The following is a 144,179-nucleotide window of genomic DNA, read 5'->3' on the forward strand; positions in this document are numbered from 1 at the left end:
TGGTTTTCATTTAGCCCTATCATTTGGAGATGATGAAAAAGAGGAAATGAAAGGTAAAAGACAAATGTACCTACACAGAGTGGTGCAAGTATGCGTGAAAGATGATCCTACACGGCGTACCAAATATAGCTCTAAAGCAGAGATCCATGAGTTAATGAGAGTGTCAATGGTGGTTAATGCATTGCTCTGCATGGGATATGAATCAGCCCATACGTTCCCATGGTAAGGAAACTGTAATTTCAAATTGTCTCTGATATCAACGTGCAAAAACTGTGAGCAAATATTGAAACAAATATTGAACTCCTAATGACAACCACTGCATTTTAATTACTGAATACATTATGTTGTATGTAATAGACAGTACACTTGCAAGTACATTGCAACTTCTCGAACACTAAAAATAAAGTAACCGTAGACTGAGAAGAAAGAATCTTGTTTTCTCAAAAACACACAAAAATTAAAGGACACCAGTATTTTTCTGAAGTAGATAGCATGAGATTTAAAACAAACAAGAGAACTGGAAAAATTATATTACAATAGATGTGCTTCATGCTTTCCTCCTACTTGTCTTCTACCTTCTCCTCAACTCCTTGTTTAGATAGTCATGACAGTAGGGCAATTGGGATGACATCATTTGACCCATGTAGAACACTCAAAGTATGAGTTGCATTGCTGAATAATCAGTTTTTTTCTCCTAGAATGCCTGTTCTGTAGTCGGAGCTGCACTATTCTGAAAATTGCATATCTTTGCAATCATTTTAATACAGAACAGAACAAAACCATGCTGAAAGACGCTTACATTTAAATAAATTAGAGCAAACTAGCGAATTGCAGAGGTTGAGATACAGGATGAATTGTGGGCATGAGGCAACTTTATTTGAAAAGTGTTCAAAACATGTTTTATTTCTGAATTCTTGAGGGGTGAAAAGAATATCAGCAATAAAGGAAGCAATAGAGGAAGCTAACTTTTTCACAAAGTAACCAAACCTTTGTAAGGGCAGATCCACTGCATAATCCCTATTTACTGGAGTCTAAACTCTTGTAGGCAAATGTAAATATTCAGCACAAGAATGTGTGCACAATGCATACACTCTTTATTCCTCCAGAGCAAGGCCTCTTCAGTACAGTTCATTGTCAATACAAGATCGCTGTCTGTGTAGAGAAAAGAAAAAAACACTTTGTCCTCTGTGAGCTTCAGCCCTTGCTCAAAAATGAAGGTTACTCTAATTTGAAATGAGCCTTTCTTGAGTCTCGGCATGGAGATATTTCCAGACAATAAATATGTATAAACAAGCTACTTATTGCAGATTCCACAAGTGGCTTTATTCAGGTTTCTAAATGAAGTTTTTACAAAAAGCCTTTTTTGTGTGTGTGCTTGGCAGTTTCCACATTTCTTGCATTTGATAAAATTTGTAAACAATACAGTCAGGGTTTCATTAAATTACCATGGCATATACAGACCCTGTAAATGAATAGGACCACTGAACATACTCAGTGCTATGCAATGTGGCAATCTTTTAAATTTAAGGATTCTCTAATTCGCTACGTTTGTTCTGCATGTTGTCAGTGTGCTCTAGAGAGAGTGGTTTGTTTCTGTAAAGTTTTAGTTAATGCTCATTTTGCACCATGCAGAGTAAACAGCTTGACTGCACGAAAAGTATGGGATTGGGGCGTCTTTTAGACTATTATTACTCAATCACCTAAGAAGCTTGGAATGTCAGTTGATAATTATTTTGCACTGCTCCTAGCAGACATATTGCCTCCCTAGATAGAGACTGTCTGAAGATTTCCTTACAAATATAGGGTTTAGGGAAGAATGTTGCCTAATAAAATTAATCATTATACTGGTATAGTCTTTAATAAGGAACTTTACAAGAGTTCATTTGTAGATGGAATATATTAGTGCAGATGTGCTGTTTTGACAAATCACACCACTATATGAGAAGGGGAGAGAGCAGAGGGGAATAAGGAGGAAGGGAGGGAGGGAGGGGAAGAGAAAAGGGGGAGAGGAAGGGGAAGGTGAGATAGAGAAATGACCTGTTCACTGTTCTTTCCTCTCACTCTTCCCTGACATGAACTGCGAATCAATTGTCCTCAGCAAACCATCTGTTCGCTGATCACATGATAGATGGGAAATGATCACATGACTGTAAAGACTGAAGATATATCCTACAGTCTATCAGATTTGGTATATTCTGTCTTTATTGTGCCCCATAGGTGTCAATGCAAAACAGATAATCTATAATCTAAACTTGATACAGTGGAATTGGATTTTGACTTGTAGTCCAATTTTATCACTCAGTTTTCAGATGGGTATTTCTATACAGGATTCTTCTGGCAATATTTTTGATAAATCAGAGAGTCATTGGTTTGTTTGTCTCTGCTTCAGAGTATAAGATTTTATCTTTTTTATTTTTTTTGTTTGCTTGTTTTTTAATACTACCCTCTCTGTTGATCTTGAGGTTACATGCAATTATGCAACTAGGAAGATCATTGATTTAGGAATAAGAAAAATAAATCGATGATTCTGTGATGCAAGAGAGGTATAATTGCCTACAACATTTTAGGGAAGTACTGGTCAAGCTTCAGATCTTTCACTGGTGATAGAATTCCCTAAAACCTATTTTTCTTATTTGTAAATATATTTTGCTTCCTATCCAATGTAATCTTAGCTGTCTTTGAATATAAGATAGTACTTGGAGATTAAAAGAGGAAATACATTATAACTTTCCAGTGACTGTCAGCAGTATTAGTAGGTGGCTGATGCTTCATGAATTATTATTTGAGGCTTGTATAACCGAAGAGTTTAGTTCTCGTCTTTCTTTTCTTTAGCTTTCATTAAAATTTTGCGTTGCCTCTAGAATTAACTCTACAGGCAAGTAAATCAGCATATTACCTTGGGCATGAAATTAACGTTGTCCCACAGTCAAAATCAGACAACACTGCAAATCTTCCAAGGATGAAGAAGGATGATGCAGGAGTCCATGCTTCAGCTTCATGTGTGTCCACTACCAGGTCAGTTTTTTGGCAGAGGGCGACATGGCTTCTGCCACAGTACTAGGGCAGGGAGAGAGGTCTTTCATTTCAAACTGTCCTAACAGAAAAGCTATATGGTGAGCCATTTCGCCCTCTCCTTCACCCATGCATATCACCTCCTGCAGACAGGTATTTTTTTTCTTTAGTTCAACATTTGTTCTCAGAATTCACAATAAATGACCTTCTGAGGTGACAACACACTATACTCCAGAAAGGGGCGTATTATGAACTTTACATAAAAATAAGAAATGTTAAAAATAGATAAGGCATATGAAAGGGCATGGCATTTTACTTGGTTGTACTATTGTGAACCCACGTTTAATTCACAGAAATTAGCTAGAGATCTATAGGCTTGGTATTCTTCTCAGATAAGGAACACAGTCTGCAAGTGAAAGAAAGAAAAAGCAATTATTTTTGTGAGCATAAAATATAAACTATCAAATTTGCTAATTTGGACACTAGCTTCACTCTGAAGCTTAGCCAGCCTTTTATAATTTAACAAGTAGCTCTGATAATCTGCTACATTGTGCACAATCATTGTGCCATTTCTAATTAAAATTGACAAACCCCCTGAAACTTCCCCTTGACAACTGTGGCAAGTTTAGAATAGCTTGAACTGGTTTAACTCTTTGGGGCTGTATTTTTAAACAGGCATTTTTTAGAAGAGAAGCAACAACGAATAGAAAACTATAAAAAGCCTGAAAAAATGCCCAGAAAATCATCATAGTCTTCTTGTGATGGTGTGCAAAAATGCTCATAAAACCTTTACCGTACGAGAAGACAGAGTGAAAGCACCGTTTTTTCTTGAGGCATGTTAAAGATACTTTGTCCTTATTTGGAAGGGGAGTCTCTGAGAAAAATATTGTCTCATATACACTGTGTCTGGATGGCTGCTTGTCTGTTAAACTTCAAACTCCTGCTGCAAAATACAGCGTGTGCAAGGGCTCTTATAAATGACCTACTTAATCTTGATAGAGGCAGTGCTGGACCACTTAATACAAAGGCATCGTTTGATACCTCCTCTTCTCCTACAACAAGACGGCGTCCTTGTAGTGCAATAAAAGAGTGACTGCAGGGTGATGTACAACAATTTTTGGATTTGGAAGCCAGAATCTTTCAGTCTGTGTCCATATATTACGACACAGAATTATTAGAGTCCTCTCTTCCACACCTAACTGTGATTGAAGCTGGTTGTATAATTCAACATATTTCTAGAAAAATATGTTTCCTTACTTAAGTGAAAATAGTGCATGCCTTAATGACCAGGTTTTTGGTAAAGCAAATGAAACAGTGGAGAAAATATCACTAAATATATACAAGCTCTGTGTACACTCATCTAAGAGGGTATGCATTTTGCATATTTCAGGAGATGAATTTTGCCTGCCACGATGCAGCCCATTTCTAGGAGGTACAGAGAAATTCCTGAGACTGTAAATGAGGGAAGGGAGAATGAGAGCTGGGATAAAATTGACACCAAAATGAAGATCTGCAGCTACTCATATGTTAGGGGACTTCTTGAAATTGATGTTGTTAACTTCCTTACAGACAGAGTACTGAAGGAGCTTTTGTAGAGACATTTCATTCTGAAAGGAAAGTACGTTTTTATTGATAGTGTCTCTCTTTTGCCATATGAATACAGAATAAAGTATGCTGAAGCCCCAGTCTTGGTTAAGACATCTAGCTAGTTTTGTGTTGGATATATAGTATTAAGCACATACTCGGTAAGCATTTGGTTTATAAGAAGAACAGAACTGTGTTCTTTGCATGTATACCTTGCAGGTTGAGAAATCAGGAGATTGTTTGAAATATGTGGTTTGCATTACTACTTCTAAGGATTGTGTAAAACAAACAAACAAACAAAGTATTGATTAAAATGACTGTGGTTTCTGAAAAGATTTGTTTTCCTCTACTTTGCTCCTGTGCCTTCCCATGTGGCAACAAGGTCCAGGAAGAGAGTTCTGTTTTCTTGAGAATTTAATGACAGAGAAATTTATTTAGAGAGAGGAAGGTAGAGTTCTACATATAAGTTCTGTGATTTAGAGAGAAGAAAATCATTACAAGGAAAAAACGAACCAAACAAGCTAAAATCCTTTCTCTGTTTTTATTTCCCATCTTTGTATATGTGTGTGTGTGTGTTTTGTTTTCAGTTACAAATGAATGAAGGCAGGAATTTCGAGAAAAACAACTTCTATTTATTACTTTAATTTAAAACCAATTTTTGTAAGTTACTTGTGAAAAAAAAAGGGAAGACATAAAAGTCCATAAAAAGTTATAGACTCTCAGATTTCCTGGTGCAATAAAATGAGTCTCTATTTTATACCTGTTATGCCTTTAGATTGAGTAATGCACCTGACCTAGCCTATGCTTCCTTGTTTCCATCTTTGTTGATGAGACACAAGAACGACATTTATTTCCTGGCTGCCCTCTCCTTCTCTCCTTCTGTCTCTCTTCTCAAGTACTTGAAATCACGTATAACATATTTTGGCTTCATGCGTCTTCTTGCATGATGAAGCATCTGCCTGTGGTGCCGAAGCTACTGGCAGTGCCTGTGTTTGCCCCAGAGCACATTACAGATGGTAGTGTCATTGCAGATAATGATAGCCTAATATACTCATGGTAGCAACCGAAGACAGATGCTGCTTTTGTTCAGTTTTCAGTGTCAGATCCACCCTGCAGACTGGGGCGGAGAGGGGAAAACTGCTTTAAAAGCAGAGCTGGCAATTTAGGTAATGGCCACTGGGTGGGGCAAAAGTGCACATCATTAAAAAAAAAAAAAACAAAACAAAACCAAACCAAACCCACAACACAAACCCCACAAAGAACACCACAAAAAATCAAAAACGTGGATGATTTGTCAGAAACAATGAACAATCAAACCCACGACTCTTTGGGGTGGTCAGGAGATTCTCAAATCTCAAATCATAACAGCTTCTTCTACTTAAGAAACGGTAGAAGCTCTTCATTACATTTATTACTTCCATGATAACCTTTGCCAGCGTACACCAGGGACCATTTCAAAGCATCTTATCTCTCAGGATATGGATGTGAGTAAATTACACCCTATGATCTTCTATCAGCCCCAGTACTTTTTCCAGGGGGGATTTACACTTACACATAAAAACCCCACCACTTAACCCCACCCTAACTGTAGAATGGCAAAAGGACCTTTCTTCCAGAAACTGCAAGTGTAAAGCACACGCTCTTTATCTTTTGCCTTTGTGAAGCATAGTCAGATGAGGAAAGCCTTACCAGATCGTTATATTAAGTAGGAACTTAACCTTATCAATAATTTTATTGAGTGTAATGCTTTAACAAATTGCACATATCCTATTTTTATGTTTAATAGCTTGAGATCTTAAAAGCAAATGCATATGTTTTTAACAATTTATATGATTTTAGTGCAGACCGGTGTTTTTTTTCCTTTTGTAGTTAGCAACACTAATGAGGGCAAGGACCTGATTGTTCCTTATCCATGTCCAGGCAGAGTATCAGGAACAGAGAAGAGAAGACAGTATCTGGGAAATAAAAAAATAATAATAATTAAAAAAATCACTGTGTGCATGAACTTAACTTCTTGTATCCTTTTACCCATACTCAGTTCTGAAGTCTGTTTTGTTCCATACCATGACTGCTCTTCTTGAGGTCCATGAAGAGGTTTCTTCTAATAGAACTATTTCTCTTTTAATATTTTTTCTATAGGGAGGAAAACTTGGCCTGATTTCAGCAAGTTTTTAAAAAGAAAGACATAGGGAAGAAGGAAGGAATAAGTTTCTAACATTTTTCCCAGGCTTATTCCTGAAGAATGATCAAAAAACAAACAAATCAAAATAAAAAAATAATGTATCCCCACCCTCTCTATAACACAAGTGCTATTTTTTAAATTAGCCAAAGGATCTCAGCATGCAGTGTCCAAGCACTAAATCCAAGACAGAGTATTGCCCTTTATCTTTAGAGAAGGCCTTAAAAATAGACTTTTTTTTCCTCATCATCTTACTACTTCTGCATGACTGTATCCATCTATAACTCTAGAAGACCTCTCACATTTATGAACTCAGTAACTATTATCAATTGTGTCATAGGGTCAGTGGATGGGACAGCTTACAATAGAGTATCATTTTCTTGAGGGAGAAAAGAGCACCATATCTTATTTTCAGCAAAAAGACTAAAGCAGGGTGATAAAAGCCATTATATTTCCTCAGTCATTTAACTCCACAGCTGGCACCATGTTTCAGTGACCTCACAACTAGCTCGCTTTTTACAAACATCCTAATTAGAGCTACTTCCTGTGACTAAAGCTGCCATCTGCCAATGCTGTGAGTACTTCTGTTCCTCAAAAGGGCTGTTTCAGCTCACTCTCTTTAGAAGAACTGACCACCTGGACATATTTCTACTTGCAGTGCTTGGCCCTCAAAATGAACTGTTGGTTTCACCCTGTTTCCTGTTCACCAGGCACACCAATCAGCAAAAAACATTTGAACAGATGTTGCTGTTAGTGGCTTTAAATGAGAAGACACTGGAGAGATGAAGTACTTTGCAAAAATTTCCAGATGTGAAATGGTTTCTTGCACATCACTTTCTTAATGGTCCTAGCCTGTGGATAAATAAACTCCACTCTCCATTGTTGCCAGCTTTGCATTTTTCAAAATATTCAAAACTAAAGTGAGGAAAAGCAACCACAGTCACAGATAACAGTGCTTAGACTGCATAGAACGTTTCAGAGGATACCAGCGCAGGAAACACAAAACCCCTCTCTGCTAGTGTCTTAGAATATATCTTTTAATTGTCCTGTCGTGGGGGTACTAAACGTAGATACAGGAAAAAGTTAATGTCAACAGTGTATCTTTACAGAAAGGGGGATGCTTGAAATATGGAGACACTACCCCTGGCTCTCCAAGGAAGTGTGTAATGAATATTGGATATCAAATTCATAACTTCTGTCCTGTGACAACGAGATCGTCTTTTCACTCTGTCATGCACTGCAAAGCTAAGATAATAATGCTTTTTAATAATGTCATTACTGATAGTACTTATTACTTAAAAGATTACCCACTGTTGTAGTACAACTGCCAGTCAAACTGTATCTGCTTATACCAGAGCTGAATCTGTTTCATAAGGCATTATAAATTCTGAAGCACTTCAAACATGCAGGTAACCACTACTGTGTACAGATGAGGAGATTGAAATATAAGTTTGGGACTTGCCTCCAGGTAGCTCTCTCTATCCACCACTACAGTACAGTACAGTCTTTCAAATTAAATCAGTTTTGGGGCCCAGTATTGGCTTGAGCATTCTCTAATTAGGTCTTCCAAGGTATCCTCTTCCAAGCATTAGAAGTTAGCGAGTTTCTTCTCTTCCAAAAACCATCATCCCTGTCTAAAGTAATTGTAGCTTTCCAGACTACACAGTGAGTACACTGTAGATTTCCATTTAGATTCATAACTTCTGACTTCCCATCCTTGCCTTCAACCACTGAGAAACTCTGCTTTTTCATAACTGTGCTTGGGATTAAACGTGGCAATATATTCAATGCAAGTTCAATAGTCAATAAACAATTGTCAATAGCAACTTGAAATATTCTTTTAGGGCCTAACGTAAATGTAATAAAAATTGCGTAAGAGTTAATTAACATAAAACAGCCATGTGCAAAATGAATTAAATAAACTAAAATAAAGTTCATGTTTTAATCAGCAAAGCCTTGTTGCTTAACAGCTCCTCCAGGCTTAATGTTCAGCTTAGTTTCTGGATCACACTCTTTCAAATTGCTCCACAGAGACATAAATCTGATTGTAGCTAATGTACACTCTTGTGAGAGTGAGCGCATGTATATATTTCTGAGTGGGAATGCAAAACATATTGTGCTGGTGCACTGCATGTGAATTAATCTTTTCTGTAGCAGGAAAAAATACATTGTACTATCTTTCTTCTACAGAACACTGTCAAATATTTTCAACTTTTGTTCCTTTGAGGTGATACCAAAGAAATTAAAGAATTATATTGGGCTCAATTAGACTGTTTGAGAGCAGAATAAAGTTATTGATTTCACCGGAATTTTCCTGAATAGAAATCAACATGTTTGAAATCTAATGCTATCCCAAAGCTCCTTCCTTTGAAGTGCCTTCACTACAGTATTTTTCTTTCTTGAGATGAAATAAAAAAACATTTCACAATCTTTTAATCCATTGATCTCAGACACAACTATTTCAAAATAATGTCCAAACTTATGCTTAAAACCATGCAACTAGTTATATTGGCTGTACTATGCCATGTGATAGCCATCTCTGACTGATACATTGCGTCTCATCATGTATTCCTCTGAACCTTGTGACCATGAGTGAAAATACAACATGAGATGGCTTTTCTCCCTCCAGTTTCTTCCTGATGTTCAGAAAAAATTGATCACATGTTCTAAGCAACAAGGTTGCTGTTGTTTGACAAGGTACAGCAACTAAGCAATCAATATGCTAGCCGGCCACTTGCAGTTCTAAAGAGAGTGGACTGAACTCCCAGTAGATGCCCACTACCCCATGTCCCCTGGGACCCTGCCCTGGCTTCTGTGTCTCCATCTGGGAAGACAGAAAGAAATGATGTATAGCATTAGCTACAACACTGGGTCCAGGATATATCAGACAGGTATTTTTTCTGTGCTCAAAGAATTTTACCAATAAATGTAAAAAACCTTCAAATTTTGTTAATAACTACATGGAAATTTTCTTGAATGGTAACCTAGTCTACATGTGTATTAATAAACTACTCTTCAGTCTGTATTTCTGCTAAGGACTTCTATTGTCATATAACTGGTCTGAGGTTTTTTTCCCCTAATTTTCCCTATCTGTAAGATCTTAATGGTACTATTTTGTATTGCAAAGATTGTGAAATTTAATAAAAGTGTCAAGAAGCACTTACTGAGCCTCAGGTGGAAAGTTTCACACAAGTGGAAAGTGTCTTTTTATTTTCTGAAGCCTATAAATGAATCTGCAGGTCAGAGCAAGCTTGTGAAAAGCAATTCTCTGAGGCAAAATAGTTCACATGGCCCTACTTCAGAGAAGCAGATAATTTCTGTTGTGGAAGTTATGTGATTCAAGTACAACTAATTGAATTCTGGAAATTTTTATATGCGAGCAATTGCTGAATGATATCTGTCTAACATTCCTAATTAATATTAAGAAGAACCTTTTTTTTCTTTAAGCGGCACTGACTTCAAGTATCTTGTTAAATGACTGGAGATCATTATTAAATAGAGTGTCCTCTGACAAGCCTGTAGCCATCAATACTGTATCTGAAACCCCACTTGTGGAAGAAAGGCCAGTCATCCTTTTTTGGGTCCAATATGACTTAGAGAATCACTAAGTGAAGTTTTCTGGGGTTAACCTCATATTTAATGGAAAAGATTTTTAAGAGAGAAATGTAACAACATTTTTGACAGCCAGGAGAAGACAACCACTCAGGTACATGCTTGATTTTAAACAAAGTTGCTAAGATACAAGCTTTTGATGAATGATGTTTATAGTTTGAAATGGTTTCTCTGGGACCAACAACTCTTCATCAACATCTCACTTCTAGGTCTACCTGGTAAAACTGATTTGATTTTGATGATGTGGAGGAAAGTGTTCATGCTTCTTTAGATAAGATTTCCTACAACTTCTCTTTGGTAAAACTTTCCAAAAAGAAAATGAGGCCTAGCAAGTACACAATCTAGTTTAAAGGTATCACAAGCCAGAGGAACATACCATGAAGTACAAAACCAGTTATTGAAATCCAGGTGGGCTTTCCCTGACCTGCACCCAATGTTGTAATGTCATTTGTTTCTGTGGAATCCCTTCTGATGGTATGGTGGGAAGTAAGGGAAATAAAATTCTGCCTAAGATAACATTTCTTCAAAAATTTTTGTTGCCTGACCAATGATATTTCCCATAAGCAAGAGTGGTCCTGGTTAAGGCATACAAGGAATTGCAGCAAGGGATTTAAATCTGTTTCAAAGGATATGTGCTTAAACGGTGCAAGAATATTAGTCCTTGTCCATTATGCAGTCTCTCTATTCAGTTCAGATACACCACATGCTGCTGCAAAAAAAGTGTCGTTGCGAATTTTTCAGCAGAATGGCCCCAAATCAACACAAAAGTAGAGGTCAAAACAAAAGTGGAGGGCAAATCGGCTATTGAGCAATCTCTAATGAAAACCAAAGCCAGGTTAAGTGCAGCTTATGCAATCCTTTTTAAAGAGGAAATTCGATAAATTTATGAAGCTGCAATCCCAATTCACAGGCTCAAGCAAATGAGAGCTGAGTGGAGAATACATTTTCTTTGTATCAATCTTTGCTGTTTTGCCTCAGACAACTGACCCTGGGAATGACTTGAAATGCAGTTCTATCAGTCACTGGATCTTTCACTTGCTGTGTTTCTTTACCTGGGATCTCTTGTCTGCTCAGTGTAACATTTTATGTTTTGAGATATTGTTCATCAGTTACAGAGACAAATATTCAGAGTAATATAGACAATCTCTCCGGGCAAGAGAGGCTAATGTACAAAATTCTAAAAAAGTTTAAAACATTCAATGTCTAAGTTTAGATGCTCTAAAATTAACAATATTATGATTTCAGAGGACTTGCTTTATTTGTGGAGTTGTTTCCATATACAAATTGCATATCACTCACTCGTTTGAAACTCTATATATGTGAATGAATTTCTAATATATTTTAACTTAACCCTTTAACACTCATCTGCATAGGCCTTATGTTGATTCAGCATCTACAGTAATTCTAGATAGTGTGGTTTTATTGATTTGACTTGTAATGTCCCAGCTGATAGGTGTGATGCATTTTTTTCCCTCCAAACTAAGTAAATAGACTTTAAAAGTTAATTTAAATTTTGGTTTCTTATTGCATCTCAGAACTACTGGTCAATATTAGGTGAACCAAGCAACTAACCAAATCTGTCATATTCTTGCACTCCTTATTTTCATTACACATTTACATTCTACGCTTTGATAGCAGCATTCATAATATATCACCCAGATAAATGGAATCTGCTTTGAGAAGCAAAGGTAGAAAGATCAAGTTATTTTATTTCAATAAATGAAGTACCATCTGCATCTTCAAACCTGCAAATCTCACAGTATTGCCATTCTTACTGTCAACTACTTCATCTGAGCATGGATGGCTTTACTAAGGATAAAGTATATCACAGAATCACAGAATCACAGAATCGTAGGGGTTGGAAGGGACCTCCAGAGATTATCGGGTCCAACCCCCATATGTTCAGGTTTAGCAAATTGGCCCAGTATCCGCACAATTAAATTAAGTTTTAATAATGATGATCATTGCGTACAGTTTCAAGTGTATGTTGTAATGCTCTTTCCAACCAGCCATGAGTCTGAGAGGTGTAGTGACTTCCCAGTTTATACTGATTATCAGTTAATACCCAGGGGATTAAAAACTCACAGTAGATATCAAGGGAATTTACATCTACATAATAAATAGAGAAGCATTCCCTCAGATTCTCTTTTGTTTCTTTTCTTTTTTTCTTTTAGTCAGTGTTTTTCTTCTTGCAAACACAGATTTCTGTTGGCTTTTTGTATAACGCATTAAAATATTCTTTCATCTCTTAAATGTATTACTATGTATTTTTACTCATGGTTTCTTCATTCCACATTACAGCAAAATAGATGACTGCATTGAATTGCTTTTTATAGATTTCAGTGTCTGATAGATGACTACGATTTTCAAAAGTATAGAGGGCATTTGATATCCAGTTCAATTCCTTCATGTCTCTAGGAAAGTAGTAACCTCACCAGACATCAGTTTTGTAGGTTCTTTCTTCTTTTCATTTGAGAAATGCCCTTTTAAAATGTATTTTCTTTTGAAGGGGCTTGTAGCAAGTAGTAGTGGAATGCCCTTTGCCATAATCTCTCTAATTAAAGATCATGCTTGGGACAAAGCAACCCTGTGCATCCATGATATTTCTGAAGAATAAATTTAGTTTGTGTGTTATTTGGGACCATTTCTGTATTAAGATTGTTTTATTTGGTAAATATTAAAAAAATATAGAAAAAATACAATTTAGATTCATTAAGAATGAATTTTTTATCAATGTAAAATAACAATTGAAGTTAAAAAACTCTAGAAAAATTTTACCCCTTCCACTACTTCACAGAAAAACTTCTTCTTAATCCCCATCTATATAAAAGACTTCAGGATGCTCATAAATATTTCTTGGGTAACCAAACCCATATTCAGAACTCAATTTCAGGAAAAGGAAACCATAACTTATTTTAAATGTATTTAATCGGATATGCAAGGTTTTGTGGCTTCTGTTTTACGTTTTAAGAATTTAAAGTGATTGTAGCAGGCTTAAAATATGGCTTATTACTCTTCCTTTTTGGCAGGTTTCTCCTGCTATATTGTTATGTACTCTTCACTTAGTTTTTTCCATGGGTTTTTTGGAGGTTTTCTTTGGTTTGGTTGGTTTGCGTTTTCCAGAAGACTATGATTGCTTTTAGACCAAATAATTGGACTGCTAAGGACTGCTAAGGACTAAATATTTTGGATGTAAATCTATATGCAGAGTTCTGCAGAAATTTAGAGTATTCGTTTTATGTCTGATGATAAGGTTAGGTAACCTGTATATCCCTCAGCTATTCCAGAAAGGTAAAAATGTTATCAAATTAATTTTGTTATATCAAAACCATTGATACATTAGTTAATAGCGTATTTCATATACCTTGTATTGTAGGGGTTTTTTTTGGTGGGACTTGCCTTTGAAAGTGGAATTTATCTATAATTTGTAATTTGAAACAAAATTCAAACACCTTTGAATGTCCCAATTAAGACCATAAAATGGACTGGAGGCTTCTAAATCAGGTAAGTACTTACATCACCTTTGTTACTGTGTCCTGATGGAAAAGCATCATGATTATCCTTGAAGTCCAGTCAAAATAAGAACAGTGTTTTACTCTGAGCTGAAAATAGTAAAAGTAGTCCAAAATTGCATTTCAGGTATTGGGTGTGGGCTCTCGGGATGGGTTAATGTCAAGTTTTCCTACACCTTGTTTATTGTACTCCCCCCTTATTTATTTATAACCTGAATAACACCAAAAGAAGTACCTGAGAAGGTAAGGAGGGAAATCAAAATATACTGAATGTAAATCAATATATTAATGAAAAATACTAGACTGGAAGGAAGCTTTTACTTGTCATTTTGTGATATTGAACTCAGTGGAATCTTCAAGCTTAAGTAACCTGGAGGAGTTGGGGAATATTACTTTATGGAACACTTCATCTTGGAGAGACACCTGTATCCTAGATCTTTACTTTATGGCTAGTGCAATTCTTCTCGTCATCAGTAAGAGTCTGAATAAATAGTGAAATAACTACTTGTGTAATATATATATATATACACACACACACATATATAGATACATAAACATATGTACATAAACAAGGGACAGGCAATTCTCAGAACGTCATAAATGAAAAGAAAAACGATAAAGAAAAAATAAAAATGAGTGTTAAGCTTTAGAGTGAACTGGTGACAGTATCATTTTGACAACTAGGTAAGAAATGTTTTTAAATTCAACAACAGTGAAATCCTTTTATTTCAGGATGTTGATTATATTATTCCACCAAAAATTAAGTTGAAGACATTAAATACAATTTTATAAGGATTTTTTGTCATTGGTTTGTCTTGACTGTACAAGTAAAAGAGTTAAGGATCATTCTCAAGTGAAAAATAATGTTCATGTATATTCTGTTAGATAAGTAGTAATTAGTGCCTGCTTATAAAATGCTTTGAGGAAGTACATGTTACACAGAAGGAGGAGTATTTTTACCATAATATCATGCAACTCTCATTATTTCCCACTTGCACAGTGTATCATCTTAAATTGTTCAGTAACTGATACAGCCTTCCTTCTTGGGCAAAAACTTGGGTGAAAGAGTTCATTGGATTGTTCTAGAAAGGTAAAGAAGTGACACTATGTTCACACTATATACACTGAGAAATGTTCCTGCAAAGCTATAAGTAATCCTGTGATAATACACAGGAGGAATTGCAATACAGATTCAGGCCCAAAGCCAATCTGGAGCAGAGTGTCTCACTGAGAAAGTGTCTGGTGATTCTTTAAAGACCTGAATCCGACTCCACAGGCACATTGTATCTTATAGTAGCTTGTCCTCACTTTTGACATTTCTTCAGTTGCAAGCAGAAATTCAACCCCCAAGCATGAAGTACTGCCATTTTTCTCAATATGCAAAAATCTGATACTTGATACCAGGTCTACAAAAAACCCAAAGCTCTCCAGGCAGAGGTGGATGAGGAAAAGTTTGTAGAGAGACAACTGAGTGAACCAGTGGGCTGTCGTAATTCATGATCATGTGAGGGATGGTCAGGAAATAACAGCGTGCGCAAGCAAACTCCAACCCCTAGCTGTTTTTCATTCCCTATAATAGTCATTACCTTCATTATCCATCATCTCATTTTCAGTCAACTAATTTGCATCAACATTCTGATTGTACTTCTCTGATATTTTATTGCACTATCTGGGGATTATAGTGCAGTGTATCTTTCTGTATATACTAATCCTCTCACTCACAAATCGTTTCTTTATTCTGGGCTTGAAACTAAACCAAGACCAAAAACCTTCATAATCTTTTTCTTTGTGTTTCATTTGAATACTTCTTTTTTTTTTTTTTTTTTGATAGACATTCTAGATACTAAGGATACAGAGATTCAAAGACTAATGGATATTGCACAAATGGAAATCAATGAAGTCCCAACTCTGTAAAATGTGACTGAAGTTGATACTATTCCTTGATTATGTTCCTAATTCTTTGGCATTTCAGTCTATATGCACAATATCTCTTATCGGGTTTTATTAAATTCAAAATAGATGGAGGACAATAGATTCCTGTGCAGTAAAAGACTTTTTACTTCATAGAGAAGTTCGTTACCTTAGGCTCCTAACTTCATTAGGAGACTACCTGCAGTTGGTGGCCTCAAGGGCCCAAGAGAGAAAGACCTGTGAAGTAAACTGACATAATGAGTTCTCACGGGGGTGTGCTCTGCAGCTGGCACACTGTTAGGAGGATCACCCATCCCTTCAGCATGGCCATATGTAAATGGATGCCAGAGGTTCTAGTTAGCAAATAATCACTACTGAAGGGAGTCCCATGAAGTTATGAAGAGATGGAAATGGTTGGAATGAGCACAGTTCGCTCCCATGAATCCATAGTGGGCTAAATCTCTGAATTCCTGTCCAGTCTTTGTGAAGTCCTTGATTTTTCTGTAATTGCTGGCCTACCAAATGTATGTACCTTACATAAACACTAAATAAGGTAGGAGACCATCCTGCATGCCAATTATAGGCCATGCAAACTGGCCTCTGCAGAGGCAGAAGACACTTCAGAGCTGAACACTCCCCTTTAGTGTCCACTAGCTTGCTTCAGGTAAAAAAAAGGAAGTCTGTATGAATGTTATCTTTCCTTTTTAACTTCTTTCTTCAAGAGAAATAATCAAGACAAAAATATAACACGCTGTATCCTTCAGACCAGAATACATATATGTATACCAAATCCCAGTGAAAAAGGAAAGAAGGAAGATTTTAAATATTGTATTTATCTGTTTTTTCCTTCCATTTGTAAGGATACTGGAGAGCAATGCATGCAGTTTGGTGCAAATAAGCCTTGCTTTGGCACTGCTGTTTAAAGACACTCGCTTTTGAGTTGTGAGCTGGAATACATTCCTACTCTGTTTTCTGTCTCCTAATTAGTTTTTAATCCATAGCATGACTGTGCATCATCCTCTCTCATTGCTTAATATCCTCAAAAGAAGAATTTTTTCAAAAGGCCCTTGAAATTCTAAATCAGTTATATTGCCTGCTTCTATTATATATTTAGTTAACTATCCCAAGTAGTGCCAACCCTTCAATAATTTTAAAATATCTACTACAATAAGCCTTGTAGGTTTTTTCCTTTTCACATTGTCCTCATCAGAGATTTTTATGGACCTTTGGTCAGTGATACTAATTAGGAACCATACACCAGGTGATCAGACTAAGCTCTGTACAGTTCTATCCTGATCATATCAGTACTGAAAGTGTCTGGAGTGAAATGAATGCAATATGGATAGTACCTGTATTAAAACATTGCATAGCAATAACCATTCAGTGGACATGGGAAGAATAACAGATGTCATCTATCTGGACTTCAAAGCCTTTGACATTGTCCCCCACAAAATCCTTCTCCCTAAGTGGAAGAACTATGAATTTGATGGATGGACTGCCTAGTGGATAAGATATTGGTTGGATGGTCACATCCAGAGGGCAGTGGTCCATGTCCCGATGGTGAAGGGTGACAAGTGGTGTCCCTTGGGTATCCATACTGGGACGAGTGGTGTTTAATATCTTCATTAATGACACAGGGGGATCAAGTGCAGCCTCAGCAAGTTTGCTGGTGCCAAGCTGAGTGGTGCAGTCAACACACCAGAGGGACAGAAAAGCATCCAGATGGACCTGTACAAGCTAGAGAGGTGAGCCTGTGCAAACCTCATAAGTTTAACAAGGAAAAGTGCAAAGTCCTGCGCTTGAGTTGAGACAATCCTTGCTACCAACACAGTCTAGAGGACCATGTGGTAGAGAGCAGCCCTGAAGAAAAGGACTTGGGGGTACTGATGGATGAAAAGCTGGACACAAGCCAACAATGTGCACTCACAGTCCAGAAAGCCAATCACATCCTGGGTTGCATCAAATGAAGTGTGGCGAACAGATTGAGAGAGTGATTCTCCCTCTCTGCTCTGGTGAGGCCCCACCTGGAGTACTGTATCGAGCCCTCAACACAAGAAGGACATGGACCTCTTGGACTGGGTCCAGAGGAGGGCCATGAAGATGATCAGAGGGCTGGAGAACATCTCTTATGAAGACAGGCTGAGCAAATTATGTTGTTCGGCCTGGAGAAGAGAAGGCTCCAGGAAGACCATATAGCAGCCTTCCAGTACCTACAGGGGACCAACAGAAAAGCTGGGGAGGGGCTGTTGCAAAAGCGTGTAGCAATAGGACAAGGGTCAGTGGTTTTAAACTAGCTCAGGGTAGGGTTTGATTAGACATTAGAAAGAAATCCTTTACTGTGAGAGTGATGAGAGACTGGAACAGGCTGCCCAGAGAGGTGGTGGAGGCCCCATCCCTGGAGACATTCAAGGTCAGGCTTGATGGGGCTCTAAGCAATCTGATCTAGCTAAAAGTGTCCCTGCTTACTACAGGAGGGTTGGACTAGATGGCTTTTAATGGTCCCTTCCAGCCTAATGCATTCTGTGATTCACAAGTTCTCTGTAACAGTGACTTTTTTTTAAATTTCTTTTTCTTTAGTAGCCTATATGCTTAAATGTTAATGGTCTGAGCATTTGAGTTTTAGTCTATATTCTGCTGATGAATATGTATATGTGATTATGTCACACACACACACACACATATATATATGACTTTTTTTATATCTCACCAAAACCAATATTGTACACACCTAAACATTAAGACTTATACCCTCAAAATGAACATATGGGAACTGCTATCAGTTTTTTTTTTAAATAGGATTTGCTACCCAGAAATGGCAGGCACAAGCTTTTACACACTTAATATTTATTTTAATGCAAAAGAAGAGGCTGTGTAGAAGCCATAAAGAAAATTTGCTTTCTTCAAAGCATGAATTGAGTTCGTCTCTGTTCCCTGGTGCCTAGATTATTAAAGTGTGTATCACCTCAGACTGACAACTGGCAAATGCCCATACCCTTTCTGCTGGTCTCCTCAGCAGTATTTGACACTGTCAGTCATACCTTCCTGCTTGCATGCTGTACAAATCTGGCAAGTGTAGGCAGAAGCATGCTGAAGTGACTGATCTTTCTTGTCAGATTAATCCCAGGAGGTCACATTTCCATCTCTAGAACTTGCCATTGAAGGTCTTGGTAAGGCTCAATTCCTTCCCTTTTCTAATTCAATATCTATACTTTGGGAAACTATGACTTGGCAGAGGTTTGAGAAAAGACCAGAAACAAGACCATATACCCCACTAGCAGAATAAGATAAAATCCACATAATAAAATAGCAGATGTACCCAAATACCTTTTATATTGACCTCCTTAAAGAACTGTGTATACAGTTTCTGAAGAAAGCTTACAGTATAAGTTTAATTTGCTTGCTTCTGCCCTCTTGCTCTTATTTTTTATTCTGCAATATGAACTTGAGATGTAAAGCTGATCAGAGAAGCATTCTATATTAAATAAAACAAATAGAAAACATCTATTTTTGTTGCTTGATTTAACTTGAATCATTGAATTGGTTTGTTTTACTAGGTAGCCTCACACATGTGATGTCACTCCGGCTGACTGGATGGTGACCAGCAGGCAGGGGTAGAAAGGAAGGAGAAGAGGAATGTCTCAGCTGGCTTTGTTGTCAGTGACACCAAAACACAATTCCACCCCTTGTCTAGCTGAAAACTACACGTCTTATAAACAGGAGTGAGTTTTCAGACGCAGTTCTTCAAAACTCTCACATTTAGTGTATATATATCACAGAATCATAGAATCACAGAATCGTAGGGGTTGGAAGGGACCTCAAGAGATCATCGGGTCCAACCCCCCTGCCAAAGCAGGTTCCCTAGGACATATCACTCAGATAGGCATCCAGACAGGTCTTGAATATCTCCAGAGAAGGAGACTCCACCACTTCCCTGGGCAGCCTGTCCCAGGGCTCTGTCACCCTCATTGTGTAAAAGTTCTTCCGCATGTTGGTGCGGAACTTCCTGTGCTCCAACTTGCAGCCATTGCCCCTTGTCCTGTCCCCACAGACCACTGAAAAGGGGCTGGCCAATTCCCCCTGCATCCCATACTTAAGATATTTATAAACATTAATTAGGTCCCCCCTTAGCCTTCTTTTCTCTAGGCTGAACAGTCCCAGCTCACTCAGCCTTTCCTTGTAGGGGAGATGTTCCAGGCCCTTGATCATCTTCATAGCCCTTCTCTGGCCTCTCTCCAGGAGATCCCTGTCTTTTTTATACCCGGGAGCCCAGAACTGGACACAATACTCCAGGTGGGGCCTGACCAGGGCAAAGTAGAGGGGGAGGGTCACCAACTTAGACCCGCTGGCCACACTCTTCCTGATGCATCCCAGGATCCCATTGGCTCTCTTAGCCACCAAGGCACACTGCTGGCTCATGGCCAACCTGTCGTCAACCAAGACCCCCAGGTTCTTCTCTACAGAGCTCTTCTCCATCAGGTCATCCCCCAGCCTGTACTGATACAAGCAGTTATTCCTCCCCAGGTGCAAGACTCTACACTTGTTTTTGTTGAATGTCATCTGGTTTCTCCCTGCCCAGCTCTCCAGCCTGTCCAGGTCTTGCTGGATGGCAGCGCAGTGTTCCTGCATGTCAGCAACCCCTCGTGTGTGTTTGTGTGTGTGTGTCCAGTATAAATATATATATACATATATATATATATATATATATATATATATATATCTCCAGTGCCTGAAAGAAAAGAAAGCTTTAGGAACTATGAAGGAGATTTCATGATCACTTATTCATTTAATTATTTTTTATACAGACAAAAAGAAGTGGAATTTCTGTTGAATATACAAACTCTTCCTGCTTTTTGTTTTAAAACTTTTCTTTGAACATGGAGTATTTCCTTTCTATTTTCTGTGTGAAAACAATAGCAAGTAATAGAATGGCATATAATAAAGAAAGATTGAAATTTACTTCAGTTTTGTGTCTGTAATCCAGGAAGTAATTTTTGTTTTATTACTATTATTGTGAAATCATCTATCAGAAACTCTAGCATATCATTTGGATGCTTTTTTTAATTTATTTTTCTCAATGTTTCTGAGTCAACAGGCAGATTTTTACCTATCTTTTCCCTTCCCTTCCATTTCTATACCTGCTAATTGAGTACATAATAAGATCTTTTCCCTTTCTTCTCCAGCTTACTAAGCTACCTACTTCAAAGGCCACGTGTTATAGCCAGCCATTCCATCTAAATGCAAAGCCAGAGTAAACGCTGTAATTCCTAATTTCCCCTGATCTTAAATCCATGGTTTTATGAATTAACATAAACATCCATTTTTTCACCAGTTTGGTAAAACTACTTATATATCCATAGAGATTTTGCTTTCCTTTTGGAAGCATCAAAGAGTGCTTCCTTTTGAAGTGGTAAGTGCTTGGTATCGTGGCTTAATGCAGTACTGTATTGTTTTGTTTGGCCTCAGACTCTGAGAGCTGTTGGTCTGATCCTTCACACAACAGAAAATACTGTGATTTAATATCTGGGACTGAACCAAGTAATTGCAGGAGCTTGACTGCACCAGGGAAAGAGGGAGGAGGGTTACGCCTTCATCTTTCCCTACTAATGCCCTCTATGTGCTCTTATCTCATTTTGTAGATAGACAGAATTAAAAAAAGAGATAAATACCAATTTTTGTTTAATTTTATTTTTTTTCCCCTTGGCATAACAGCTATGTAGCAGCTTTCGGTCACTGAAACAGTTTGATAATGTGGTAAGAAATGGTGGCAGTGATTATTCCTCCCTGTAAATTGATCTCAGAAATATTTTAGAGAACTTGGAGATAATGTTTTAAATGATACCAGTGGGTGCAGACACAACTGATCCTGAATCACACTTTTACATCGAGAATATTCTGCCAAGGGTTAATCAGCAAGATGTTCCCAAGCCTGACCTGTCAGTGTTACGACTTTAAGTGCTCCCCAATTAAATAATTAGGTGTAACTTAATAAATGTTTGAACACCATTTTCTCCCCTCTTCTTTCAGTCTGACCACCTTGTAGTTTATGTCACTACGGCCTACTTTTCAGCAAGAGCATGTCTTAATATTGAGTGTATCAAATCTAATCCTACGGTTTATTGTGGACAGCCCCAGTTGGTCCTGTTCTAAGGCTTTTCCCTCCCTTTCTGGTGAAAAGCACTTGTACCGTGGCCCTGCCGGTGGCCTGAATCACCTCAATTTGTTCTAGCAATCAGAGGCAGCTGCTCCATGTGAAAAGAGTGTGGACCACTGAACAGAGCATTAGGACTGACCTCAGGCTGAATGCAAAAGGCTCAGCCTTTTCTGCAAGGCCAGTCGAGCATGTGCAAACAGATTTGCTGAAGTACAAAATGGTCCAGTGATTTAAAGCAAGTTTTCTCCTCTCTTTCTCTCTTTTTTCCCTTTCAGAAATGAAACAGGATAGAGGATAGTCTGGGTACAATCTTAGCAGCATCTGTTGCCTTTCACTAGGGTCTTGGCCAAGGACAATATCTATTCAAAGAGGCACTGACATTTTATTGAAAGAGAAAAAAGCCTTAAATAGAGAAGTGTTTGGACATGTTTCCCAACACACACAGTTGGGTCTTTTTATGGGTCAGAATGCTTTTGGAGAAACACTCCCCACCCAACCCCCCCCCCCCGCCTCCTTTTCTGGTGAAAGTGTCAGAAAACAAATCTTCAGCAAATTACAGAGCTCAGTGGCTAACAGCACTGAGGAACAGTTAAATTTTCCCTTGTTTACTTTTATTCTCTGAACCAAAGGGTGTTTGACTACAGAGATCTTAACTACACCTAAGAAGTGTGAAGGAATTTGTGCTTAAGATTGTTTCACATCGGCTACTTTCTAATTTCCACATTAATTTATCTTCTTAAATGACTAGTAATAACAGTTGAGCAACTGCAGCATTTTAGCACTATTCTGGTGACTGATACTGATGAAGATATATTTTGTAACATTATTTGTTATGTTTGTTTTCCTGTGTGCTCCCCCCACCGCCCGCCATAAACATTAATTTCATCCAGCACTTAGGAAGAGGCAGTTACCTGTTTCTCTCTTCCTTTTTTCTTCACATAGCTTTTCACAGGCAATTTTGCTCTGTCCAACCATGACATGCCTTCATAAAAATGACAGATGAAGCAGCTGAGTAACTGGTGGGTATATTATCCTCCTGCAGGCATCTGCTGCTCAAAAGGCATCTATTCTTTTGTCGGCCTTGAGACTGAGGACGTATATTGCATCCCATACGTGAAGCCATTCTTATCAGCCTTCCACTGTTTTGAAGGTAATCATGGTAAATTAAATAAAAGCTTCTCAAAAGAAGTCTAGTAGAGTTATTCAGTTACATAGATTAACATTAAAACTTCATGTGAGTACAGATTTTTAGACACAGGAGATAGTAGTATAATCCTCAAGGAGACATCTTGCTGCACCTCCAGTTTTACTGAATTTTTGTTGATCAGGTCATGAAGTTCAAAGCAAAAATATGTACAGATGAACACAAGCTCCATGACATGAAATGACTTAAAGCAGCTGACTTATGTGTTTATTGTGTGCAAGTGTGTAGTAAATTATTAATATATATTTGTGTGGTGGCTCTTCACACTGTGATCAGGGTGCTTGTGCTCTGTGTCCTATGATTGACCTGAAAAAGCCTTGTCTAGTAAAGTTCACAACAGATAGAAAATTCAAAGGAAAAACAAAAGCAGTACTTCTGTCAAAAACCCGAGGCATGTAGGGCTGGTAACACTAGGGTCACTGTTTCTGAATGATTACATACAGCATCCTAGTGACCAGAGCCTGATGTCTTCAAATGCCAGAATACAGAAAATACGCTATAAGAGTGAAGGGGATTGAACGGCTCTTACTTCTGGTGCTAGGGCACTACGCCATTAACCTGCTTAGTGTGGGAGGAAGCAGGCTTCGCAGAACAGTTATTTTCTTTCACCTGTGCTCAGCCCTTTTTTTTTCCCCTTACACATACAGGCATGGGTAGAAATAGAAGGAAGTACGAACCGATCAACCTCTGTTTTTATTCTTACAGCACAACCAGTGGTCCCAGCCTTGGGACCTGACTCTTCATAGTAATGGGCAAAGTTTTTGACCACTTTGTGCAGGAGTGGGACAAAGTGCTGTACTCCATACTCTGAGCTAGTTTTTCTAACAAAGATTGACTTAGAGGTTTCATAAAATTTCCTCTTCTCTCCCTGAATCAAAAATATGCTTCTCCACTGATTTTCATTAATGCAGAATCTATCCCAAGAACAGGTAGAAGCAGGATAGGATTAAAGGATTTATAATGCTTTTAATGTTTTAAGTATAAAAGTTATGTCTGAGTTACTATTCCGAAGGAATAAAAAAAAAAGATGGATACATTAGCTGGATGACAAATTGACATATAGAATCATGTCTCCTTTGGTGCTCACGTCAAGTAATTATGAGAGTGGGCAGTTCAAGATGATGAAGCTAGTCATGCTTTTTCTTTAGCTCACTTAGAAGATATTTCCATCTGCATCCTATATGACTGCTTATATGCCATTTTAGAATTCTCTTTCTATAAATATTCAGGTATAGGAATTTAGCATTTAGGTTAACATTCAGACATGAAAAGTTTGATTGCCCGAAGGTAAAAAAAAAGGGTCACCAGCATACTCCTTGCTTGTAGTGTTTCTATTGTTTATAATGCTAAGACGGTACATTTTGTAAATACTTAATGTTGGGGGTTGGGAGATTTTGGGGGGGTTTGCTTGGTTTTGTTTCTAGGGTGGATTTTGCAGGTGGTTTGGGGGGGAGGGAGTTTTCTTGTTGGTTTTTTTTTTTAAAGAGAGAGAGAGTGCAAGCGAGAACTTCTCCAATTACTGTTGTGGTCCTGGTGAAAACATATAAATAAATGAAATTTGCTTACTTCGTTAATGTGTTTTCATAGGGAAGGTTATGACCATCTTGAATACCAGTTATAATGCACAAGTAAACATAATTTGGGCCAGTTATTCAGAAAAGTCTTCTAAAATTGAAGTTACAAGCTCTGGGTTTGTTCATGCAAGTGTTCAAGCTTGTATTGACAAGCTACATTGGAACGCTGAAATCTGTTTTGGGGTTAGAAGTGATGCCTCGGGAACATAACTGGAGGGATTACTTATGTTAATTTTGTACAGTTAATGCAGACTATAGACTCTGACTTGAAGGGATACGTGCTGCTGTGTATGGGCAGTTAATGGTTTATTTCTGTACATACTGGTATTTTTCCAATTAATTTAGCTGCAGATGTTTAGATGACTGCTGCACAGTAACAGTCCCCAAGGAGTGCAAAGCTCCCTGAAGTCAACTGGGCTTACCCCGTATAACTTTTCCTAGGTCAGACAAATTTTTTCATTCTAGATTGGAATTCCTCTGAAAAAATGACCTTACAGTTGTGCTACAGTGTGAATGTCCTGCAGAATTGAGCTTAATATCCAGCAGAAACTTAGCTTACCTTATTTTTTTCTGCATACATCAGAAAAGAGAGGGTTGATTATAAATGTATAAAAATGGAGATGCATCTTGCTGGCACAGAGCATTAATCCAAGACCAAAGTGTTTGTGGATTTATTTACAGTTGGAACTATTGTGTTCATCAAGAGACACTTACAAATGTAGCTCTATGAGGTCTGTTACAGAGCTACTGCTTAACTTAGTACCACTGCAATGTTACTGCAGGTCCAAGGTTACACAAGAAGTTGGCACTTTTTTTGCGCTTCTCAGAAACTGGATTTTCTTCTGCTTCTGCCCTGGATGAATGCCCTAGCATTTTTTGTTTGAACAATCTCCTTGAGTGATACAGAATTAAAAAGGGGGGAAAAAAGGATACTTTTAAGCATTCTTCCTCCTATTTAATTGTCTTATTTTCTCATTTCCTATCTCTTATTGCTGGCTCCTTTTTTATGTGTTTGTTTTTAATCCTAATGTTTTAAAAATAAAGTCGATGTTTTTATTCTCAGCACCTTTCTTTGGCTGCCACTGATGGGACTTTTTCTGTGGGGTTTTGTTGGGGTTTTTTTCCCCTCTATTGGTAATCCATACTTCTTGTAGAGTGTTCAATGCACGATACTGCCAGCTTTGTCATGCTGTATTCTCTCTCAGTGCTGGCCAGCTTGGTACATCCACTTATAATATGATCAATAGCATCTGGAGCCTGGCCATACAGCCTACATTCTGGTTTTAGAGCCTTTTTTTAAGCCATCTATCCTTGCTTGAACAAATAACCCATTTCTGTGTGTCCATAATGAAATTCTCCATTTCTCTTTTCAGTCTTCTGAGAGCCTACCTGCCATTTGCTGCCATCTTCTTGTGAGATTTTTGAAATTATTTCCATGCAGTTGTTTTTCAATTGATTTCTATTTGTGCTGTTCTTACTGATGTGTGACTAATAAATTACCCCTGATGGCAGAATCTCTCTTTTTATTTTTTTAAATTTTGCAACATACTTAAGATTAAATTATCTTGTTTTCTATCTTGAGTATTTTAACTTTACAGGTTCCTTTCCTGTAATCCCCTCTGTTGCCTTTCTCTGCTCTTCCTGACAACAAGAACTCCATTTTGATCTGCATTCAAATTTATCACCTCAGGCAACAGTAACTTCATACTACTTTTACAGTTACATTGCCTTAGACGATCAACTAGATTTACTTCCAAAGAAGAATACCATTCTTGCAAATATATCAGTTATCCAGATTTGCCAGCGTATGTGAGCTAAATATGTCATCAAGAGACTGTTGAAAATCAAGAGAAGGTACAGAAGAACCAGAGAGTAACAGGTGGAACCATGATTGTAGTGTTGAATTGAATGTGGAACGGCTGGTTGTAGATATATAAAGAGGCCTCAAAAATTCATCAGCTGAATCACCACTATAACAATTTGCTGTAATTTAGTTTATAATAGTATGTCTTTTGTGATGCCAAATCTTTAGAGGAAATTCTGCAAAATATATTCTAAAGAACAGGTTGGGAGTTACTGCAAGGTAGGTCCCCATAATTGCTGTAGCTCCACAGGAAGTGGGAAAAAGTCCTGGAACATAGATGGTGATGCAATCACCTCCAAAAACTGGCTTAAATGGGGAATTAAGCCTTAACTAGAAGGGCACTGAAAGGCAGAGGCATTCCTGTGTTGAGCATGTTGTTAAAGGCAGTGAGTGTCTTAGGTTTCAATAGGCCTTTTGTTTTTCCTTCTACTATTTGTAGAAATGGGAACAAAAGAAGGCTGAAGACAAGTGATCCTCCGTTCTAGATTTGAATCAGAGCTGGTGCAAACACAGCAATGGGCCGTGACTGCCCATGTGATATGGATGGTGAGAAACGCACATTAGAATTATAGCCACCTGTAAATAATATCTCTGCACAGCAGAAGTCCTTACCTAAGAGTCATTTATAAAGGCAATAGTGCTTGTACAGGGCAGCCGTGTGCTCATGGTGGTAAGAAATGTTTTCCTTTAAAAAAAGATATTAAACATCAAGCTCTCCTACTTGCCTCATGAAAGCCTGATATCCATATATATTTTGAGGAAAAGGAAGGAAAAGTTAGCATTTTGCCTCTGAGTGCAATACGTTCTCATATCGAAGGAACTCTGCATGCTGTTGCTGAGTGCGTAATGGAAGCTGTTTCTGCCCCCACAGTCAATGAGTTACCAGCATCCAGGTAGCAGTTACCAGGCATTGCCTCTTTCAGAGTGTACGCTTTGAGTGCACAGGTAGAAATGCTGACATTGAGAGACTGTCAGTGGCTCAGGACACTGAGGACAACTGCAAAACTTCTCTGTATTCTTCCTCAGGTCAAAATCTTCCCTAAGCACTGGCCACTGAAGGTCTCATTATTTAAGAAGCCACTGAGAGCATTTTTCAGAGCAGGTTTTGTGGTCCTTAATCTGCCCATGGGTCTGCTATACCCAACGGCATCACTGCTCATACTGTAAAGAGGCATCTTTGACACTTTCAGAAGTCAAAAGATGGAAAGGTGCTGGCACCAATGGACCCTTTGATGACTGCAGTCAGTCCTTACAGGGCCTACCTAAGAGACAGTCTAGCATGGTCCAGTGTTTGTTTTTACAATCCATAGACTTTCCTCCAGAAACAATACACCTGTACCTCTTGGGATGACTAAATGCACTGCAAAACATATTAGAAGGAAATACAACAGCACTGCAAGTATGGATTACAGCCAAAACGATCCAGTCAATGTATTGGAATGGACTGACTCATTGGCAAAACCCCACCACCAAGATAGTCAAGAACAAATTGTATTAAAAAAATATACACTTGCTTATGTTACTAAAAATGGTAGATTGCCAAAAGTGACTAAGAATAATTGCTTCTTTATATTTTATTCTGCCTGTGCGATGAAATTAAATTGGTCTGCTTAGTCACACTTTTTGCTTGGAGTCACTGGGTTGTTTTGCTCCCATGAAAGTCAAAGGCTTTAATACATTTTATTTTGATATGACAGCATAAGCATTTAGGAAAATAATCAGACAAAAATATCTACCCTATTTCCAACATGGTAAAAATAAGTTCAAATATTTTCACAGACATACAGTTTAATGAAAGGTTTTGCTTGACAGAATATAGATTTTTGGAACATAAAGTACATCATTGAGAGCGGTCTGTTAAGTTAGTAAGAACATCATGAAATACTCTGTGAAGGTCTACACATGAAAGCTTTTTAATTGGGTGATAATTGACTTTCCCAATTCTCCATTAGTAATATCTGGATCAGAATCAAAATTAATGGGAAAGAATCCTTCCTTTACAAAGATTTTAAGTCATTGTAGAACTATTTAGTCCTTATTTTGAACCTGAAGAGCAAAAAGTAAGTCTGAAGACAGGTAAATTTTATGAAAATTGTGACCCATGTGGATTTTCTCTTTTTTTATTATCCCATTCCCAATGTTATTTTTTTCTTTGTAAACCATTTCATTTTCACAATTGAAGTCATAGCTACTGAATTAAGAAGGAAAATATAAGGTTTCCAAGTTACAGCTCAGAATGAATTTGAAAGAAGATAAAGCAGAGGTGTTTGTGATATTTAGTGATGGGGGGAAAAAAAAAGATAATCTGTCCTTGAACCTTGTCCTCTAAGGATCAGTGCAAAGAGTCTTATTTTGATTAACTTGTGAAAGACGAATTAGGGATTGGGGGTAAGAGGACAAAGGAAAGAAGAATCCTTAATTACAATCTTAAGCAACTCTGTGCAATCATGTTTCGGGATTTTCTTGCTTGAATACATCTTATTACATTGTAACCACGCACTCAGGCCCTCTGCAACTTGGAGAATGAAGATTGCTCCTAGCTGCACTTCACAAATGCCACGGTGCTGAATTACCTCTCCCTGATTAGAAGGTTGACATTGGAAATCACATTACTGAAAATGAAGCTAAAAGACAAGGAACACCTAGCAGTTACATATTGCATTTATTAAAATACTCGTGCATGTTTGCACTTGTGTATTTAAGGACTCCAAACAAATCCAGAAATTAAAATGATTAAAAAACCCCAACAAAACAAAACAAAACAAAACCCAAACAATTCCATCATGATCTAAACCAATGATTCTGTAGTGGTTTTTTTTTTTTTTTAAGAGGTGACTTTATTCTCATATGAATTTATTACAGTTGACACCACACTTCATATTATAATGTATAATAGGAATTAAAATTAATTATAAATGCACATTAGTTTGTTCATAGTATGTGGAGAACACTTTTCTGGTAAAGCAATAAATCAAAAGACATTGGCCAAGGCTCATTTCTTCCAGATGCCCTTGGTACAATCCATTGTTCTAAAAACAGTAGGTGTTAAAAATATTTTTGTCCGCGGAAAATGTCAGTTCAGCAGCTCCGGCAACTCTTGGAACCTCTGTCTTCTTTTTTTTTTTGGAGGAGGAGGAGGCGTCCTGACTGCTGGGCGATCACGTTTCAGTTGTAGACCCCGTTTCATTCTGCAGACCTAAAAGGTGTCAGCAGTGCTGAAATGAGGCAGAAAGTTTGTGCTGCCGTTTCCCCAGCCGGACCAAGTCCAAACAAAGCAGGTATTCATTTCCCACAGCGGCTTCCCCGGGCAGCTCTGGGGTTGAGGGGTTGTGAGTGGATGCTACCAGGCACCGGCCCCAGCGTGACACTGCGCCTTCCCCTCCTGCCGCTGCGCAGAGCTCCAGCACGGCCGCGGCCGCCTCTCTCCGGCGTTTATTCTCTGAAAGCACCTGGTTTATTTATTCCATATATACATATATATATATATATATTTTTTTTTTTTTAAAATCCTCCCCTTCTCCTTTCCCTCCTCGACTCACCACCGCCCCCTCCTCCCCCCCCCCCCCCCCCCCTCACCCCCCCGATTCAAGCAGGAAAGAGCTAGAGCAGCAGGGGTGCGGGGGTTAAATCCCTTGAGCAGACCGCTGGGTCCGTGCCTTGCCCCGGGCGATCCGCGTCGTGCCCCGCGGCCCCGGGACCCCGAGGGGAAACTCCGACCCGGACGGCTCGCTGGCCCGCGACCCCCCAGCTTCCCCATCGCCGGCCAGCCCAGCGGGCCGGGGGAGGAGGTGTGGATTTTGCAAGTGGAATCGAGGCAGCCTGGGGAGGCTGAAAGGGCAAAAACTGTAAGGCAGGGACCCCGCAAGTTCGGATTAGTTTTGCGACTTTGCCTTCACGCCTCGGGAGCTCAATTGATCGCGGCTTCTAGGACAACTTGGGGGGGGAGGGGAGGGGAAAGGAGAGGGGGTAGGAGGAGTATAAAAAAAAAATCTTAAACTCTCTCCTACAGCTCCGCGTTTCAATTGCAAATCGGGAGATAGATTGGCTCCCGCCCCACCCCCTAGCCCGGCTCCTGATTTTTATCCAAAGGACTCCATCTGTATATCCTGTCAAGGAGGAGGAGGAGAGGCGGGGGGAGTGGGGCCGGGCAGGCTGCTTGCTCCCTGGATCCCTTTTCAATAGCCACCGCCGGGTCTTCGGGAGGTACAAAGAGTCCTGGTGCCTCCTCCGCGCGCTCTCGGACGGAACTGGCAGCCGGCTCCGGCAGCCGAGCGGTGATATCCCCTGCCCAGAGCAGCATCCCCACCTCCTCTGCCTTCTTCCCTCCCTCCTAGCTCCTTCCCTCCCTCCTCTTCCTCCTCCTCCCGCAGCCACGATCCGCACCCAGTCGGAGCTGGGCTTGGCACCGGCACCCACTTCCCCCACCGTGTGTCCAGAGGCTGGCCGTGCGGTGCCACGCCGCGGAGGAGGAGGAGCGGAGCGGCGGCGCTCCTACCTCCGCGGGTGTGGGCGAGTGCGCGGGCGGGCGCGCAGCCCCCATGCCAGGCGGGCGCCCCGCCGCCCGCAGCCCGGCCCCAGCCTGGGAGCATCCCGCCAGCACTTCGCCGCGCAGGCACCGTCGGCCCTTGGGATTAAAACACTCGCTACGCTGGGCAGCCGAGGGAGAGAGGGAGCAGGTAAGTGTTCTCTGCACCTGTGCCTTCCCTCGCTTTTCTCTCCCCCTTGCCCTCCCATGAAGGTAAGGGGAGATCGGAATAGTTGCAGGAGAGGGCTGCGTGTGGTTCCTCTTACCCCCCCGCCCTCCCTTCCCCTTGCCCCTAAACTGCTCCTGCTCGGCAGAGAGGCTGTGGCTCTGCGGAGTCAGCAGGGTGGCGCGGCCGCGGGCGCAGCGGTAAGTTTCGCTTTCCCCGTGCTGGGGGGCGGAGGGGAAGGGGCCGGCGGGGCAGCCCGGGCAGCTGGGCTGCGAACGGCCGCGGGGGCAACCTCACCAGATGTGGCAGGGGAACAGTGGGAAGTTAAAGCATTAATGCTATACGTGTGTGTGTGTGTGTGCACCTTCTGAAAAATAAGAGAACAATAGCATCTCTTTGACTCTTTGGAGAAGTCTCGCAGGCGAGCGGGGAGGTGGGCTGGGGGAAGGGAGGACCACAGACTTCTGCAAAATACAGGCAGCACTAAGTCCTGGCTACCTCAGTCCTTTCTGCCAAACCTAACGCGGCTGTCTTGTTTGATCTCAGAGTCTGGCAGTGATGCTACAGAGCAAAAGATGACTGAGGCCAGGAAATTTCCTGTGTTATTTCCCAGAGCTTTTCTCCTTTTATGTCAAGGATGTTCTAGAGTTTGCAAATGTTGAAATGATGGGAGCTTATTTCTTTGATTAGTATTCAGCTGGTAAGGCTGGCTCTGCAGTGCTTGGCTGTTTGATACTGACCCTTCCCCCTCAGCCCGGTCCCCCCATCTCTCCACATATCCACGCACAAGGCATGTCCTGCTTTCCTATAATAGGTTGTGTGCACTGGTAGCAAGTGGCTTGTGATCTGGATCCTCAGACTTCTACTTGCTAAATGAAGGGGAAAAAAAAATCCTTTTTGAGATAAGATTTAGCCTTTATACTCAATGCTTTCAAAAGGTGAGTTAGTTCAGGTGAGCCAGGATTCTGCAAACAATGTCTCCCCTGGCAAAACAGGGGATTTAGGGAGTGATGGGAGACAGAGACTAGTGAGGCACCCTGATTTTGGAAACTGAAATGTTGATACTTTAATCTTTTCCCGTTGCAAGGATACAATCTTGTGTTTTGATAGATAACTTCTCAAGTCAAAGCAGAGACTTGAAAGGGCAGCATATACTTTATAGTCTCTGTAACAAGACATACTGCCTTGCCATTTTTCAGCTAAAACATAGGTGATTGTACAGCTCTGCAGAAAATAAATCGCTTTCCCAGGACAAATAAGTAAAGAAACACAGGAGGCAAACTCTTAGGAATGCCAGTTTCTGTAACAGTCTCTCCTTAGCAGTGATATGTGACTTGGCTTTTCTCCCCTTCTGTATTTCCTAATTGTTCCTCTGTTATGTTATTTGAAGTTTTCAGGGAAATGTTACTGGTGAAAGCTAGATACTTATTCCGTTTCTGAAAAGGGTAGATCTGTATAACCTCAGGTGAAGATCTGTTCAGATGGGTGAGTTCGGTTAATAGTTTGTAAGTCGCGTAAGTAAAATAAGCGTTCTTAGAGTGTAGCTTCTGAGGGTACAACAGGTCAACAGATCAGTTTGGAAATGATGCTTATCTGCTCTTAGCAATACTGTAGCAGTTTTAAAGATGCAAAAGTGAAGGGAGGATGTTTAGAAATAATGCTACTGTGCCTCATTAGAGCTAGTTCAGTGCAATGTGTGTGTTATCACCTTTGGGGGAAGAAAGAACAAAAAACCTACTAAACAAATCTAAAAGAACTATCCAGGGACCAAATGTGACATCCTGTTTAAAGTCCTTGTACACAGTTTTCTAGTTCTCAAGCCTGCAACTACCAGGGGATCTAATCTAGACACACTTCTTTTTTTAGGGTCATGAAGAAAGGCTAAGTAAGATTTAAAAAAACAATTGTGATAAAATCCACAGCAAGGGAAGAAGAGCAAAGGAGCTAAAAGCTGGCTCTGACAACTTTTCATGTTAAGTATGTGAAATATCTTGGGTTTGAGTACTTAATATATATTAAAATCTGTCTGGAATATTAGGGAAATATCAAAGGTAATAATCTGAGCTACCACTGAAGCCTGTGTCAGTTAATGTGAATAAAAATACAAACATCGGTAATGTAAAGTGTTTTCTTGCAAAAAGCCAATAAAGATTGCAGTTTTAATCAGAGGGCATTTCACCCTTATAATGGAAGACTTTACTGTAATTAAAGGCTGATGTAGGTCATTAGAATCGTGTTAACAGTCAGATGACAGGCTCACAACTCTCTTAAGTCTACTTTTATTGATTTAATAGCAAAGCAGTCTTGATTATTTGCTATCGATTTAAGAGCAAAGCATTCTTATCTTTCCATACAAAAGGGTAATTGTTAAGCATTTGTATAACTGCAGATTATCGGTGAATTATCTGATGAGCAGAATGAATGTAGCACCCATGTAGATTTTCACCTAACCTTTTCACGTGTAACTGTGTGCCTGTGCGTGTTGTGTTAATATCTTTCTGTGTATTTTTCTGCAGTCAGACACTTCAGGGAACAAAAAAAAAATAATACAAAACTTTTAAGTTGTTCTACTCTAAGTCATAGAGTACTGTTAACGTCGCTATGTCTTTTCTTAAAGGTATTCCACTCAGAAGTTTTTCTCTAGTGTCCAGTCGAAATAGAAAGATTTTCAACTTCATAGGGTTAGCAGATGAATGTTACTTGGGGATCAATTTTAGAGACAAGTTGGTCAGTAAATTTCTGCGTATGCTTTTCACTTCTGACCTGCTCAAGGGCTCTTCTGTGAAGGCCTTTCCCAAGCCATTCAGTTTGCTTTAGTTTGTCATGCACACCTTTCTTTTCCATGTATTCTTTAACGCTACTACTGGGTACTGCTTTCATGTGGCAATAAAAATCATTACATTCTAGCTGAGGAAGGGTGCACGAAATAGATGATGGTTCCTTCAGCTCTTCTTGTCAAAGCAGGCTTAACTCTAAGCAGTAATGCAGGAGTGCCTCCTCTGGGAATTCAGTGGTTCTGCAAGAAAGTCATGCCTAAGTATTAGGTGAAGTTCCTCAGCTTAAATGAGGCTGCAGAAATTGAGTCTGTGGAAATTTAAATATTTGACTTGATTGGTCACAGATATACAAATGCTGCTGGTAGGGTTTTTTCAATAACTGATCAAATTAGCATAATCCTCTCTAGCATCTTAGATCTGTAAAAGGTGTCATAGCAAGGTGAAAACCAAGCAAAGCGCTTTCACACAGAGATGATTACATTTAAAAAAATAATCTTTCTTTTGTTAATTTTTCTTGGGTGGGGGGGAGAAGGGAGGGGGAAACACCACCAAAAAAATGCCCAAAGGCCAAATTTGCACTCCAGCCACATAAAATCTTATGACCAACTGCAGAGCAGTGTGAAAGACCAAATGCTGTTGTCTGGTTTTCCTTACGCATTTTCTGAGGCCATATCATTTACTGAAGTGTGCCTAGTGTTTTTCTGTTGTCTCATCAGGTCCTTTCACCTGAGTCAGAGGGTATTGGAGCCAGTTTAGTGTAACAGTGCCATATGTTAGGAGCAGTGATAGTTTTTTTGCTTGATAACCAGATGCAGACTGCAGGATGTGCACTACATTTACAGATCTCCCATGTGAATATTTAGGCCAGTTAGCGGCAGGAGGTTGTGGTCTGTAGTTGTAATGTCATCTGGCACAGAGAGCTAATAGGTTTCATCGTAGTGCCTTGACTTGCAGAGCTTCATTTCATGGAAGGGTCCCCACCTCACTTGCTCCCAGGGGCCCACTTTTTATTTATTTTCTTTTTCCCTTTCCTTCCAAAAAAGTGATAGCCATAATTTTCAATGCATACCATAATTAGGCACGTTATCTTCTATAAACCCTGTCTCTGAAGGATCACAGAGTTCCTATGCCTGCAAAAGTCTCCCATGATATTTAGGATGTGTGACGCTGAGGAGCTGCAGTCTTGTAACAAAGAAGAATTTTCTCTGCCAAAGAAAGGGACACCCTTTCTAATGGGCATTGTAAAATTGAATGTCGAAACATAAATATTTCACTGTGGGTGGTTCAGCTGTCAGGGGGCTCACCCGCTGATTCCACTGCATTTAAGAGATCATGGCTCAAGATCCAATGGCAACAGTCAGCCTCAGAATTATTTCAACATGCAGGGTCTTATTTTACTGAATGACTATCGTAGAGGAAAAGAAACCCCAAACATATGATAACTGTGCCCTATTGACCACTCTAAAGCAAGGTTTACTAGCAGGTGTTTGGGCTATACTTTCAGCAACAATGAAGTCCAGGTCTGTGCAGTACATTTTACAATGGTATCAAAAATTGAAGCAATCTGATGAGAGGAGAATAATGGGAGGGAAGGAAGAGAAGGAAGAGAAGGTAGTAAGAGTAGAGAACTTTTCAGTTGTACCTTAGCTGGATGCATGGAGATGACAGCAAGATTCCAAAACTGAGGAATGTAATCCAGGCTGGTGGAGTTCAGTAATGGAAAAAGGTTTTGGACTTCTATTTCTTCCTGAAGAATCACGTGCATTGGAAAGACTTTAGGACAATACACAGTGAAGCACAAAATTCCCTGTTGGGTTGAAGTGGTTCATAGGGAAATCATGTGGTTCATGGATTAGGCTGGCACTGTGGCACCAGTAGCAACATCCGTGTGGAAGTCCCTACGAATTTCTGCTGTGGCTGCAAAGGTTCAGTGGTACGAAGATGATCCCGAAAGCCTTCAGCAAATGGCCCTAACAAGGCAGGGGAAGTCTCAAGGATAGGGAAAGTGAGCTTCCATGGGGCTACCTAGGAGACTGAAGACATGTTTTGTCCGTATTTACTGGTGCTCACAGCTACTCACAAACGGCAAGGACTCATCTTGATGTGTTGTTTTAGAAATTATGGAGTGAAGCAAAATATTCAGAGAGATTTTCAGTGGGTGTAAATTACCCTTAATTGCTTGCAGTGAGGGGAACTATTCCTTAAAGCTGAGGATCTTATTCATGATCTAAATGTTTTCAACAAATCAAGATTGCCCCTCGGAGACAGTGCATAATAGTGTCTTTTTGACACTGGCAGATTGTTTTGGCAAAGTAGAGTAGTAACATTTTTCAGATTAGCTGTGTTCACCAGAACACTTCTGCTACTCAACTGTGGCTTAAATATAGTTCATTTTCTATACAGCAGATGGGAGAAAATTTAAGTTTTATGTTATATATTGAATAGGGAGGTTATAATTTTTTCAGATGTATCTTCAGTCTGATGTTTTGATTATCAACCAACTATTTAAGAACACAAACATGAGAGAGTGTGTATTTAGTGGATAGTTTTGGTTTTGTTCTTTTTTTTTTTCCTTTTTTCCCTATTATTCTTACAACTATCTACAGAGATATGCTATTGCTCTGGTAAGACATGCTACATGTACAGTCCAGATGAGATAACATACTCTTTTACACATGAGTTATTGTACCCATATATTACATGAATTACACATGGGTTGTTATATCCAAATATTTTTCATGTTTGTGATTTTAAGGGCTATATGCAAATAGAGAATAAAAGCTTAGGTGTGAATGGTATATTCTAGTGCTTTAGATATACCATCAGACAAATTAATTGATTTTAAATAAATATTATTTTTTATGTAGGTAAACTGTGAGTGAGGAGACAAAGTTGCATATGTCCCTGTTTGGAGAGGCGAGTAATGTTTTGGAGATTGAGAAACAAGATGCAAAAGAGCACTTACATCCTATGGCAGTTAATGACATCAGTGGCAAGTGAGAATATTTCTGTTCTGTGCATTCTGAGCCTGGTTTGCGCAGAAAGCAATATTATTTTATAAAAGAGCATCTTTAAAAACAAAACAATTGAAGACCAGGTTTATCTTCACTTCACACACAAGCCTGTAAATGCAGATGACAGAGAAGGCACTGGAATCAGAGCACTGCATTCCCTGTATTGCTGTCAGTGTTAGTCATATCCTTTGCTGCAAGCGCAACCCTGAGTACTGAAGTTATACCTTCATGGGGGGTGGTGGTGGTGGTGGTGGAAAGCAACAGCATCTTTTATGTTTCGGTTTTATGAATCCTGTGATGTTGCCTATGTGGGCTTGTGGACTTCATACTTATGGAATTCAGAGAACAGGTGATGCTGAAGTGCTAGTTATGCTTGGACAGAAATATAATATTTTTATATTCCAGCACATAACCATAGCAATTCTGTATAAATATGTATATTTATATCAGTAAGAAAGGTAAGAAAATGCAATTTAGTAAATGATTATTCCTAAAACAGAAAAGGTTTTCAAATACCAGACATTTTAACTTATGCTTTGGGAAGTATCACTCTGAAAAGGCAATGTGCTGAAAGAACTATAAATAAAAAGCTTAAAAAAAAAGGGGGGGTGGGGGGAATGACTGTAAGAGGAACACGAAGACTTATCCTGAAGAAGGGGAGGAAAGGGACAGAGGAGTGTTTCAGAGCAGAAAGTGCTGCCACACAGCATAACAAAAATAATTTGAATTCTGGAGACTGTGTGGTGAAACTATTTGAGAGTGAGTAAACGACAACAATTTTTTTTTCCAGGGGGTGCGAGTATTCTGCTTTTCATCAGATTGTGCTGTCTAGCATATGGGCTGTTTTTCAGTTGGTATTTTGGGTGCTTTTTTTCAGTTCTGTGCTGTGGTGTGTGGCTGGGGACCATGGCACTCCATATGGTGGCTTTCATACTTCCCTGCAGGTGTAAAAGAAGGGATATAAGAGAACACTGTTCGAGATAAAGGTTAGAGCAATTCTAGGTTTGAAATGTCTGCTCGGAACAAGAACAAGACATTTCGAACTGCTTAGTGGAAAGACTCTAGCATATTGTAAATGTTTTACTGACATTTCTTAAGAAAATCCATTTTGTATTTTTATCTCTGTTAAATAACAATCTGCTGCCTCTTTGAAATAAACTGACAGTTTATCAATATCAGATGTCTTTAACCTGATGTGACTTAGACACAGAGAAGGAAAGCAAAGGGTGCATAAACAGCCTCTACTACAAACAACACTTATTTGAACGGAGCAGTAGGAAGTGAACGTATCGCCAAGGAGGCACAGTTACTCTCCTTGATACTGGTGGCAGCCCTGTCTGTAATTACTATGTCATATGGTCACGATTTGTGCAAGGGGCCAGATCAAAACTGGTTGCAATGACTAGTTGGGATTAATAATTTGAAACTATGAAACTACGCGCTGCTAGAGAGGATGACACCTGTGTGTTAATCCCGCTGCGAAAAGAATCTTGGCTCACATTGGAGAAGATGCCTTTTATAACCGTAGCATCACGATTTGGAAATTAGGGTCTTTAGGTAAGACATTGCCTATTCTCTCTGTTTTGCCTGTAGGGAGACACTGGATTTTCACATATGGAAGCTTTCAAATTGCTGGTGCTTAGCAAACACGCTCAGTGGGTTTGTGGTTTATCCCACCAGTCTCTAAGCAAAGCCTTTCTGGTGCAGGGCAGTACCACAGAAGGGATTACTACAAAAAGGCTTTAAATACAGTCTGTAATCAGAAGAGCTTTTTATTTGTTTCATGTTTCTGCCCTCTAGGTACCTTTGGCAGCACGATGCATAGATGTTCTTCAGTTAAAAGAGCCTGACATACTGAAAACAGATAGCAGAGATCACATTTCACTCAGATTCAGTAGTAATGGGTAGGGATATAATGATAATCTATCTAGAGCATTTAATGTGTGTGTGATTTAATGTCTAGCCTTTTTAGATTAATTAAATGTAGAAAGGATGAAATCTTTCTTCCGTGGCTTCCTAAGTAGCAATGGTTCCCTCCAAACAAATGCCTTGTTATCTGTTTTAATTTCATCCTCGTTTTCACCTTGTGTTTGGCACTTCTTAGATACTTCTTGTCCGTCTCATTGCTCACCCAGACAAGGAGGATGCCTACTTCAGAGAGAGCACTGCTTGTCTGGGGTTAATGCAGGTGATTCCCCTGAGAGCCAAAGCTAAGTCTGGCTCCCACTGACAGAACTTACACACTTAAAAACCATTATAATAAGTATACATTTTTACTTGGCCAGAGAAGGCTTACAATTGTAAGAGGTAGAAAAATAGACTTGTTTAAGTATTGAAGGTTTGGACTTTTTGTGTTTATTTGTTTTTTTTTTTTTTTTGTAAATGATTTTTTTATGAGTTCTACCAGTTATAAAATGATCAAGATTTTAAAATAAAATTGGACATCATGCACAAATATATAAAAATTGTACGTGTTAGTGTTGAAAAATGATTCATCTTTGAATCAAACTTTCACTGAAAACACATATCGTGTCATCACCTGCTCTTTCTGGACATATGTGTGCGTAAGTATGCAAACTAGTCTGACACGCTTCTTACCGTGCATGACATTTGCTTTAGGGATGTAGTAAAACATGAATGGGAAAACTCTGAGGGCTTCTTAGCGGGTCAGCTTCAGATCAGAACAAATCATAGCATCTGGTGTGCTGTGACTAAGAATCAATCAAACTGTTCCGATTCATCTTCTACGCCTCTGTTTTACTTTTCAGTTGCATAGCAGTGAGTTAAGCTAGCGTACGTCCTTGCCATTAATATAACTTCCTCCCTGTCACCAGTTCGCAATTATGTCGTGGTAATGGCAAGTAGAGCAGACTGTAGCAGACAGAGGAAGAAAAATCAAACCAAATAACTGTAAATAACTACATTTGCTTTGATTATTTTAAAGAGAAAAACTTTCAACGTTTTTACTGGGGAAACTTGTATATTAAGAGAACAGTCACGAGAAGACTTTATAGTTACAAATACAGGTGTGTCAGCAGTACTAATGCCATCTGAGGAATGTGCTCTGAACTCTCGGAAACCTATTATGTAAACTCAACTGTGTTGATGGCAAGAGAAATCATAAATAAACATTTTTCAATGCATTATGTGAAAGCTGCAAATAATCTGCATTCTTTAAGAAAAAAAAAAAAAAGAAGAGTTCTGACAACAGTTGTCTTTTTCCCTGGATAGGTACCCGTTGCATCATTCCTTTGGTGAAGGCTATTCAGCAGTGGTGATTTCTTCCAATCGACCACTCCACAAATTATTGTCTCCGGACTCCCAGCTGACACCATCCTGGAGGCTAGAGCTACTGAGACAACTGGAATTGTGCCCACTCTCATCAAGGCTTTTTCTTTCACCGGAAAAAAAGAAAAAAAATAAAAAGAAAAAAGAAAAAAGATGAAGTTGGGCAAAGTGGAGTTCTGCCATTTTCTGCAGATACTTGCTCTTTTCCTGTGTCTTTCTGGGATGAATCAAGCAGAGATCTCAAGGTCCAGGTCGAAGCCCTACTTTCAATCGGGGAGGACGAGAACCAAACGCAGCTGGGTGTGGAATCAGTTCTTTGTGCTGGAAGAATACATGGGTACAGACCCACTCTATGTAGGAAAGGTAGGGGATTTAAACAAACTTTGGAGGGTGCGGATGTTTGTTTTTTTGACATGTTTATATGATGCAACCTGAAAAGTGTAATTCTGTCAGCATGGTTGGCTTAACCCAGGGTGGGACAAAGTTTTGTAGCTTGAAAAAGAAAAACATTCAACACTTCAAAACAGTGACACATTTCATTCCTGATTACTCCTGTAAGTTTCTTTAAGAGCTCTGCATATGAGTTATGTTTCTTTAAATGGGTGCGATAATGAAAGTCTTTTACCACCATTGAAAAAAAGAAAATATTTTATTACTAATATTAGGTATATTTTTTCACATTGGAATAGCAAAACATGATGATAAATATTGGTTTATGAGAATCCCAGAAAATACAAATTCTGTGTTAGGTCATTTACTCCCTAAAGAACAGCACTACTGAAGGCAACAGGGAAAGAATCAGGCGTCTGGGGGTGTGACAAATAAAAAGGAGGGCATGCTTGCATTACTGCTTCGCTTTGACATCGCCTGGCTGGCAGATTGGCACCTTGGGGGCTTCACCGCCCTCCGTGCACAGCATGGCCTCGTGGCTTTGCCTCCCCTCTGATGGGCACCAGGCCAGTGCAGAGCAAGCCCTTACATCAGGGCATCCCAAATGGCTTGTTTTGCCCGCCCGTCGCTGCACGTGGAACACACTGAGCACAGCTGTGAATCTGGGCTTTAGCTCATTCACTGCCTTGTGCTGGTGGGTAATACACTTCCTCCAGCAATTATGAAGGGGGGAGAAAAAAAAACCCCACAAACAAAAAACCCTTAAGAAAAACCCTCTTGTGTTTCTATGTAACGTTTATGTGTAATCATCTTACTGAAAGAAAACCCCATTTTCCTATGTAATATCGGAATCAATAAATAGAGTTTCTCATTAAAATATTGCAAATTCCTAGAAAACAAGGGAGTGACAGATTTCGGCAAAATGGCATGCTTACAGGAAAGGAGATGAAGTAAACTGAAATCCACCACTTCAATACATGAGTGCAATAAATTTCAGCTTACTTAATTCGTCCTACTGAGACAAAAACCTTGATGTTTGTGTTAACACAGTAAAGCACTTAGAATTTAATCACGCCAACTGAATAATCAAGTTAAATGGGGAACTGTTCTCATGATTACAGCTATGTTTTTGTTTAGATGCTTTTCTGAACTGTGGCTGGTACTTTGCACCGTTGAGCCCTTAAGAAAAATGGGCTAGAATCAGAAATATCATCTCTTATTACAGTGGTTCTGAAATTTGGGGTGGGGTTTTGTTTTAAGTTTTAGGTTTTGGCGCAGTTTCCATTCTGATGCCATGCAGCCGCTGCTTGGCTTTGTGGGTTTTGTCTTTTAGGCAAAATTGTTCTCAGGTTGGATCTCTTCATTTGTGCCTCTAGAAAATGGCGCATTTGGCATGCTTGCCCACTGATAAAAAAGGAAGCTTGCAAATTAGATTTCCTCTCCTGGAAAAGAACTGTCTTTAAATATGTGACTGAAGACTGGTTTTGACCTGTAGCAATTCTCATGTTCATTTGTTTGCTGTATTATGGCCAAGGATGCTACGGTACTGTGAAAGTACATGATATTTGCATGTATGTGGTTATTTTTAACTTCACAGTCTGCTTTCTCCTGTCCTTTGCAGGAGTCCTAGCATTCATAAGCAGATATCTTCTGAAAAGCAAACTTTTTTTTTTTTTCCTGAAACAATCTGTGCCCGGCCTGCTTTTGTATCAGCAGTATGAATTGTTGGCTCAAGAACTCACATTTGTACCAGCAATTCATTTTGTAGGAAAAGCAGATAAAAATTTGCACTTGCAAAAGGAAGCCCATCTTCCTGGAAACAGTGCCCTTGCTGAGCATCTTATAAGATAAGACGTGCCCAGTTCCTAACCTTCTCACTGGAGAGGCTTTTTACAGTGTCTTTCCTGAGGTGCAATCATGACCGAAGCTGTATTCCCACGCAGGGGAGCAAAGAGGTGAAGAAGTGATTTTCTTTCTATATGTTAACATATTATGTGTTAACACCACTCTGAAGTGAGCAGCAGTCTCCTTCCTCCCACTCTTCTCTCCCTAAAAATATTGATGTTCTTGTTTCAAATGCTCTGCGGGCAGGTGGGGACTGAGAAGACCGTGATTTGGATAGGAAGGCTGGTTAGTATTTTTTTTCTTTTTCTTTTTTTATTTCTTTCCTCTTGCTGAGGAACCCACAGCAAGCAAAGAGCTGGCATAACTCACTTCCCTCATCAAGAGAAGTTGGAAGCAGCAAGCAGACTCCGCAGAGTGCTCTGCTCCTGGGTAGGTCAGTCCAGCACTACCTTACGTTCAGGATTCTTTGCAGGGTGCCAATCTAACTTCATATCCAGGAATGAGGAACCTTCCTCCAGATTTTAAGGTCTGAGAGATAAAAATGCTTCCGGCACGCTCGGGTGAATGGAGCTACAATAGGGGATATTTTCTCCCTGCTACTATTCAGTGTTACAAAGCCCTAGGCAATTCGGTTTGGAAAGCAGCATTCGGAGAATGGAGGTCTATATGGCAAATCATTCAAGAGACATGAAATACCAATGTTAATTCCATGTTCAGCATTAGCTTGGTCCTCCTGGGTGTGCACATTCTGATGTTCTAATTCTATGCTCAGGCAGGGTATTATTGCTTTAAAATTATAGAATAGGATTCCAATTCACCTCAGTAAGATGAGTCTTTGACTAAGAATAATTTTTCAATGTTTTCATGTTATTTTAACAAGACTTCAGATCCATACCTTCTTGCATCCCTGAAATCCATTTACAGTCAGAATGTTTTCTTGTTTGGTTTGATGGCTTTTTTGTGTATTTATTTTTCTTCAGTCGGCAGGGGCCTGTTTCTCCCATCACTCTAGAGAAACCTCCAGAGTAGTTCCATTAGTTTTACACTAATAGGAGTCAGAGGTGACTGAGTTTTTTTTTCTTTTTTTCTTTTTTTTTTTTTTAAATGTAGGTCTTTCCTCTCCATGGTATGAATTTTAATCATCTTGTATTCAATACTGAGTAATTATGAGTGCCTCTTGGGAGGTGCTTACCATGTATTCAGATTGTGGACTGAACCCTATACAGTTTCTTTCTGTCCGTCAACACAGCATATGTTATGTTCACTTAAAGAGCTGAAGCCTTTAACTGGTTAGCCTGTTTACCTGTTTGGAAAGGTAGTCTTCTAGACATACCATGCAGGAGGTAACTATGATGCTAATTTAGGCAGAAGCATAGGTGGCTTCTGTTTTTCAGAAAATGTTTACTGTGCTTGGTAATATGTTTTGTAAAATGCCATACTCTGTATTTGCTATGTAAATTATTTTAATGGAATCTATTTGGGCATAAAAATAATAGTACAGAACAGTTTTAAAAGATTCAATACATAAACACCTAAAATCAGCAAAAAGTGTATGCTATTACACTGAATACTTGAAAAGCTGCATAAGACCATGTAATTAAAGTCTATATGGGTACACTTTGGCAAAAAGAGGTGCAGTTAAAGTAGAACTTTGAAATTTTGTTGATATCTTTTCTTGGGAGTTTTGTGGTGGTTTAGTGGTAGGTTTTTTGGTGGGTGATTTTTTTTGTTTGTTTGTTTGGCTGGTTGGTTTGGTTTTTTCCTGACTATCAGACATCCAGGATTTGTGTTTGGTTGTGGTTATTTTTGTTGTTGTTGCTGTTGAGGGGTGGTTTGTGTTTGGGGTTTTTTAAAATTTATTTCTTGTGTTTAATTTCATTTTACCAGTGTTCTGCTGCAAGAGTGTCAGTCTCCTCAAAAGCATTATAATGCCACAGTCTCAGTCAGTACTCTTAATTTTTCTTATTAAAAGAAAAAATCAGAGGAAGCCACAAATAAACCTGAAGAAGTGAAACAAGGCTGTGAACTCTATGTGAGATGCTGATGGATGGCTGGCTACACTCTTTTGGATCCAAACCAAAGCTCCGTTTCCATTGGCTCTAAATTTAGGTATATTTAAAGACAGGGACAGTTTCAAGCTCTTTGCTGACTTCAACACTTTTGTTTTTCCTATTTTTTCCTTTTTTTTTCCCCGTGAAACTTCACTAAGATATGAAGGACTGAAAATAAAAGAGAAGACGACATATTCTTGATTGAGCACAAACCCAAGAAGTTGATATTAAACTCTTAGAAGTTCACTGGTAATTCTCAAAACTGGAACTTTGAACTTGTAAAGTGCCCTGCGTATAGTTGCTATTTCTAATATATGGAGCAAGAGAATGCAAATCCTAACCTGTATTTTCTAGATGATAACTTTAAGAAAAAAAGGTTAAATGAGTGGCCTAAGTGTATGAAATTATTTAGAGCTCAAAGTCATTGCCAATTCCATTTTACCTGCCTTTTTTTTTTTTCTTTTTTAATATTCTAACTGTTTTAAGATAAAAGGCTTGCTGGATTCAATTTTTAAACATGGTCAAAAGTGCACAAAACAGAATATTTACATTATTATTTTCTGTAGTAGTACAGAATGAGCGAAGTATTAAAAGAAATGCAGCAAACATAAACCTTCATTAGAAAATCTGTGTGCTTAAGAGAATTTGCAGGTTTGCCTGCATCAAGGCAGGATGGGGAAAGGGCTTTGCAAGCATCAAAACAATAAGCATATGTTATTGTCACCATGGAGAACGATTTATTTCTTTTTCCAGTCTCCTCATTTTGGAAGGAAGAAGTCCAGGCAGGGCAGTATACTGGGGTTCTTTGTGTTTTCTTTTTTGTTTTTCAAAGGTGTCGGTGTGTGCGTCAACAGGGTGACATAATTATTCGCATATGATATTTATCTGTTGTGCAGCCTTATATCAATCTGTACAGACAGATTGAGGCTCTTTTCCTAGATCATAGCCTGACACTTTCAGATGCAGGTGATGACTTTTTGACTGACTTGGATAGTAAGTGTCTGTGCTAAAATAATTTAACGCGGTGAGTACTGTGTAAGCACTATCCCCGCAGTCAAACTCAGACTGATACGCGGGAATATCAGCTGCTGAGAAACTGACGAAACTCCATCTGTGAATGAAAGAGCTGAGATCTCTGAATAGAAATTAGCCCAAACAGCTTTTCAACTCTCTAGAAACTAGACTACAGGAGTTTTACTGACACTTTGGGAAATGGAGATGAGGTGGGGTAAAACTATGAAGGCTAAATATTGGTAAAAGAGGCTGGGCTACCTCTTTTGCAAACAATGGTGCAGGAGGCAGAGCAGCTGAGATTCTCTGGAGGGTTCTGCCCTTGGTCTTGCCCCTCCAAGTTTCCTGTGCAAGATAACTGTTCATATCTGCTCTGAAACTGCAAGAAAGCACATGGCTGAGAATAGCTGCACCTCTGCAATCTTTCTATTTTATTTTTTTTTAATTATTGGATGGTTGGGTGGGAAATCCTAATAAAATCAATCCAACCCAACTTTTCAAATGTTCTTGGTCTGTCTTTGTCAACACAGTATGGAAAACAAAGATGGGATCATAACTCAGAGAGAAACTTCCCATTTATGCTACTTTTTGCTCCTTTTCTATTTATGTTATCTTTACTTTTAGCATAATCTTCGGAGCAGTGTTGTTTTATATACTCCCAAAGGGCCATTTATGAAAGTGAAAACAGAAAGCTGCTGTATTTCTGATATTTATCCAACTTGGGAATTCTTCGTCATTCTGTTATAGAAAAATGGGACATGCCATTCCTGCCATTGTTTTTCTACCACAAGTGTTGTAAATGAAACAAATGGATAGACAAAAATTGGAGTCCTTCATATCTGCTCTGCAGATTGAATAGGTCTCTGTGAAGGGATGCCTCAACTGTACAGTTATGGTATGAATTTACCATCTCAGCTTGTACTATGCGGTCACTAGTAATATGCACTTTTCTTCACTGCATAGTCACTGTGGGGTTTGCGTTATTCCATGCTTTACTTTACTTGGATTACCCTGAATAACTGAGAGCTGACAGGCAATCTGAATTTTTCCTACTTAGCATGCAGGGCTAAAGTGTCTCAGGGGAGAACAGTGAGATTAAGGCACAAGGAAGAAGAATTATACAAAGGGATAACCTACAATCTGCTGCTTTTTCCTGGTTGATTTCATTAGCCTGAGCAGCTACAGTAGAATTTCCTGTTCTCCTCTTTATAGGAAGTTGTCTTCTCACATAGCTGAACAGATACAGAAATAGGGCTTATGCTGGGGGTTTAAGTGATGAACATTTCACATGCTCAAGCACTGAAAGACAATTTTTATGTAATTTAATTATTAGAAGTGATAATAGAGTTGGGAGACTTATGGTTGGATACTGAACCAGAACATGCAGCTTTTTGATCTTTGAGTATAATATAGAACACTGATCCTTAACATGTGGCATTAGAGAAGAGGAAGGTTAGTGAAGGTGATGACAACATCCGTAAATTAAGTAGCCCTCATCGCAGCTTTTTATTCAATGGCACAGCTATGCTATTTATATAATCCTGTAACACCAGTTCTGTATTTCAGTAGACTAATAGGCTCTACCTGCAGTGCTCTGCTCTGAATTCCTTTTCGGCATTATTTAAAACTGTATTTTATGGGTCTTTGGCAAAATAGAAAAGCAAGAGTATAAGCTAATTTTGCAATGGTATGTAGATGCAAATCTCCTGTATGCTTGGCTGGTTATCAGAAAATGTCTCTTTTCATGAGAACACGAGATTTACAGTTTTGATGTCAGCCAAGTTCATGCTGTTTCAGATTACTTTTTTTTAGCCATCTTGTAATGTTCCTCTCCTTTTCATCCACAGAGCTTGTTTTTAAGTCCTCTACTTCATGCTGTTGGCTGTCACTCGTTATCCAGTTTTTCCCACATCCTCTAGTCTCACAGTTGTGTATTAATGACATTGGAAATCCAGCACTGCAGAGATAGGGTTACCAAGAACCGTGAGCATTTGCATTATTATGGGGGTTAAGGAAATCCAGTCATGAACCAAACTCCCACTGTGCTAGGCACAATGCGAGCAAATACAACCCATGCCCTGAGGTAGTGGTCTTTTAAGACAAAAGGCACTAGTAGGTTAAAAAGCAACGGCAGAATCCAGGGAAATGTGGAGACATTAGTCAACATCTAGAAAATAGCTTGAGAACTGTAGTTCACTGTTGCTCTTTGCTATGAAGATAGAATATTATTTTGTTCTAAAGATGAGGATCATGCGACATTTTTAAACGTTATGAACAGATAACAGGGAGTTCTTTCCTGCCTTTTCTTCCACCCGTTATGGATGACAAGTTAGCTGAAATTTGTAAATGCAGATCTATTTGATATCTATGTTAGTACAAGGCTATTTCTTCTTTTAGACCAGGGAAAATAAAGGATATTTTCTTTTTGCTTTCATGACCAAAGTGCATATGCTTTAAAGTTTTACATCCTGTACCCTGCTATGAGACTAGTTTTTAGATGTTGCCTTTTTTCTCTTATACCTGTATTGATAGACATAAGTGTCTGTAGACATCACGTGTGTCTGCAAACACACATCGTGCATTCATTCCATGTATTTAGCATTTTCTGTGTGTCATAGTCTAAAAGTGCTGCCAGGACTATTGCTTCCTTGTCAGAATTCTTCTGGTGAATTTTTCCTTTGATCCATGCTGTTGGGGGGGTGGGGGGCTGGGGATGGAGCTATGTGTGTTGTGGTTTCTTTGGGTTTTTTGTTGGTTTGTACTTCTCAAGTTCTTTGTCTTTTTCATTTGTCTTTTCCTTTTTTTTTGAGTAATCTCACTTAGTAAATTAGTACCAGTGTACAGATGTCAGTTTTTTACTGCTAACTTTTACCAGTCAAGGGAAGTACCTGAGAAAGAAGTACTTGGAAATCCTGGAAAAATAACATCAAGAAATGCCTCCTTCAGGTCCGATAAGTTGTCTTTTACATAAATATGGTGTTAAGTGCTGGAAAAATCTCTGCAGTATAATCATTGTTTCTTAGAGTTATGCATTTCCCTGTAAGAAGTGGTTGAGCTAAGTGCTAATGGTGGAACTGCTGAGAATAGAAAGAAGTTAATACAGTAGGTTGCTCACTCCCTTCAGAATAACCATGAGGTACCGTATGCTACCAACATTTTCTCTATCACTTTTTCACTGGAAGAGGCACTTACTCCCATGCAAATTTGGCACAAAAAAAAACCCAAAACAACTTCTTAGGAAAAGTGGTAGCATTTATGCTGTTAAGAGAACTCTGATTCTCTTTCAGTTGTCCAAAAGCTGGTTGTGGTATGAATACCAGAGAACACCATGAAAAGAAGTTTGAGAAAGTCATAATGCTTTATCACTCATAACTTCAAGGCTATTAGGAGGATGAGCAAGTTAAAATAAGGATCTCTTGTTTACATGATACTAAATATATGTTGGCAACACATAACTGTAGATCACTTTATCCAATCTATAAATGGGAACAAAGGCTAAGTGTAAACTAAGCCAATGTCAAAGCTCTATTGACAATAGAAGAATGCATCATGAAATGGTGCTGATCACCAAAATGAATAAATATGTTCATAAAATTATACAATAAATTTAGGATTAATTCTTGCAGAAAAAAACAGAAAGCTCACTATCATTAATAGTTCCTTCCATAATCAATCATTTGCTTGTGCTACAGTCCTGTGCTGTTTTAAAAGGAATATTGTTATTTATGTTGGTCTAAAACATGTAATATAGTAGTAGTACTCTACAAACCATAAACAATATAGCAAAGAATAAACACTATTTTATCTTTCAAATACATAGGAATACCAAGATCAATATAGCTCTTTTGCATATAGTAGTTCACATTCAGAAAAAAATACAGAATATACTTTATTGTCTCAGTCTTAGGTTTTCTTCTTCAGAATGTTCCCCTGGGAGAAGAAGATAGTTCTAAACATTAAAGAGAGCATCAAAAGTTCTTTAACATGCTTTGTTTATTATATGACGTTGTTCATAGAGTAACTGAAGATTTAATCCAGAACCTTGAGATCAGTGTTATTGACACTGTTAGACCACTTGAGAATATTATTTTGGAATACAACTCTGGCCATTTTAAAATGGAATTTTTAATTGATAATATTTTATTCTGCAGGTTAGTAAAAGGGGAATTCTGAGTATTGATTGCTGACTGGGAGAAACATCCTGCATTTTGACAGTGAAGAAATAGTAATTTCCTTTCATATAGTCATATAGTATTCTTAAAGCACTGAAACCTGCTTTATGGTGGTTCATGTGGGTGAATAGTGTATATGTTGAGAACAGCTAAGGGTGGTCCAACATAATCTACCTACATCGCGGGAGATTCTTTGTCCCTCTCTGAGTAAAAAGAAATAAATTTAATGTTGGTTTCCAGGTGGTATAAGAAGATTTTGCTTCATGAATTCCACAAAATGTCACCATAGTCATATTGCCCCAGTTAGTTTTCCCATTTCTGTAAATCATGAGAAATTACCTTGAGAACTATAGAGACATGCAATTTTGTTGCTGTGGAGCACGTGTGAGAAGAATTGAGCCCAGAAATTTATTTTCCATTTGAAATGCTTCCAAAATGTGGAAAATCTGGTACTTGGATACATATGTAAGGATGATAAGCTGCTTAAACATTTCATACTGAGGTACCAAATTGTAATCCTGCTGACTAGGCAATCAAGCAATTCATTTTCCTTACAAGGTAGGCAGGTGCAGTATTAGCCAAAGTTTAACTTGTTATTCTGTAACAATGAAAAGTTTTCAGGCACAGTTGGGGAAAGCAGATGGTCATTTCTTAAGTTTCCATAATCATGGTATAAATGCAATACCATAAATTAGCAAAATACTTAACTTGTCTTTCTTATACAATTTACACACATTATATGGGCAGAGTTGACATTTGTGAAAGTACTTGGCATATTTTTATGTTTCTTTTATAACTTGCAGGGCTATAATGCCGCTCAGTGTTTATATTGCAAACTTTAAAGTAGTTCCTCTTGCTTCTGGATGTTCGTAGTCTTCATGCACTGCTGTTCCCTCCTCCCATCTTTTACCCTTTACCACTTAACTGGTACTAAGCCAAGTAATAAGTATTTCACACTTAAAATAAAATGTTTCCTTTACTAGTCAGCACTGCAGCCCTGTGTTCATCTTTATTGTTCTTTTATTCATTCTGTTTTTTCAATATCTTCCTGACAAATAAGAAGCTGTAAACCAAATACATTCTATTGTACCTACAGCTAAACAGGAAAGAAGACAAGTGAAACTGTTATATCCTGTCTCATTGTACAATTCAAATTATGCAGTTCACATTTGTTTATTTCTTTCTTTCAAAGTTCATGTCCACTACTACTCTAAGGATCTTAAAGACTTACTGATTTTCTGTTTTATTCTTTCTGCTGAATGAAGTGTACTTCTGAGTGCATATCAATCCCTCTGGAAAAATTTGGAGAGCAAAATAAATATCAGGTGTTTCATAGGTACTTCAGTTCATCTGATTTCACTGATAAACTGAATGAAGCCATGTCAAAGGACATTTTATGGAGGAAACCAGCAAGAATTGAGGTGATAGCAGTGATGGAGTGTGTGCATAAATGTGTGTGACTGTATAGGGCATACATTGGTTTAAGTGACATCAATCCACTGTATAAAACAAGTGTATAATTTGTGAAAGAAGACAGAAGCAAAAATAAACAAGATGATGGCTTTCAGAAAAGTGATTTTATTTACCTTTTCTGGGAACAGAGAAGCAAAAAAATAGAAAAGGAAAGGTATGAATATTTCATGTAAAACAGCACAGGAGAGGGTTAGAGAATTCAGAATTTGACCCTCAAAAAGGTTAAAATGTGAGCAACATGGTGGCAAACCACATAGGACAGGAAATTAAAGCCTTCAATCCATAGAAGTTCCAAGAATTACTGGATCAAGATAGAGTCGGGGGGGGTGGCAAGGAAAGCAGCAGATCTGGAGGAGTCCAAGCAAATCTGAGCTCTCAGCAGATGGATGGAAGGATGCAAATATGTGCATCTGTTAGGGCAGCAACTGGGCCATGTCCAGACTGTTTCCAAATTAAGAGCTAAAATGAAATGGATTAATGCTCTGGTCCACCACTTAGGAAAGCAGCCTGCACTGTAGAAAGAAAATTTGTGTTTGGGATTAAGGAGATGAAATAATGACACTCGCAGGTTTTCTATGTCTTTCAGAACTTTAGTAGACATCTTTCCTTCCAGACTGGCATTTTGATATTTATCATTTCATGTAACTGTTTTCTTCAACCTATTTGGAGGCTACATGAGAATTTTTTCATACAGACTTATTTCAATGTCATGTCAAGATTAGATTTTGTTCCCTACCATGTAAGCCACAACAATTTAATTTCATCTGTTATTTTACTAAGTAGAGCTGGGAAGAAGATGGTGGTCCAGTCTGTTAGTCTGATGGCAAAGCCATCTCTCCAGAATGTTGGCAAGGAAGGGTGGTATGTCAGTTTTACTTCTAGAAGAACAAAATTAAATCAGTGTCTGCTTTTCATATGGAATGATGTGGACTGAGGGCCCAGGTGCTTTGTCTTGGTTCCACAATATCTGCCAAGCAGGCAATGAGGCTATGAGGAAGGCAGAAAGATTAAGATTTCCACCTTGATGACAGAACCATCTGATACCTCATAATAGTCGGTATTGGCAGACTACACTAAAAATAGAAGATATTTACCTTTGTTTCTGAAATAATTTGATCTTCTGTGTATTAGATACAGTGGCCCACCTTCCAGTTCTGACCATTTCATGCTTGCTTTGCACTACCCTTAAACTGCGCAGGCCAGCTTGGTACACACTTTTGGACTGTAGCAGGATGAGCTAACAAGTTGTGGATCAGATTCAATTCTCCGGAAAATTACTTTGTAAGGTAATTAGCAAGATACAGGGGAAACATGCTGCAGTTTAACCATCAAGGTCAAAAATGTTAAGTTTATTACAGTGAACAAACTGATCAGCAATATTCCAAAATTTTTTGGAGTCAGACAGTTTTGCATCTGTAAATAACCTTTCCTGATAACAGAACTCTGACAGAACTACAAGTGCTGCTGTAGAGAGTAATGGGGCACAGACAAATCTCTTTTTTTCCCTTTATTGCTTAGATCTGTTGGAAATACACGTACAACTGATGATGAACATAAAGTTCAATGCTTTCCTAATCAAAAATCAAACAATACTTTTGGGAAATAATGAAACAAGATAAGATATACTTTCTTAAACTCGAAAACATTAAGATATTATTTAGTAACATATGGTAGAGGATAACATTATTTTATTAATGATGCTTTGGAAGGCAAAGTAAGAGTTATTCAGTTCTTCATACTCCTGAATTTTTGTGTCTCATTAACCAATAGACCCTTCCTAATGTTTTGCTGTAAATCCAGGCTCAAGAAAACATTCAATACTGTTTTGTTTTTGTTTTATTTTTTACCTCAGCTGAAGGTTTAAATGCCTTCAGGGCAGAGTGTGGGGCTGTCAGCAGGTTGCCACACAGAAAAGGCACCTCAGGGCCATGAGTCTTCACATTGGCATAGAAACCCTGGGTGTCTTCACTAAATAGAACACAACGCTCTAATACATGTCTGATTGTTTACAGAGTAGCAGAAAAATTGTTCTTAAAATGACTGTATAAAATTATACTTTCTTACTCTTATGTGTGAGTCACACCTGCCTGTTCTGGTGACAATTTTTTTTTCCCCTACTTATTATTGCCATTAGTCCTGCTGAGCTAACGCAGCTGAGAGAGAGCAAACTGCCTTCTATTATTTCCTATTATTTCTGGAGTGTCATCCACAGACGTGGTTGTTATGTTCCACTGACTTACACCTGCACAACCCAGTTGTAGTCTATGGGACTGCACATTTTTACAAAGAGAACAGAATTTGAAGATAGCAGGGGTTTTACTTACTTATGTAACCGGAGGCACAATTCATCTCCTGGAAAGAAAGATCTTTCCGTTACAAGACTCAGCCAAGGTTGCAATATGAACAGCTGACATATGACTTGTCCACTGAACCTGCTTGAAATGCAAGTCACAGGAAGGCATTGCTGGTTTTATACTACCACTTTTCAGCATGCAGCATGTTAATAAAAAGTCTGTTTACTCTCTTAATATGTTTTTTATGATCAAATTAGTGTATTTGGTTGATTCAGTTTGTTCTTTGCCAGTTAATGCTGAATCCACTATGTTTGCCATTGAACAACTACTACAACGACTATCCTTCCAGTTGTGCTGCTATTGTTATGGTATATATGGATGCAACAGCATAGCTCTATTACTGAACTGGGGTGCTTTCTCTTTGATAAAAATTGGAGAATTTAATAGCACATTCTGGTTCTTTTCTTCTCTTATGTAGCCTTTTAATTTTTTTTTCTTTCCAGTCTTATACTTGTTTTAAAAGTAGGTGCAGAACAGACTGAAGGGTGTATCCGATCTTGTGCTGTCATGAGCGGTATCCACCAGTGGTTGATCATTTCTTCAGAGTTTGTCATGAGTTCTTCAAAGAAAACAAATTTCAAATAACCTCTAACAATATTTTTGCCTTCTGATAAATTTTATTAGGCAAATAGTAATAGAGCTTAATGGACAAAACAAAAGAGGAAGAAGCAATAAAAAGGAAGTATGTAACGAAAAAGAAGCCAATACTAGCCAACCGTAGCCTCCTCTCCTTCCACAGGGAGAGTAGATAATCAGTAGGACCGTTAGGACAAAGGATTCACCAGTTAGGAATGTGAGGAATAGAGTACAGTTGAGTAAATAAAATAACCTTTAAAGATGTATATAAAGTGGTGGGGAATATAAATTCCAGCTGTGAACAACAAGTGTGGTTATTAAGTAGATTTTTCTATTTACTTCAGAAAGTTTGATTTTAATGATATTTGAATTCTCTGCATCCTTAATCTTCATTAGTTTGACTGATCTGTTTATGACTTCTTTATAGAAGCTTTTATTTATTTGTGTTATTTTCACAAGCTAGATGTCATCTATTAATAAGTTATATATTTTTTATTAGACTGCCTTTGTATTTAAATGACAACTAGCAGAGTTTTAAGGGGAGAAAGTAGAAAAAAAATAACACAAATAAGAGATATCTGTTTCATGTTCAGAAATAGTTTTTCCTTTTAAAAGACATCATTTTTTGGCTTAGAAGTTTATGAATGGGCTATGATTAATTATTTGTTTTCCCTTGAAAATACAGGAGCAGATCCTCAAGGAAAGAAAATCGTTCCCTCCTTCCAGAGCACAGAGCTGTGCTGATTTACACCAAGCTGTACAGAACTTCCCTAAGGGGGAATGTTTAGCACAGTTTGTTAGATTAAGTGATCATTTTAATGGACCACACAGAAGGTGTGAGGCAAAAGTGAAAATGCCTTGAGTATAAAGTTCTGAACATTACAACTGGTGACAGAAGGCCAATCAATGAGACCATAATCCTATAAAAATACAGAAAGATCAGATTGCTTGTCGAATTAGAATTGCTTTAATATGGATGCATGCAAGGGGATAGCAAAGGAGCTGGAAACTTTCCATCTGCTTTGTATACAAAGTGATTAGATTGTGATCACTTAGTCCAAAAGGATAGAAATGATGCACAATTCTGCCAGGATGAGACATGCAAATTGGATCAATTAAGCTTTGCGAGTGCTCAGACAATCTGGTAGAGAAGTTTACATGCTGTGTCAAGTGAAACTCAGCAAAGATCAGTCTTGAATGCTGGGGGCAAGTATTATAGTGATTTAAACTCTAATCTCAAAGAGTAATTCATTGTTTTCAGATTCAGTTATAAAACTGATCAGATACTATAATAGAAGATCCCTTTAGGAGATGTTTGATGGTATACATGAGAAGCATGACAGACAAATTTGTAACAGTCATCTGATCTGAAACCTCTGAGGTAGATAAGAATAAATTCAGATGACTGATCTTCTTTGTCGTTAATGGAATGCACAATACTAATAACTCCTGTACTGTCATGTTGACCACAATGCTTCAGAAGCAGGGAGTATTCTTGTAAGGAACTCATTGTGTGCTTTATATTTATCAAACCAGAGCTCACTCAGAAGGGCAACAACATAAAAATGATTATCAGATAAGAGGGCTCTAATTTCATCAGGGACCATCTAATAAGTTGAATTATGTACCCTATGCAACATCTTTTATAATGGCAAAAACACACATCGTTTCAAATAATCAGAGAGGTCTTCATGTAAATTGAAAGTTCTCAATATATGTGAAGCACTGGAACCTTCAGAAGTGAGTTTCTGAAGTTAGACTTTGAACATTTTCAGTAGAATCCAGATGGTTTTCAGAATTAGAAACAGGTCTGTAAAATTTGAATTTTAATGTACATTCAGCAAGTATACATGACCAATGTAAAATAACACCTGCCATTTCAGTGTTTTCTCATTATCTGTTTATCAATTGCACACAAATCGATTGTATTCTTAGCATTTAATGGGAATGAGTAAGAAACAGCAAGAATGCATTCTGGTGAAAACTTGAAGAACAGATGAAAAAATCCTGGGTTGGCATCAGCATCATACATGGCAAAACTCACTTCTATGGATTATTTTTTTTTAAAAAAGAGTGAACCCATAAATATCTTCTCTCATAATTTGAAAATTCAAAATAAGACTTAAGGAAACAAGATGTAATGACTGCACAGGCATTTGATGAGATTGTTTTTATTAAACGCTCATCACACCAAACTAAAAAAAGGCACCGTGAGACCACTGTCCTTTACATACAGCTGTTAAAATCCTTCTAAGCTGCAGGGCTTTACAATTAACCTAGTATTGTTCGTGTTAAGACATCTTTTTTTTGTGGTTTTGAAATACTAATGCATTATCCTCCCCCTCAAATGTTTTCTGAAAAACAGCACAAAACAGGGGCATTAAAAGCATTTCTTTTCCTAGCCCTTAATCCTATGGAGCAAAAATGCCTATCATAATATGAATTGCTATCTTGAGATCAATCTGGTTATATCTGAAAGCCCTGGCAGACCTGCAAATTTGAATAGTTAAAAAAAAGAAGTGTTAAGGAGAAATCAAACCTTTTAAAGTATTTATTTGCAAAGGATCAGTTTAAATGATCTGAACAGTTTAAGGCAGAGTTTCAAATGTCCATATTTACTGTGCATACCCCACTTCAGCTGGTTCTGAATACTGAACAGCTCCAGTGTGAATTTATGTAATGGAATCACTTAAGCTTTCAATTCTGCTTCTTACAATTAGGCTGTGATGCACATTGCTGTTCGTTAAAACACCCTTACTTTGCACAGGGATTAAGGCTCTATTTCAGAAAGGCGCTTAGGCATATGCTTAGTACCAACTTCCATGAGCGTTAAGCAAGTCCTGCGTGCTGTATGGGGGTAATGATGTTTTCCTAACTGAGAGAATTCTAACCCAGAGATTGAATTTGATTGAGCACAGGGTTAAATTTCTGTACACTTTGGAGTGAATTTTGAACAATGGGCAGGTAATAGATGGATGAATATGTATTTTCTAAACACTTCTGGGTGAAAAACAGTGTGATAAAGTATCTTCAGTGAAATACATAAAAGGAGAGGGGAAAAAAAAAAAAAGAAACCATCTTATAGCCAGCTGAAAAACAAGAACTGATCTGTCATTCAGTGGTTTACCTTTTCTGAACTGCAGTGTTAGTAATCAGTTATAGTAGTTAATAGAAAGCACTCCAGGAGCGTCAGGTTGTTTAATCAAGCCAGACTTAAAAAGAGATTCTAAATGAAATGTAAACACACTGACAACAGTAACTTGTGTTTTATGATAATAAGGTAGTGAAGGGATTCTTCTGTTCTTTTTAAGTGAACTCATTTTAAGACACAAGACAAGGGTCTAAAGAAGGATATCTAATACCACACATTATTTGGTCGGCCGATGTTTTTTCATGTTATGTTGTCATCCTAGCAATGAAACTGCTTTGCTATAGATTTTCATTGCTGCTCTTTCATATGAAATAATTTACTCATATTAAATTGTTACAGTAAAATTTTACGTCCAAAATTCTCTGTTCTTGATTTATTTCCATGACCCTCTGTCAGGTCTGAGAAGTCATGACTCTCTCTCCCCAATAGACTTTCCCAAGAACTAATGCGTGATATGGGCATTGCATCAAATTCTTAATTTTGCACTTTAAATCTAGGTGTAGTCTCATTGATCTTAGTGGAAATTTGTGGAAATGTTTTGAGAAATATCTGGGTATTTTGAAGCATTTTATAACATATAACCAATATAAACATATGAAGGATTGTCAATTTCAAGTTGACTATAAATCTTTCAAGAAAGTCAGCACTGATTATTGCATTTATCCAAACCTGTAAAACTTAATAAAGACAAAAGGAATTTAATTTTTAAGAAGCAAAGCACAGTAGTCAACACAGATGCCCTGATATGTGTGTGACATTTATGTTTCTTTAAAATGGAAAGGTAGACAAATCAATGTTGATTCTGCTTTGTTTTAACACATTCATAAATGCTATTTAACACATCTTTAAATGTTTTCAGGGAATTACAGGTCAGTGTTGCTGTGGATCCAGTTAATTATATTTTTTCTCTACTGTAAATCATTCACCATTAAAATTATTAGATCGTGCTGACTTTGGTAGGCCAGTACTTTCTAAGCTTCTACAGACACAATTAGTCACAGTAATTAATTCAACTGCTTTGCAGTTACATATTTTACCATTGTCTTCTAGTCTGTCAGGGTTTCAGCACTTCCCTCTAACAATGCAAGGTAAGATTATGAGTGGATTTTTAAAAGCATTAAACTTTCAAGAGCAAATGAAATTTGAGGAATTGATACAACATAAAACCAAACAAAAAGCAACAGAAAAAATATCTACACCCTCCGGGTATCTATTCCTTGGTACTAATGTTCTTTGTAAGCAGGTTCCTATGAGAAAAATCATTATCAACCAAGCAACGCTGCAAGCTATTCTGGATAGTTGAAGCAGAAATGGGATAATCACTCTAAACTATAGATCAGTAGTTTGACAAAGAAGAGACGGTATGGGAGGTGTAATTTCCACTCTAAAATAAAGACATTCAGTATAACTACATATCTTTTCTCAGAAAAGACTTTAATACCAAATGAATTTTTGTTTGTAAATTTGGTATTATTGATACAGATAGTCAAAAAGAAGTGTGTGTGATTATTTTCCCTCTCAGTGCTATTACAGATAATTCTTTAGATTACAGAATTAGATATGAAAAAAATAGATCCTCTAATACGCTCTCATTTTCCATGGTTGAAATCCTAGGCCTAAATTACCATGGGTAAGTAGAAGAAGCAACATGGGAAAAACAACTTTCCAATCTGCATCTAACTATTTGTTTTCCTTATGTCTGTTTTCAGGAACGGGGTGGGGGGTGTGTGGAGAAGCATTTATTTTGCATTATTGCAGGTATAAAAATTCTGTGTTGCCTTCCTTCTTTCATCTCTCTACTCTACCTCTTTCCTGTGCCATAAGGCAAAGTGCATTCATGCATTCTCTGGCCATAAAAAAAAAAAAAAAGAGAATCAAAGACTTAAAAATCATAAATAATTAATAAAAGGATTAACATTTTTTACAATGTATGGTGGTATATGAACAGAATATATTCACATTTCTCTAAATATATATGTATTTATGCATACATACATATAAATGTATTTTATTCAAGAAAAGTATATGCTTAAGAAACAGTTCTTTATGTTTATTAATATTGTACAAGCAGAGATTGTTTCATGTGTGGTGGGGAAGTGATTTGAGAAGAATAAGTAAAAAATTCTTGAGGGGTCTATTTTTGTAAACAGCTACATATACATAAACCGTATGAAGGCTGTGGACTTCTGCTAGCACAGAGATATTCTTCTGTGAAGTATTTCAGGGTCTTTGGTATTTATTTGACATGCTACATTTTTAAGCCTATTCACTTTCATAGAGACTATACATGGGTTATACAGGGAGAAAGCATCTTCACACAATTTTATTTCACTGCTGAAATAGAGAGTAGTGACTTTGAGAGAATTTTGTCTTACAGCTTCAGTGATTCTTGGCAACAAAATAAATCAAATCACTGGACCAGTAAATACTTTGGTTTGGTGTATAACAGCAAGTAGTATGGTACATTATGAATAGCTATGGATCATGTGAAAATACTATCTGTATGTATGGAAGCGGACGTAGTCCCTTTCATGGTGACAGAAATGCAGCTTGTAAGAATAAACAGAATTTCACTCCAGTGGTATTTTCACATGATTAAATGTTTTTAGGCACTTGTATGAATGAGGTTTGAGTCATTGTTTTCTTTAACCAAGAATTAAATCTATTTGGGTAAAAAACAAAAGTGGGTTTTATATGGTAAGTCTGATAGCAAATCCTGGCTTGGTTTGTCAGTGAAGCAGATTTTTTTTACTGGAATACTCAGAGTACTACAAGTACTGATGGACTGAGAGTGGTTTGGGAAAAAAAACAACAAACCTATCAAATGAAGCCAAACTAAACAGAATATTGAACAGGTCCGTAAGATTTGCAACAGGCATATTGTTTGCAAACATTGTGGTCTGGTGTCCCCATTCTAAATTTCAGCAAGATAATTTCTGAAAAGCTGGAAGTGTATGTGTGAGGGGAAAGCAGGTCTCTTTTCCATTCCTATTCTGCACGTGTTATGTCGCCTGCAGGCTCTTGGTGGTGCTACAATACAGTATTGCTGTGTCCCCCCGCCCCCCTCCCTCCACCCCAATAAATATTATGCAATTAGTACGTGATGATGCACGGTATACAGATGGCTTTTACCTCCCAAAGCTGCCAAACTGTCTTTTTAAGAGTGTGAATGACAAATAGTCATTTTGGAGAGTGACATGCCATGATGATGGCCCATTAAAACTCCTCAAGAATACTCAGCCGGCTACATATGCCCACTCAGCTCCATCTACAGCAGCAGCTGCTTCTGAGTTCCTCCTGTAGCTGTACTAATCTTAATGGGCTGGCTGCACAATTCCCTGTCGCCACAGGGCATTTCGTGTTCTTATTAAAATTGGGGGAGGAGGGAGGGGAGGGGAAAGGGGGTGGAGAAGGCACAGATTTGTGAGTGCAGCATCTGCAGAGATTGGAAAAGGGGGGAATAAGAAAATGGACGTGTGTGTGCACATGTGTATATGTATGCATACATATGTGAACTTAAATGTATACATATGTTGTATCCATTTATAAAATCAATATATGACTTTATAAAGACCTAAATTATATTAGTATACCGATATAGAGAAAGCACTGTAGACAAAACTGAGTGTTAAGAGGAAAATTAAGAGGAAAAAAAAGTCATAAAAATGTGACATGGATGCTCTTATCACATACAGTTTTCAGTATTTCCTATTAATTATTCAACTCACTAGCCCTTAGATGACAGTATCTCTTATTCCTAAAGGAACCTTTCATCTGAACTTTGTCTTCCACTTAGAAGCCTTGAGGGCTTACTTAGATACTAACTGGAATGTTGTGAAGTGTAAGTTTTAGAATTTTGGTACTTCTGTTTTGAATTTTGTTTGAATAATAATCATCAAGAAATTAAAGAAGTTTAACTGTTCTCTTTCCCACTTCACCCACATTCTTCAAAAGGTTGACAAAATTAAATGTTCACTTTACTTCATGTGGCCAAGGTGATAAGGTTATTATCCTCCTAGAGTACTGATTAGTAATTTAGGCGTATTTTATATATATATATATGTATATATATATATATATATATATTTATATTTCAAGACAAAAGGGGATTTGAAGACCATCTGAGTTCAAGCAGCCTTATAAGGACAATGCTGGGTGTGAAGAGATCTCAGGAATGTCTTGGACCTTGGTTGTTTTAGCAGCTCTTGGGTCTTTGGTCAGTTCTAAGGACTCTGCACAATTTTTTTAATATTTTTTTTTTGAGTGTTTAGATTGACACAGAACAGAAGTCTTGTCTGGGATGACTGAGTTTTGATCAAGTCTGTCACCAGCTGCTTTTGTTAGATAAATATAATGGGGTTATACTGTGGTCTACAGCATGGGACCTTGTTGTATTCCCACATGGCTATCTCTGCACTTTCCTGTCAAGGAGAAAGTCTGGAGGCGACAAAACAGTGCATGAAATTGCTAGTATGTCAAAGTGGCAAACTGTGCCACTGTGGCACAATTATCTATGCTGGTTCCTTACTACACTGACAACATTTCTAAGACAGGGAAACTCTGGCAGCTTTACAAACATATTCCTTCTTTTCAAACTCTAATTAAAAATGTTAGGGTTTTGGGTATAGCCATTTATATTGACTTGATCTCTTGTCCTTAGCATAATCTGTTATGCTGAAAGCACAGCACATAGAACAGCATATTTCTTTCTCAGCCCAGGCTTGTACTATAGTTTTACATAAATTAATAAAACCAAAAGCAAACAAAAGCCCTCCAGGAGCTGCTTTATCACTTTCCCAATGTTTCTTGGAAAGAAGACCTTTATAAGAAAATCATTACCTGCTGAATAATACTTTCACTAGTGCCTGAGTGTGAAGTCAATCATGTGAATCACAAGCCTTTGCTGACATCAATAAAATGTTGAGGAATCTGTTTCTGTCCCACATGACTTCTGTAATGAGAATGAAAAGGAAATTAAAGAAGATGTCTTAAGCTTTTGATATTGAAATACGGTTACAGTTTCCAAGAGTAATAGTTTCGTAGCTACCTCTGAAAACAATTATATAAGTGACTAATGTGTTTTTGAGGCCCTTGCAGCTTGCAGAAATGTGGTATAAGTGCATATAGGATTTTGCTTAAACGTTGTCTCCATTGTCTATGTTGAATTTTAAATGTTAGTTATTAGCCTTGAAATTGTTCCAAATCAGCAACATTGAACCCTTAGTTGTTCTGATAGTTAAGAAGTATAATGTCATATTTTAAAAAAAGAAGAAAAAATTATAATTAACTGGTACTTTATGAGCAATCACAATTCAAAACACTTACAGTGGTAATCTGAGGGGAAAAGGGATTTCAAAATCTTATAGTTGCAATCACAGTAAGTACTGAATCCAAAACTGGACTGTCATGATGACCAAGATTAAGTGGAAAATTAAGTCTTTGTTTCAAACCACCTACCTTCTTTCATCTTCTGCCAATTGCATGTTTATTCTGTATACACCTGACAAGTGCCCTTTTTATGTCTTCCCAGAAAGCAGGGGGGCATGTTGTGCCTTCCTCCCACAATCAATTCTCAGATGTTTTGTGATAGTTGTGGTTATAAAATGGACAAGGAGATTGCTGCTGGCTAGGTACCTTCTCTTCCTTTTGTCTTTTTGTGCTTCCTAGTCCCTCCATGCTTTTAGTGAGAAGGCAGAAATAAAGCTGCAGTTGCATCATTTCCATAGCACCAAGAGCTATGGATGCCTGCACAGTCATGAGGAGGCGGTTTTCATTCCTTACCTCCCTTTCTATCTACTTTCACAGAGAGAAAAGAAAAGGCACAGGCAAGGTAAATCCTCCTTGAGAAAACTTTTCAGTTATTCTGCAAATGAGGGCACATTTCTTACAGTCTCAGGGAGCTACAGAGCTGGGTTGTATTGAAACATCATACACTTGCTCTTTCTTTCTCTTTCTCACCATTACCTCTCTGATCCTGCTGGTGCTGAAAACCCAGCAGCTTCTCACATTTTCCATGTGCTTTTGTTCTACACCCAGAATCTGTAAACTTTGCAATGAAATGTTAGCTGTGCTCCCAAAGGGAGGAACAGCTACAAAGACAGATCTTTAGGAAAGGAAGAAGAAGAGAGGCATATGAACATTGCACCTGCTTTAAGGGAGCCTGAACTGAAAATCAGAGAAGTAGCAAACCTCACATTCAGACCTCAAACAGATCGGTGGTGGTCAGACAAATTGCTTTTAATGCAGTGCATTAAACTGCACTAAATTAAAAATGAACATCCTTCTCTATTGAAAATAATGCATCAGAATAATGTCAAGCAATGCAAAATTACATCATCTGTACCTACAATAGGCGAAATCCAGAAACTATAAAGTATTAGGGAATCTTGAAGGAAATGTATTATTTAGGTTTCTCTATCATCATCCTAAGGGTGCACATAAACATAAATGCTTAAGGCAAGAACTTATATTGCTGCAGGGCCAAAAAATATGTCAGGACAAAATTACATTCATTTAAGGAGTTATGCTAATAGTGCCTTTTATAATGAGTTCTTCCTTCTCTCACACATATCCAAGCAAAGATTTTCTAAACACAAGAAGGAATTTTAGGAGTTGGGCCTAAGAAGATATGTGTCCTGGTTTTAGGTTGAGTTCAGCGACAGTAGAGGGCACTCAGTAAGCCTCTTTCAAAATAAATAAATAAATAAAAACAATTTAAAAAGATAAAATAATAAAAACAAAGACTTTATAAGTACTAGAACTGTCTGCCTCCACAAGGCTTGTGCAGCTTTTCTTATTAGGTTTGTTTACTCTCCACTAACTTTCCTAGAACATCAAAAGTTGTCATCTTGTTAGGAAAGGCATCATCTCCCTGAAGAAGACTGCTGATTCTCTTTTCTTTTTTCATGTATTTTTTCTTGTACACGGTATAAAGCAGGGAACACCCAACAACAACAAATCTTCAGGTTAAATATATCTGGAATGTAACAAAGAAGAAATAGGATCAGTGTGTAATAATCAAATCATGGTGCTCAGACTAGAAGTAAAAAGCCAAGGAGAACTGGAGACTGACCATCATGGATATGGGGTGTAGGCAGCACAGTCATTAAATAAATTTGAAGTATAAACCCTTAGGTACTTAAGTCATTCCCCTTTCAGAAAACAGAAGGAGGAATTCTATTTTCAATATTTATTGCAAATTACTTTTGAAAGAATATTTGTCTGGAATATAACAGAATGGGTTCAGGTGAGATTTTCTTAGTGAATCTTTGAATCTTCCATGTGTCTTGAAACAACAGTTTGAAACTGCCTTTGTCTTGATCCTCTCTACCTCTGAATTCTTAGTCCCCATATACAGCTACAGATTGAGCTACAGTTCTGTCTCCTACATGAATGTCTTTGTAGGAGTGATAGACAAGCTAATAGATGTCACTGCCATAGATGTTTTCTGGAGCTTTCCTGTAAACTACAACTGCCCTGGGGACTGATATCATGCTATAGAGTTGTTGCCAAATTAATCACAAGAACAAATAAAAATCCCAGGTTTCATTCTTAAATATGCTTCTTTAAAAAAAAGGCAAAAATAGCAAAAAACAACCAACCAAAAAAACCCCTGAAACAAAACAACAAAAAAAGAACTTCCTAAGTGCTGTCTAATGCTAACATTATAAGGAAAATATTACTCAGTTTTCAGAATGTTAAAATAAATAGCTGGAAGTCCCATTTGGTAGTAGCAGAGCTGTAAATATGGTACAGGATTGATGCATTCAAATATTTTGTTCTTAGTTGGCAATCGCTGATGCCTCTAAATTAATGACTTTGAAGATCAGTGTTTGGGAGCATTACGGTGGGTGGAAATGGTATAAATGTGATCTAAAAGTTGCACTAAGCATACACCTGGATTCTGTTAGCCTAGCTTATTTTTGCATTGTTGTCTAGTATTGTACTTTTAAGTTATCTCAGATTGACACTAAAATGCACATCAAAGTGTTGAAAAAAAAATCTGTAGAGTGCTTTACACAGAATTGATTGTACTACAGTGCTAAAGACAAACTAAATCTTGAGCTGTATCACCTTCCTGGGGTTAAGTAGGTAGAGAATGGTGCTTTGCTAACTTGAGTGTGGGCCGGCATTGTTTTTCAAATGCTCAGTAGAACAAAGTTTTAACACAAGATACAAATAAGTTATCTCTCCCAGAGCCTCAACCTTGGAGTAACAAAGGTCACTGTTAATCACTTTACTAGTCCATGGGGTAGCAGTTTTCTACCAAGGCATTATTCTAGAAAGTGGCTTCTGTTCAGCATTTCACTCCAGGGCACCAGCCACTGTAGTCTAACCCATGAGGAGATTTATGGACCTCAGAGTGGGACTCCTTAAAAACAATGTGTTAATCAGTGAGCCACTGAGTGAGCAAACTTGAAATGCTGAAGCTACAGAATTTCTTCTTTCTCTGGGATGTGAATGCCTTACTCAGTGAATCTTTGAGGATTTACACTTCTGGTCTCTCCCTGAAGGTCTCTTTTCTTTCAAAACGCTGCTGGAAAGTTATTCAGGATAGTGCCAGATCTAAATGCAAGGTGAAAGGGAGACTGTGCAGCCCTGAAGTGTGAGACCCAGCTGTGGGTCCTACACTCCGGACTTGGCTTCACCCACATGCCAGTGAGCTGTACTACTGTCCACAAGTTGAGATGTGGAATCCTTCTTTTCTCTGACTGAAGGGATCTACTTGCACGTCTCTAACCTTCAGAAAACTGCTCTGCCTGATACACAGCTAAATATGCTGGTGTCACTTGCTTTTCTCTCATCCACCGCATGCTTAAGTGTGCCACAAAGGGTGGAATAACTTTTACAGGGAGAATGGCAGAGTCTTAGCCACCACAAAAAGGCCAGTGCTCTGTTAGAATATGGGATATGAAGTTAACTGTGCCACTTCAAGAAGGCAAAGGCATTGAATCTTTGTGAATCATAACTTCAGCTCTTGGGTAATGTAGTGGTCAGCATTTCAGTCTAGACTGTAGGATTCCGGCTATGTAGGGGAACCCACACAATGCACAGAGGAGACTTATGCACCCTGAAGTACATAGAGGAAAAAGAAAAGAGGAAGAAGAAAAGTAAACCAAAATCAAATGCAAGATGTATTCTTGCTTGAACAGTTCCTTTGTCAGGAAGATGGGTACTTCTTCCAGTCAAGTTTGAAAAAGCAGCAAGAGCCCAAACTGACAGATTTTTTTTTGGGATGAACAGAGATACTGTTCATTGAATAAACCCACAGCCATTAGGGCTAAGGAATCTGCAGTGCTGCAGATCTTGAAAGAGCCTGGATGTGAGACACATTTTAGCTTGATCTGCTCCCGGTGTCAGCACTGACTATTCCACTGTGTTCTGAGAAGTGGGACTGTAAATGTTCAGGGAACTCCACCAAAGAAATCTGAGGCTTGTTTAAGTATCTCAGGAGCTAGGTAGCAACAGAATAAGGATAAGCCATATTTTGAAATAATGTGCCTAATCTGATTTAGACACCCTAGTTCTGCTTTTTGAGCCAGTCCAAAGCCCATACTCTATTTCTGTATTAAGAAAGGGAGTGCACTGTAATTGCATAAGTATGAGATATCCAGACTGTGTAAGTGAAATAATGTGTAAGAAATAGGCAGCTTTTCATCCAGCTGAAAAATTCAAAACTTATCACGAATACTTCCCTGCTGAAATAGGAAAAGGTTTTGCAGCTGTGCTAAGTTATGCCTGAGATAGCAATTTTCTGTATGTATTCTGGAAGTGATTACTATCTCAGTGATGCTCCCAGCTGAGAGAAAAAAATGCTAGTGGAGGAAATTATGACGATGAAGACAGTAGGGTTACCTCCAAACTCAACATATCATAGAGTTTGAACAGGTACAAATTCAGGAAGGGAAATAAGGAATCTCAATACCTTTAACAATGTCCTTAGCTGTTTATGAGTAGTAATTAACATTTTAACAAGTGAGTACGTACTTTGAATTTTACTTTGGGATGTTCTTTCCACTTGTATTAAAATATGTGTGTTACTTTAACATGACATCCAGCTCAATTATGTGCCTTATACAATTTTGAAAAATGAGAATTGTTTCAGTTCGTATTCTGTAAAAGCAAGGTGGGACTCAGAAGACACAAAGGAGCTACAAAATCTGTGGAATCTTGCTCTGTAACTTAAAGCAGTTTGTGTGATGGGGAAGAAAGTTTATTTGTGTAAATCTGTCTTGCAGTTCTCATGGAAGATACATTTTGGCCTACTAGGCAACATTTGTTCCGTGCCTGCTCCAACTAGTCCCAGGGAAAGGACTCTTGACTTTCAATGCTGTATAGTTCAATGTGTGCTGGGGTTTCTTGGTCTTTTCCATACACTGTATTTTTGTGAAGTTGAATAACAGAAAACAAGATATGGAAGGGAAATTACTGTCCCATCAGATACCAGTGAGCAATCTAATGACCAATCCATTTAAATTAATTTGATATGTTTTAGTGCTTTACACAGTAAGTGCTGAGGAAATGAGATTGTAGTTTCCTGTATATTACAGGGGCAAAAAAGCACAGACATGAAATTTATAGTGACACTTGCCTGAAGTCTCACCCTTCAGTAGAATAGTAAGCTGAATCCAAGATTGTACTTAAATTCAGGTAGGAGTAAGTCACAGTTACGATCATATGTGTGCATGTGTCTATGTATGAAAATTCAGGATGACACGAATATAAGGCAATAGCAAATGCATTAGAAAATGAAATTGTTTTCAGGAAAGAATTAAATTGTCTTGCTCAAAAGAGCAAGCTGACAGATTCTAATGGTCCCTCACATGCCTTGCACAATAAACATTCAGCTTATCTTTGCAAGAACAATAAAATTTCATGTACTACTGCTCGGCATAAGAATTATTTTTACATATCTTCATGCCACTGACTCTCTTGTAAGTTAATCTCATCTCTCATCAATTTTTCACCAGCTTCACTCTGATGTTGATAAAGGAGATGGTTCCATCAAATACATCTTGTCAGGCGAAGGGGCAAGTTCCATTTTCATTATTGATGAGAACACGGGGGATATTCATGCTACAAAGAGGCTGGATCGAGAAGAGCAGGCCTACTACACACTCCGAGCACAAGCACTAGATAGGCTGACAAATAAACCCGTGGAACCAGAATCTGAGTTCGTCATTAAGATTCAGGACATCAATGACAATGAGCCAAAATTTCTGGATGGTCCTTACACTGCTGGAGTTCCTGAGATGTCTCCTGTGGGTAAGTGCAAAATACACTGTTGGTGTTGTGGGAAATTTGTTCCTATTGTCTTTTTAAACATTTCATTATTTTTTACTGTATCATACTAAGCTACTTAATTATCTATGAGCCACCTGCAACAGTTAGATATTTTGAGACTTAACTGGAAATAACATGCTAGATTAAGTATTTACCCTTTCAAAAGTGTTGTGAAACTCAAATAGCTATGTAGGGATTCAGATAAGCATTTTATGGTGTATTTCTCATTCCAGTGCCCAGAGGCTTTGTTTTATAGCTCTCATTAACAACGATAAGTTTCACACCTATGCTATGATACTCAGAGGTGATAATATATCATTTTGTTCAGATAAAGTCCATTCTTAACAAACTCTAGTGATAATTTTTCCTGCTAGCATTTTTTTTATTATTATTTTTGAAGTGTGGCATATATCAGTAATAGTTTAATCTGCATCTTTTCTAATACCTAAATCCAACTCTCAGAGAATTATTTGCAAATGTCAAGGACTGGAATGCAACTTGGAGTAGCTTCAAAATTCCAGTGGAATCAGTTAAGAACAGTATTTAGGGGCTTCAGACCCTTTGCTGAGAAAGAATAACTGCTAATTTGTCCTAAATTTGAATTAGGGAAATATTTCAACTTAAAATTCACCATCTATAGATATTAAAGAGAAAAACCCCCACTCTTTTGTCAGGTGCCATGGCTCCTTTGAAAGCTGGCTGGTTCAGAATAGATAGGAGTTTGGCTGAGAGACATTTTGGTAAATTTTACTTTAACCGGAAATTATAAATGCAAGAAGAGAGCTGAAGAGAGCTAAAGAAGCTGACAAACCTAATCTGCTTCAGTGGAATTATTTGTATGGGAAAGTTGATAGGGTTATATGGTGATAAAAATTAGGATTTTCTTTGCTTGACTGATTTTAAACCATATCAAAATTTGATGCTCTTACAGTAAGACTGCCAGTATAGAATTTGCTATAGTTTCCTCATTTCCATTTCCTGTGGTTTTGGATGTTAAACAATGCCTCTAAATTAAAGGGAGAGAGAGAAAAAGAATCTTCCCTAAATGTCCTGCAGCAATCATTAGTCAACATTTCTTTTATATTTGAAACTCAGCTTTGGAGCCAATAGGAGACAAGTAAAATATTGCTAATGAGTTTTCTGTTTATTTCTTTTACTAAACAGAGAACACAGATCCTATTTCTCATTTGATACTTGGTACTTGTTCATTGTTACTTGAAAAATATGTGGATGCCTGAAGAGGCAATACCCACCTTTGAAAGAAAGATGGTTACAATGGATTTTAAGGGGTATCAGGGAGGAGATGAATTCATGATACATTTTTAAGAACTTTTTACTGCTCTACTTCAGGAAAACAGATAATCAGATAGTCCAAGACTGCACAACCTAAATAATCAGCACTTTAAAAATATGTTTTGTAAAAAAAATCCTTTTTTTCTGAATTGCTGTTTTATTACAATTAGACTGTTTAGGTGAGCTGTAGCATCCAACTATGATTAGATTTTTGCAGCTTTGCCCTGTTCCTTGAAGAGCAATATCCCTACCTTAACCTTTTGCATGTATTACTTCTGTCTTGTCCTGCACTGGCGTATTGACTTATGGCCAGCTACTACACATATATGAGATTTACCTAGACACACAAATCCATGCCTCCATCCCTCACCTACACACCATTTCTTCCAAAAATATGTTGGGAATCAATCTGTGGGGAGTGTGCAGTATGCAGCGTGCAGTGGAGAACTTAGGGACTATTTTTCAATCAGCTGCTTTTGCATATTTTGTTGAATCTTTACCATGTAACTTAATGAAATAAATTTTCTCCCATACGGATTGCAGCACCAAGTATGTATTCAACTTAGGTGAGAGATTGTGCAAAACTGTTAACTGAGACTTGAGGACTCTTTGGGCCTTGTGTCAACTAAGAGTGGTTTCATCTTCATGAGCTTCCTGAAACTGTATGTTTCAAGGGTATTCATGCTTTGTAACACACAGCTACGGAATGCTACATTGTTACTGAATTAAGGTGGACAATGAAATGCCTGTGTAGCACTTGGCTTACACACTCACATAGTTTATTACATAACAGATTTTTGAATAAGTCAAAGCATTCATAAAATATTAAAGAGAAGTAAAGTATCTCTCCCATTTTGTTTAAAATTATATCCATGACAAGGATTATTAATTGGATATTAAACAAAATGAAAGAGATCACAGGATTTTAAACCCAAATTAACTATAAAGCTAGGAGAATTATAACCTTTAACCTAAAGAGTGGTTATGCAAGTATAATGACTCTGGATTTTATTTGGTAATATTTTAGGATATTATCTAAGGCTAATTAAAGTAAATCATTTCTGTTATTTGAAATGACTTCAGGTCAGGTTCAAATTATATTTGGGTCAGGCCCAATTATATTGATTACCCTGGATAGGGTAAATATCTTGATGGCTTGTAAATCTATTCATAGCAAAACCCACAAAGATATGGCTTATCTGAAAATCAAAGAGCTTTTTTTAAAGGTATGTCTCTTACTTAAAAAATGTAGCAGTGCTATATTTCAAACAAAATTAATGCAAATTATAGTTAATAAAGTATTAGGAGAGACTTACTGTGCTGTTCACCAAAAAAAAAATATTAGATGATGTGAGATACTGATTTGTTTGGCTTATAGCCTAGGGAACTGGAGATAAAAATTCGAAGACCCATCACTGTTCTGGTTCTGTATAATCTTTTCTACTTTCCATATATATCAACAGCTGCGCTTGTAACACCCAGCACAACAAATACCTTTCTTCCCACATTTATTATTTCTAATTGCGATGGACAGAAACATTTGCTTTTATACCAAAGGGAAAAGAAAGAAAAGAAAAGAAAAAAAGAAAAAAAGCTTTATATCATGCAGAATTCTTTTGTACAAGTGGGTAGTGGGTTTTGAGAACCTGAATGAAGGGTGTTTCTCACCAACCAAAATCCCCTCCTATTTTACTTTATCTGACCTTACTGCTGGGCTGAAACCAGTCTTAGGCTTTATTCACAAATGAAAGCAACCTAAGGAGGCTGTGGGAACAGAGTGAGGACATGATGGGGCCCTGCCTGCTGGTTATATGTCTCCTCCTTCACACTCCTGAAGGGGAAAGGCACCATCGTCTCTGGGTTAGGGACAGTGGTGGAAGCACAGAAATACCAGATAGTATGAAGGAGAACCAGGCTGGACTATTGCATGTAAGGGTTAAGGTGGTATGACAGATAACATGGTATTAAAGGTGTTTAATATTTCTAGTTGCAGCTGATATCACATAAAAATGTGACACCATCATGGAATTTTTGTGTATTACACATATTACACATCATTAATTGATATCAGCCAGTGCATTTAATAACCTATTGCCTTTAAAGGTCTATTTCTAATTTGTTAATGTGACTACAACTCAATTGATAAGCATTTGTGCGGTTTCAAAAATAAGCGTTTTTAAGTTCATCTAGCTTTAGAAACCAGTTTTCCTGCAACATGTTAAAACCAGAAGTCACACAGGCATTTCTCAATGTATAAAAACTTTGGTAAAGTACTACTGAACTTCAGAAGTTACTAGGAAGATTTTTAAAAAGCTTTATGCAGAGTTTTGTAAAATAAACAACTCAGAATTTTAAAAATTATCCCATTGAAATAAAAATAAATTTCAGCAACCAGTTATCCTTATCTGACCTTGTCACAGAAAAGGTTGATATCTGCAACATGTTAGAAATATTGCTGAAACTTGTCTTGAATAAATTAAAGCACAAATAATGTCTTAAAATCGAGGTCCTCTCTGCAGAAACTTCTCCCATCCTTTTGCCCTAATATCAGAATTTAAATAAGGCAAATCCTCAGATCACTGCAATCTCATAATATTTACCAATATCTACTAAAGTTTGGGTTAAAAATGATAACTTTTACATTGTAAAAAAAATTACAAACAACATCCCATTCCCCCAACCAGAAATCTGTGCCAACCACACAAAATTCAGTGTGTTATTTGCTAGTATCAGTAAAGAAAAACACCCTTTGATTAGCAGTATGAATTGCCCCTCAGTATTTGCTGCAATTGCTGAAAAAGTTTAGGAACTTGCTGCATGTAGAATTATTTTTATGAGCTGAATATTCAAGCTTTGTTACAAAGAAATAATTGGGAAAAGTAGTTGTAGAGGAATCCATATCTGGGAGGGAAAGAAACTTTTTCAGTAATTATCCCTTATTTATTTGTTCAACCTACATCAGATCCACAAACTGTAAGAAATATTTGAAGTTACGGTTATTGAACCTATATGAAGTTATAGCAAGTCATTGCAAGGACAGGGTAGGGTTATTGTCCTGTTTACACCTGCAGTCCAAGGCTCTGAGCACTGCTACCATAAACAAGCTTTAACCAGACACTCATTTTGTCTTCACTCATTTGGAGTGAAGGTGTGGTGCCATTTGTTCACTGTCCCCTGTTACCTTTAAATCCTAATCCTGGATGCATGTTCGACAGCTGACCGTCTGTGTTGTGAGATAGGGGAAAGTATTCAGGGATAAAAAGAAGGCTTAATTTTGGTGCAGAAGCACAAACTCTCCTTTTGTAAGATGATGTGGTTGGAACTACAATGTGATTACCAATTTTCCCCCAGCCTACAGATTTATTGACTCTCCATGAGTATCCATACAGCTTTATCAGATACAACTTTTTCAGAGGAAAATAACTCTATGAATTTGACAGTAAACCTTTGCAAGAAAAATTAGGACAGCTCTGTTACAGAGATCATCCTCTGAAGGAATTCCTGTTCTTCAAGAGAAATCTTCACATACTGACTGATCTTTCCATGCATTATGTTTCCTTGGAACCGATTACCTATATGTAGGACTTTTTGGATAGTTACCATACCTTATTTCAGCTTGCATATTCTTTTGAAAAAACATATTGTGCAGAAATCTTGGCATAAATCTTCTGGAAGCTCAAAGATTTTGGGTGCAGGTAAAGAAAGAATGACAATTGCAGTTGTTTCAAAAGATTTTTTTGTCCCCTTGAGAATCGAGAGGAGTTGATTAACACAAAGAAATTAGAAAAGTATCATTGTTTTTTCATTGCTTATTACACTCATGTGGGATGAGTGCAGAAGGATTTGGTGTTAGATTTTCTGTCTAAAGAAACCCATTTCCAAAGGATCTCTGTGTTTGAATGGATAAATCTTCATTTTAGGAGAGAGCCAATTAGATTCAGACACTGACTTTATTCATCTCACAGAATGCAGAGGATTTGTTTGCTACATCAATAGATTTTTACAGCAAACAAGCACTTCTAAGCTTGCCGGATTTCCAAAATGTCTGTATTGAGGTTGCAGAGCCTGTGATTTCTTTGATCTTGTATTGGTCTGGAGTCCTTGAGAGCGGCAAGAGCAAGGAGCAAAGATGTAACTGTCTGTGAGGTTTATAAGCACTTTTGCCAATATTTGCAGACATTGTAAGCTTCATTGGCAGGGCTTAGGGACTTTGTAAATGTGGTAAGCCTGGCTTTCACAAAGAACACAGGATGTCAAATAGTCGTTATGATACCCTTGTGCTAAGAAACTGGAGAGTCTGGCAAGTTTAAAATAGGTCCCTGTTCGAAATTACATTACAGAGTAATCTGTAAAATTGGTTTGACATACTGAATCAAAGCCTTTAGTTACTGGTGAACAGAAAATTGATGTATTTTAAGTCCCATAACTGATAAATGACTTGATGGATTAACTACCAATTTTCTTTTTAAACTTTCAATCTACCTAATAGTTGCATGGGAGATTTCAGGTTGAGAATAACTTTTCCCTGTCCAAAAATATTAGACAGGCCACAAGAGAGAAAAATTGAATTTAAAATAGAATTGCAATCATAATACTTTGTCATGGATACTTTAGGAAGAAAGATAAGGAATGTGGGTTAGCCAGGCCATAACTTAAGTGAATAAAGTTATTTTATGAATTATAATATCTGGTCAGAATTCATACAAGCCAGTACTGTCTTTTGTAATCTGTACCATTTTATGAAGGGCTGCACTTAATCCTCTGTCTCATCAAACCTGTTACCTGGTCCCAAGACCCATTTATGATTGTCTACTTAACTGAGAATTACAGCTGAGGACAATGCATGGCGGGCACTCTATATCATGCATGAAGAATTTCAGAGCTTTTTCCCACCCGTTTTCTGAAAATGAAACAAATAAAACTGACTGGAATACAATTTATGTGAAGCTCACCCGAGACACTTGCTGTTGCAGTTTGTTGTTAAAGAGTGATTTCTAGACTTGCTGCTCTCATTTTCACATGTCAAAAATGTGTTCATAACCTCCATCAACCAAAGGCAGAGATAGAGGGGGGGAGCTACTGAGCGAGGTGTTTTTAATTGCTATGAGTCAGAGGCTGAGACTGATTGGGAAGTCAGAACTCTTTAATAGCTGGTACTACCTGTTTACAAAAAGAGTCTTAAATTCTGAGCTGAATCATCACAGAAATAATGAACAGTGACGAAAAAGCTACCTCATACTGTTCAGCATATATTGCCACATCCTGTTGAGTAAGTGTAGTTCAGGTTTTTTTTATCTTTTATGTACAATAGACCCTTAAACATTTTGCAGGTACCTCTGTGGTTCAAGTGACAGCCACTGATGCAGATGACCCTACTTACGGCAACAGCGCTCGAGTGGTTTACAGCATATTGCAAGGACAACCTTACTTTTCTGTGGAGCCAAAAACAGGTAACTTTCCATAAAGCCTCTGAAGTAATGCTGAGAGAAAAGAAAATGTGTATTAAAACTTGAACTTATTCATATAGTCTCTTCTTTAATTAGATACATATGGATTTTGTTCATTTTTTAATCTCTTATTCTTCAGAATAGATTCAGAAAATGTCACAGCTGAGCTATGTGATAAACAGACATTGGAATTTTTATCTTTTTTCTATCTACCAAGTTCTTGGTCTTCCACCTGTTGCCATCTTTCTGATCAATGAAAATTGAAAGATGCTGTGAACAAGTTTTTTTTGCAGAGATTTGTTTTAGAAATATCTAAGTGTCACAGACAGATTTCTTAAGTATAGATATAACATTTTGTTACCACTTTCAAGAAAAATTACTCAGGGAATTTTTTTTTTTACTAGTTTCTAAATATTTTGTGAAAATTTTAAGACACAAGAAAATGTGACCTTTAATCATCTGTTGGTTAAATAAACATTTACCATTCTATTTTATCATTTTGTAGAGCAGAAAACTAGGTTCTCAATCTGTTCAGTGCTTAGGTCTACACTTACACCAATATGGAGGAGAGTTATAATCTTAATTTCAGAGATACATAAGTTGAGACAAAAGCAAAAAAAAACCCCAAACTATTTACCCTATTTATCATAAACAGTCTGTGATGTGAATCAGACCTGAATCCCAGTGCTATTAGCAAAAGGTCACACTCTAACAAGTTCTAAATTTGCAGAAATGGGTATTGAAATTATCTTCATATTGCAACAGGTCTGCCCTGACCAGGGGTACATAGCACTTTCTCAGCTGTTACCCTGGCCATGAGGATAAATTACAGTTGTTTTTCACTCTCTCTCTCTCTCTCCTCCTGATTTGCATATGTGCAATGTATGTTGTCATGATTGCAGACAGCTCCTGAACAATAATATGGCAGTTTCTGCTAAATCAAAATATTTAAGGATTCATGTTTGCATACATTTTCACTTTTATGTGATACTCATTTCCTGTGTGCGTGAAAATTAGCTTCCAGATGATTGGTTAACATTGTCTGGTGATTTAACTATGATAGAAAAACAAGCAGGCCAGAAAAAGTAGTGTAGGAACAATAACATTATGAAATTGTGTATTAATTATATTTTAACGTCTTGTAAAATGAGTGAAATAGTGCCAGACATTCTGTTTGTGAAATAAATGTTTCAACCAAGAGATGATTAATGGCAAGTTCTGCATTTGTAAGGAAATAGAAGAAATAAAACTCTGACTAAACATTCAACAAATATCAGATGAAGGGTCCGTGTCCCAGTGTGCCTCTCCTTTATTTAGTTTGTTTATGTTTCCTTTGCTGCTGACACTAAGTGCTGGTGGAGTAAACGGCTGCCTCTCTGGAAATCAAGAGTTAGAGGCAGTACACTGTACTGAGCATGAAATATTCATAAAGTTATCACATTTTGAGAAGGCATATTTATTTTTCAGATCCATATCAACAAATCTGAAAGTATGAAACATGGACATTTTTTGTTTTGTTTTGCTTTGGGTTTCTTTTTCTTTTCAAATCAATTAATCACAGATTGTGTGTAGATCATCAAATGGACATAACAAAAGCTTCTTCAGATATGACAGCATTTGCATTGATAAATCAAAAATCTCTTAATTACACTAATGCTGTAGAAGTGGGTATTGTCAAAGCATGCATGTGGTAAATTAAAATGATGTCATATGCATGCAGAATCTGGCATAATATCAATATTAGTAAGAGTTAACTTGGTGACTTTGTGAAAAGAATCTTGTTCTTGGAATCTTAAAACTCGATACAGAATATTCTGTACCTCCTAGCTCTAAAAGCGTGGGAATTCAAACACAGAAGATGCCCTCCTCCAAGGAAGGGACAGTTGCCCATGATATTATGAAGTGTGTAGTTCAGGAAGGAGATACTCAGAAAACACAGCCACGCATTGCATTACTCAAAGAATCTAGTGCTAAATAAAAACTGGTGGCTTTTGGTGACTAATTAAAATAAGCTTGTATTATGTCAGTGATATTATTTTTGAAATTAATTCATTCCTCCCTTGTGCAATCATTGATCTGCTGCTACCTTTTAAAGGTAAACTCAACTGTTGTGGTAATGTATTTGCTTGTTCGACCATTGGTATATCTTGTTTTACTGCAGGCGTTATCAAGACTGCCCTTCCAAACATGGATAGGGAAGCCAAGGACCAATACCTATTAGTTATTCAAGCAAAGGACATGGTTGGGCAGAATGGTGGATTATCAGGGACTACATCTGTAACTGTCACCCTGACTGATGTTAATGACAACCCACCCCGCTTTCCACGGCGTAAGTTACTTTGTAAAAATATGACTTGTAATATTATTTCTAAAGGTTGTTATTTTCTTTACAAGTTATGTTATTTCTAAACAAAAAGTCCTCAGTTTCCATGTTAAGTACTTTGAAAATCACTGAAAGCATGTATTATTATTGTTGTTATAATTATTGTTGTTATTTACTACTCCTACTATTACATCGGAAGAATCGTTTTTCTTTACATAATGTTTCAGAACAGTTGAAATGATGTGCAGCAGGTGCACTTATTACTGTATTTTGCTTCTCTATAAATAAAAAGACAAACAAAGATACGCATTAACAGATATTTAGCTCTTGCCAGTTGGACTGCATAGTTCTTTAACTTGACACTTAATCCTTCATATTCCTTTGGCATTTTAGCAGGATTTCTCTTGTGCATACAGTGCTTCCTAAGGAGTTAATCACAGAAGAGCCAGAAAATCTTCCCTCCATTTATTTTCTTTAACCAAGGTGGCTCTCATCCCTCCCAAAGAAAAGAGTACACAGTTTTAGGCTCAAAACTGAAGAGTTCAGTTTATTAATACCATTCTGTCTGGGGCAGGTTTTTTTTTTCTTTTGTTTTTCCTTCTTCTTCTTCTTCTTTTTTTTTTTAAATCCTTGCTAAGTAGAATTAAAATAATCTGATGAATATATTCACATCCACCCTGACTTCACTTCCAATGACAGAAAAAAAACATCTGTACATAATAGATTTCCTGTTATTTCAAGCCACACACTTCTTGAAATAATAATAGAATAACTGAAGTTATTTTTGAAGGTGAGGGTGCTATTGGCTACAGACTGCACTCAGATACCCTTTTGACAGCACATATATCATTTTCTACTTGAATGAAAAAGCTGGAATTTTCAACAACGCAGATGGTGCACATACTGTTAAGGAAATGAATATATATCAGTTTCTAGTCATATTCAGATTGCAAACTGTCTAATCAAGATACACAGCTATAAAATAATAAGAGTTTACATTGATACTATTTGACTTGCTATTTTTCCTCTTGTGTGGAAAACAAAGCTTTGCTTTTAAATTTTTTTTTGCATTTGAACTCTGTAGCAGGCATTCACCTCATGATTTGTGCTTTCTTGAATCAATAATATTTAGAGTCCATCACAAGAAAAACCTACCAAAATGTCAATTCTCTTTTTTTAAACCGAAGAGTATGTTCTTGTAGCCTGAGTAAAATGTTTGTGTACTTGTTTTAAAAGAAGGTAGAAAAGGATAGACTTTTATTTAGTTATTTATTTATTTTAGCCTACTATCCCAGAAGACTATGAATTAATAAAGTTGTAAATTTCACAGGTTCGTATCAGTACAATGTCCCAGAGTCTTTGCCAGTGGCTTCTGTGGTAGCCAGAATAAAAGCTGCAGATGCAGATGTGGGACCTAATGCTGAAATGGAGTATAAGATTGTGGATGGTGATGGTTTGGGAGTATTCAAAATTTCTGTTGACAAAGACACCCAGGAGGGAATCATAACAATTCAGAAGGTAAGTCTGATTTTCCTCACTGATTCTGTTTGGACCTATGCAAGGTGAGAGCAGGCAACAAGAGTATGAGCTGTAAGAGCTAAGACCTATGAAATTTTCTGTCAGCATTTCCGTCCCATCTTGAATTCATTGTGTGTGTGTGTGTGTGTGTGCGTGCATGTGTGTGTGATATTGAGCTTTTTTTAAAGACTTACACTGAAAATTACTGTGGGACTTTTTTATTTTATTTTATTTTATTTTATTTTATTTTATTTTATTTTATTTTATTTTATTTTATTTTATTATTTTCTAATGGTGGTATTGTTTTTCAAAGCTCCTGAACATGCAAGTGTGGATGGAAATCTAAGCTTTAGTCTTATTTCTTCTTGTATTACAGAGAAAATGTAAAAATACATCTTAGAGTAAAAATGCAAACGCCAAATACAAAATGAACCCCAAACATAATTTTAAAATAAATTGTCTTTGGCTGATGTTGTTCTATTCAGAAATCATATACTACTAAAGCTATACATCACTAAGAATAGTTTTAGAAGATACAATACATTATTAAACTATTATTTAAGAAATGAAATATTGAAAGAAATATATTTATTCCTAGCTTTCTATATGTGCATTTCAAAAACTAACATTTCAAAACTGTAAGGCTATGTTTATATAAAAATATTATATCTCCACATTCTTAACTTGCTACAACATATTTTAGAGTATTTTTTTACAAATAAAAGTGTGTGAAATATTTTACAAGAAAATGTAAATGTTGTAAACCCAACACCTTAGACAGAAGAGTCTCTTCTCGCATAATTTCATGCTCTTAATGTGTGAATTCATGGGAATGACAATACTGAATCTATGGCCCTAACTCTGTTAAGTAGTTTAATACCCCATGAAATGCGGGACTGACTTGGCATTTTAGAATTGGTGTAAATACGTTTCTGAAGAAGGACCTGTGTTTGTAGTTAATATGATTCTAGAGCAGATTTTTTTTCTTATAGACTCTTTAATCTCTGTAAACTTCACCTACAAATAGTGGACATTTCGTTGGTTGGTTTTTCTGGTGGTTTGTGCCCCTTGATGCACTCTTTTGGAGCATCAATTCCTTTCTTGAAGCAATATAAAACTTCAGTAACATTTCTCCTTTGCAATAATTTAATACCGCATGATGCTGCAAAACAATGGGCTAACTCTCCGGTTCCCTAAACACCGAGAGCCTGTAAACATCTATAGATGTTACAGCAAATGAAAGGCCTTGAAAGATTGAGCTCTAGTATGTGCAATGTAAATCATCTTTTTTCATGGCAAACCCAGCCACCTTTTAAAGTTTCTTACAAACTATGCTAATTTCTCTTTTTCTGTTTAGCGCATTTGAAATACAAATGCTGAAAAGTTAAGTTGTCTCTTTGTTCAGCAGCCAAATTCAATGTGTCTCCATCAGTTCAGTCATTTAGGGCTTTTAGTCAAAGATCTGTAAGAAGTATGAGCAATAGTGAATCAGTTGGGGGCTTCAGCGACCTATTTTGAGAACTGATAAGATCATTTTAATTTTTAGTTTGCTCTTGTAGTCTGGGTGTTTATTCCTGGAATATCCTGATATGAGTTTTGTAAGTGGACCAAACAATTGTAATACATCCTATCTGTAATCACATTAGCTAGGGAGCTGAACTCCATTTTTCAGAACTGAACATTTTTTTCCTGAGAAGTGCCCAATGAAATTGGACTAAATTAAAAGGTTACAAAATTTTTACTTGGTGGAATGTTCCAATTTGCTAATCATTTTTAAACCTAGATGTTGCTATATTTTGACATAAGAATTCAGTCTATTTTCTCTGCAACATTAGAACCTTTCCAGCATTTTCCTACTGCGGTTGACTTTCTGTCCTCTGCTGTACTCAAAGGTGAGTCCCCATGCTGAGAGGCATTGCTCAAACCTCTGGATGACCTTAGGTCTTCATTCGGACTCCATGGTGTCCAAGGCTGAAAGATCATCTCTGCCATCTTTGTAGACAGTATTGGCTAGAAGGGAAGACATTAAGAGAAGAACTAAAGCTTACTGGCTAACAGGCAACTGCACCTTGTTCTTCTCTGGAGAACACATACTTAGAAAGCCATTAACGGCAGTGCATGCTGGTCAAATGGGCTTCAACCACTGAGCATTATGAGCCAGATCACTTCGGAATCAGGCAGATTCTCTGCATGATAATGTATTTATTGGTAAGGAATCAGGGAAGAAATTAAGTCTGTAACATGGAATCTGCCAAAACATTTTAGTACCTAGCACATGAAGTTTTTTATACCTCAAAGTGCAATTAGCTCTCTCCTTTTCATGCCCCTGAAACCAGCTGAGGCACTGAGAAACAGCTCAGGCTCCAAACACATGCCCATCATTTTAAACTCGTGTGTATTTATATGCTCAGATGACACGTCTGTGTACATATCAAGCAGTAAAATGCCAAGGTAAAGATTTCTGAAAAGGCACACTTTGGATCAAAATGCAAATGTACGCTTTAGCTTTGCATACTTTTGCTGCAATCGTACATACAAATCATCAGGCCAGGCATGAAAATCACTGCCAGTATCTGAGCAGCTGAAGGCACTGCTCCACACATTTTTGTGCTGGATGTTGTGGACAAAGTTTGGCACCTGCTTATCGGATTTCCACACACAAACTAAGGATTTTACATTATGCTTCTAGAAGGATAACCATTTTGAGACAATTTGAAAAGTTGACTTCCTCACTAAAAACTAAGACTTTTTTAACACATAAGGAGCATCATGTAAAAATTCTTCAGAAAAAAAAAAAAGTGAGATTTAAGAATTAAGAATTCAGTGAGCAAACCAGATTTTTTTTTAATGATCTAAGTGGATGGAATATGAAAGAAAAGGCCCAAGGATCAGCAAAAATTGCAAATAAATTTTATATATATTTATATGAATTCAGGGAAATGAAATTTTTTTAATAGAGACATACCAGCAGTCGTGATATTGAAAAGAGAAAAATGTTCCATGGCTAAGTATTTCTCAAGAATACTGCTGCATAATGGACATGACATGTACATATATCGACTTGAAAGGTGAAAAAAATGATGAATGAGATTTGTGTGTGTTTAATTTTTGTGGGTTTCACCCCTCTTTCCCTGCCCGGACATTTGAATGCATTTCTTCTCTGCACCTTATGGTACAGACTTCAAAATGTCAAAAGTCAGCAGAAAAAAATAATCATGGTTTTACTCTTAACAGTAATATCCATCGAAATACAGAATGTATTCTTCTCTCATTTATAATGCTTCTGCACTGCTAAACCCCGATACATCTTTGGCTTGCATGATCTACTCAGGGTGGATTTTTCTCTCTAAGCAGTTTGAGAACACTGCCGTCTTTCAAATAGTAGTAGTTCTGCTCATGCATTTAATAGCCAAGGCAGGACTAGGGATTCCCTATTCTTGAAAATGCTGGTGCTGTTGCTTGCCTTGTGCCTGATGCCAGTATATACTGGCTACCAGACTAAACCTCAGTTCAGGGTAACATTTTGGCAATAGGCTGGCAACTCCTTTGACCATGTAGAATCACAGAAGAGTGGAATACTTCCTTTGTGTTTCCACTTGGTCTTTATCGCTCCAAAGAATAAACAGCAGGATTGTACTACATTATGCAGCACAACTAAGGAGTGTGCATGCTGTGCCACTGTACAATTTTGCAGCTTTATGGGTTTTTTTCACATACTTGTGACACTTTATTTTCTTTCATCCTGTTTAGGATGTTTGAATGAGGATTAAATGAATGAGATCTGAAGTGTATGTATCCCAGCAAGTTGCTCAAGTTCATTCTAGAAAAAAAAAAACCAACCAAACAAAAAACCTTTTCCAAAATATTTGTTTGGAAAAGGACTAACTTTTGTTCATGGATTTATGGTTTAAATAATAACAACAGGTTGAGTGTGGGTAGAATTGATTTTTTTTGTGAGATCAGTGAAGCTGAAATTTCATCGTATGACAGGAGCTAGTAAAAACAGTGTTGAACCATTTACTTGGTTATTGGCACTAAGAATAAAGACATTCTTCTGTGATACATTAAGTGAATTCATTGACTGAATTCATATGGAAAAACCTTTACCCTGCATATATCTAGGAGGGTATATAAAAGCGTGTAAGTTGGTTTTAGGATGCCATGCTCTGTTCCTAACATACACTAGGTATTGAAAAATGCTAGAAGACAGTGTGTGTTCTCCAGAGACTGGTATAAATGACAAGTGAACAGGAGTCATAAACACAGTTCAGAGGAGTAATCTCAGTTTACAGAAGAGTAGGAAAGTGGTGGGAAAACTGGTCCGTGTCTCTCCCTTTAACCTACTGTGTTCATACAATTTGTTGCCTAGTAGTTTCAAGTTACTGTGGAAACATTCCCTTTGTTGGTTTGTTGTTTTTGTTTGTTTTTTCTTTTCCTAATTACTTTTTTATTTAGTAATAAACAAATGAAAAGTTCTCACTAGTCAAATGAACAGAAGAAAGCTCCTTTTTTATTTATATCCTGTACAGAGCAGTCTAAGGATGTCACGTACTTAAACTTAAACTGGAGTTCTCATGTTACAATCAATGTGAGAATTTGGCTATTGTCCACCCCATAGGCATGCTCTCTGTAGTGAATTACTAAGTAAGATGTGTAAATTACTTTTAAGCTGGATTCGGGTAAATATCCTTAGAAGGTGATCTTTTCAGGAAACACTTTTGGTTCACACTTTGATACAGTTCTCCATCTATGGAGTAGGATTAATTCCTTCCTGTGGTTTATGGAAGTGAATAATGATAAAAACCTGACAGATGATCTGAATCCACCTACACCATTACCAAATATTTAGTGCTTAAAGTAGTAATGATAATCAATAATGAAAAAGTATGCAAGGTGTATTATTATATGAATAATATGTGAATTTTTGGAAGGTTATGAAATCTGATTCAAGCGATTTTTAAGTCTATGTCAAGATTTTTGTGGGCTTCAGTGCCAAAAAAGAATATCAAACCTGAAGACTCTTTATAAAGAGAGGGTTGTCATGTCTTACCATAGCAAATGACAAGCCTTAAGAAGATTTCCCATGGTACACTTTACCTTCATTTCTCCCCCCAGTACACAGCTCTACTACTAATTTTACCAACCAATTTGAATGCTAGAGGGAAAAAAACCAAAAGTGAAAATACTTTCTCATAGAAACTGGCTGCTAAGAGATTATTCTAAAACCTGAGTTCTTTCTAAGACTAATACTGGCAATTATAAAATGTGGGGGGTTTATGCATAAGCTTTTCAGTGAAAAGCTATCTTTCTGTTACTGTTAACACTTCACTTTTTTTTTTTTCAGCTAGAAAATTTTCTTTCAATTCTATATCAGAGTTTACAATGTAAGAACTTGAGGCTTCCCAGGTTCCTTTGAGAGATAATGTGCATTTGTTTGATGTACTGCAGTTTTCAATATAAAACCGCAACTGGGCTTAAAAATGGGATTTTCACCTCTGAAAAGTACATTATCACAAAGTTACCATACAACAAAAAAATGAATATTACAAAAAATGGGCTTCCTGTGAATGATAACATCCTCTCCAGCCTCTATAATAGAGATAATTTGTTTTGTAATTTCTTTCAACGAGAATACAATTCTTACACCCCCCTGCCTTAAAAAAAAAAAAGACCCCACAACCCCCCAGCTGAGAGAATGAATGATTCTCTCAATGAATGAGAGATGAATGGATCCTGGGCAGGATCTAATCAGATAACACTAATGCGCAGATATTAATGAGGCTGTCAAGCTCTATTCACTGTACCAAAGAACTGAAGTATACATTGTCCATTTAACCTTCAACACTGATGAAGTGATTTGTAGTCTGTTGACTTGATACTCCGTTATCGGAATCGTGTGCTCTCCTTGTAGGAGGAAATAATGAAGGCACGATTCGAAGGCCAGTTAAATTATGCTCTCTCTCTCTAACAGACATCCATGGTAATTAGGTAATAAGAAAGAAAAAAAAAGGAAACCCTTTCAGTTCACTTTTTCAGTCTTCCATTAATGTCTGTAGTATGTAATGTCTTCATTTTATTATCTACAAATTGTTGAAACATTTCCACCAGGTCAAGAACTTCTGCTTACTGCTCACATCTTAGAGGATTGGCTTACTTTTCCAGATTCCATTTTGCCTCAAAACTCGGTAAATGTGTATTCACCATAGGTTCTGAGGATGTGTGTCACATAGGAACAGGCAGAGGGTGACTGTAGCTTTTTTAGACAATGTCACAATCCACAGGAGACAGACTCTGCTACGAAGAACTACCATAAAACATTACTGCTCCTGTATAATACAATGCCATTTGATATTGTAAAATCCCCGTGTCAATCCATACATTCCCACTTCTAAACACCAACTTTTCCAAACTGTATGTGTACATAGGTGAGATTTTATTTTATTTAATTTTAATTAGCAAGGACCTTTATAGGTTTTGGAAACTATCATCAACATTGGGTGCTAGAGGATATCTGAAGCAAACCTAGGGTAGGATTCATGTTGCTGAAAGCAGATGTTTGCTTCTTCCACTTATTGAGACTCCCTTACTAGTGTCTGGTGAAAAACAGGAGTCTACAACTAGACAAGCTGATTTCTAGAATAATTTTGCTATTCTCACTGTAAGCACCATATGGTGATTTTCTCAGAGGCACATGGCTAAGTTAGAGAAGGTGAAATATGCTGTTAGTAAGCAAAGACACTTAGGCTATGCATCTACAACATTGGGGTTTTTTTTGCACACTTCCCTGTGAGGAAATACCTTTCTAATGAAAGTAGGTTTTGTACAGTAGTCTATTACTGCAGTCTAAGACTCCTGTAATAAAGTCAGATAATGAATTATCTCTTTCTACGTTACAGGAATGAAATACAATGATTTAAAAGTGCCTTTCGGTGCTGGTGATAAACATTCACCTGGAAAACATGTTTTTGCGATTTAAATTATTGAAGTTCTAATTTAGTCTTCTTTAATTGACATAGAAACATGAGAGTGCCTTAAAAATAATTTAAATGCTATTGCTTCATTATTGTGCTTTGTCTATTTAAATTAAATTTTATATAATTTATACTATTACATGTATTGTGCTTTATGCACTTTATTAAATAAGAATTTTCATAATCATTTTTTCCCAGGATGATTGTGATGTTGACAGTAGTATGTCATAAGAAGCTACCTTGTCTGCAGTCTCATGATATATTTTTATGTGTTTGATTAAGTATCATTGTAATCTCAGTCATCCAGTTTCTACAGACATCACCAATTAATGAGAATAAATTGTCTGTCCCCTCTTCACTACATATTTTTGTACATTATGACTGAGAAGTTGCTGTTTGCTTGGGGTTTTTTGATGTTTTTTAGTTCAGTAAATCTTAACATTTTGCCTTTGACAGCGATCAGGTTATAATTTTAGTTAATATGGTGCTTTATCGGAAAATGGAAAGCCTTAGGATATCTGTGTGCTTGTCTTCTTAGCCTTGCTGCTCATCTGGTCATACCAAAGGCTTAACAGTTATCACCATACAATACCGTTTCTGAGACATTTTTCATCATCCGAATACCACATTACATTTGCTTTATGGCTGTGAGGTTTTTTTCATATTGAACTTCAAATATAAAACTAAAGTTAAAATAAAACCCCAATTGAACACGCATTAGTAATAAATCACAGAATCACAGAATCACAGAATCTTAGGGGTTGGAAGGGACCTCAAGAGATCATCGGGTCCAACCCCCCTGCCAAAGCAGGCTCCCTATCTCACAATACTAGCCAGTTCTATCCAGTATAGTGACCAGTATCTAGACAGCCTTTCTGTTATGGCATATGTGTTTGTAGAGCTATGGATACTACAGCTCTGATTTGGTTCAAGAAGTGAATGCTTATATAACATGAGGATCACATCTATTCCTGTCCAGTGAAGCCTTTTTCTGCCACATGGAGTTGATAAAAATTCAGGGCCTTTCTGAGTATGATGTGTTGCAATTCATTTTTCATTTTTACATCTAGACTGTTTACAGCTGTATTGTAACGTCAGCATAATCACTGACTTTAAGATGCTCATTTGGGATTTATCATACTGTAACTCGATGGAGAACTTATATCCTTGCATTTGTAGGTCAACAGATGTGTGTTTCACCTCTGCTGCTCCTCTGAGTGAGTACAGGAGTGTGTTGCAGCTGCTGTCAAATTATTTCGCAAGCACATTTCAGATCCCTATGATGTGCTCAGATCTAGAACTGTAGAAAAACTTTTAAAATCTGATTTACACATCTGGAATTACAGTTTGAAAAGATAGTTGGGTAACCAGACTGCATTTACAGATATTCTTCGGTCCTTTGTTTCTGTTCCTAATGATTAAACTTTGAATTGCAAAGAAATTATTAGCTGCGCATTTGGTGCAAGCTGACAAATTAAGACTATAGGTATATGGTGCTATTATTAACATGATTTCTGTTAATAATTGCAGGTGAGGTAAGATGCTTTTTTGACACCAAAATACTCTTCTTCATGGATCTGTTCCCCAGATCACAGATATCCCATTACTAGCAGAGGGTAGTTTTTAATTCTAGTGCAGTATTTATTCCAAAGGAAACTATAGTTCCATCAAAGAAAATTAAAGCAGAATGCAGGTGGAAAAAAAATGAACGTGCATTCAGTTTAATAAGCAAATAAAAAAAATCTCCAGGCTGCATATCAGTACAAAATATTTTCATATAAACAATGTGGTTTAACTGACTGCTACATTTTCTAAACTATTTTATACAGAGCTTGGAGTAATAATTGATGAGTCAATCCTAATGCCATGCAAAGAAAAAACCCACATGAAAGAGGTGTTTTCACCAGTCAACATTACACTGAGTTCTCATGTCTGGCATATTATATTTTATATTACCTTTGAATAATATGAAAAAGACAAAATGACTATTTGTTCTTAATGAGGAAATAGTGAGCAAGAATATGGTCCCCACAGAAAGTTTTGCCATTAACTCAGACAGGATTTTTTCATTCATAGGGTAGAACTACCTTTACCATTAAAGTCATTGGAGAATATTCACTAGTGAGACACTGCAAGTGGTGTTTTGTGCAAGGCATCAACCTTGTTTTACCAATCAAAACTGCTGGTTGGATACAAACGGCAAAGTTCATTTTGTACTTACTGACAGTTGTAAGTGAAACAGTTTTGTGGCAACATCACTGGATAATAAAATTTCCAAATTATTTCACCTGTATAGGAGCTGGATTTTGAAGCTAAGACAAGCTATACCCTGAGGATAGAAGCAGCCAATATGCATGTTGACCCTCGCTTCCTCAGTCTGGGACCCTTCAGTGACATGACAACAGTGAAGATAATTGTAGAAGATGTTGATGAGCCACCTGTGTTTACTTCACGTTTGTACTCCATGGTGGTGTCTGAAGCAGCAAAGGTTGGCACTATCATTGGAACTGTAGCAGCCCATGATCCAGATGCCTCAAATAGTCCTGTCAGGTAATTGAAAGATGTCTTAATTGTTTAGTTGTTTAGTCTTTGTATTGAAGTTGTTAATTTTGTTGTGAAAATGTCTTTGGTTGCACTGAAAGCAATTAGTTGGCTTTTTCCCCTTGCAGAAGGAGATTGAGATGTTCTAAGTGTTTGAATATTTTGACTTCTATACTCCTGAACTAAAGAACCTCTGAAAAATTAATATATTTAAATAACTGTAAAACAAAGAAGAGAAGATTCCAAATAAAAAACCTCCTCAAAATATTATTTGCATTTCTTTCCTTCTAAGTTAAGGAAAAGTCTGTTATTATCTTTAACAAGTTATGTCCTCTTACATCAACCAGGAAACACAGACACTCTTTCATCAGAGTTGAGGTCCCACAGGAAAAAGAAGATTCTTTATGTGAGAGAAATGGATACGACAAAACACATCCTGTCCTAGTCAGGACATTTAAAGGCAATATCTTGGCTTTTGCCAATTCTGTTGCAATAAAACATCTTCCATGAGAATGGAAAGGGATATGAACACTGGATTCTCATGAAAACAGTCGAGGGCCTCTTCCCTTGTTTTCAGTCTGTGAGGAACCTGAAAGTCTTTCACAGTCCAATGTCCAGCATAAAGAAACCATAAGAAAACAGAAAGTATTGATCTAATATTTGCCTGCATCTAAAGTCAAAGGTTAAGGACAAAGACTCACCACCTAAGTTAAATCAGTAATGAGCTACTTGTTACTTTTCTTAAGCAGATGTGGTGGTTTGACCCTGGCTAGAGGCCAGATGCCACCAAAGCCACTCCATCACTCCCTCACTTCTCAGCTGGATAAGGGAGAGAAAATGTGATGAAAGTCTTTTGAGTCAAGATGAGGACAGGGAGAGATCATTCAGCAATTAACATCATGGGCAAAAGAGACTCAACACAGAATAAAATGCATCTAATTTATTACCCAATCAAAACAGAGTAGGATAATGGATAAAACAAAATCTTAATACAGCTTCACCAACCCTTCCCTTCTTCCCAGGCTCAACTTCATTTATGATTTTTCTTGCTCCTCCCCCTGAGTGGCACTGGGGATGGGGAATGGGGGTTGTGGTCAGTTCATTATGAGTTGTCTCTGCTGCTCTTTCCTCCTCTGGAGGAGGACTCTTCACACTCTCCCCCAGTTCCAGTGTGGGGTCCCTCTCACAGGAGATAGTCCTCCATAAACTTCTCTAATGTAAGTTCCTCCCATGGGGGCTTCAGTTCTTCATGAAGTGCCCCACGGTGTCTTTCATGGAGTGTAGACCTTCTGTAACACACACTCCAGCATGGTTTCCCCACAGTGTCACAAGTCCTTCCAGCAAACCTGCTCTGGTGTTGGCTCCTCTCTTCATGGGCTGCAGGTCCTGCCAGGAGCTTGTTCCAGCACGATCTCCCCACCAGGTCACCGTGTCCTTCATGCACATCCTCCCCTTATTTCTTCATTGACCTTGGCATCTGCAAATTTTCTTACATCTTTTCACTTATTTCTCTGCTGGCAAAAAGCTGCTGTTTGGGTTTTTTTTCTCCTTCTTAAGTATCTTGTCCCATAGGCGCTGCCCCTGTTGCTGATTGGCTCAGCCTTCATCAGCAGCAGGTCTCTCTTAGAGATGGCTGGTATTTTCTCTGTTGGACTTGGGGGAAGCTTCTAGCAGCTTCTCACAGAAGCCACCTCAGCAGCACCCCCAGTACAAAAATCCTGCCATACAAACCGTAAACAGCAGACTAGTAATATTAATTGTCAATGGAACACGCAAAAAATCTATAGGGTAATATTTCTGACAGGAATTTTGTGAGCATCTGCAGGAGGAGAAACATATCACAGAATGTTAGGGGTTGGAAGGGACCTCTGGAGACCATCTAGTTGAACCCCATTGCTAAAGCAGGATCACGTAGCAGGTTGCACAGGACAGCATCCAGACAGGCTTTTAGTATCTCCATGGAAGGACACTGCACAACTTCTTTGGGCATCCTGTCCCAGTGCTCTGCCACCATCAAAGTGAAGTTTTTCCTCATATTGAGATGGAACTTGCTGTGTTCCGGTTTTTGCCCATTGCCCCTTGTGCTGTCACTAGGCACCACTGAAAAGAATACACACAATTAAAAGTTTCATGTATTATTGCTCATTTAGACCATACACAGAAAATAACTTCACAGGTAGAGAACTCATTTGTATGTCACATTTTCTGGTGATAAATTTTGCATTGGAGATGAACTTGTGACTCTAGTGTATCTGTAATTTCTAAAGCAGGAATCTTAAGTTGCAAAAATAAAGCATATGCTTTGCTCCTAGAGCTGATGTGTTTTCACTCTCTCTCTCTCTCTCTCGTTATATATTTGCAACATATTCAAACTAGCTTATTCCTATCGTGTATAAACAAGTCCAAGATGGATGGCTGGCAAGGATTCACTTGTGAAATTTATCTTTGTGAGATCTTTCTTTGCCGTGGCAGCGTTTTCTGGCACTGATGTTAGCATCTGGTGTACAATATCTGGTTTAGCAGAATCATGAAGAGCAGGATTAAATCCAGTTCCATAAATGCAGTCCATGCTCAGAATGACTTTGAATCCTGTGTAAACAGAAGGATGAGTTTATTGGCCTCTGTCTGGTTAATTTTTAACATTCGAGTGTAAAAATAAGTTACATCACCAACTTAAATAACACCTTGAAGATTTATTGTGCTTCAAAGTTTGGGTTTTGAGAGGGAGGAAAAAGGGAAACGGTAAGGGTTTATCTATGATTGTAAACCTGTTATACGTTGTCAGGGGTATGGACATCATGTAATTTAAAGCTGTCTTGCATGATGTACATCAGGGCCAGATTCACCTAAATTGGAATGTGTTAAGGAGGATTAATGCATAATACTTTTCATGATCTATTTAAGAAGTTTACATTATTAATCTATAAATAAGTATTCAAAATTCCAAACATTGGATTATAGTGATAATGATTAAAAATTACATTTTTCAACATTCAGAAAATGTTGAAATTACAAGATTAAACACAATTAAAACCTTGACAATAGTGGGGGTGGGCAGAAAGGAAGAAGTAATAAATAGTTTGAAAATAAGAGGTTATCTTGTATGGACCTGAGAACTATTGATGTTTGAACTAGCTTAAATAAAGGATTTAAAACTCCTGCAGCTCAAAGATTTTAAAGTATTAATGGCTGCAAGGAATTAAAGGATTAAAAATATTTAAAATAGGGTTTGGGTTGTTGAGTTTTTTTAGAATCTGAATATGGATACAACACTTGTAAAGTTAAAGGAAATAAGTTGTTCCCTATGTGTAAAATATTTTTCTTCCTGTTTCTTAAGAATCTGTTGTCCAATTTATATAGCTTGCTTGCTTTTCCTCCCTCCCTTCCTCCCTCCCTTTATATTTCTTTCTTGTTTTCTTTTCCTTTTTTTGTCTTTATCACCTTTCTCCTTGTCTCTTTCGTAGTATTTTTGTAAGAAAGGGGTTTGGCTTTTCAAATTGCAAACTGATAGTGTTAATAAATGGGAAATCTAAGGGCTGGCAGGAGATTGCATCCGAGCTATGGGGCCTGCCAAGACTGACTAAATAGCAAAGGTGACAGGCATAGTCTCATGGGGAAGCTTGCCAGCCACAAATCAGCTGAAGACTATGGCTGACCAAAATAAACAGCAGAGCTGGCATGAAACAAAGTAAAAAAATGAACTACTGTTAACATGAAATAGAAAAAAAACCCCACAAACAATCCCCAAACCCCAAACCAAAACTGAAAGAGGGAGAGCCTTAATCCATGAAAACTGCTGTTACTGTTGTTGTTACAACTCCTTCCTCCATTCTCTCTCACTGTGACATAATATGTTAAAACAGTTCAAATTATGTAACAGGTCTTTGTGCTTGGATTTTGCAGCCAGGAGGGACAGGTAAAAGCCGTGTAAAACAGAAAAGTAAAAGCTGGTATATTACAACACAAAACAAACAGTGCCATAAAATCATTTTATCTGGGAAGACACTCTTTCTTATTCTGTCTTCCATAATTCTTTCCTTCCACGTTGTTCAAAGGGTTTGTTTAATGTTATATCAATAATCTATTATATCATCAGTCTGACAGTAATTGTAATGATCACACTTGACCTGATTTGGACATTTTAATTCATCCTGAGTGTAGGGAAGTTCTCTGGAGCACATACTTGACCTAAATAAGAGTACAAGAATCTGACCCAATATTAAACTGAAAGTCAAGAATATTCCAGTTGCAAATCTGAATCTGCTTAATCAACTGTCCCTTTCTCTGTAAAGGTTTATAAGCAAAACACCCACAGGCATTTTGGCCTTTTCCCTTATGTTGTTTTCTGTTTCCTAAGGAGCTAATTTCCTCTTCCTAAAACAAATCTGGAGGTAAAAGATACATTAAGCCATAGAGTTAAGGGCATGAGCCTGTGTTTGTCTAATGACAGTAACTCACTGGGAGCTGTCAGTGATGACATGCAATCCCTTGACCTACTCTACAAAATTTCTATTTTTTCCCCTGCCCCTGCAGCTCTGGGTGACTCAGGGGCTCTTCTGCTGGTGACAGAAAGCTCTGTGCTCAGACTTCCATCCCCCACAGGAACAGCTGGTACAGCCATGCAGCAAACTTCCAACTCGCCTTATCCTTAGCTGGGGTTCAGGAGGATGTTACTCCCTGAATAAACACAAGTTTGCCTTACAACAGAGAGGAGGAAAGAAAAAAGAGGGGAATTCTTATAACCTCACTTAAAAGGACACTGTTGGAATGAAGATCACCACTGTCAGCATAGGTTGCTGTGTAACTCTCTTGCTTTTACATACAGCTTTACTTCTCTCAACACTGCAGAGAAACTTGACAAAACAAAGCTTAAAATGGGGAAACAGTGGAAAGTCTCTCTAATAAGAGATCCAGGAGATATTTTTTACAAGCTTTCATTGAACATAAATGTTTTCTTTCCTCCTTCATCTAGGTATTCAATAGATCGAAACACGGATCTGGAGAGGTATTTCAATATTGATGCCAACAGTGGAGTCATTACAACTGCCAAATCTTTGGACAGGGAAACTAATGCTGTTCATAATATCACTGTTTTGGCTATGGAGAGTCGTAAGTAATAATTTAAAGATTTTATTGGTTGTTTATGTGTAAAACTTTAGGGTTAGTGTGATCAGTTGAATTGAAAGAAATTATGACAATTTCAAACCATGGCAGATAAAAATAACTTCTTAATGTAAAAGAAACCTATGCAATAAAAACAAAGCAATACAACAGAGTAAGTATTTGATCTTTCCTTTGCCTCACATCTTGTGTAGTCTTGTAAACTTCTGAAAAACAAGTACAAAGGAAGGTGAAATGTGTGAAGTCAGAAATCTCAGACTGAGTTTCATTAGAGGAAAAGCGATATAGCATGTAGAGGAGACTGGTTAGCCCATCTGCTTAGAGTCAATTGCTGTTCGTCAACTGCAGCATTCTTAAAAAGTATGAACGAAAAGAGTTGTGAATGCTTGCATAGTTTCACTTTTCTGACTCTAAGTAAGACTATAAAGGATATTGTGAACTTGGTATTTTTTCTGGAATTCTTATGAAAAGAATTGAAGAATCAAACTCTTCAAGCACACACAAGAAGAATTCTGTTAATGTAAGTTTAAACCTGAACTTGTTCAGCTCTGAACACATCCTATGAAAAGCTATGTATTTTTGCTTTTATATTTTAAGAATTTATTTTTCCAAATTTCATTCTTATTACTACTCTGTTGGGCTGTGATAATAAAAGAGCTATCAGTTTCCTGACCTGCTATTTTGAAAATCCTAGCTTCTTGCTTTCAGTGAGGTTAATTTGATGTTTAACCTGAAAGCTAACTTATCATTTAGTATCTGTATGAATTTCTTGTGTTCTCAGGACTAGAATTTTGTTCTAGGAGGCCAGCATGGAAATCAAAAAAATTTCCTGGGTGGTAGCAAAACTGACAAGGGAGCCAAGGGGCATACCTGGCAAAGACAGTGTCTAGGAGCACAAGTGATACCTTAAAATGCTTCAATCAGTGTTTAAAGCCTGCTTGATTTTCAGTACGGTCAAAAGAGGAACAAGTTGGTATCTAAACTGCTTACTCCTCAAGTATTTCACATGTGGAAAAAAAAAACCCCAAACCAAACCACTTTGTGAACTATATTTGGATACATTACTTTAAATGCTTATAATATTTATTACAATATCATTGTAATAACCTTTAAAAACATTGCAAAGTTTATACAGTTTTTCTTTCTGCCGTGCTCTACCATTAATACCACCACTCCAAACCAGAATTTTTTTTCTAGCAAAGGAAATGTATCATGCACTGATGTCCTTTATGCTTAGTCCAAAAAATCTGCTGTTTAAGATTAAATTATGACATTGGACCTGCAAGGAGCTCTTGATTGTTTTGTTGGCTTCTTTTTCTATAGAGAATCCAGCACAGATTGGGAGAGGGTATGTAGCCATCACTATTCTTGACATCAATGACAATGCCCCTGAGTTTGCCATGGAGTATGAGACAACTGTCTGTGAAAATGCCCAACCTGGTCAGGTATGGCTTAATAGTTTTTTATCTTTATTTTTATCAGATAGGCATCCATTCTTTATGAAAGTCTGCCAGCTTTAAGATAGAATATAATCAGCTTATGGCAGTAAAATAAATTCTTTGATGTGCAGCAGAAGCAAATATTATTCAAACCCTAACATCTCCACTGTACCTCCGAAGGGAAAGACTCAGGTGTAAAAATGACTTGTTGAAGATACTGTTAAAATCTCTGGCTTTCTAACTGATTTAACTGACACATTTTGCTGAACTCACCAAATTTTCAAAAATATTAAGAGTACATATTTCCTGCTGGGAAGTGGGAAGTCATAACACCGAGGTTATTCTGAGACTAAAGGCCTACCAGACCTAAATTGAATACATGCTATTATTTCCCTTAGGAAAGATGGGCCATAATGCCACGATTTCATAAGGGAGATTTATTCTTACCATATTTCCCAGTGTTTTTTAGCTCTCCAAATGTCTTCCAAGTAGTCCTAGACTTGACTAAAAGTATCTGGTGGTATTTATACTCGGTGTGTCATATTTGGATGTTTCCTCTCTACTCCGTAAGAGCTCATTCTCTCTTTCTCTCAGAAAACTAGTATATGTTTCACCCACGTAGATCCCACATAATCCCTTGGGGGGCTTTGCACTTTTGTGCCTTCTCCCAGAATATTGTCCTTCCTGTGGCATATGTTGTTTATTGCACATTTCAGAATCAGAGTATAATTTAAATGCTTATACAGACAACATAATGATTATTAGCTTGTGCTCATGAGAAACACAAAATATGCATGTTCTTATTGGAGTACCTGTTTGTTTTCCCTGTGATCAAGTCACAACTATTAGCTCTGAATGCTCATTCTTTAGAAATTTCAAGCAATGGTGACACTTTTTTATTTTTTAAAGAAAGGTTTTGACAGAATGTCAGAAAATAGAATTATTATTGATAATAAAATTCATAAAATATTAATATACTTAAAAGTTTCCTTTTTCATTATATGAATTAAAATGCTCAGAAGTGTAATCTTCTCAGTGCAAAAGTTTAGAACTTTGACTGCAGAAAGTGGTAACTACCTTAAGGGCCACCCAGAAGATACACTTTATGCAATTTTTAGTCCAAGTCCTGGTGAATGGTAGGACCTAACATTCTCACATTGCTTTTGGCAAATAAATCTTTTACAGGCAAACTAAAAGAGTCAAGTCACATTTCACTGTTAATAGCATCTGTACATGTTTAGGAAATTAGAAAACCAAAATGAAACATGAGCAGAACTCAAGAGATATATATCATGTACTTGTATTTGTACTTCTTCCCATTACAAACATCTATCTCAAAACAGGTCATCCAGAAAATCAGTGCAATTGATAAAGATGACCCACCAAACGGCCATCAGTTCTACTTCAGTTTAACAGCAGAGGCAGCAAATAACCACAATTTTACACTGCAGGACAATAAAGGTAAGGACTATTTTTTTTTTTTGTTGCATAAATATTCAACATTGAAACCTTTCTTTTTTGAATATATCATGCTGATTATGACCTATGTAAACTTCTATTATAGTAAGAACTTAAGTTGAAGTACAACCTGAAAAATAATTATATCTGTAGATTATTTGTCAAAGGAATTAAGCTGTTGTTTGAATCATTTAAAGCCTTGAGCCAAGCAGCAGCTTCAATTTTTAAAAATTTTTTTCTCTCCCCAGAAGTCACTCTTCTGACATTTTTGCTTGTATTTATAGGTTTTTATCTAAATTAGATTTTACCTTGGGGCAGTGACTGAAAAATGTCCAGGAATTCATGTTTTATTAATTTAACTCAGGGAATAAAAAAATTACTGCACAGTAAATGAGAGTTTTGGGGATTTTTTAAAGAAAAACACACCTTTGCAGTAAGCATATCATCTACTGAAAAATACTTTTGAAAATGGAAGTTGCCTACAACATCTACATGGACTTATGACTATTTCCCCCAGAACTTATTCAAAGACTCGCACTGACATCACATTTCTGTTAGTTAAAATATCCAAGAACATGCTTCTAATTACCGTTCTCATTAATTGCACTGCATACTATGGCAGCCGGGCATGTATCAGTCAGTTTAGCTATTAGCTGAAGAAAATAGAACTAAATAGACACTGTTACTCTTGTCCTGCTCTTTTGTGAACCAGTACTAAACCAGAACAACAAAGTCTTCCTTATTAATAAAATATCCGCAGACATAATGGCCTAAAGGACATGGTTTGTACCAACAGATACTGAACAACTTTCACTAAATATAACTAACATGTGACCTAATAATGTTCTCTCACACAGCTATTTATTCTTTTCCCCTCCATATAGTTTCTTTCATGCTTAATTTTTTTCAAGTGAGCAGCCTGCAGTTCATAACTAAAGTAATAGTAATAATGATTAAAATAATTAATATGCGATGGTACAAGAGTTTATTCAGAAGTCTGACATTGTTACAAGTTCTGTGAAGTATTTAATGAAAAGACAGGAGTTCTTCCAAAGAACTTATAATTTGGGGAAAAAAAAAAAGTAATTACAGAATTTTGCAAAGTCAGTAAAATCAGTGGAGTTACAAGACACCACAGCAGTTGCCTCTTTTGATGTTATTTAATGTTGTGCATATCTAAAATGATGCTACATGAAGAAGTTGCCAGATAGGTCATAAAAAATGACACAATATGGTAACTTTACGGGGCTATCAATATATCTGTCTATAAATAGCTAGATAAGTAGATAGATAGACAGACCGACCGACCGAACTTTTCTATACATTCTAGGAGACGTAACTCCATACATCTCAGGAGCTGTGAACCTGTATTGAACACAGTGAGTTTTACACATATTTTCTGGGACACGTGGAGCTTTTAATCACCCAACTCAGAGCAACATCAAAGCACACATTTTAGACTGATAACATTAGTCACCCTTTTGACTCTTAGCTGAGGCTGTAAACAAGTGCATGTCTTTACCTATGCAATTACCTGCATTTGTCCAACAACAGGATACTTCTGCATTATAGAAATAAATTGATTGGTCTTCTGAACTTATTCTCCTATTACTATGTTCCTACCTTCTGTTAATATGATAGCCATATCTGTAAATAATTCAAAATTTTGCTTCCTCAACCAGGGAGCAATGGCACCCACCTGGCAGAAAACCATGGTCTCCTTAAGCTGTGCTCCTGTCATGACTCTGGTGGGAAGGTGCTGCCTCCCAGGTGTCAGGCTGCAGGATGTGCTCCACTCTTAGGCCAATACTAGATGGCAATAATGAGCACATCTATGGGAGGTGTGCATGCCCTAGTAGAGGAATTCCTCCACTTAGTGACAGAGCCTCAGGAGGAGTTGAATAGGTTCAGGAGCATCAGGGAGTCTGAAAAGGAGCTAGGCTACTGGAACTGCATCCTACATTTCCTGGGACAGGCCAACAGGAAGACAGGATGCATGAAACAGAGGATTCGCTGTTGTCTCTCCACCTATCTGAATGCAATGACTTAAGTAAGAGGGGGAAATTCTGACAAGTTCCTGCTGGGCTCAGCATATGAGCCTCCTCTGCAACTACTGCACCTTCTTATGTGCCTTTGCACAGTAGGTATGAAGATCTGGTATAGCCAAGTGGAAGCAAATAATAGTGAGGACCATAGTTTATCTAGCTTGGAGATGTTGCTGAAGTTAAGTCCTTTTGTCAAATCTGCTTCCATAAAGAAGAAAAGGTGGGTCACTGTCGTAGGAAACTCCCTTCTGAAGGGAACAGAAGGCCCAGTATGCAGACCAGACTCACTTCTTAGAGAAGTCTGTTGACTCCATGGACCCAGGGTTAAAGATGTGAAGGAAAAGCTTCCTACCCTGGTACAGCACTCAGATTATTAGCCATTATTGTTTTTTTTTAGGTAGGCAGCAATGAAGCTGCAACATGAAGTGCTAGGTCAATCAAGAGAGATATCAGGGCCTTGGGATGACTGGTTAATGGATCTGGAACACAGGCAGCACTCTCCTCTGCCCTTACAGTAATAGGCAATGATGAGGCAAGAAACAGGGACAGCCAACAGATTAATACTTGGCTCCAGGCCTGGAGGAATTTTGTGACAGAACACTCCAACGCTAGCAGAATTTTGTGGGTTTTGATTATGGGTCAGTCTACATGATACCAGGCCTGCCTGTCACAGACAGGGTACACCTGTCTCAGGAAAAAGGACTCTTTGCAAAGGGGGTTTTAAGGGCTCATTGAAAGCCCTTTAAACTAGATTTAAAAAAGAAAAGGGATAAAACCGGGCTTGCTTGAGGTAAGCCTGGAGTTGGCATGCCAATATTTGAAGGGTAGTGTACTAACGCATTCATTCAGTCTGCCATCTCAGTGGAGGTAAGGGATGGAGATAAATGTGGCACATTAAAAACCACAGAAGCACCTGAGAATGGTGACATAGAAATTAAGACTCCTGGCGCCCCAAAAGTGGCTGGATCAATAGCCTCACTGAAATGCATCTACACAAAATTATAAAGTATGAGCCACAAACAGGAGGAGCTGGAAGCCATTTTGCAACAGGAAAACCATGATACAGTTGCAATCATGAAGACATGGTGGGTTGATCTACATATCTGGATAACAGGCAAGGGGTAGGCAAGGAAGGAGAGGCAGTAGAGTAACCCTGTATGTTAGGGAGTGTTTTGACTGTCTAGAGTTTGATGATGGTGATAAAAGAGTTAAGTGTTTATGGATAATAATCAAGGAAAGGCAGATATCATGATCTGAGTCTGCATAGATGACGCAATCAGGATGAAGAGGTAGATAAAATATTCCATAAGCAGCTAGAAGAAACTTCACAGTCACTAGTCCTTGTACCTGTGGAGCATTTCACCTTACCAGATGTCTGCTGGAAATACAATACAGAAAAAAGAAGTCCAGAAAGCTCTTGAAGTATGTAGAAGATGTGAAGATGTGATTGAGTGAGCCAGCAAGGCTGAACCCTTGGACCCTGCTAGATCTGTAGTAAACAGAAGAATTTGTGGATGGTTGCATTTTGGGCATAGCAATCATAAAATAGCATTTTTGATACCTGGAGAAGTAGGAGGAGCAGTTTTTTGCTGGTTTAGGAGATTGGTTGACTGAGTCCCTTAGGATGCAGTCCCGAAGGTCAAGGGAGTCCAGGAAGGCCAGACAATTTTCAACAACAAAATCTTAGAGGCACGGAAGCAGGCCATCCCCAAGTGCTGAAAGACAGTGGGACAAGGAAGAAGACTGACCTGGTTGAAAAGAACTTTGTACGGAACTCAGCAACAAAAAGAGAGTATATGGCTTTTGGAAGAAGGGGCAGGCACCTCAAAAGGATTACAAGGATGCTGTGAGGTTATATAGGAAGAAAATTAAAAGGGCCAAAGCCCAGATAGAACTGAATCCAGGTACTGCCATAAAAGGCAATAAAAATGTTTTTATAAATACACTGGCAACAAAAGAAGACCTAAGGTGAGTTGGATGTGGGGAAAGCATGATGACAAAGGATGAGGGAGTCTGATGTAACTTACGTCTTCTTTACCTCAGTGTCTAATCCCACTTGCTCTCTAGGTACCCAGCCCCTGAACTGGAAGACAGGGATGGGGAACAGAATGAAACCCCCATAATTCCAGGGGGAATTGTCAGTGAGTGACCTGCTACACTACTGGGACACATACAAGTCTATAGCTGGTGGAAATACTCCCCAAGCCACTTTTGTGTCACTCAGTCCAAGAGAAACATTGAGGTGCTGGAGCATGTCCAGGGAAGGGAAACAAAGCTGGAAAAGGGTATTGAGCAAAGGTTAATGAGGAGCAGTTGAGGGAATGGCGGTTGTTTAGCCTGGAGAAAGGAGGTTGAGTGGAGACCTTATGACTCTCTACAGCTACCTGAAAGAAGGTTGTAGCTGGGTGAGTGTTGGTCTTTTCTCTCCATTAACAAGCGATAAGACAAGAAGAAATAGCCTCAAGTTGTGCCAAGGGAGGTTCAGAATAGATATTAGGAAAATTTTCTTCACTGAAAGGGTTGTCAAACATTTGCACAGGCTGCCCAGGGAAGTGGTTGAATCACCATCCCTGGAGGTATTTAAAAGACATGTAGATGTGGTGCTTAGAGATGTGGCTTAGAAGTGGACTTGGCAGTGTTAGGTTAATGGTTGGATTTGATGATCTTAAAGGTCTTAAAGATAACAACTTAAAAGATTCTATGATTCTCAATAGATCCTTGGAAATTAGACCTGAAACAGATATATAGAATCACTGAAGGTTGATTTTTTTTCTTTTTTTACAATGACCTCATCTTCAACTATGAATCATGAGTGGGAAACTATGAGCTTAATTTCAGTGAAATAGAACTTTGCAAATTTAAAACTTTTTTTGTAAAATTGATTTTTTTTTGTTTAGTGGAATATAATTTCTCAGCTGATCCTGTTTTTGCAGTTTTGAAAATACATGGCCATGAAAAATAAATGTGTTGAAATAATTTTAATGTGTTTATAAAGTCCTTTAAGTAATATACTCTACTAATTATACACTTGTGTTTTACAAAGATCATGTATTTCATATTTCTCTTTGTATTCCTTTATCTAGATAACACTGCCACAGTATTAACCAGAAGAAATGGATTCCGAAGACAGGAACAATCTGTTTTCTACTTGCCAATATTCATTGTGGATAGTGGATCACCTTCACTTAGTAGCACTAATACCCTAACCATCAGAGTCTGTGATTGTGATGCAGACGGTATTGCTCAGACATGCAACGCAGAAGCATATATCTTGCCTGCAGGTCTTAGCACTGGCGCCCTGATAGCAATCTTGGCTTGTGTCTTGACACTACTAGGTATGTCTTCTTCCTGTTACTATTATTTTCTGTTCAATGCATAGTGTGTGTGTGGGGGGGGGGGGGGGGGGGAATGTATATAAGTTTAAACTGCCCTCATCCCCTTTAATTTCTTTAAACAGGGACACATAACTTCAGAGGCAGAACAGCATTTTCTATCAAGACACTATGTTTCTATGTCAAGCTGCCTCCAGAGATTTATGTGAAATAATAATAAAAAAAAATAATAAAAAAAAATAACAAACCCCAAAACAACACTTGCATCAATACTTCAGAAAGGGCAACATGGTTTATGGAAGTAATTGGCTTATCATACTTGCCATATAACCAGTATCAACCTGTGTCACTTTTTCGCTTTTAAAATTTATTGATTTGCAGAGAAGAAAAGACATTCAGAAACTACAAAAGATGTAATTTACTAATGGGAATCATCATATTTAATTGAACATCTTCTACAAAATGATCTTTTGTTACTTCTGCAACTGGTAGCACAGTTGAATTTTATGTTGTGCAGTGAAACTGCAACTAGATACAAAGCAGTGGAAAACAGTAACACAGTATCAACATTCTAGTTTGGTTAGCGTTTCTCATTTCATGCCTAGTTCTTAAACAAAATAACTACGTGGTGGTAGTAAAGGCTCAAATTGAGGAGTAAAGATGAAGCATCATCCTATATCTGCAGGACGCAGGTGAGCAGAAGTACAGTTTTGCTTATAATCAGAAAGACCACGTGTTAAAAAGTGTAACAATTTACCATTTAAGAATCTTCGTGGGTGTTGTTATTGATGGAACGATTTTTCTATTCCCTCGCTGTAAATATCAGTCTAAGAGAAAGGGGAGGACCATAGTCTCCTCAGATTGGTATAATCCCAGGGGTGATTTATCTGTCAATGTTATCCAAGTAGTTTGAATATGTCAAATCAAGACACCTTTGTCCAGACTTTTGTTCATGGCAGCATTTCAACAACATATAGATTTATTTTCTTACTGACTTTGATTCACCTCACCCTCAGGCTTTGGAAGGAAATGGCCCTTCTGCTACAAATGTTTCTAAAAGACTCAAAAAAGGAAATCCTCTTGCATTATTCTCACAGAGTAAGATCTATCACTACCTCTGCAATGAACTGAACAAATTTAGTCATTCTATGTTTAGGAGATGGCATTTCTAGCTCCTAAAAAAAAAAAAGCCCTAACAACATAAGATTGTTTAAACTCACCCAACACATGGATAGGCATAGGTTCAAGGAGAAATGGAAGGGAATGATTTCCAAAAGTTTATATGAACATTTTTAAAATATTGTTTATTAGCAGCATTTCCAGGCTATTTACACACCCAAGTGAACCTTATTTGAACATGAAGCTAAATGGCAGAGTTGAAAATTAAAGAGAATGATATGTCTTTCTCTCATATTAATTGACATTGATATCAGTGGAAAAAAGCCAATTTAAAACTTTGGTTGAATGTATTTAAGAAGAAAAGTTCTGTAACATTTGTGACTGAAATTTCAAATTGAAATGTCACCACATCTATATAAAAAGGGAGTTTCTGAAGAATTCATAAGAGACAACTTCTGACACAAGACAGCATGGCCTGGGCATAAATGTTTCTTAAATTAGAGCCATATTTCTTGATGAGGAGCATTCAGTAGTTACACACCATGTTAACAGGCAATATCTTCTGTATTCTACTCATTAAACCAGGGATCAAATACAAACAATAAATCAGGAAACCTGAGCTTTCATTCTGGTCACTTTTAGAGTGCCGAGCAAGCTTTTGCTTAAGGATTAAGGATAACCTTTGTTAATAAGGCATTTGAATAGCAGGCCGTGCACTGGAGAGGAATCTGTCAGCTGACCACTTTATCATTGGTTATAGATGTCAAAACTTTGCACTTCCAAATTCAGCTGAATTCATCACCACTGTGTATCCAAATAGACATTTGTATGTGTTGACTTTGAATCTAAATTTTTCTTTTTAATCACACTTCCAAGATTCAGACCCAGTTTAATCTGTGTTTGTATGCTAACCCTTGCTTCGAGTGCTACACTTTGGTACTGTATCCTGCTTGGTGTTTTTGGGTTGGTTTTTTTTTTCCACATCCATTCCTGAGAAAAAATCCTAAAGTTCCACTAGCGCAGTATGAAAATAAGCTTCAGCTTTTGGCAAGTGATTCCAGGGCTCAAACCAAAGGATGCAGCTTTTTGTGTAAGAGTTTATCAGTGAAAAGAGGAGACAGGCTACCGGATTATTTTTTTTTTTCTAACCCAAGACTAACAAGCAATGCAAATCCAGTCAAATTCATCAGTGTCATCTCAATTGGAATACCAGTTGTAAAGTGATGGAGGGATGAGATTTTCATAAATGTCATAAACACATGCATTCTGGCACTACTATCTTCAATTCTCAACAAGCTCTTCTTAAAATTAGTGTGATACACTTTGGTATTTGTTCTTGTTCCACATAACCCTTTGTCTAAGAAACAACCATTTTTCTTGACCAAGGCTCGGATTGTCTCAGTGGGATTTCTTCTTATTATTTTCACTGAAGCAACCAATTGATTTTTTGATAAGCAAAAAGTTTTTGCTAAGAAGGAAGAATGTTATTATAAAATAGTATTTCATTATAATTGCATGTAACGTGATATAGATATTTTTAAAGTAAAATAATTTTTAAAATTTAAAGAAAAAAAACCAAATCTTTTTCCTTCCTCATATTGACTGATGGAGATTAAATTCTAAATTTTATTCCACAGAAAAGTTCCAGTACTTTGTTAATTAGTAAAAAATGCTTTACAGTTATTCATTCCACAATGAAGTTATGTTTTAAAAGAAAAAACTTAAAAAGAAAAAAAAAAGTGCTTGCAATTTATTCTATAAAAGACATATGAAAAGCTAGCTTGTATTCATTTTAGACTGTACATATTTTTTTAGACAAGTAAGTAGGAATTTTTTAACTCCTCTGAAAATTATATGGTAATTTAATTCAAGGTAATTTGTTTTTCAGTTAGCATCTTCCAGACACAATAATTGCTTTTGTAACAAGTGTTTAGCATAAAATGTGTACATAAAATCACACAAAAAAAGAACATTCACCTGCAGATAACCCAATCGTATTTGAGAAGCTAAAGATTTTCTTTGTATTGAAACAAAGAAAGCTAGATTGACATAACACTTTTTCATGATTTTAATCTTGCCTACTTCTGAATATAATCTATTTGAACCACCTATTTTCATAGAAACACTAAAGAAAGCCTCCCATTACTGTAGTACTAAGTTAATAATACTTTGATTAAACTTAAAAAAAAAAATTAAATGATTATTTTTTCAGTTGAAAGATGGTGACTATGTTATTATTATCATAATACTTACAAGAAACCAATTAAATCAACACCCAATTAAATTGTGTGACTCGTAAATAAGAACAAATAGTCCTAGTCATAAAGATCTTACTGTCCAAATAGGCAAAATGTGTACAGAGTGTGACAATGTAGAATGTGTGATTTTGCTCTTGCAGTTCTAAAAGTGATAAATCTGTATCTGATTTCATGTGAGGGTATCTAAATTAAGCCATTTAAAAGATGGTTATGAAATGCAGAAGACATTTTCCAAAAGTTGCAGAGCTTGTTAGGGTCACTTGGTGTGGGCACTTAAAGGTTATAGTCACTTTGGAAATCTCATTCATATCCACTGATTAAACAACAGTTATGTATAAAGCTTGTTAACTGGGAATTAAATGCAGGTTTCCTGAGCCTCTGCCTCTATAATCCCCAAATCTCATCTGACTGTACTAGCAACTGTAAGGTATAACTAAATTGGTTATTAGTGTGCTGCTTAGATGGCTGAGGAGCTGCAATCTTAAGCTTTATGAATCTTGACACACCTAAGGCTTAAACCAATGTGCAGATTTGCCCACAGCTGATGCAGCTTAGTGCTATAGTAAATGCCAGGCTTAAGGGTATAGTGTATACAAGGCGTGATGATGCTTGTGATTTACCTCTGTCCCTTACTGTATAGCTCTGCATGTAGCCTTCTCCCTCAGGTTGTCTCAAGGCTTTTATGATTTCCTTATAATTCTGTTGCAGTTGCCTTGAGTGCAAAAGGAAAGATTGATACGAAATCAGAGAAATATGTTCAGGTGACTTAAATGTGACTTTTTACCAGATAATACCAAAATGGAAATTTCATAATAATATAATAAAGCACACTGCAATATGTCAAAGGAAAAAAAAAAACACTCTTGTATTCAATGGTGTTTGTTTGAAGACTAAGTGAACTGAAACTACTGATATTATCATTCCTTTTATAGAGACACAAGAATAAAGATGTGTATTATCACAGCTAATATAAATACTAATGACATTTCCTCTTGGCTATTGTACCTGTTAGACAAAATCAACATTTCTAACATTTCAGGTAAATCAGAACAAAAGGTTATTTTAGATCTATATTAGGTCTGCTTCTTTACCCTTTATAATTAGCTGCTTATGATATTGATTGATTTATTTATTTTTTAAATCACATATGAAATCAGTATTGCCATTTTATCTCTTTAGCATGAGTTTGGTGTAACAGTAGGAAGTCAAACTAGTGGTCTCAATGTGCAGTACTTGTGCCCCTAAAGCTTTTTCACTGTGTTATTTCTTCTCTAAAAAGCATAAAATTAGGATATCTGGATGTTCAGACAATCATTAACTACTGACTTGAACTTTGGTTTTGTGATAAATGCAGGAAAAAACCCCACCATGACTTGATGAGAATTGGATAAGCTGTAAAACCATTTGCACTTGATTTAGATATCAGTAAAATTTGTTTTGGGCTTGTATTCACCTTTGCACTTCCTGCAATGCAGCTAAAGTCTTGTTCATTTAGAGGTTAAGCTTTATTCTTCTTAGCTGTTGTAAAGGCTAGAAATTAATAATCTCATAAAGCCATCTAAATGCTAAAATATTTAACCTTTAGAAAGACTCCTTATTTTTCTTGGCTTCAAGCAAGTATGAGATGTACAAGGAATACTGTATAAAATATTCATTGTATCCTGACTTTTATTGTACCTTTAGGCAGATCTGCCCACTAAGTTTCATATTTTTCACTTATTAGCAGGTATTTAACTTTCAAAATTAAGTCTGTTAAGAGGGACAGTGGTGTGAAAATGCATTTACACTTGAGTAAAGGAAATGATTAGCTGCTTACTTATACGGCAGTAAGAATTGTGGCAGTAAATGTTAAAAAAAATTAAAAAGTTATGTCAATAGCAATCTTGGCTTACATGTGTATTTGTACTGACAGAAAACTAATCTGTCTTTCACTTTAAAATATCTTTTATAATAAGGAAAAAATCATTAAGAGTGGAGTGCTATTGTCTCTAAGATGACAATTTTATGCTCTCTGTTGTATAATTTACAGCTCAATTTGTATTATACAAATATCAGAATGTTTTGAAATTTCACAAAAGCTTCTTTAAAGGTCAAAATTTTACATAGCCAAACTTTTTATCTAAATATTGTTCAAAGCAAAATGCCCTAAACTAGTGGCTTCTGAATTCAATGCATAAGGCATGAATCAGGGAGATGCTAGTGGCAAAAACGTGAGTGAGTCTGATGCTGCAATAATATAGAGTCACAAGGCATCTGTTAGTAGTTGAATCATTAGATGTGTGCCTTGTAGCTACTGAAAAAGGGGAAAAAATGTTGCTTAATATATTTGTCAGAAAATCCAGAAAAAAAAAATTAACTTCCTCCAGTTTTATTTTTAGACATACATAGATCCAAAGGAAAATAAAAAGAATTTCAGAAAGTTCACCTTTAAAGTCATCTTATGCTTTAACCAATTCCAAATAGTACCATAACATCTGTAGACATGTGATACAGTTTTCTGCATGCGCAGTATCTGAGTGACTCGTGATCCTAATATGCAATCACACATCATGATATTGATTATAAAAATTCCTCCATGGAAAGAAGGACTTTCAAGAATGACAGTTCTACATTATGCAATTTATGGAGGCCACATTTGAGATTACCTAGAGAAGCTCAAGTTTAATTTTATCTATATCAGCTTCTGTTTTTCCAGATGTTTATACAGCATTTACTTGTTTTATCAAAGTACTGTAAGTAAAGATTATAGACCTTAGACACACAAATTCATATAATCACATATTCTTAATATTAAAAATAAACATAAAATCAGAAGAGATCAAGTGAATGTAGAATGACACTTTTCAATGTACTGTTATTTTGGCAGTCATAGTGATGTTTGTTATTTTCTAGTAGTATCATTAACTCAGCAAATGTTATCCAGATGCTACAATATAGTATTAATGATTTTCTAGAAGGATGATTCACATTCCATCATGTTCCACAGATGGATGCAATATTGATGGTTCCATATTTTGTGTGTCAGCAATGCTGTTTCTCTACCAAAACTGCATTTGAACAAGAGGAGCCTTTAGTTAGTTTCTCCCACTTCTTTTGGCTGTCACTGCAGTTTAGTATTAGCTTCCAAGCTGAAAGAAATTTTAAGGAATAAAATTTAAAAAAAATAATTACATTTCCAGCACTGGCTGATCCAATAAACTCCAACCCTAGCAATTCTCATTAGATGTAATTCATAAACCTCAAGTACAGTACTTTGCACTTTACAGGGAAGTGAGGTCTTACATACTTTTAATCCAGAAAGTAAGACAAGTCTTATTTTACACATTGCTTAACAATTCAATGTTCTCCAATCTATGATTTTTCTAATATTTTTTTCCATCAGAGGCCATATACTTTAGTTCAGCCACTTCTTAAACTATGGTTGTTAAATTCTATTCAGTTACTTTATGAATGTGCTTCTATTGCTTGGGCAATTAAGAGTTCAGGAAAAGGTCCTTTTTTATTTCATGTCTGTGAGATTGTAATAGTCAGACTGAACTAGTCCTAAAATTTATGTTTGGCGGACAGCATAGGATATAGAATTAGAGATGAAGATGTTAATCCAGCATGGTTTTGGAAATAGATTTTTGTAACATCTAAAAAGCTTATGGTTTTAAAGCTGTTTCAGAACCTGCTAAGCTTCAGATCTGACTGCATAAATTGCCTGCTATGTCCTTGGGACTTTGCCATATAAATTAATGAGTACTTCCACTACTAGAAAAAGTATGATGAAACTTTATCATTGCTAAAACTCCACTATTTCTATGTTCCAGTTCTTGTCTTACTGATTGTCACCATGAGAAGACGGAAAAAAGAGCCCCTTATTTTTGATGAAGAGAGAGATATCAGAGAGAACATTGTCAGGTATGATGATGAGGGTGGCGGAGAAGAAGATACAGAGGCTTTTGACATGGCTGCCTTGAGAAACCTCAACATTATTCGAGACACCAAGGCCAGAAGGGATGTGACACCTGAGATTCAGTTCTTGAGCAGACCGACTTTTAAAAGCATCCCAGATAATGTCATTTTTAGGGAATTTATCTGGGAAAGACTAAAAGAAGCTGATGTGGACCCCTGCGCGCCACCCTACGACTCCCTGCAGACATACGCATTTGAGGGGAACGGCTCGGTGGCAGAATCACTCAGCTCTTTAGATTCCATCAGCTCAAACTCTGACCAGAACTACGATTACCTCAGTGACTGGGGCCCTCGCTTTAAAAGGCTTGCGGATATGTATGGGACTGGACCAGAATGCTTATACTCATAGCCTTGGAACCCTTCTCTGAAAATGCACTGAAGAATACTAGAACAGAAAACCCAACCTTACAGACTGAAGAAAGTTGTAAATATTTCTCCATTTTTAACCTTTTAGGTTTTTTTGCCTTGGTGGAACATACCTTCATTAGACTTGTCCTAGGGACTGCACTGACCACACAGAATTTAAACATTTGGTGGCATTTTTGATAAAATGAAATGCTCAGCCACGTTCAAATAGATAGCAACCCTCAGATACCTGCAGAGGCAACTCATTTTCAAGAGTATGTTATGCACTGTGACCTCAATGAGCCAATGATACTCTGTAGATGCCTTTGCAGCATTAGTATATCTTGAACACACTGTCTCTTGTATGAGATAAGTGTAAGAAGAAACACATTTACCAATATATAATTCAATACGTTATTAAAATATATGTACTATTTACAGATGGAAGTTTTTTAAACAAATTTTCTTTACAGTGTTGCATGTAGTTTGGTAGGCCAAAAGCAAAAGGACAGACATGAAAAACAATCAAAAGCCCTGCAGATTTTTTTTTTTTTGCTTCTCCCTCTGTGTTCTCAGAGATACTTAATTAGAAGTATCTTTAATTTTCTGGTGGTGTTATGAAAAATACTGTTTGTACTAGGAAATACCACAATGTTTTGTCATCAATTTAATGAAGTAGTTTACAAACCATATAAAATGAGAACTATGGAGGGGTATTCCTATGGTTGAAAAGTTTTGTGATGCCCATGTAGGTATAGAAAAGATGTTGCTATCTATTTGCTATTTTTTATTATCTCTTCTGATTTATACAGGAGAATTTATCCTTTTTTATTATTATTTGACATAAAGTGTTATATTTATTTTGGAGCTCAAATCTCCACTAAATTCAGGTCCATTTTACTGCCTCATGGTATTAGACTTGTCAGAACGTGCTGATTTTTCTCCAGTCAGATAAATGTAGGAAATGAAGCATGGAAATGGAGAAATTACAGTAAAGCAATCTCGCCCACCATTCATCTCTGAGAAAGGAGAGCAGCTACAAGGACATGCAGTTGTTCTTCTGAGCCATTACAAAGTCTGAGACATTTAAATAAAATATTTGTACATTAAATTTTTGGAAAGAAGACTACAGAGGTAGCTGGGAGTGTCTTTAATGCAAAACTTAATTTTCAAGGTTAACTATTCTACATGCTTCAAAGACTGTAAACGCTTTGTTTTTCTCCTTCCCCTTCTCTTTTGCTGCTGATGAATCACAGTAAAACACTCTTCAATTTCTTTCTTATGTTAAGCAACATAATTCTATTATTTCCAGAAATCATATTTAGATCCTGCTGCACATAAGTATTTTTCCCCAAAGGTGTTAACTCACTACACATAATTTCTATGCCGGTTCAGGAGTGCCAAAACAGAAAGACAACTGCTGTTGGTTAAAATACTGTACGATTTTGAAGTAGGATTTCTTAGAATAAGACAAGTTTTTTAAGATTCTGACAATATTTATACTTCATCTTTCATGATTTATTACTAGATAATAGGCATATATTCAAGTAAAATAATGTTTTTAAGTAGTATTTCAGATTGTTTTGGTTTACATGAACTGTAGATGAGCTCCTGAGTTAGACACTGCTCCTGCAAACTTTTTTGCTGGTACCTAACTTGAAATTACTTGACTTGCTTGCAAATGCTGAGAAGCATTCAGAATTGTTTGCAGGACTGTGTGTGTGAATAGAAGGTACTCCACAGAGGATGATGCTCACTCCAAAAGTACTTCTTCCTGAAAGAAGAAGGATCCTTGTAGTAAAATCCTAATGTATGGGTGATACCAAGCTGGAAGATGGGAAATAATCATTAAGGCTTTGTAATTTTTGCAGCCCAGCATTATCAATAACCTATGTGAAAGTGGCCTTCAACTCCACCAGAAAAAAAAAAAAAGAAAAAAAAAATTAATAATCTGCAACATATTTAATTTCAGTTACATTATGGTAGACAATCATTGTGTCATAATTCAGTAGATTTGCTTCTAGTTGTATTAAACATATATATATGGGTGTATATATATATATATATATATATAAAAGACCGATTTTGTAATGGAACTGAAAGATATCGCCCGTGACTTTTAGTCTCATACATGTAAGATTTTCAATAAAAAATTTAAAAGAAAAAAAAAGGAAATGAACCCTGTGTATGCAGTTTAATGAGGGTGAGATATGCTGCAAGAGTTAAGGAGGTATTAAATCAGCAAGGTGCTGAGAGCACAGATTTTATTAATCTCCTTGTTGTTCGTGGGAAGATAATACATGCATCTGGATTAAGATGTCAAAAATGCTGATTTTAGCACATAACACTCAAAGGAGATTTAAATGTGGTTTAGAGTAAACAGCAGAATTTCACTGCTTTTCCACCTTCTATATCTGTAAAAACCCCTGTTATGAAACTATGTTAGTGCTGGGGTTTTTTGAGTGGTTTCTACAGAAAAAAAATATATGGTTTACTCTAATGCCAAAAGAAGTCTTGCATATATGTTTTCTGTTGCATAGTTACAAAATAGTCACGTAAATTTGTTGCTACATTATATATGCTTATCTATTGATTATATTATCATAAGAAAGAAAGGTGGAAATCCCTCATGTTTGATAACAGATAGTACTAAAGTATATACATATGTTCTGCATAATATACATAGTACAGAATACTCTCCATGAATTACCGTGACTATAGATTTTCACAGTTTATAATCTGATTCAAATTCTTTCTTTCAGTGTTATTTATATTGCATAGCCTGATGTCAGAAAGTATATTCTACTGACTAAATAGTGTAACAATATAAGAAATATTTTCTCTGTCCTGGAAAGGTTATGAAATTGCTTGAGCAAACTATTTAGATATTTTAAAAATATGTTCTATTTTAAATTTTTTTATTAACTTTCTGAAGAGGTCCAGTCGGAGTTCACAAGTCCTCCTTAAAAAGTATGTTAAGCATTATAACCGCTCCAATCTTACAGTGAAGTGCCGTATGAAAACTGAATAGGCTCATTTTAAATTGAGATTTCCAAGCACCTTGAAAAGCATATGGTTTTAAGAGTGCTACTAAAAAAATCCACATAAAGTTAACTCATTTGAAGATTTAAGGCAAGACTTCTTACTTTGCTTTGACCAGTGGACATTCTGACTTGCATTTTTTATAAAAAACAATAAAATTAGTGCACTTAGTTCATTAAGTTATATCTCCACCAAGATACAGCATTGGCCTTCCTAAGCCTACTAATTCTGATGGCTGGGCTAGTACAATCACTCCAGGAATCATGACATTTGACTATATTTTTTGAAACCTCTCCTTCTCCCTAAGAAATTTATGAGGGAAAAATTATTTCATTTTTACTTGTTGTTTTCTGTGTTGTTTTGAAAGGGGAATTTCCTTTTAAAGTTAAGGTCTCTCCTCAGTTATTTTATCCTATTTACACTTCAGGTGCTGGGACTCATCGATAACAAAAGATGTCCTGTCGATTTTTCTTTTTAGACATTTTGGATTAAAGTATGTTATGAAATATAAAATGGCAGCCTCTTATTTTTATGAACAAGTATCTTGTATGACATAAAGAAAAGTAGTAGTTTGTGATTCTGAAAAAGAAATAAATATAATTTAAAGCACACGGTTACATTGACTTTTAAGATCATTAGAGTTGAAAGGTGAAGACAATTACCCATATTAAGTATAGTATTAAAATCTTGGTTGCAGCCTCTCATGTAGAATTTTTCTCTACTGTAGAATCTACGTTGAGTGAAAATGCTTAGAGACAACATTGTATTCAATATCACTCATTAGTAATAGTTGGGGTAAAATACATTTTTATTCATCTATAACACTAGAAGTGAATTGTAAAACATAGAAATGTAATTTTATTTATTTGACAGAAACAGGAGAGTCTATGCAGTAACCAGAAGTCTGCAAGTTGAAGCCTTACCTATGGCATCACTAAGTTTCCCAGATACATCCTGAGATATAGATGCACTTCAGCACCATATCATCTACACCATGAATTCCTCCTCTGTTCAGTATCAATGCAGCTAAAAAATAATGGTATTGTTTGCTGAAAAGTTTTTTATGGATATCTACCTGCAGTTTGTTGTTTTTTTTTCTTTGAACCAAGAGATTCACAGTATACATCCAGAACGATCTATTTCCTAGATTAAGGGAACAGAATAAAAAATGAAATCCAAATATTAATGCTACATGTTGTTGCTTTGTGAATGTGGTTTATAATTTCTCACAAAAGAGAACAAAGAACTTTAAATGTGTTACATAGTATCTGTGAAACTTTAAACCATACAATTGCAAATAGAATTATATTATTAAAAAAACCCATATTTCTCTATGCATTGTATGACACAATGTTGTAATGGAGTCTTTATGTATCTAAACAAACATAAAGAAACAGAAAACAACATGGGATTTTATTGAAAATCAGAAAAAAATCTGATTTGAAATGGTGTGTGATACTCATGCTTCTTCTCTTACCTCATATGCAAGCACATATTTCCTAAAATTATATAGGTATTTAAACATCCCACCTGCACACTATTTATTTTTAAATCCCTTATTTAACCATGGGCTTTCCAAAAAAAATGAACCTTCTCTCCAGAACTTTGTCTATTCCCATTATTAGCAAAATACAGTTCAGACTCAAGAAAATATTTTAATATTGTCCCCACAGTAAAAGCAAATTTTTTTCACATTTTGACCCTAAATAGTTTAGAAACTTTTAGAAGTGATTCAAGGACTACTATTTTCACAATGTTTTAAAGCCATTGTTTATTTTATAATACAATGGTATCAGATTGAAATTCCTATTTCTATAAGTGAAGTAAAATTTAATGGTGCTTAATAGCTGGTTGATTAACTGAAGTCATAGGCATGTTACGCATCATAACAGCAAACTGCATGTTGAACCAAGACTAGAAAAAAGTCAAGGATTTTCATTTCTCCTTTTATTCCCCATTATCTCTGCCAAAGTATGTCTTTTCATTGTTTATCAAAGCAAAATCATATTGAGTCCAAGTTAGACAAAGTAGGGAACTGGATGTTGGTCTCCTCCTCACAAAAGCTAAGACTGTTTGCTAGCTCATTCTATTAAATTATTCCTGTCTAATGATATCTCAACTCCTAGGTCATGTTAACAGAGACCTGTGAAGTTCTTAGGGTTCCCCCCCACTCTACCACCCCAATTGTTAAAACTCGTATTCATGCTGACATTTAGATGAGTTGACTTTCTAAAATGGATTCATTGTTTTTCCTTGATCAAAAATATACCAGCCAGGTACATCCTGACTCTTCTACAATTTTCACTTCAAACCCACCTTTTCCTTTTCTGCTAATAACACAGAAGGTCCTGAGTTGTTCCTTTTCTTTGATGTCAAGAAGCTATGGAGAAAAAGCTAAACATAGCATCAACAGACTGCAGTGAAACTAATCTGTCACTTTTTCTAAACATGAGCTCACAAACACTACAGTTAAGCTGCCATTAACACCATTCAAATCACAACATGGGTCTAATCTTACAGCTTTAAAATATACTGTCATTTTCTGGCACTATGATCAGCAATTTTTACACATCTAGCAAAATCAAATTTTAGAATTGTCAAGGTTTGTTACCAGTAACCCATTTTCATCATTATGCATAGTCTTGATGCACAGAAAAAGAGGCAAAAGTTACAAAAGCAAAGCAGCACAAGGAGAATATGACCCTATTTGCACTGAGGTTTAATGCAATGTTTTAATTATTGTACTACTTTAATACTCCCTAATACATTGATAGCTTTTCCTCTCACTGGGACTAACTACTCATCAATTAGGATAAGTATGATATCCATCCAGACATTCAAGACACATTAGACCATTCAAGTCTGACAAGAATGGTCAGTCTGAATTTTAATGTCCTTATATTTCCTTAATGATCAAAACTCCTTTTATTATTTGCACACTCTTTAATTTATATAGAGAAAGAAGTGTTTACTAGTGCACCAAAAAATGCAAGGTGAAATCCTGGTCATGTTGAAGGACTTGGCAGACCTCCCTAAATCTTGACATGTCAAGATTTATACATTATTAAGGGAGACTGACAAGTTAGCGCTTACAGCATCAAGACAATAGATTGTTAATTTGAGCTGGATTTCCTTTCTTCTAGTCACTTTTCCTTTCTAGAAGCCATAATCTGTGTCATTTAATGGTAATGCAAGCAGTTTAACAGGATGTTTTCAATGGCATAAACCACTTACTACCAGCATAGTAAATATAACCTTGCTGTAACAAACAGAAAAGTTTGGTCTCAAGATCATTTCTGTGTGCATGCTAAATACAGACAATGTTAAAAAAGATTTACACTTGCTGAAATGACAATAGTGAAATGCTGACTGGAGGAAACAACCAGTCTATTTCTCCCTCAAAGTAAGAATATATTGAATTTTTGAGCTATAAAATCAAATTATTACACATATCTTCAGACTGTGTGACCATCTGTAGCTTTACTGAATTACATGACTGTAGATACAATCCAAATGGATTCTTCCTGGCTGATGGTGTGTTATCCCCCTGTTCCTTGAGATTTCATTAACATAGAAAGGGGCTGGAGCAAAGCAATGACAAAGAAATTGCGTATCATATTCTTATTCAAATATAGTGAAAGAAATATTAAGCAGAAACTTTAAATATCTAAGTAATAAGGTTGATATGAAATTTGCTATTATTCATTAAGTTTTTCTAGTTTATGTGCGATGAACACATGAATAAAGCTGCCATAGGACATACGATCTATTCATGCAGTTACTATTTCTGGATGGATGGATGTTTGTTCATAATTTTTTTCCCTTCAGTTCGTAGTAGAGTTTGACTGTGACATATAGAATACAACTTCAGTGATGAAAAAGTGCAGTATATTTACCTCCAAGGACACTGTGAATGTTCAAGCAGTGTAAAAAATAATTTATTTAAAACAGGTTAGTGAAAAGATGAACACTTTGTATCCCTCGTTGTCTTCTCTCTTCTTCCATCCTCTGCCCCCTCAAAAATAATATATGACACTAAAGTTTTTTCTAATATGTCATTTTGTTGTTTTGGGTACACATTCATTATCTTTTTGCAGTAGTCACATGTAGAAAGCAAATCTAGAACAAGCCAGTGTCAAAGTCAAAGCTTGGAAATTAAGAAAAAGGTTTAAGTTTCCTACTCTTTTTATATGACCTTGACAAACTAGCTTTGAGGCAGAACGATGATTTATCTTTCAGTGTAAATTATTTTATGATAATGAAATAAAATTATATGAAAAATAGTTTTCATGAAAGGGTTTTAATTCAAATAGGTACTGTGAAATGTGCTGTTACTTCAACATGCAAAAGCTACAGTTCCTTGGAAATAAAAGGAGGCAAGCAGCAATCAAGACTTCTTGTCCTCCTGGGAGCAGGTACATGTATACAGAGAAGACAGGAAGGGGAAATTTTTAGAATTTAATGCCTATAATGAATATATATGTAAATCCAATTGACTCCAACTGAAAAGCAAGATGGAAGCAGAGGTGGCATCTTGCAATGGCATTCATCCTAATCAGTGTTATACATTATTGTCATCTATAATTTAGTTTGTTCTTTGTGCACTACAAAAATATATGACTTCAGAAACTAAAAAGATTTATGTTGTCTTCTGGTGAATTTGTATTCATGAAGAGTTAAAGCAAATACATACCAAAACTGTGACAGACTGTCTGTTCTCAATTGCAATAGAGTTAAGAATTTATTCAGGTATGTAGAGACCATGCTGAATGATGATGTTTTGCTGCCTTATTCTTCATCGTCTCCTGTATATATCCACTGCTCATTTCTTTCTCTAGTTGCTATTTCCTAGAGGAAAGTTTTATGTTGTTGAATTCTCTCTGTATGATGCTTCATACAATTGGTCACAGATGATGATTAGGCCTACTAAACAGAACAGCAATATTACTGTTACTCTAGCTATAATATCAGTTATACTGCTGAAAAGACAATGGTAGATCTTGGAATCAGAATATCAATTTATCCACCAAGATTTGTCACTACTCTGTTCTGTGACATTGTTTGATTCATCTTTCTTTTTCATCTGTTGATATAAATGCCTGAAGAGGAATGGAGTGTTTTCAGTATTTTGGAGAATGAAAATAGTATGATAACATCTATGTAATAAGCATTTGTTTGTTTTATCTTTTAAATTTAAAATACGAAGTATTTTTCCTAAAAATACAAAAATTCAGTTCTTCATAAGTCAGGAGTAAACTATTCCTGAGCCAATGTCGGTAACAATGTAATTTCAATATTGAATATGAGATGGCAAGGGAGCATAAAGAAACAATGCGCATTACTGAAAATCACCTGGCAATAGGAAGGTAAACAAATGCACTATGATAGACATACCAGTGGAATAGAATGTTGTAGGGAAAAAAAAACCCACAAATATTTTAATTTCATACATCTTGTGTTCCATAGAGTATCAGACAAAGAAGGATTGAATTAATTTGATTATTTATTCTGTCTTTGAAGTAAGTTTTCTCTCAAATCTATAATGAAATAGGCATATAAATACATTGAAGGGTTAATATACTTTATTCTGAGGTTAAAATATATATATATAAATGTATATACACTGTTGAATTTAGAAGTAGATAAAGTCAAATACTTAATTGATGTTTTAATAAAGAAGCCATATTTACAAGTAATCAGGACAGATTTTGAGAATATATATTTTCCTCAACTAATTTACTTTAACAGCTGAAGCTTGTTAAAATCCATTCCTAAAGTAAAACATGTATTGTTGTAAACCTTATGGTTTTACTTACCTGAAATTAATAAATAGAAACTTTATTGACATGAATGCTTATTTAAAGAGGGAAAGTTAATTCATCCGTCCTGTCCAGGCCAATAAAGCTGGACTGTTCAAATTTTGCTGAGTGAATTAAAAAAGGATGCTAATACACTGATACCAAAATTGTTATCAACTAAATAGGACCTCACAGAACAGATGCTTCACTGTTTAATTTCAATATGTTTAAATGAAAAAAGGTCAAGAAACAGAGTTCAAAGAGCTCAAAGAGGACATCTTATAACTACAGAAGCTGTTTTATTTGTCACCCAGTAGCTCAGATATTGTGCAATATGGTAGCAATAATTTTGCACAAGAGCATCAGTGAGGTGACCCAGAGAACATGATATTACCTCTAAGGGTGAGGATCAGAATCATTCCCTCACCTTCCAAATTCTCTGTAGAATAGACAACTGAGCACAACACTCTTCCAACATTGAAATGTAACAAGACTCTTTACCTTAGGAATTTTAATTATAAAAGTAAAAGAGTAATATGAAACATTCATATTTTTGTATTTTGTTTTATAGGGAAAGAGATTATACAAGTCTTTTACCAACAAATGACTAAAGCATAGCATGAAACTTTATTTCCACAATTCCCATTGAAACTGCATAAGCTAAATTCTTTAGAAAGCCTCCTTAATTGTTCTTGTGAATCTGGTAATTCACAATTAAGTCTTTTTATAATTTCAAATTATCTTAAATTGTTATTTCATCTTCCTACAAATACTGAATAAAGAACCATATGATAGAATCACACTATCTTGTGTTTAGAAGTATAGTAAGCTAGCTGGGCTTAGGACAAAACTGTAGTAGCTCCTGAAAAAAGCTATTTTCTTTTTGTTGTTGTTTGGTTGGTTTATTTTGTTTTGTTTTTTTTTTCATGATTTTTCTATAAATAAGATCTTACATTACTAGACAGAGAGCAAATTTGGTAGTTTTTTATACTTACCCAAGTAGCTAGATAGATGTGTTATTTGCAACCAAAGAAGAATGAGTATCTACAGAATGACATGATATTAGAATAAAAGGATGCAACTTTAACCAGCTTAGAAACAGGACATCTTGTTTACAATGAAATGTATTCATGAGAGGGCTGTTAAGTATGAATTATTAAACTTAGTGCACTTCAGAAAATGTAATTGAACACAGGAGACTAAAAATATAAATTGTAGTCTCCAAGCAAATAAATTTAACATTCCCCTAGCTCTAAAATAGATATAAAGTTTAATATTAGCATGCAATTTGAAGGTTAGTTAGCAGTGGTAGTCCATCAGTATTTTGTAGGTTAGTCATGTTGACAGCTTGAAAAATAAATAATAACTGGTTACCTGTTCTTACAGACTTGTGTTGTGCCCATACTCCTTCACTTTTCTCTATTCCTTTCCCTCTCCTTGTTCCCCTTCACTTCTTTCCCACTTTAAAAATTTGTGTTATTATACAATCTCTCAGTCTCTAAAAGGTTAAAACGCACTACGTACTGTCACTATTTGGGTTACAAAATTAGATTTCAGCAATGGGTTTCTTAATCAGTACTTCTAGCAGTGCTGCCTTCTACATCCACCTAGAACAAAATTCTCTGTTAGTGCTTCCATGTGTTCAGGATTTTGGCTATTTCTTCTAAAAAGCAGGAAATTACATAAAACCAGTACACAGCCTGCTGTTTTCTCCTTTTGCCTGAGCATTCTCCTATTCTAAAAGTAAAACTTTTCAAGAATCTGTAGTGTTGTGTAGAGGAAAGGGCAGAATAAAAAACAGAACTTCACATCTCAGGAAGTTAATAAAGAGTTGTGAGTAGGAAGGAGATACTAGTCAATAATATTTGAAAGACATTACATTACTCTCAGCTGGCTATCAGGGAGCTTGTGTCAAATGAATTGTGTTTTGAAACTAGGTCGTAGAGAATAAGTGCTGATCATGAGTTTAAAATATTTGTCAGCAGTCTCAGTAAAGACAAAAAGTCCCGAATTAACACACAAGATAAAATATCTGCTCTCTTTCCATCTGATATCAAAATGTTCCCTTCAGGTCCTTTTTTTCTTTTTAGCCTCAATGGTGATGAAAACCTGTACTAGCCATCACAGAACAAGATCAAGAAAGCTTCAGATGTTAATGGACTGTTAAGTCAGCATTGTAATAATTGTATTGGAAACAAAAGAAAATAGTTAAGATAATTCGAATTAAGGTCAGTCGTAAAATTGATATTTTATCAGCTGCCATGCTTAGTTTTCAAAACTTGTAGCAGATATGTTCAAATCAGGTGAAAAGTAATCATTTAATAAGGTCTGTGTTTAGATAGATAGAATTAGATTCCAATTTTAACAAAGTTTCAATTTCTTGCTTCTTTCTTCCTTCTTTTTTTCCTTTAATGTTCAGTATGTAATAATATCAATAAAATTCTGGAAGTAATAAATAGCATAATTATGGAAACTGCATTTTCTAGGCACTTATTGTGAAATAGATATCATAATAACTGTAGGGATGAGATATTCTTATATATGGAGCTGGCAAATATCTCTTCCAAATACTGAAAACAAAAAGTGAAATAAATTCTTTTAGATCTGACAGCATTTTTAATCACAGAATTAGCTACAGAAAATAAGCTATGACTGATGTGTTGAAATGTAAGACAAAAATAAGCCTCTGACTTTTTAGTTTCTTACTTCTAATTGGTGATGTTGATTGGCTTGAATGAGGAATACAAGGATTTGAATGTTGAACAAGTGAAGAATTGCTTTCTGCAGAAAGGGAAAATTTGAACAGAATCTTTTATTCAAAGCAGAAGAAATTACTGATAAGGAAGAAGTACAATATTTATTGAATGAAAAAATACAACAAACCAAACCATCAAAATAATCTCATATATGTCCAAAAGAATATTAAGGAGACAAGCACAAATTTTGGAAAAAGAATCTGCAAGAAGGACATCTATGACAGTATTGCAAGGAGGTAGAGAAACAAAGTGAAAATAGTCCAACATTTTAAAGAAAATTACAACTTTTAGTCACAAAGATAAAAATAGAAAAGTATGAACAGACATAGAAAACAGAAGATAAATTATATTAATACATGCTCAAAAAGGAGTAAAGATCAAAATTATTCTATTCTAGTTACCAAAGGATTTTTTTTAAATGTGATTGTTATTCAGAACAAGTAATGTTAACTTATTAAAAACAAAACCCAAGCAACAAAACAAAGAAAAAAAAAAAACAACACAAAACCAGAAGAACCCCAACAGAAATAAGGATATCTGAAAAAAAATAAAAAGCTTAGACTTCGTATTCTAGCAAAACCAGAATAGTCCATTAGTCTCTATCCCTGAAGAAACTGTTCCTTAATCTGTGCTCTGAGATGTGCAGGTTATAAAAAGTGGAAGGCATTATCTATACTCTGGAAGACCAGATCAGTAAGTGGAAGGATGACAGTGTGATATGACTGTGAAAATGCTAATGATATCTTGGGGTGTATCAAGCAAGGTATTCTCAATACAAATAGGAAAACATTGCTTCCATTTTGTAACGTGTTGGCTGGATCTTACTCAAGATATTCATACAAAATTACTCACCCAATAATAATGAAATAAACCTGAATTAGGCTTAGAAAAAACTATTTGGATGACTATGAGAATGGAAAAATCCCTATGAAATCATGTTAGAAGAAACAGTAAAACAAATGTTGAGAAATCACTGTCTTTGCAAGTGAGCAAATACAAGACAAGAATGATCTGCTTTGGAAGACAACGATATGGATATAAAATAGGCATGAATAATTCTATCACAATTTAAAAAAATGTTTCTAAGTAAGGCCCTGGGATACCCTTGCTAATGCTTTTGGCTTTAACACTAAAGTTGAAAACATTATAGGAGACGGGATCACATAAGACAAAAAAATCAACCCTAATTATCATGATGAAAAGATATGTGTATTCAACTCATTAAAAATTTTGAAGACTACTGAAACAAATGTTTCATTGATCAAAAATATGGACCATATTTATTTGATACTGCAGAGAAGTTACATCACTGAGATTGCATCCCAAATGAATAAATTTGCTCTTTGGTGGCTTGTTTTCATCTCCATCCCAAAATGCATCTGGAGACTGGTCACAGGCTGTTATACAGGTTCACGGGTGGCTCTAGCAATATTTTTCAGATGCCTACATGGTATTTCTTACATACTCAAGTGTTCATCACAATTTAGTAGTCAGGAAGTAATTCCAAAGACTGACTGGCAGAAAACGTGGGAAAGTTGTTTTAATTTGCTGTGCAGTGTCCTTACCTTGATGGTTTCATCTAACAAATGCTCACATTTTTCTAGGAATCTAGGACAGTGTCATTGCCCTTGATGTTCTCAGTTATATTTCTGTACATTTTTGTAGCTTTTGATCTGATGTTGAAATACTTTGGTTTGTTGAGAAAAACTAGTGTTGTGAGACATTCAGCTAAGGTTTTTTGGTAACCATCCAAATGAATTTTCTTAAATCTATATAGCTGGCGTGCACTGCACTCTATCACTACAATTCATTTTCTTTTTCACTGAAAGCTCTATTTCCTTATTTATTTGTATTTATTTGTGAGTTTAAGATGTATTATTGACTGTTTTTCCAACCTGATAACAGAAATAATTCCACATTTCTTATAATTGTTGTTCTTTGGGGCCTTAAAGCAACGATGTGGTTCCATATAACTGAATGGGCATAAATCTGACTTGTAATTAGATGAAATTCATGTAAGATTTTAGAATTTAGAATCAATGGATCAATATTGTGAAGAACAAAATTCTAGCTGCTATATACCTAAAAAGTCACTGCTTTTAGTTAAGTAACTTTGAGTTGTCTATTTTTTTTTTCTTTTTTTCCTTTTTTCTCTTTTGGTTACTTATCTCACCTTTCCCAGTTTCTGTCCTTTCTGGCTGAATATCTGAAACTACTTGTTATCATTCTCCCACTGTATGTCACTCAAGACGACTTTCCCAGTAGCTAACTGGGAAAAGACAGCTCACCCTGGCAGGCTCTAGCCTCATGTCATTTGCACACAAGGGTCTTTACCACCCAGTTGTCATGACTGACTCTGCTTTATGTATCACAGTACAGAAAAGTGCAAGAAATTCAGAAGGTATCTCGAGTATTTTCTGTACAGTGCTCCAGAAGCCAAATGGGACAGAAAGTAGTTTTTATTACAGAGAAAAAAAAGCCAAAATTCATATTTTAAATACTGAGGATGAAACATAATTTCAGTCAGCAGTTTTACTATTTTTATATGCAAAAATAAACAAATATAAACCCATATGGAAACAGGCTTGTATGTCAACATTTTTTTTGTTGTTGTTTCTTAATTTTTATTTTCTCTATTTCTTTTCCTGCTCTATCATGAAAAGAAAGTAGCAGAAAATTGTAGGTTGTATTTTCTCAATTCTTTTGTTGTCACTTTCAAAGCAGTGTTTAGTTATTTATATGTAATAGCTTGACAAAATACATATTTTTTAAATAAATATCATACATCTACATAAATCAGAATTCCTTATAATAAATTTGTTGACAGTTGAATCATGCTTCCTTTAAATCAATAATGCAATAGTTTCTCTTAATTAGGGAAAAATCAGTGTAGAATACAAATAATAATAAAAATGATAAAACTTTACATTTATATTATGTGTTTTGTGTGAATAATTCAGAGGTTTTTTTAAGCTTAATCACATTTAGCCAAGTACCAGTCTATTTACACAAAATAAGCTAAGAATCGGGGCATAGTCAATATAACTGACTTACCCAAGGCCACACAGCAATTCAATTCCAGTAACAAAAATAAGATTCCATAATTTAAGTCTCCTTTATTCCTAGCTAGACCTCATTCCTGCCAAGCACCTGTCTTATAGACAAATACCCTTGTCCTCAATGGTGAAGTGAAATGAAAGGAAATTAAGTCACCTTGTGTGATTTTATTAGCTGACCTGTCTTGAACCCTCTACAGATGGTGCATAGAATTTATCTTTCTGGCCCTAAATATGTTAATAATATTCTTTTACTCTTTCTCCTGTATAAATTTTTAGTATAGCAGAAATGTGGCAGTGTCACCAGCAGCTGGGTAGACTTAAGAGTAAAAGAGAGCAGATGTGATAGCAAAGGACTGACTGCATTAACAGCTTAAATAAAAAGTAAATGGCATATCAGACAGAAATGTGAAGGAAGTGAAATACCTTCTATCTAAATATACACATGCAGTCGCAGCTGTTTCCGAGGTAACACAATGTGCCTTTCTGAACAGTAATTCCCAAAAGCAGGTGTAACTTTCAAGGGATGAGTCAGTGCAGAAAGACATTCAGACCCATAACATTTCTAACACCAGCAGTTAGTTATTTTAGGTGAATTTTTCCTTGTCACAGGCTTTTATATAATCACTAGCAAAGTTTGCCAGGAAAATAAGTGCAGTCTTCTGGCAATCTCTATCTCTGCTTCCTGTAGAGTGATCTGTGCTTCTGTATGTCGGTAAAAACAAGAACAAAAATAAGTTGATAAGAAAGTCAGGAGGAGAAAGAAAGAGTATTTGATTAAGGCTTCACTGCCTGACAGAACAGCTGTCTATAAATCTTTTGCACATCTTTTACCTTAGCAAAACTGGGCAGTAGCCAGTAGTGTACAACGCTCTGTAGGCAGGAAATCCAATTCTCTACTGCCTGAAGCCAGTGTAATTTCTTACAGCTTTTCAGAATGCATGTAAAATGCCAGCATTCTGACCATACTCATACTTTGCACACAACATAGAGAATACCTAAGGCACTGTGAAATCAGACCAAGAAAGACAGGGAAGAGGACTCTTACCTTACGATCGATATTTAAGTAAGAAAATATGGAATAAAAGACACATGCATTTTCATGAGGTTTCACTTTTTTTTTTCCAGTGTTTGTATTAGCATTAATCAATTTTTAATTATGAATTCAGGCAGGTGTTAAAATATTCAAACTGTATAAAATTTTCCAGTGGATTACCAATGCATTCAAACCCACATAAAATTACAATTTTCATTACATACCTATAAAAACTGTTACTTAATCATCTTTTCAGAAGATCTATTTAAAACTTATGTACAGATTTAGAAAACTAGAGTCCTGCTGTATTACTTTTGGGTAAAGTACCTGTTAGTACTTTGTTCAGAATGCTAGTGGACTAAAATATCTCTAGCATTGCAAGGAACGAATATGCAACATTTACTTGTTAATCTTTCATAGTCTCAGAGTATATCTTGCTGGACCTTAGTTGATCTGTCAGATACTCTGAGGGTGGTTTACAGTGAAGGACTGCAGGTTTGCGACTTTCGTGTTTTGTGGGGGCTTGTTATTGCATGAAGTATCACAAAAGCTTTTACAAGATGGGATTAACTATCTGTTTCTCATTCATACTTGTATTTTTCATTCACAGATTTATAGTAGAGACCTACAGCCAAGGGAGATGTGACTGACTACTTTTCAGCACTATAATGGAGAGTAATCATCCGGCATTTATATTCTTCTCCCTCACACAGTCTTGCTCTTATGTAGCAATAATTATAGTCCAGATGAAAATGCAGAGAATATAAAATATCCATGTTCTGCTACAATTTTTTGAGAAACGACAATATGTGAAAATTTTTTATTATTACATCAGCATTTTAGGTAAAATGAAAATTATGTCATCCAAAGAAGTCTTGAAAATTGGGTGAGGTGTGTGAAAACAAAGATAAGATTAAGAACTTAGTATCCACAGGAACATGAGAATATTCACAGTTCAGACTAAAGTTCCTGTAATCAAAAGTGAAAAATTAATACAGAAGAAATCTAGCAAGGAGAGGGAGTGCAGAAATATTCTCAAAAGACTTTCTCAACCCTGAAATGGGAATTGCTGTTCCAGGATTCAAGGCAGCTGATACGCCCTTGTCTGCACTACCCAGATGAAAGCTAGGATTGGAAAGTGCTTTCACATCTCTAAGTAGATATGTTCTTCTTGCCTTTTATCCCAGTCAGACTTTGTTTTCCTCAAAACAATCTGCCTATCATTGTATAAACTTACTGCACTTCAGAGATTTCATGTTCTTTGGTAATGATCAGTTTACTAGTCAGAGAACCATGGACCATTAAGAATTCACTCATATTCCTCAGCTGTCACATCTGACCAGACAGTAATGCTTTCTGATTTGCATGGTTTGCTTACAAACTATGTAAAAACCATACCATTGCATTCTGAGAAATAGCTTTAATCTATTAGTTGTCACAAAAGAAACAAACAGAAACAAAGGAAATTGACTCTGCAACTTTCATTTGTAGGGAACTGCAGCAAAATCATTGATTGGCGTGAATGCAGAATGAACAGTATCTTTTGGCTTCAGAAGCAGTGAAAGGAAAAGAGAAGAAAATGATGACCATTAAAATAGTCACTTAGTCATATTGTTGATAGCACGTAGACTGCTACATTTTCAATACACCATATACCGATATATCAATAGACAAACAACTGAGTATATTCTGAAGACCCCCTAATAGCCATTAAACAAGATGTCTTCCATCAAGAAGATCCAATTCAACCTGGCTTTTGACTCTTCATAGACCTTGTAGGGTTCTTTCAAAAATTGTTGTGTGGAATCCAGTAGAAGTTCAGTGGATTCGCCATCTACATAGTTTGCAGAAAACTGAAAATGTATCAAAGGCACAGATTCAAAGTGGAAAATTTCTTTCTTGGTTATGAAAGTGGGAAAGGAAGTGGAATGAAATGCATGCTAAAGTGGCTTTCACAATATGAAGCGCAGCTGTCCTCTGCACAGACATACAGCTTGGAAGGACAGTGCAAAGGGCAAACACAGGCCACTCTTCCAATCAGCTTTTGGGGACATCTTGTCTCAAAGGAAGGTGGATAGGTAAAGTAAAGCTTTTTATTAAATATAATTGTATCAGATCTGATGCATGTACTCCAGAAAAGGTCTATCTGACCCTCTAAAGTATCACAGCATGCTGCAGGGAGTATTAACCAGCACCATGTTAATTCTGAAAGTCCAAGGTGAGAGGAAATAAAAAGAAATAACATCAATTAAATGCTTTTTTAATTTTTATTTATCTTCAAACTTTACTGCATTTTTTAATCAGGTCAGGTAGTTCCAAGCTCTACAAGCTATAAATGAAATCTGTACAAGAATGTCTCTCATTTAATTAGCAGGTGAGAATTTGCAATGTTAGCCACCAGCTACCTACATGTCCAGATAATTATAAAGTAATTAGGGCCTCCTGAATATTAGTTCAGGTTAGCTGTTTATACTTAGCTTTCTTCCTTACTATACTGCCCATTAGTTTCAACACCACTTGATTTAGATTGCTCAATTAAAAAAAAAAAAAGAGGGGATGAGGAAGGCAGGAGACAAAAATGTAGAAGTGTGAAAGACTTAGGAGCTATGAGGTAATACCAGGGCTATATTATAACAGCGAGGAAACTTGCATATTGAGGGAAAGTGAGGAGAAGTACCATTGTTTTCAGTTTCAGCTTTTTGCTCAGACATTGCAGTGATTCAGTTCTGAATAATGTCTGTGGCTTGATCCAAAAGCGCAGAAACAGTCATACTGACTCCGCTTGCCTTGGAACAAGCCATTGACAAACAGATGTATGGATCAGGCACAAATTTAACTCTAATGTCCTGAAGTTGGTTTGTTTTTTTTTTCCATGTAGAATAAAAAGGAAGATGAGAACAAGAAAGGACCTGCATGTCTGAAATGTAGCTTTGTAGCCAATGAAACAACAGCAGCAGCATTCCCCAGCTGTGCTTATTACTACTGCACAACAATGATAATTACCAAATTTCTATATTTATAGAAAACTGGTGCTTCATAAATATCCAGCTGTGCTTTTATCTAAGTACAATATGTGACCATTTTCTATAAATACAGTCATTTCACAGAAGGATTTTGTAACTGTTAAAAATGCAGGATTAAGTTATAAGAACATTCATTTATTTATTTGTTTGTTTATTTATTTATTTATAATACAGAAAAAAAGCTTCCTTTCAGGAAAATCAATGTGACTTATTTCCATTTTCAGTGAATGCATCACTGAAAATTTAGTGATTTTTGACAATGAGTGCTATACGGTGGGGGACGGTAGTGGGTTTTAGCAGTATGCCTTGACAGGAAACAATCAGATTAGCAAAGTTTTTTGGTCATGATGGCTAATGGACATAGTCAATGACTATGGTGGCTATAATGCTGGAAACACTGGCACCAAGAAATCTCTCAGTGGTGTGAAGCTGTATGGGCAGAATAAAACAGGGACGTTGATTCAGATCAGGTAGGTGGAACATTTCAATTATTTATCTGCTAACAACCACAGCAGCAGCAAAACCCTGACATAACGTAAGATGGTTAACTTTGAACTTGAAATAGATCTTATAGTCACCGAGGTACCTCAGAGGCTGAAGGCAAGTTGTCAGTAATTAACGGCTTGTGGATTTAAGCAAAAAGCAGGGTGTCAGCATTCACACAGTGAAGGGTAGGGAGAGTGTGTGGGACCAATCTAGCTGACAACTGCAGGTAGTTTTGCAAATGTTTGCAAGTGGTTTCTTAAGAAATTCTCATCTGAAAGTGGCTATACCTATAAATGGATTATGGTATCTGAAACTCCATATGGCTTTTATTATCAGTTCTGGCTGCTGGTCTCCTTCCGTCTTGTCTAATAAGATTTACCTTAAAATGTTTGTCCTATTTTAACAGCAGCAGCAGCCAAAGAGAAGAAAAACAACTGACCCCCTTTTTATGGCAGACAAACCTCTTTTATTAGTCCAAATGGTTCTAAAGGCTGTTTATGTATAGTGCATGAAGTGTGTGTGGCTGCAGTGGCTATATATAAGTACACAAAACTGGCAAGGTGGATTTCAGTCTACTGCTGATGAGCTGCCTCTTTTTATCCCTCTTCCTTCCCTGAAATAAACCGCAAAGCTTTCAAACACTTCCCTGCCTCCATGTAGTCACTTGACTAAAACAGATTTTAAACTTTTCACCTGTTAAAGCTCTTCTTTTTCAAACAGCACAGAGGGAACCCAAAGCAATAAAAAACTGGCAGAAATCCTAATGTCATCCAGAGAGTGGGAAGGGGAGAGCTCAGGAAACTGAATTGCTGCTCAAAATGTCAGCAATTAAAATTAATTGAAAATAATTAAGTACCTCCCGTGTTCTTGTTCCTCTTCAGTGTTTATTTAATTTTGATATTACTACTATAGCAAGTTCATGCACAGGCTGAAAGCAAGTTGAAAGTCATCTGCAGTTTCACTCCCGACTGCAGGAGCATGTCAGGGCTCTGTGGGGTTTGATGGACATGTCCTGGCCTGGCAGCCATGGCCCATCCCACCTGGCAGGTGAGAGGCACTGAGGCAGCTCCAGTCCACAACAGCAGGTGCCTTCTTGGGGACAAGGATGGGCCAAGGCTGGTCTTGATCATGGGTCTGCAGAGAAGTCCACTTTGGTGTAGCCCAAAGCATAGCTGTGGGGACAGGGACAGGCCAAGGTGAGACTGAGGTGTCTCCACAGGGCATCAGGGCCTTTCTGCAGGGCCCCAGATGGAGAAGAGACCCTCAGCCATGCCAGCTCTGGGCTGGCCTCAGTCCCTGGTGAGGCCCTGTGCTCCAGACCCTGCTATATGGTGCTGCTGTGACCCTTATTAGGTGAGAGAAATCTGTATGATGGTGTTTTACCTATGGTGCAGGCAGGCTGCCCTCCATCCCATCTCTGGGCAGGTGTGACTTGGGCCCCTCTTGTCTTGTTTCTTCTCCACCACCTATGGAGTGTCTAGACTTCCAAGGCAAGTCTGTTCTCTGCTGCTGTATTGTAGCTGCTCTGCATGAAGGTCCCTGGGCTCAGCAGAATAAGGGCATTGCAGTTTGCAGTCATTGTCACAAACCTTGGAACCCCTCTCCATAAAATGCCAGCATATGGAAAAGCGGAAGCTTTCTGGGAAATTGTATTTCAGAGACTTTAGATAGCAAGCACATTTCTAGTAGTTACAAGTATTCAAGAAAAAAAACAATGCCTAGTTAAAACCATAAGAAAACCCTGTCCTCCTTGCTTTTAAGAACTAAATGCCATTCAATTCTTCTGTTTTCTGGCTAGCAATTTAGCAACAGAAAATCAAAATATTTATTCTGACATTAAAATGGAGGAGACAGTAACACTTCCTAAAGAAAAACATTCAGTGGAAGAAAGTGCTACAATGCTGTAGTGACAAATGATATTAATTAGAAAAAAAAATGTATTTGTGAAAACTAAAATTTTGAACCCATCACTTCTTCTTTGTCTCTCAGATGAAGGGCAGGATGGTAATAACTGTTAAGACCATGCTATGATTCTGTGATACGCCTTGCCGTGGCTTCTCATGCTACTGGATTCTCCTTCTCTGGATGCCTTGAGGGTACAACTTGTGTGTGCCTCCACTGAGACAGTAAATGTTTCTCAGCCACCAGTATAAACCAGATGAGTCAAGTGATCCAGCATAGTTAGAAGCCTTGGGAACTAACAAATGTGGAAAGAACTACAAGAATCATAGAATCATAGCGTGGCATGGGTTGGAAGGGACCCCAAGGATCATAGAGTTCCAACCTCCCTGCCACAGGCAGGGACACCAACCTCAGGCCTGGATCTACACAAGGTTGCCCAGGGCCCCATCCAACCTGGCCTTGAACACCTCCAGGGACAGGGCAGCCACTACTTCTCTGGGCAGCCTGTTCCAGCACCTCACCACTCTTTCTGTTAAAAACTTCCCCCAAATAGCAAATCTAAACCTTCCTTACTTTAGTTTTAATCTATTCCCCCTTGTCCTGCCATTGTCTATCCTTTTAAAAAGTTGAATCCCTTCCTGTTTATATGCTCCCTTCAGGTACTGGAAGGCTGCAACGAGGTCCCCCCACAGCCTTCTCTTCTCCAGGCTGAACAAGCCCAGATCACACATAAGTTTAACTTAGCTACATTTACTGGCTCTGATATGTTTTCAGACTTGATTTGTGTTGAGGAGAAAATAATGTTAGACGTGGGAAAAGTAAGAAAGGCAGTTTAGTTTGCAGAACATGGGAGCATAATTTTCACCTGAGAAACATTAACAAGTACACTGGAGAAAGGATGGGAGAAAATGCATGCAGTGTAAAAAGAAAACCCTGTTAAGCCTTTGATTTGTATTATTAATTTTTAGGGGGGAAAAAGAGGTTTGGTGGGAAAAACATTTACTGAAAGGAAAAAAAAAAGTGAAAAAATTTACCAATCCTAGCTCTGGATTAGCATTTCTCAATATATTAATTAAATATTTTTATGTTCTTGAATTTTCTTCTCTAGCAAATATATTTCTCCAGATGCTATTGTTAATGTTATGCATGTGCTCACAACAGAACGTGAAATGTTCCTTAACCAATAGTTTATCCTCTACATCTTGTTTTTTGAGATGTCTGAACATTGAATTTTCTCTACTGGATACTTGCTGTCTCATCAGGTCTTTCTCCCTTTTAAAATGTAAACTACTTTCTCCTGTCCTTTGATTCCTTTAATTTATTTCCCAAAATTTCATTCTGAATCAGAGCATTTCCTTCAATCAGCTGGTGTGCTTCTGGGCTTCTATTTCATTTGTACACAGTGTCAGATACAGACACGTTTAAAGTTGCCCTTGTCAGCATAACTCTAGTCCTGGTTCTATGGCACAAGACTGTTTTATTACACAGTACAGGCTGGAGCTAACCTAATCCCTTTTAAAGATGAATTACAAGTATAGTAGAATGGTGAATGTCGGCTAAGCACCCAACCTTTATCAGTTCACAAAAGATACGAATATATATGAGTACATAAGACTTGTTAGAAGATTGTCTTTGTAGCTTAAACTATCAAAATTCATGTTTATAGGGTGGGGGGTTTTTTCCAAGTCTTTCTGCTATAATTATTGTTATTATTAATGACAATTTTTCAGAACTCAACTGCACAAGATACTGAGCAAGTTGATCTGAGTCTGGAATTAACCCTGTTTTCAGCAGAAGACTGGGCTAGGTGAGCTTCAGAATTTACTTTTACTAAACTTATCTATGCTTCTGTGAATTATAATGAACCTGATATGAAGTCTGAAATTCACTCTCTTCAGTAGTGAATTTAATGTTCTTTCTCAAAACACCATGACCATAGTTATTTTTAATTTATTTTTATCTCAGGTTGTAAATGACTCCTTGAAATTCTACTGTGTTTTATATCTAGTATTTTAGCTGATGCATTTCTTTCTTTTGCTAAAAAAAATAACTAAATAATAGAAATGAGTTGAGACAGTAATAACTAGTATATTTGCAATGTTTTTCTTCTGATTTCCCATAATTACTTACATATTTTGCCATGTTTCTTCTTTTGACCCTTAAAGTGTCATTAGTGTTTCGTGAGCTGTTACCTACATTTCATCAGTTACTGGTGACAGGATCAGCTTTCATTCACAAAATTTTTCATGAAGAGTTACCCTTTGGGAAACTAACTGCCATCCTGACAATTTTCTTAACAAGGTATTGATTTCTTTGTACATTTCTCTCCACATCAGACATAGAAGCTTCATATTTTTGAAAATACTGTAAGTAGGAAGGCAATGCAGAGGGTTGAGTGGGTTTTTTACACCAAATTTCCCCTTTCACCACTTGGGTTTTATATTTATGTGAGTTTTTCAGCTTCTTTTTAACACTATCTTTGCCAAGAAATCTAGTCTCCCTTGAATGTATAAGCCTTTAAAAGCCTAGATACCGGAAGATCATGACTGAGTTCTTTTGCAACACATCTATAAATCAGTTTAGGGTTACTGTCTAAGCCTTTTTGAAAATTAAAGCAAATATGATGCAGAATTAGATTTGCAGGAAAAGAGGACATAAAGAGATCGTTAATTTATTTCCCCAAACAAGAATATTAAGTAATCTAATTTTTTTATGTTTATGTCCTATCATACAAAACAGATAACCATTGAATGTTTCATCTAAGGGTATGTAAGAAGATAGATACTTCTTTTGATAGAGATACATTTGAAGAGGATTTGACAGATTATCTAGGCATAAAGAAACCCTAACTGTATATAGAATTAGTAGAAATCAGTGTTATGTTTAATTTTCAGTAAATGGTATAGAATAAATGTTAATCTTCAGTGAATATCAAGATGATTAGGTTTCTTGTACTTCCCATTATAAACATTAGGATCTAAAGATTTTGTAAGGAATACTTCTTGACTTGAGCAGTAAATACGGGCAGGAGCCCAACATTGCAAATCTTATTTGTGCACATAGTCCTTCATCAATTCTGCAGACATACAGCTTTTCAACAAGCAACCATCCTCATACATGAACACATACAGTAGTTATGTTGGCAATTACACCTTTAAATGAAAAAAAAACCAACCCAGAAATATTTAAAATAACTTCAGGATATTGTTCGTTCTAGGTGCAAGCAATAATAGGATGATAATGTGAAAAAGCGGCATGGAGTGTAGTAAGTCAAGCCATTTACAAGAAGGGCTAGAAGGATGATCTAGGAAACTACAGGTCTGTTAGTTTGACCTTGATGCTGGAGCAGACCATTCTGAGTGCCATCCCATGACACGTACAGGATAACCAAGTTATCAGGTCTGGTCAATATGCATTCATGAAAGGCAGGTGCTCCTTAACTATCCTGATCTCCTGCTATGACAAGGTAATTCTCTTACTGGATGAGGGAAAGATGTTTTCTGCCTGGACATTAGTAAGGCTTTTGATGCTGTTTCCCCCAACATTTTCCTGGAGAAACTGGATGCCTTGTGGCTTGGACAGGCATGATTTATCCCAAATAAAATACTGGCTGGATGGCCTGGCCCAAAGAGTTGTGCTGAATAGAGTTAAGTCCAGTTGGTGGTTGATCACAAGTGAACACCACTTGTGGTATTCAGTCTGGAGAAAAGGAGGCTGAGGGGAGGCCTTATGGCTCTCTGCAACTACTTGAAGGGTTTTTGTAGCTAGGTGAGTTTTGGTCTCTTCTCCCAAGTAACAAGTGATAGGACAAGAGGGATGACCTCAAGTTGCCCCATGTGAGGTTTAATTTCTATACAAGAAAAAAAATTCTTCACCATGAGGGTTGTTAAGCATTGGAACAGGCTGCCCAGGGAAGTGTTTTAGTCAGAATCCCTGGAGGTATTTAAAAGACATGCAGATGTGATGTTTAGGGACATGTTTTGGAGCTGGATTTGGTAGTACTAGGTTCACTGTTGCACTCAGTAATCTTAAAGGTCTTTTCCAACCTAAATGATTCTGTGATTCTTTTATTCTAGATGTTTTAATAACTTTCCCTTTCCAGTTGCAAGATGCTGTATGTAGAGTGGAGAGCAGAATACCATCTCTTGTACTTTTTAACAGGTATAATTCCATCTTATTTATTGTTACTTCTGATTCCCTGTTAGGTAGCAACATTGGAAAATTGCCATTTATTTGATATGTCTGCAAGGCATTAAACACATTTTTATGAAATAAAAGTGCTTTTATTTGATTATAGACGTAGTATAGAAAGGGTTCTAATATTACAAAACAGTTCCCTTCAAAATGTATAGAAGCTGTGAATGCTACTTGTTTTCTTAACACCACCCTGCAGCTTTCATGCTCATAGCTAGTGAACCAAAACTGGAGGGTTTCTGGATAAGGTTCATATGCCTACTGAAGAAAATGAACACTATTCAAATAGTTAAATATTGATGTCCGGTAAAAGTAATGTGATGTAGATAAATGTTCTTATTAGGCAACATCAGCTTTTAACAGTAGTAAAGTTTTCTGTGTCTAGGTATTGTAGTAAATTCAAGCAAGGGATATTTATGTAAGTGTCTATTGATTGAAGACACCTACAGCAAGTATTAACTGTAAGTATTAAATAACTCTGGAGAATAGAATTTTACAGATTTTCTATAAAATCTCCTCTACTTAGCAACTGTTCAGATGAATTTTTTAAAATAGTTTTAAAGATACATATTGTACAGATCGAATAATAATTAAAGTCAAGACAAATCCATATTTGTGACTGAATCCCTCTTCTGTTTGACCTCTAGACTCATAACCTCTTCTTATTTAGCATATTCCTCTCTTATATCACTTACACTGGTTCCTGGTCAGAAATTGTAAATGCTTTGGTTCATTTTCTTAAAAAGATAAAATACTTTTAAAATCCTCTCATTGTTAAATATTTAACTGAATTCATATGGACATTTTAAACTAAGTCACACATATACTAATGCAAAGTAGGCAGCTTCTCATCTCCAGGTGTACAATGGGAACTATAATTATTCAAAAAGTAATCACAGAGGAGAGGAGTCCTTAGGGAATAGACACTTTGATTACTCCTTTCTATTTCCAAGTGTGTCTCTCAGCCATTTGTCTTTCTATCACCACACATAGTTCCAGTAGACTTTCTTCCTAGTTATTGCTATTTCTGAACATTCATATTAAGAAATTATATCCATGTAAATATTGAGATTGTTCTTAATCACATCATCTGTAGAAAATTTAATTTTATTTCTTTCTTTTGTGTAATTCTGTTTTTAAAACCCACCAGTAAGAATAGGAGGCACTGTGGCAGGTTGATCCTGGCTGGAAACCAGGTGCCCACCAAAGCCAGTATTGTCACCTCATTTGTTTGGTTTGTTTACAGTTTAAGTCTTAAGTGTATTGCTTATGTCTCTCTCTCTAAACACATGATGGGTTCCTATTGACTGCTTAAAGTTACACAGCAAGGCAAGGATTTCAATTCAGATGCTTTGTCCTGCAACAAAAGAGATAAGTATCCAGTCTTAAACCTTCTGTCTCTTCCTCATCAGTGCTAGGTATTTGCACATGAAGAGTTTTAAGAACTGAGCGTCCTCAGCACATCCTCAGAGAAGACCATTTTATCTCTCAAATTACTGTTTTACAGAGATGATTTTTTTTTTTTTCAGGAAACTCAGTGTTATCTATTTCTGCACATCTCCTCCTTTCCCTTTCTGTCTTTGGTGATATCCTCTAAAATAGCTATATCCCTTCATATTTAGCCCCCATTGAGCAGGTTCAGCATGTTCATTTAAATGGAACAGTCACCTGTCCTTGTCATTAAGAGGCACCCTGTATGAAACAAGTTAAAGTCCGAAGAGCAGCATATCAAAAAGGTTAACGGCAAATGAAATGGTGCATTTCAGTGTTACTTTGGAGCTTCATTAAAATTTAGTACCCATTATTGGTCCTTTTAAGATCCCAACTTCCATTGAATCATCTGATTTTGTCCTTGTAGTTTCGTTAATAATTCAAAAACTTTTGTTTCAAACACCTCGTGTCAGCATCTCTGTCAGTGTCATGCTAGTAATTTTAACTTCACCTGAATATAAAAGGAGGGAGATCAGCTCAGAGAGAGTGAATAAAATCTGAATTCCAGCCTTGTAGTAGCGATCAATCAAAGGAAAGGTATTTTCAGCTGAGGGGTATGAGCAGGATAAGGGGATAATTTTTTTTTTAATAATTAATATTTTATTGTATGCTAAATAGAATAATATGTTTGTACTGCAAGGAGTATTTGTATGAAGTTTAGCCATAAAATGCGAACAGATCATATCATGGAGACATCTTATAGTGTCTTATTGCCTCCTAGTTAGTATTATATTGCCAACCATTGTCATTAAAATTAAGGGGGAGAGAGAGACGGAGGGAAGTAAAGAGAGAGAATGAGACTGTGTGAATCTTCATGTTCTAATTCTGGTATTAGTTAGGCTTGAGTTAGAAATATGACTAGGGAACAGGAATATGATGTTATAATAAATTTCTATTTGTTCCTTTATATTTATAAAATGCATTTATACATGTCATCTCTGCAGACATGCAATCAATGTCTCTTATATTCTGTCTGTGAAAAAAGACCAATAAAACATTTAAAATATAAAAACATTTTAGTAAACAAATTGGAATTAGCAGGCTCCAGTAACCATTTCTCTTCTTTTATGCACCCATAATAGAAACCGCTTTATATTTAAGCAACGTCTAAAATAGTCTTATGAATGCATAAGTCACATATTCTAAGATATAAAAAAAAGATTAGTTTCACTTAATACTGTAAGCGGCTCATATTCAAAAAATATGGATCTTGCTCACTGAAGACTGATTTGTATTTTTCTTCAAAAATGATTTTAACAGTTATTTTTGCTCTTAAGAAATATCTGGTTTTACCCTGCTCTGTCAGTTACAGAGAAACAGTATTCCTCCAGAAACATTTCTTTCTTTTTTGCTGTTTGCAGAACATGAAAAAAATAATAGAGGATTTCTTGAGAAAGTAGTATCATAGTGAATACTTGTATAATACTGTTTAGCTTCATAAATAAATTTTAAAAATTGGAAAATCTCAAGTAAAGAATAAATCTTGCTGAGTATTTAGTCTGCAGGGCCAAGGATTTGCTTTCTGGAGATTTTTCTGATTAATCAACATTCTGAGAACTTTCTTCCGTATTGGCACTATTATGTTCAGCATAGTTTATGAAAATTTAGGTTATGTAAGAAATTTCAGCAAAATGATAATGGAAATGTTTCTCTTAATGGGTATGTTTTGCTCTCATCCATACAAAAACAAATGCATATTTTAAAATCTGTTTTCCACATAATCATTGACTAATATAGCTACTGTTAGAAATGACAAAAGGTCCTAAAAACAGAACTTAAGGTAGACAAGTAGTGAAGCAGTAATTTATTATACATTCTTGCAAGAACGGGTGACCCAACAAAGTAGGCACACTTTTGGTCAGTGCCTGCAGCCTTTTTATACCATACATCTATACATATTCATCACCTGTCCCGCTTTGTATTAAGATGAGTTCCAAGAGGTGGTTTCCATAAACTCCTCCCAATTGCGTCTGCGCATTGTCCTGTGGTAGTGGTCGTCGGGGGTCTCAGCGATGAAGGCTCCGAGTCTTCCTCAGGTTGAACCTTTCACCTCCTTCCTCTGTTTGACTATGGATTTTACAGGCTCAACCCAGGCGCCCCATCCACAGCAGTACACAGTATAATACACATGGCATGTCTGGGACATGCCCACTTCCATTGGTGAAGTAAATTAAAATGTATGAGTCCTTTTGTCTGGGACAACTGCTTACTGGCAAGTAGTTGTCTTTATCTTAACTTTCCCGGCAACTGACATGGCCTAGAGCTGAAGGAAGTCAAAGCTCCATACAGGTTTCAGATTGCACATGTTAATTTTGTGAAAGGTTTGTTCACTCCTGATCAAAATTATTAGATTTATCGAGACCCCACATCGTTTTTCCTGTTTGACTTGATGTACAATCAACATGATTGAAGCTTGTTCGTTGAGCCTGATTTCCTTAAATTCCAGCCCATGTCCTCAGTCACGATTTAACCCCTTATCTCATTGTCCAGGATCATCTGCATCTTTTAGCAGAGCTATGTACTCAAATTGAACCCTTGAGAACAATATTCCCCCTTATTTTCCTAAATCCTTTAAGCCAGTAAATAATACAATAACATTTTTCAGTTTGCAAAAGCAACATTTCTTAGCACTTTCCACACTACTGAGTGTGACTGTTGTATGGCAACCACTCAAACCTAATACACAAGACTAGAGAATCTACACACAAGGATTCCTTCAACACACTTGTTAGAAACCAAGTATTTCCTTTTAATTTATCTTTTGGCTTATATAAGCCAGTTGTCACTATACCTTATATCCAGTTCCATTACATCTGAAAGGACATCATCTGTTGTCTATATTTCAAATGTATATATATCAAATGGCACAGTTGTTTTCTGAGAAACTCTTAAATATGCAATAGAAATCATATCACATAGAGCAGCTCCACAGGAAAGTATGAGTAGATCAAGTCCTTCAAATAAGGAACCTCACAGATGTGGTTTCTTAAAAATTATTGCAGCTTTCCTCAGTACACAGGAAAAATATTATATTTGTTGTGTTTGAACAGATAACTTGTGAAATTTCTAGGGTAACATGAGGAGCAAATTGTTCCATTCAGTGTGATATTGTTACTGTTATTATATTACCACTTATAACGAAGAGATAACATATTTGTTACCTGTAAGCGTTGGCCTGAATTTTGCAGAGGACAGAGGAAATATCCCATCACTGACTTCTAGGAGTTTTGTATGGGACCATCAAGTGTGATTTATGATTGTTAAAGATTCTGTGCACCAAACTCTTTAGGAATTATTTTCTTGCTTTTTTGCTTATTTGTTTTCCTAACATGCTTTCTATTATATGATGGAATATGAATCTTGGGGATAAAATCAGTGGCGAAATATGAGTATCTTTTTATTTTTCGAATGACTAATTTTTTGCTAGAAAAGATAAGGCAATCATAACAGAAAGTTTCAGTGGGTTGCCCTAGTTTGTTGACTTCTTTAATCAGCCACAAACAGGCTTCAGAAACATCCACCAGTTTCTGCTAACCTGTCCCTTCAGCAGTGCCTTTGAACTGTGCAGTTGTGGCTTTCATTGTCAGTTACACGGAAACGGTTCCGGTATTTCAGATATCCAGATGCAGGGCACTCCTAACACAGCTGAGATCCTGATGGACGCTAGCTTCCAGTGATGGTTTTAGAATTTAGGTTTCTGACTCTGCAGCAGGATGTCTTAAAACATTGATACACTTGATTTTCTAAGCCATTGCTATAGAATACTGGCTAGACACCTCAGTTTCCAAACTCCTTTTTAGATTTTTTTTAATTGCTTCCTAGAAAACAGCTATGATTCTTTAAGTACCCATTTCATTGTCTTATGAGACAATAGAAATATTTACACTGAATTCAGTTGTAGAAAAAAATTTAGCTGTCACTCAGGTGATTACAGCACAAAAGAAATATTTAAAACTCACATTTTTCCACCTTTCTATTACAGCAAGGACAACAGAGAGAATGACATGAGGCAAATTCTGTCTCAGGGACTATGAAGACAGCATGCTATCACTGACAAGTCCCCACCTGACTGACAGTCATTATCAGCTGAAGTGCTGTTGTGGTACATCTAGAAAGAAGTTTTTGAAAGATAGATTTAGGAAAACAATACTAAGAAAATTATGGATGGGACTGCATGAATAAAACAAATATCCTTCTATGAAAAAGCTGAGGGCTACCTCAGCTGCAGTGTAGCAGTGACCTGGGATAAAGCTGCAGTGAGGAAAGTCTGGGATCGGCTTCCATGGAACCTCTCCTCTTCCACTGGGGACTTTGCTGGAGCTCAGGCACCCAGCCTTGGCTTTACAGACAGCACTGTAGGGGTGACCCGTGTCCCCAATCCACTGCCATGTCACCTACAGGCTTGCCCTGCCATTCTGGGACTCCATGTGCCCCAGTTTCTAGCACCAGTCCTTCTCTGTCTCCCTTGCTTGGGAACTGTGGAAGCATATCCCATCTCCATGAGGTCACTGTCCTGCCAGTCACACTGTCAACCTTTACTACTGGCTCATCTCCCTTATGGAGTCACCTTCTGTCATTGTTCCCTGACATTTAGACACCCTGTGTAAGATGAGTGCTTTGATCTGTCTACATATTGGCAGAGTCCAAACTACCATATAAACCTTCAGAAAGTAGAAAGAAGATCAAGTAGTCATCAACCCAGAAACAAGGTAAGGAGGTAATATCATAGATAGCAGCTTTTTTATCTAGAAATTTCATGGGTGGAGATCACAAGGACAAAAACAAGGCAAATCTTGGATGGAGCCTGTAAACTGGTGAAAAAGAGCAAACCATCTTCTTTCAGAGAACCTTTAACTAATGTTGAAACTTTTATTACCAAAAAAAAAAAAAGTGAGAAACCAGACATATTTTTCATGGACACAATTTTATGTGGAAATTAGATGCTGGCATTTAGAAGAGAGCTTATGAAGTGATTGATTGGAAAAATTTCACTGAAAAGTTTCTGACAGCAAATTAACTGTCAAAACTGAAATTATTCCCACAAAACTATTGTCTTAACTCAGTAAAAAAATTGAAAGCAAATTCAAAATTGTCAAAGCGTTCCACTCATAATATTTTAGTAGGAAATTTACATTTTAATTTGTAAAAAGACAATTTCCCTATATAACATTTTTCAGATTCTGTTTATATTTTAAGTTTTAAATTATCCTCAGTGCTGGTATTCTGTTGAATCTGTTAATTGTTATTCCATTCAGTTTACTGCATTAGATTTGAAGGAAAGAATAAATACTTTAGGAAGAAGCTGACGTGTATTCTAGTTTCTTTGTGTTCCTGTGGTATACTGTCTGCAAAATATTTTATTTCTTACTAAATATGAATAAAAGCTAAACCAGCAGAGAGATCTAGAAGAAACCACTATTTTATCTAAATGCCAGATCTGAATGATTTCAGAAAATCAGTACTATGAATAGATAGCTTTTTGATAGATGATACATTGCAAAAGTAGCTTATGTTCTTAAATGTTCACTGGTGAGATCTGAAGCCCATGGCCAGGCAGAGCCAATTTTTCCTTCAGGCTTTGTTTCTTTGTTCTAATTTAATATTGATTTCTTTCAGCAAAAGCTTAAAAATGGTCAAACTTACTTACAAAAAAATGTAGTCAGCATGTTTAAAATTTATAGAAAATCTCACTTCAACTTTCTTGCAAAAGGCAATGAATTCAATAATGAAAATATTTTGCAAATATTACTTAAAAATATTTGTGTTTAGGGTTAAGGATTAATTTTATCCTACTTATCTTTTTAAATTTATGTACATTTAGTTCTGATGCACTGGAAAAAAACATAATTTGGAGCTTTAACGACAGGTAAACACACAGCTGTTTCCTGTTGAAAATTTATTCTTCTGTCTTTTCTCTAAATGCTCAAACTTGGCAGAAACAGAAATAAATAAATAAACAAATAAACATAAGAAATCATCCAATGAAGAGTGAAGGTAAGTACCAGAACAAAACATATATTTATGACTAACAGGTAATATTCCTGAATTTTTTCTTTGAGTATTCCTTAGTTGTTACTAAGTATACTGAAATTGTTGATAGATTGAAAATATTTTATTGTATTTGAAACAACATAATACATCACCTCTCTGGCACCATTAGCTATATAATTACTGTATGAACAATTCTTATCACCATTTGTCATATCTTGTGTTATGTATAATTCGAGATAGATGCTTCTTACCCATAATACAGCTATATAATACTCTACACTTTTAACAAATACCATATCTGTGTTCAATGGAAGTTAACCTTTTATCACTGTCGGCTGTAAAACTCTGTGAAATGAAAAATCTAAAGGTTACTGAAATACTCTTTCACACATACTTCAGTTCGTGCTACATATTGCTTTCCCAAATCAGATAAAAATGCTCCAAATTCAATTTAAGTTCCAAGAATTTTTAAGGAATATTTATGATTTCTTTAAACTAGTTTTTATGACTCTGGAGGCATGATTCTACTAGTATGGTGTGTTGGAAAGTATTCAAAAACTTTTAGAATTCAAAGCTGTCTGATATACAAAGATTTTTATTTTTTTTCCCCAAGTACAAAAACCAAAAGAAGTCAAACATTGGAAAATCTTATGGCCTACTTATCACGGTGTTTACAAAGGCCACTCATTTCTTTCACAGTTATTTATGTTTCCTTCTATTCCATCTAGATTAAAATAAAGGACTGGGGTGGAGATGGGAACATTTTTAATATGATTTCTAAAGATATTACTTATGGACATAATTATAAGGTCAAAGGAATAGATTTACTCTTCTGATTATTACTTGTGGACAAAGTTAAATATGTGTATAAGATTCCTATCTATCAAAGCAGCTTTTTACTCCATTTAGCTGAATCATAGAACTAAATTCATGAGTTTGTGTACTTTCTCATCTGCCCTGTTCTTTGTACAGTGAAGTTAAAACCTATCTCTTGATAAAAAGCAAGCAGCTGTATTTATACTGGTTGTCTTATCTCAACTGTGATAGTACTTTTCAAAACTGTTTTCCCTTGCCTCTTCCCTGCAAATTAGGCTTGCAAAAGCATACTGCCAGAAATAGTTTGGAAATATAAGATTATAAACTGTAGCTTGAAACCAAGTCCTAGAATGCCCTGTGCTGACTGACTTTTTATCTTCCAATCATACTGAATACATTCTTATGCCCTGTGTTTTCTGGGCAGTGCCATCTTTTGCAGAACACACCATCACTATGCCTTATTAATATATCATTTGCATGACAGAGTCAATGGCATGCTGAAGAAACAGCTCATCAGAGCAGAAGCAAAGTGATGATTTATTGCTGTAACATATCATCAGAATGAGGCACACTAATAATATATGATTAAAAAAACCCTACAGGAGTATTATGCAGGAGTGGATTCAATTCAGGCACCAGAATGAAGGTATAACTTGAAAACCTTCAAACTGCTGTCACTGATGTAACAGCATTTGCATTTCTTCAGTGTCAAATTATTGTCTCCTAGATGACTTGTCCCTTT

General features: G+C 36.8%; 1 protein-coding gene across 1 annotated transcript; it reads left to right on the forward strand.

Annotated features, from left to right (window-relative positions):
- Positions 1-40,526: 40,526 nt before the first annotated feature.
- On the forward strand, positions 40,527-109,850 carry CDH7 (cadherin 7; the record flags this gene model as incomplete). Its single annotated transcript, XM_084260020.1, has 11 exons — positions 40,527-40,736; positions 68,367-68,661; positions 75,303-75,422; positions 77,581-77,748; positions 79,073-79,260; positions 88,528-88,781; positions 93,745-93,881; positions 95,217-95,338; positions 96,676-96,793; positions 101,919-102,170; positions 109,357-109,850. 11 exons carry the CDS (start codon positions 40,527-40,529, stop codon positions 109,848-109,850), a joined length of 2,358 nt encoding a protein of 785 aa, XP_084116146.1.
- Between the last annotated feature and the right edge of the window lie 34,329 nt (positions 109,851-144,179).

This window comes from Gallinula chloropus (assembly GCF_964237585.1).
Source record: "Gallinula chloropus genome assembly, chromosome: 2".
Lineage (NCBI taxonomy): Eukaryota > Metazoa > Chordata > Aves > Gruiformes > Rallidae > Gallinula > Gallinula chloropus.